The following is a 144,179-nucleotide window of genomic DNA, read 5'->3' on the forward strand; positions in this document are numbered from 1 at the left end:
TGGCTTTCAATAAACAGGCATATATTTGAAGTGCTAGAAAGGAGAATCAGGACCCCCCAGAAAAGTTAACACCTACTAGGAGGGCTGGTTCCTGAGCCCAACTATCCCTAAGCCTCCTAATATACCTGGAACAAGTATATTCACTGGAACTTGAAACTTTCACATCAGTTTTAGTTGCTGGCTGCCTCCAGAGACTTGGAAACGCCAAGCTTTACATGACCCTTATGCTGCTTGGAGGGGGAGAATAATTAATAAACCAGTGCCCACGTCCCTAAGTGTTGTCAGTCAATCCAATCAGATGCTGCCTCTCTGTGGTTCCGGACAATTAGGAGTAATGTGTTGTAAGTCCTGTGGCTTGAGGGTTTGTAGCTGTTCCAAAGGGCAAAGACCTGTGGAGAGCAGCTTCTGTTCCTTGTGTTCTTCGTTAAAGCAAAAATGAGAAGGAATCCTGGATTTTCTAGGATGAATCTGCTGAAAATGCTCACCTTATAATCAGGTAAGGCGTCAAACTATGTAATTTGGCTCAGAAAGTGTTGTTAGGGCAGGAATACTTGGTAGACTGCCTGGTATATATAATGAGACACAACACACGCTTTTTAGAAAGAACAAAAAAAGGAACTCGATTTACTAAAGTCCTGGCTTTGTGCAAAGCACACAGAGCTTCTTTAACTAGAAAAGATAACGTCTAAAATAAGATTATAAATATTTTCTATCTACAGTCATTTTGCCAATATAACAATTTTTCAGTGACGGATAAGTTAGGAATAAATTTATCTGTAAAAAACAGAAAACTTGATTTAACAGTGGGTTTTTTTTCTCTCTCTCTCATAACAAGTTCAGAGCTAGGTAATCCCACACTAGTACAGCAGCTGCCCAGAGCTGTCACCAAGGAGGGACCTAGGGTCCTTCTACCTATCCTCTCAGCCATCTTTAATATTGGCTTTTGTCCTCACACAAGTCCTCTCATGGACAAGCGACAGTTGCTCCATCTCCAAGCTTTATGTCCCCAGGAAGATGGGGGTAGGGAATACTGGCAAAGAGAAATTCTTCTAGGAAGGCTCTCCCTGGTGATTTTCACCTACACCTCAGTGACCATCTCCAGCTATGAGAGGGCAGAGTGATCATGTTTGTAGCAGTTACAGCCTCTATGGTAGAGCTGAGGCGCTGGTGGTCGAATGGTAGAACGCTCCCCTTCCATTCAGGAGACCTAGGCTTGATTTCTGGCCAATGTACCTCCTGTACAGTCACCAGTCCTCCCTCAGTGGAAGCTTATGTTTTGGTACAATGTTGAACAGGATTCAGCAGAGCTTCCAGGCTAAGACAGGCTAGGAAGGAAGGCCTGGTAGTCTACTTCTAAAAATTAGCCAGTGAAAGCCCTGTGGATCACATTGGCCCAATCACCAACCAGTCATGGAACTGGCACAGGACTGGGCAGCAATTTGTTCCGTTGTTCATAGGGTCCCCATGGGTTGGGGGCCGACTCCACAACAGCTAACAACAACGGCAGAGCTAAGCAAAAGAGACAGCATGAAATGGGAGCTGGTCAAGCGCTTCAGAATTAAGAATAAGTCCCAGTCCCCTTACTTCATCTGCATATTTCCTGAGATCCTATGAATAACATCTCTTAAGCTAATTTACTTCTGCCGATGTTGATTTTTACCTGCATGATTCTTGGAGTGATCTTAATTTCAAAATTTTCCACTCCATAATATATGAACAATTTTACCCTCCTTTTTTATTTTCAGTTTTGATGTCAGTTTACACAGTGTGCTTTATCAACCAAAAGCCCAAATTCACTGCGGTCAAGTCAATTGTGACTCATAGGAACCCTATAGGACAGAGTAAAACTGCCCCCAGAGATTTTCTAAGGCCGTAATCTTTACAGAAGCAGACTGCCACATCTTTCTCACATGGGTTCAAACTGCCAACCTCTTGGTTAGCAGTCGAGCACTTTAACCACTGCACCACCGAAGTTCCTTGTATTATTTCTCAGGGAAGCATAAAAAGGACTGAAAATATTTTTAGATGCTAATTCAGGTAACTCGGTGAATAACAAATTTTTGTCACATATTATTTCTTAAATTTTCCTGGAATTTTGCCTAGTGGTTACAAGCGTTTCTTTGGTTAGCAACAACAGCTCCAAAGATAATTTTACATATTTCCCCCACATTTGCCCTGCTTGGTATATTACATAAACTGAAGCTGGTGCAAATGTAAAGCCAGAGAATAGGTTTTGAGTGGAGCCTTTTTTAACGAGCAGTGCTTTGTCTCCATCTGGTGGACAATCTTGTGTTTGCAACACCAGCTGTGCTTCTCAAACCTGGCTGCACACTAACACCACCTGGTGCTTGTAAAAAATCCCAGGATAACGGGCCCGTTCCCAGACCAATGAAATCAGAAGCTCTGTTTAAGACTCAGATGCCAGTATCTTTTAGAAGATCTTAAGGCAATTTACAATCAGGGTTAAGAACCACTGAGACAGAAGCAGCTCTAAGTGGTATCACATCTTCTCACTCAGTAATACATAATTCGCCAGGATCTGCTTCGTCTCAGCTTGCTATCATTTTTTAAAAAAGTTTCTAAACACTGATAATGGCTCAGTCTTCATCCTAATTCATGCATTATTGGTATAAAATTTAGTTATTAAAAAAGGAGACCGTGTTCTGTGTCTGGCAATGTTGGACTAGATGGTTCTGATAAACCCTCTCGCTGAGAACTAGAAAAGCTGTACAAAATATATACCATTAAAAGAAAGAAAAGGCAAGCCGGAGAGTGAAAATCATCTTTGCTACACATATAACTGAAAAAAGAACTCATATCCAGAATATACAAAACACACATAAATTGATGGGAAAAGAACTAGCAACGGACGGACGGACGGGGAGGGGGGGAGGGGGCGTGGATAAACAAGGGACTTCACAAAAGCCGATATTCAAAAAGCCAATAAACATGAAAACGCTCTCAACCACATTAGTAACCAAAAAAAAATTAAAAGCACGATCAACCCACCACACCCACCCATCAGAATGGCTAAAGTTAAGAAGACTGACAATAACAATAGTGAGCAGCTCCATCTCACGTACCCACCTGGTGAGAGTGTAAAATGATACAACCACTTTGGAAAATTGTTTGGCAGTATCTCCTAAAATTGAACATAAACCCGTTGCAGTCAATTCCGACTCATAGTGACCCTGCAGGACAGAGTAGAACTGCTCCATAGGGTTTCCAAGGAGCAGCTGGTGGATTCAAACTGCCAATCTTCTGGTTAGCAGCCAAGCTCTTAACCACTGCACCACCAGGGCTCCAAAGTTGAACATAACAGCATACATAGTCTACAACCTAGCAAGTTCACTGCTAGGTACACCCGAGAAATGCATGTAGGCATTTATCCAACCAAAAACTAGAAACCTAAATGTCCATCAATAGTAGAAGGGATAAATAATTTGTGACATACCCATACAACAGAATACTATATAGCAATAAAAGTGAGAGAAAAAAAAAACTATACATACACACAATAAACCAAAACCCAAACCCACTGCCGTCAAGTCGATTCCGACTCATAGCGACGACAGAGTAGAACTTGCCCCATGGAGTTTTCAAGGAGCACCTGGTGGATTTGAACTGCTAACCTATTGGTTAGCAGCCATAGCACTTAACCACTACGCCACCAGGGTTTCTATACACACAATAACTTGGATAAATCCATAAATGGAGTATTGCATAAATGAAGTCAAACACAAAGGGTGTACATTGTTTCATTCAAATTACATAAAGTTCAAAGCAGGCAGAACCTATCTACACTGTAAAAGTCAAGACAGTAGTTATCTTTAGGTAATAGGGGCAGTAAGTTACTGAGAGGGACAAGAGAAGGTAACGACATATTTCTTGCCCTGAGTTGTCATTACATAGATGTGTTCACTTAGTGATAATTCATTGAGCTGCATATCTTTTTGTGCACTTCAATTTTTTAAAAAAGAAAAAAAAAAAAACCAGTATATTCAAAAATACTTTTGTAACATTCAAGTCTTCCTTGTGTTTTTCACGTTAAGTTTTAATTGATGAGATATAACCAGCAGATAGTCTCCAACTTTAATATATATAGGAATCACCTGGAGATCTTGTTTAAAAGCAGATTTTATCCAGTAGCCTGGCTGGGCTGCAGCTAAGGAGCCCCAGCGGCGTGGTGGTTAAGCACACTACTGCTAACTGCAAAGGCTGGCAGTTTGAACCCACCATCAGCTCCATGGGCAGTCTGTGGCAAGATGTGGCAATCTGCTTCCCCAACCCTATAGGACAGAATAGAACTGTCAACAGGGTTTCCAAGCAACAGCTGGTGGATTCGAACTGCTGACCTTTGATTAGCAGCCATAGCTCTTAACCACTGTGTAATCAGGGCTCCCCGTAAAGATTACAGCCTTGGAAATCCCATGGGCAGTTCCACCCTGTCCTATAGGGTCCCTGTAAATTGGAATGGACTCGACGGCAATGGGTTTTTATGAATTAGGGTGGAGCCCAAGATTCTGCATTTTTAGAAACTCCCGGGTGATGCCCATGCTGCTGGTCCACTGACCACACTTTGAGTAGCAAGGACCAAGGGCAGTGTTTCCCAGATGATGCTCTACAAATATTGATATTATGCAGATTGTTAAGAGATGTTATTAATACTACTAAAATTTAGCCAAAACTTGTTTTGTGATATTTTGTCTTTAAAAATGAGCATGCCATACCTGAAAATAATAATAGTAAATGTTCAGAAAAACTTATTTATGTGTCAAGCATTGTAACACTTCATTTGTTCCAGAAGAAAATATCAGGAAGTGACATTAAAGGTCACCTGACAATGAACACAAGATGTTTGGCACCTTGATGGATAAGAGGCACAAAGCAACTGGCATATCTATGTTGGACTGCCTACTGCAGGGACTGGCACACTTTTTCTGTAATGGGCCAGATGGTAAACATTTTAGACTTTGCAGACCATATGGTCTGTATCACCACAACTCCAATCTGCCCTTATAGCGTGAAAGCAATATAAAGAGTATGTAAATGATGAGCAGGGCTATAGTCTGTGAATTTTTATTAACAAAATAGGTTGCAGGCCATAGTTTCCAACCTCTGGCCCACTGAATCATCAGTTAATGTTACATATGTACCTTGCCTTAAAATGTCGACATAATATATTATCTTAGAAAATAATTTCTAATTTTTCTATTAAGTATCTTTAAAAATCAGTTTTCGCTTCTTTTTAACTAAGGTTGTATCCTCAGAGTGACTTTTGGGTGTTGTTAATGGTCATTCTTGATCAATGGTCAAATGAATTTAAAAACAGTCATTTATGGAAAAGGATCTCACAATTAAATGCCATTGTTTAAAATAATGACATATATATCAGTAAGAAAAATGCCGATCTACTGCCCAATCTGGTCACTTTTTAGAATTTGGCCAAAGTGGGTACATCAGCAGACTTTATATTTTACAAAATATGTGGAGAGGAATTAAAATGCCCATTCTGATTAAATTGCAGTCATTGCAATTACAGCTGAAGTGATGGTTTTAACAAGAGATCAAGTAACAACAAAAGTGCTTCTATCTTGCTTCAAAGTAGTGATGGGAGAAAGACCAAGAATAGGGAAGCCGGGTAGTCAGGAGCTGAAGCACAATTTGATGTGGCAAATTAGCGGAATCAGAGCATTACACTCACCTGTTTCTCCTGGCTAAGATTAAAGGAGACTTGCTCAGTGAGAACATTCAGTATATTGGACTGTGAATTTACAAAACCTGGCACAACTGGACCAAGTGATGAACAAACCTCTTTGAATCCATAGGAACCAAACATAAATAGGCTTGCTTAACATGCCCACCAGTAGCAATAGTCTTCTGAATTTCATTGAGCTTTTTTCCCTTGATTTTAACACACTGTGGGCTCTCCGTATCCGCAGTTTCCGCATCCACAGATTCAACTAACCATGAATCGAAAATATTCAAAAAACAGAAATAAAACAGATTTTCTTTCTCGTCATTGTTGCTGAAACAATACAGTATAACAATTATTTATGTAGCATTTACATTCTATTAGGTATTATAAGTAATCTAGAGATGATTTAAAGCGTACTGGAGGATGTTCCTAGGTTATATGCAGATACTCCACCATTTTATAGGAGGGACTTGAGCATCCTCAGATTTGGGGAAGCACAGGGGTCCTGGAACCAATCCCCCAAGGATACCAAAGAATGACTGTACTTCATTTCTCTCGAGTGTTATCGAAGACCAACAAAATTATAATCAAAAGAGACTTAGTATATCTTCTTCCCTCTTTTAGATATACTGTATTTGGCTTTTTTCCCTTGTGCTTTTAAATAGTATTTAACATAATAAATTCTTGAGACATACTCATAAATGACTTCTAATCACAAAAGGGTGTACCCTTCTGTAAGAAAAACAATAAAATTTTAAGCTTGTAAAAGATAGGTTAGAAATTGATTATTCTACTGTATCTACATTAAAGCTTACTGTTTACAAAAGACTTCACAGCAGACTTCCTTTGATTAATGGTCTCCTCTAGGGCATTCAGAATTAACATGCATTTGTCCTGCAAACCATTTTGAGTAGCATCTACATAATTTCAAACTGTCCCCCAAAATCTGCTCTTACCAATTACCTCATCAAGTGGAATTATGAACTTTCTTAAGTGTACTTTCACAAAATGCTTCAATTATTAGTCTGTATTTCTAACTCACCATATTTCAGTTGTCAAAGATGCCTCAAAAACATGATCTCTTGATATATTAAAGAATGAGTGCACCCTCTCTATAAACACACACACACAATGCGCTAGAAGCTAGAAGCTTTCACTTGGTATTGTCAGTCTTTCTAATTTTACCTACTCTGTATAGTCTGAATCGACTCGATGGCACTGGATTTGGTTTGGTTTGGTTTTTAGTCTGCATGGAGTGGGAGAAAGATGTGGCAGACTGCTTCTGTAAAGATTTATGGCCTTGGAAACCCTGTGGGGCAGTTCTCCTATGTACTATAGAGTTGCTATGAGTCTGAATCAATGACAATGAGTGAGTGAGTGTGTATAGAATGGTATCACACTGTGTGTGTGTGTTTTTTAAATCATTTTTTCTAGTTTTTTATTGAAGTAAAATTTGTATACAACAAAATTCATCTACTTCAAATGGACAATTTGACTTTTAGTAATTGTATAGGGTCACTATGAGTCAGAATCAACTTGATGGCAATGGGTTTGGTTTTTCGGTTTGGTATGCCCCCCACATGTCTGTCACTTTGTCGTACTGTGGGGGCTTGCGTGTTGCTGTGATGCTGGAAGCTATGCCCCCAGTATTCAGATACCAGCAGAGCCTCCCATGGAGGACAGGTTTCAGCTGAGCTTTCAGACTAAGACAGACTAGGAAGAAGGACCCGGCAGCCTACTTCTGAAAAGCATTAGCTAGTGAAAACCTTATGCATAGCAGTGGAACATTGTCTGATATAGTGCTGGAAGATAAGCCTCCCAGGTTGGAAGGCACTCAAACGATGACTGGGGAAGAGTTGCCTCCTCAAAGTAGAGTCGACCTTAATGACGTGGATGGAGTACAGCTTTCGGGACCTTCATTTGCTGATGTGGCACGACTCAAAATGACAAGAAACAGCTGCAAACATCCATTAATAATCGGAACCTGGAATGTACGAAGTATGAATCTAGGAAAATTAGCAATTGTCACAAATGAAATGAACGCATAAACATAGATATCCTAGGCATTAGTGAGCTGAAATGGACTGGTATTGGCCATTTTGAATCGGACAACCATATAGTCTACTATGCTGGGAATGACAACTGAAAGAGGAATGGTGTTCCATTCATCGTCAAAAAGAACATTTCAAGATCTACCCTGAAGTACAATGCTGTCAGTGATAGGATAATATCCATACACCTACAAGGAACACCAGTTAATAAGACTATTATTCTAATTTATGCACCAACCACTAAAGCCAAAGATAAAGAAAGAGAAGATTTTTATCAGCTGCTACAGTCTGAAATTGATCAAACATGCAAACAAGATGCATTGATAATTACTGGTGACTGGAAAGCAAAAGTTGGAAACAAAGAAGAAGGATCAGTAGTTGGAAAATATGGCCTTGGTGACAGAAACAATGCTGGAGATAGAATGATAGAATTTTGCAAGACCAACGACTTCTTCATTGCAAATACCTTCTTTCACCAATATAAACGGCAACTATACACATGGAACACACAGAAATCAAATTGACTACATCTGTGGAAACAGATGATGGAAAGGCTCAATATCATCGGTCAGAACAAGGCCATGGGCCGATTGTGGAAAAGACCATCAATTGCTCATATGCAAGTTCAAGCTGAAACTGAACGAAATCAGAGCAAGTCCACAAGAGCCAAAATATAACCTTGAGTATATCCCACCTGAATTTAGAGACCATCTGAAGAACAGATTTGATGCATTGAACACTAGTGACCGAAGACCAGATGAGTTGTGGAATGACATCAAGGACATCATCCATGAAGGAAGTAAGAGGTCACTGAAAAGACAGGAAAGAAAGACCAAGATGGATGTCAGAGGAGACTCTGAAACTTGCTCTTCAGCGTTGAGCAACTAAAGCAAAAGGAAAAATTGATGAAGTAAAAGAACTGAACAGAAGATTTCAAAGGGCCTCTCGAGAAGACAAAGTAAAGTATTATAATGACATGTGCAAAGAGCTGGAGATGGAAAATCAAAGGGGAAGAACACACTCGGCATTTCTCAAGCTGAAAGAACTGAAGAAAAAATTCAAGCCTCGAGTTGCAATAGTGAAGGATTTCATGGGGAAAATATTAAACGATGCAGGGAGCATCAAAAGAAGATGGAAGAAATACACAGGGTCATTATACCAAAAAGAATTACTCGATATTCAACCATTTCAAGAAGTGGCATATGATGAGGAACCAATGGTACTGAAGGAAGAAGTCCAAGCTGCTCTGAAGGCATTGGCGAAAAACAAGGCTCTAGGAACTGATGGACTATCAATTGAGATGTTTCAGCAAACAGATGCAGCGCTGGAGGTACTCACTCATCTATGCCAAGAAATACAGAAGACAGCTTCCTGGCCAACTGACTGGAAGAGATCCGTATTTATGCCTACTCCCAAGAAAGCTGATCCAACCGAATGTGGAAGTTATAGAACAATATCATTAATATGGGAGTGTGCAGCAATGTGTATATGGTTTTTGTGTGAGAGACTGACTTGATTTGTAAACTTCCACTTAAAGCACAATAAAAATTAAAAAAAAACATGGGAGGAATACACAGAGTCATTATACCAAAAAGAATTAGTCGATGTTCAACCATTTCAAGAGGTGGCATATTTTTAGGAACCAATGGTATTGAAGGAAGAAGTCCAAGTTGCTCTGAAGGCACTGGCTAAAAACAAGGCTCCAGGAATTGATGGAATATCAATTGAGATGTTTCAACAAACAGATGCAGCACTGGAGGTGCTCACTCGTCTATGCCAAGGAATATGGAAGACAACTTCCTGGCCAACTGACTGCAAGAGATCCATATTTATGCCTATTCCCAAAAAGGTAATCCAGATGAACGTAGAAATTATAGAACAATATCATTAATATCATATGCAAGTAAAATTTTGCTGAAGATCATTCAAAAATGACTGCAGCAGTGTATCGACAGGGAACTGCCAGAAATTCAGGCCGGTTTCAGAAGAGGACGTGGAACCAGGGATATCATTGCTGATGTCAAAGGGATCCTGGCTGAAAGCAGAGAATACCAGAAGGATGTTTACCTGTGTTTTATTGACTATGCAAAGGCATTCCAATGTGTGGATCATAACAAATTATGGATAACATTACAAAGAATGGGAATTCCAGAAGACTTAATTGTGCTCATGAGGAAACTTTGCGTAGATCAAGAGGCAGTTGTTTGGACAGAACAAGGGGATACTGATTGGGTTAAAGTCAGGAAAGGTGTGTGTCAGGGTTGTATTCTTTCACCATACCTATTCAATCTGTATGCTGAGCAAATAACACGAGAAGCTGGACTGTATGAAGAACAGGGCATCAGGATTGGCGGAAGACTCATTAACAACCTGCGTTATCCAGATGACACAACCTTGCTTGCTGAAAGTGAAGAGGACTTGAAGCACGTACTAATGAAGATCAAAGACCACAGCCTTCAGTAGGGATTGCACCTCAACATAAAGAAAACAAAAATCCTCACAACTGGACCAATGAGCAACGTGATGATAAACGGAGAAAAGGTTGAAGTTGTCAAGGATTTCATTTGACTTGGATCCACAATCAACAGCCATGGAGGCAGCAGTCAAAAAATCAAAAGATGTATTGCATTGGGCAAATCTGCTGCAAAGGACCGCTTTAAAATGTTGAAGAGCAAAGATGTCACCCTGAAGACTAAGGTGGGCCTGACCAAAGCCATGGTATTTTCAAACCCATCATATGCATGTGAAAGCTGGACAACGAATAAGGAAGACTGAAGAAGAATTGATGCCTTTGAATTGTGGTGTTGGCAAAGAATATTGAATATACCATGGACTGCCAAAAGAATGAACCAATCTGTTTTAGAAGTACAACCAGAATGCTCCTTAGAAGCAAGGATGGCAAGAGTGCAACTTACATACTTTGGACATGTTGTCAGGAGCGATCAGTCCCTGGAGAAGGACATCATGCTTGGCAGAGTACAGGGTCAGCAGAAAGAGGAAGACCTTCGACGAGGTGGATGGACACAGTGGCTCCAACAATGAGCTCAAGCTTAACGATTTTAAGGATAGGTTAGGAGCAGGCAGTGTTTTGTTCTGTTGTGCATAGGGTTGCTATGAGTCGGAACTAACTGGACGTCACCTAACAATAACAACATATCAAGATACAGAACATTTTCTATACCCTAAAGTTTCCTCTTGTCCTTTGATCCCCTTTCCTGACCCCACTCTTTAGGCAATCACTGATTTTCTTTCCCTCACTATAGCTTTTCTCCCAAACTGGCTTTCATTTGCATTTCCCTGATGACTTTAGCATCTTTTCATATGCATATTGGCTATTTCTTATCTCTTTATTCCAGAAACATCTATTCTTTTCCCAGATTTTTATTGGGTTGTTTGTCTTCTCATTATAATTTTAGGAGTTTTTTATATATTCTCATAAATAAGTCCTTTGTGTCATAGATTGAATTGTGCCCCTCAAAAATATCTGTTAACTTGGCTAGGCCATTTTTCCCAGTATTGTGTGATTGTCCACCATATTGTCATCTGATGTGATTTTCCTATATGTTGTAAATCCTACCTCTATGATGTTAACGAGGCGGGATTAGCAGCAGGTATGTTAATGAGGCAGGACTCAATATACAAGATCAGGTTGTGTTTTAAGTCAATCTCTTTTGAGATGTAAAAGAGAGAAGCAAGCAGATAGACATCGGGACCTCATACTGTCAAGAAAGTAGTGCCAGGAGCAGTGTGTCCTATGGACCCGGGGTCCCTTCGCTGACAAGCTCCTACGTCATTGGAAGATTGATGACAAGGACCTTAGCCTCTTAGACTTACATGACTTTTGCATTGCAAGATATCTTTCCATATCCAATTAAGAATAAAAATCTCCTACTTTTCTTTGTAGATGTTTTATGTGTTGTTATGCTGTTAGGTGCTACCGAGTCGGTTCCAATTCATATGTACAACAGAACCGAACACTGCCCAGTCCTGTGCCATCCTCACAATCTTTGTCACGGTTGAGCCAATAGTTGCAGCCACTGTGTCAATCCATCTCATTGAGGGTCTTCCTCTTTTTCACCGGCCTTCTACTTTACCAAGCATGATGTTCTTCTCCAGGGACTGATCCCTCCCGAAAATATGTCCAAAGTATGTGAGACAAAGTCTTGTCATCCTTGCTTCTAAGACGCATTCTGGCTGTACTTCTTCCAAGATAGATTTGTTTGCTATTTTGGCTGTCCACGTCAATATTCTTCACCAACACCATAATTCCAAGGCATCAGTTCTTCTTTGGTCTCCCTTATTCATTGTCCAGCTTTTGCACACATATTAGGCAAATGAAAACACCATGGCTTGAGTCAGGGGCACCTTAGTCTTTAAAGTGACTTCCTTGCTTTTTATCACTTTAAAGAGGTGTTTTGTCAAAAATTTGCTCAATGCGATGAATCACCTGATTTCTTGACTGCTGGTTCTATGGTTGTTGATTGTGTATCCAAGTAAAATGAAATCCTTGACAACTTCAATCTTTTCTCCGTTTATCATGATTGCTCTTTGGTTCATTTGTGAGGCTTCTTGTTTTATGTTGAGGTGTAATCCATACTGAAGGCTGTGGTCTTTGATTTTCATCAGTAAGCGCTTCAAGTCCTCTTCACTTTCAGCAAGCAAGGTTGTGTCATCTGGATAACGCAGGCTGTTAATGAGTCTTCCTCCAATCCTGATGCCCTGTTCTTCTTCATGTAGTCCAGCTTCTCAGACTATGTGCTCAGCATACAAATTGAATAAGTATGGTGAAAAGATATAATCTTGACACACACCTTTCTTGACTTTAAACTATGCAGTGTTCCCGTTTTAGTCAAATGACTACCTCTTGGTCTATGTACAGGCTCCTCATGAGCACAATTAAGTGTTCTGGAATTCCCATTCTTCGCAATGTTACCCGTAATTTGTTATGATCCTCACAGTCAAATGCCTTTGCATAGTCAATAAAACACACGTAAACACCTTTCTGGTATTCTCTGCTTTCAGCCAGGATCCATCTGACATCAGCAATGATATCCACTGTTTCATGTCTTCTTCTGAAACTGGCTTCAATTTCTGGCAGTTCCCTGTCCATGTACTGCTGCAATCGACCTTGAATCATCTTCAGCAAAATTTTACTTGCCTGTGATATTAATGATATTGTTCAATAATTTCTGCCTTTGGTTGGATCACCTCTGAAATAGGCATAAAAATGCATTTCTTCCAGTCAGTTGGCCAGGTAGCTGTCATCCAAATTTCTTGGTATAGATAAGTGAGCACTTCCAGCTCTGCAGCCCTTTGTTGAAACATCCCAGTTGGTATTCCGTCAATTCCTGGAGCCTTAATTTTCAACAATGTCTTCAGTGCAGCTTCGACCTCTTCCTTCAGTACCATCAGTTCCTGATTATATGCAACCTCCTGAAATGGTTGACATTGACCATTTCTTTTTGATATAGTGATTCTGTGTATTCCTTCCATCTTCTTTTTAAGCTTCCTGCATCATTTTATATTTTCCCCGTAGAATCCTTCATTATTGTAACTAAAGGCTTGAATTTTTTTCTTCTGTTCTTTCAACTTAAGAAGTGTTGAGCATGTCTTTCCCTTTTGGTTTCCTAACTCCAGGTCTTTGAATGAGTCATTACAATACTTTGTCTTCTCGAGCTGCCCTTTGTAATCTTCTGTTAAGATCTTTTACTTCATCATTTCTTCCTTTTGCTTTAGCTACTCAACATTCCAGAGCAAGTTTCAGAGTCTCTTCTGACATCCATTTTGTTTTTTTCTTCCTTTTCTGCCTTTTTAATGACCTCTTGCCTTCTTCATGTATGATGTCCTTGATGTCATTCCACAACGCATCTAGTCCTTTGTCATTAGTGTTCAATGTGTCAATCTATTCTTGAGATGGTCTCTAAATTCAGTGGGATAAGCTCAAGATAGGACTTTGGCTCTCATGGACTTGTTCTAATTTTCTTTAGCTTCAACTTGAACTTGCATATGAGCAATTGATGGTATTGTCTTGCAGTCAGCTCCTGACCTTGTTCTGACTGATGATATTGAGCTTTTCCTTTGTCTCTTTCCACAGATGTGGTCAATTTGATTCCTGTGTATTCCATCTGGCCAGATCCACATGTATAGTTGCCATTTATGTTGTTGACAAAAGGTATCTGCAAGGAAGAAGTCGTTGGTCTTGCAAAATTCTATCATTTGATCTCTGGCATCATTTCTATCATGAAGGCCATATTTTCCAACTACCAGTCCTTCTCAATTTCCAGCTTTCACATTCCAATCACCAGTAATCATCAATGCATTTTAATTGCACATTTGATCAATTTCAGACTGCAGAAATTGGTAAAAAACTTCAATTTCTTCATCTTAGACCTTAGTGGTTGGTGCATAAATTTGAATCCTAGTCGTATTAACTGGTCTTCCTGGTAGGCACATCAATATTATCCTATTACTGACAGTGTTGTATTTCAGGATAATTTGTGATATGTTCTTTTTAAGGATGAATGCAAGGCCATTCCTCTTCAACATGTCATTCTGCGTATAGTAGACCGTTATGATTGTCTGATTCAAATGGTCAATACCAGTCCATTTCAGCTCACTAATGCCTAGGATATTGTTTATGCATTGCATTTCATTTTTGACAATTTCCAGTTTTCCACGTTCTGATTATTAATGGCTGTTTGCAGTTGTTTCTTCTCATTTTGAGTCATGTCACAAATGAAGCAACAAAGGTCCTGAAGGTCTCAAAGCTTGACTCGCTCCATGTCATTAAGGTCAGCTCTACTTTGAGGCGGCAGCTCTTCCCCAGTTGTCTTTTGAGTGTCTTCCAACCTGAGAAGCTCATCTTCCAGCAGTATATCAGGCAGTGTTCTGCTGCTATTCATAAAGTTTTCAGTGGCTAATTATTTTCAGAAGTAGACTGCCAGTTACTTCTTCCTAGTCTTTGTCTAGAAGCTCAGCTGAAACCTGTTCACAATGGGTGACTTTGCTGGCATTTGAATACTGGTGGCATAGCTTCCAATATCAGAGCAACATGCAAGCCCCCACAGTATGACAGACGCACTAGGGAAATACACCATGGGCTGCCAAAAAACAAACAAATCTATCTTGGAAGAAGTACAGCCAGAAACTCCTTAGAAGCAAGGATAGCAAGACTTCGTCTCACGCACGTTGGACATGTTATCAGGAGGGATCAGTCCCTGGAGAAGGATCTCATGCTTGGTAAAGTAGAAGGTCAGCAAAAAAGAGGAAGACCCCCAATGAGATAGACTGACACAGTGCCTGCAACAATGGGTTCAAGCGTAACAAAGATTGTGAAGAGGTGCAGGACAGGGCAGTGTTTCCTTCTGTTGTACATAGGGTCACCATGAGCCAGAACCGACTTGATGGCACCTATCAACAACAAATTTTTTTTCGGTCTTTCTCTCCACAATGTTTAAAGTTTTCAGTTTACAGGTTTATCACCTTTTTTTAAAGTGTCACTATATATTTCATTATTTTGATGCTATTAAAAATTGTATTCTTTTGTTGCCAGTACATAGAAATAAGATTGATTTGTTAATGTTGACTTCTGTCCTTCAATCTCAATAAATTGTTTAGCAGCATTTTGGTACTCACTGGAACTTTTCTAGGTATGTCCTCATGTCATCTGTGAATAAACAGTACTACTTTATCCTTTCCAATCTTTTTGTTTGTTTGTTTTTCCTCTTGCTTTACTGCACTGTTCTCGTACCTTAAACACAAGTTTGAATAGAAGTGGCAAGAGCACACAAATCCTTGTCTTGGTGTTGATCTTAGGGGTAAAGTGTTCAATATTTTATCACTAAAGATGGTGTTATCTGTAAGTCTTTCATAAGTGCTCTTCATTAGGTTGAGGAAGTTCCCTTCTATTTCTCACTTGATAAGAAATTTTATCACAAACTTTGTAAAATGCTTTTGCTGCATCTATCAAAATATGTTTTTTTCCTTAGCTGTGTTACTATGGCAAATAAAACTAACTGATTTTCAAATACTAAATCAATCTTGCATTCCTCAGAAAACACCACGTGGTCATCATGATTACCCTTCTTATACTCTGCTGGATTAAAGTAGGTAATAATTTGGTAAGGACTTTTTTTGGGGGGGGAGGGTTAGAGCTTTCTTTTCTTGAAATTATCTTTGTCTGATTTTGGCACATGGGTAATACTGGCCTTATTAAATGAGTTAGGAAGTGTTCCCGTCTCTGTTCTCTAAAATATGTACGATGGCGATTATTTTTTCCTTTAATATTTGATAGAATTCACCAGTGAAGCCATCTGGGCCTGGAATTTTCTTTGTAGGAAGGGTTTAAAATACAAATTCAATTTCTTTAACCCTTTAAAAGATTTTTTTTTTTTTAATATTTTGGTGATACCATGTTTTTTCACAAATGGAATGGATGCTGAATCACTGTTGGTAATTTTTTATTATTTGAAGAAATAGGATGCCAAGTCCAAGTGGGCCATATCAGTCCCATGGTCCATGAATTACATCACAAACACAGTACATATGGCCCAGGAAGTGCATCACAAACTGTTTTCCGGGAGGTGAGCATTTTATAAAAGGTGTCATCAGGGAGGTGAGCACCTTATAAAAAATGTCATCAGGAAGGTGCCTAATGCAAGCAGGCCATATTGGCCCCATGTTCCAGGAAGCACATCACACACTTGGTAGATATCAATACCAAGACCCTGGAAGTGCATCACAAAGCGTTTTTTCACCCCCAAAATAACTCATTTACTTGGATATTTCCAAGTGTTTGTAATCGTACCTTCCCAATAACACAAAGGAAATAGTAAACATACTTGTAAGCCTTATTTTGCTGTACCAAAGTCAAAAGACACAAAAGTTTCACACAATCACCCCTCTAGGAAGCATCCCCTCATAAAAATGACTGTGAACACTCAAATATGGCACGGACCAACTTCCTTGTTTTTTAGGCAGTTGCACCAGCTTCCATCATGATGCCAAAACATATTAAAGTGGCTCAAATGCCTGCCAATAAATCCCCGGGGTAGACAATGTAGCTGAAACATATATGTGCCATCACCTTTTCATGTCTGTTTTGGTAAATTGTTTCAAAGAATTTATCTATTTCATCTACGGTGTCAGACTAGTATATAGTTGTCTCTAACATTCCATTATCCTTTTTTTTCTGTAAGATCTCTAGGGATGATGCCTCTTATCATTTCTGATATTGGTAATTTGTATTTCCCCTCTGGTCTTCTTGAACAGTTTAGCTAGTGTTATTAATTTTATTGATACTTTTCAGTAAATTTTTAATTTCACTGATTTTCATTGTTTTCTATTTCACTGATTCCCAGTCTAACCATTATTCCTTTTATTCTCATTTTGAATGTAATTTGCATTAATTTAGTTAGCATAAATTCCCTTCCTTTTACCTATTTTGATTACCATAAAATAGCATACATAACTGATTTTAAACCATTTGCCTTCTCTAAATAATATAAGCATTTAAACATGTCGTTGTTAGCTGCTGACCCAAGGCAATCCCATGCACAACGGAATCAGACTGTTATGACCTGTAGGGTTTTCACTGGCTAATTTTTCAGTAGATCACCAGGTCTTTCTTCTTAGTCTTAGTCTGGAAGTTCCATTGAAACCTGTTCAGCATCATAGCACACAAGCCATCACTGATACGTGGTGACTGCACTTGAGGTGCACTGGCTAGAATCAAATCTGGGTCTCCTGCATGGAAGCTGTTGTTTTCCTTTGAAGAGTATTGGTTTTTCTTCTAGTAGGCATTTTGATTACTGGCTGATTACTTTCGTATTATATAAATATAGGCTTCATTTTATGCCTTGTTGATGTGGATCTGAGAAACGCCCCAAGTGTTTCTTTTGGGCTTTCAATTTATCAGAATTCAACCTCCAAACTCTTATCTCCCTTATGGATCTTGTTGAGGTTTGATTTTAGTCTTTTTTTTAGTTGTAGTTGTTGTAAGTTGTGGGCTTTCTGGTGTCTCAGCTGGATCCTTGAATTATTAAGTAGGTCTCTTCACACTAGCTGGAACAGAACTTGAAAATCTCCCAGCAATGCTCAACATTTAGCATATCTGTTTCATTCTCAACTCCCTACCAGCTGCTTTCTGGAAAGTCTTGCATGGTCTCACTTTATGCATGGGTCCAGTCCTAAGCAAAATTTGCAGAAAGCCATGGCACACTTTTGAGTAACTCTCGTGCACAGTTCCCCACTCTCTGGTATCTTGTTTCTATAAAATCCAGCCATTTCAGTGGCCCAAAACTTTAATCTTTGTCTCCATACCACAGCCAGACCTCCATTCTCTGCTTTGGCTCCAGCTCACTGCTATAGTTGGGAAATTGTCAACAGGAAGAGAACAAGAACAAATTTGAGCCTCACCACTGAATTTCCCTTCTCTCAGAGATCAGTTTAATGCTGCCTGTCATCCAATACCTTAAAATGATTGCCTCATATTTTGGCCAGTTTAACAGATGTATATGAACAGAAAGCTAATCACCAGTTATTCCACCATGGTCAGATATGAAAATCCCTAAAATCATTCTATTTTAATATGATGTTGTAAAAATGGTGTGGTGGCGGCATAAGACCTCCTCTAACTTCACAAGGGAAAAGGAGAATCAAGATCAACAGCCTAAGCCTGATTCCTATGAGGCAGAGGTCAGATATACCTCCTCTCTGCCATCTTTACCAGTTCTGACAATTGTCCCTCCCATGGTCCTCTGTACTTCTCTGCTAAGTTCCATAACTCATTGCAATGGCCACAGAGAACTCCAGACAATTTTCACGATTATGGAGCTTATAAGGGAAGTAATAGGTTACAATTCAGGTTGAGAAATACTAAAGATACAGCTCTTTCATCAGGACAGCCTCATCTCAGCTGTGCCTGCAGGCACACCTCTCTCTGGTCCCTCAGCCTCTGCTCTGCTCGGGCAAGTGTAACACAGGTCTTTTAGCTCTGCCAGTAAGTGTCCAGAGGCAACCCACCTCACCAGTAAGCTTCCTCCCCAAAGGCACTCACTCAACTTTCTTGCTCCATGAGCCAGGAAGCCCACCATGCTATCTCCTGCTGGTCTCTCCTACTACTTGTTTCTTTGCCACCACTTCTCGCCATCTTCAGCGTTACAGCTCTCTCTCTTGATCTCCTGGTTCCAAGAGCTTCTTACTGCAGGAACCCCGCGTCCAAAGGATGTGCTTTGCTCTTGGTTCTTCTCCCTTGGTAGTGGTAGGATCTTCTTCCTGTTCTGAAATTGGCTATTTTAAGCCTAGCAGGGTGGCAGAAATGACCAATCCTGTTGGTGGGTCACAATTACCTGATCTGCACAGTCCCACCCAGTCATTTGGATGAGAGCTACAAGGCCATGGTGACAAAGATCACACCAAAACGATCCATCGCACTGCAGATGTCTTACTAAAATTGTATTTAAATATTCTACAATGTTCCATTTATTACACATATCTTAATTTTAATCCACTAATGCCTTAATTAAGGAGCCCAGGTGGCGAAGTTGCTAACGAAAAGGTTGGCGGTTCGGACCCACCAGCTGTTTCTCGAGAGAAAGATGTTGTATGTCTGGTTCCATAAAGATTTACAGCCTTGGAAACCCTATAGGGCAGGTGTACTCTGTCCTCTAGGGTTGCTGTGAGTCAGAATTGACTAGACGGCAGTGGGTTTGCTTTTCTGGAATGTCTTAATTAAGGAGCCCTGGTGGCACTGTGGGTAAAAGCTTGGCTGCTAACCAAAAGATTGTTGGTTTGAATTCAACAGCTGTTTCAGGGGAGAATGACATGGCAGTGTGCTTCCGTAAAGATTACAGCTTTATCCTCAACAAAATTCTAGCCAATAGAATTCAACAACATATAAAAAAAATAATTCACCGTGACCAACTGGGATTCATACCAGATATGCAGGGATGGTTCAACATTAGAAAAACAATTAATGTAAACCACCATATAAATAAAACAAAAGACAAAAACCACATGATCTTATCAATTGATGCAGAAAAAGCATTTGACAAAGTCCAACACCCATATGACAAAAACTCTCAGCAAAATAGGAATAGAAGGAAAATTCCTCAACATAATAAAGGGCATTTATACAAAGCCAACAGCCAACATATCCTAAATGGAGACAGTCTGAAAGCATTCCCCTAGAGATCGGGAACCAGACAAGGATGGATGCCTTTTATCACCACTCTTATTCAACATTGTGCTGGAGGTCCTAGCCAGAGCAATTAGGCTAGATAAAGAATTAAAGGGTATCCAGATTGGTAAGGAAGAAGAAAAAGTATCTCTATTTGCAGATGACATGATCTTATACACAGAAAATGCTAAAGAATCCTCAAGAAAACTACTGAAACTAATAAAAGAGTTCAGCGGAGTATCAGGATACAAGATAAACATACAAAAATCAGTTGGATTCCTCTACATCAACAAAGAGAACATCCAAGAGGAAATCACCAAATCAATACCATTTACAGTAGCCCCCAAGAAGATCAAATACTTATGAGTAAATCTTACCAGAAACTTAAAAGACCTACTATACAAAGAAAACTACAAGACATTACTGCAAAAAACCAAAAGAGACCTGCCTGAGTGGAAAAACATACCTTGCTCATGGATAGGAAGACTTAACAGTGTAAAAACGTCTTTTCTACCAAAAGCAATCTATAGATACAATGCAATTCTAATCCAAATTCAAATGACATTTTTTTAAGGAGATGGAGAAACAGATGACCAACTTCATATGGAAGGGAAAGAGGTCCCACGTAAGTAAAGTATTACTGAAAAAGAAGAACAAAGTGGGAGGCCTCACTCTACTTGATTTTAGAACCTATTATACTGCCACAGTAGTCAAAACAGCCTGGTATTGGTACAACAACAGGCACATAGACCAATGGAACAGAATTGAGAATCCAGACACAAATCCAACCACATATGAGCGGCTGGTATTTGATAAAGGCCCAAAGTCAGTTAAACGGGGAAAAGACAGTCTCTTTAACAAACGGTGCTGGCATAACTGGATATCCATTGGCAAAAAAAAAAATTAGACAAGACTCATACCTCACTCCATGCACAAAAACTAACTCAAAATGGATCAAAGACCTAAATATAAAATCTAAAATGACAAAGATCATGGAAGAAAAAGTAGGGACAACAGCAGGAGCCCAAATACATGGCATAAACAGTATATGAAACATTACTAACAATGCACAAACACCAGAAGAGAAACTAGATAACTGGGAGCTCCTAAAAATCAAACACCTATGCTCATCCAAAGACTTCACCAAAAGAGTAAAAAGATTACCTACAGACTGGGAAAAAGTTTTTAGCTATAACATTTTCGATCAGCATCTGATCTCTAAAATCTACATGATGCTACAAAAACTCAACTACGAAAAGACAAATAACCCAATTAAAAAATGGGCAAAGGATATGAACAGACACTTCACTAAAGAAGACATTCTGGTAGCTAACAGATACATGAGGAAATGCTCATGATCATTAGCCATTAGAGAAATACAAATCAAAACTACAGTGAGATTCCCTCTCACTCCAACAAGGCTGACATTAGTTCAAAAAACACAAAATAATAAATGTTGGAGAAGTCGTGGAGATACTGGAACGTTTATACACTACTGGTGGGAACGTACGATGGTACAACCACTTTGGAAATCGATTTGGCGCTTCCTTAAAAAGCTAGAAATAGAACTACCACACTATCCAGCAATCCCACTCCTTGGAATATATCTTAGAGAAATAAGAGCCTTTACACAAACATATATGCACACCCATGTTCACTGCATTACTGTTTATAATGGCAAAAAGATGGAAGTAACCAAGATGCCCATCAATGGAAGAATGGATAAATTATGGTATATTCACATAACGGAATACTACGCATCGATAAAGAACAATGATAAATCCATGAAATATTTCATAATATGGAGGAATCTGAAAGGCATTATGCTGAGTGAAATTAGTTGCAAAAGGTCAAATGTATGAGATCACTATTATAAGAACTCAAGAAATAGTTTAAACAGAGAGGAAAATATTCTTTGATGGCTACAAGAGTGGGGGCGGAAGGAAGAAGAGGTCTATTCACTAATTAGATAGTAGACAAAAACTACTTTAGGTGAAGGGAAAGACAACACACAATACAGGAGAGGTCAGCACAATTGGACTAAACCAAAGCAAAGAAGGTTCCTGAATAAACTGAACGCTTTGAAGGCCAGCATAGCAGGGGTGGGGGTTTGGGGACCATGGTTTCACGGGCACATCCAGGTCAGCTGACATAACAAAATCTATTAAGAAAACATTCTGTAACCCACTTTGGAGAGTGGCGTCTGGGGTCTTAAACACTAGCACGTGGCCATCTAAGATGCACCAAGTGGTCTCAACCCACCCAAAGCAAAGGCGAATGAAGAACACCAAAGACACAAGGTAATTATGAGCCCAAGAAATAGAAAGGGCCACATAAATCAGAAACCACATCACCCTGAGACCAGAAGAACTAGATGGTGCCTGGCTACAACTGATGACTGCCCTGACAGGGAACACAACAGAGAACCCCTGAGGGAGCAGGAAGCAGTGGGATGCAGACCTCAAATTCTCATAAAAAGACCAGACTTAACGGTCTGACTGAGACTAGACAGACCCCAGAGGTCATAGTCCCCAGGCCTTCTATTAGCCCAAAACAGGAACCATTCCCAAAGCCAACTCTTCAGAGAGGGATTGGACTGGACTATAGGATAGAAAATGATAGTGGTGAGGAGTGAGCTTCTTGGCTCAAGTAGACACGTGAGACGATGTGGGCAGCTCATGTCTGGAGGGGAGATGAGAAGGCCCAAGGGGACAGAAGCTGCCTGAATGGACATGGAAACAGAGGGTGGAGAGGAGGAGTGTGCTCTCATTAGGGGGAGAGCAACTAGGAGTATACAGCAAGGTGTATACAAATTTTTGTATGAGAGACTGACTTGATTTGTAAACTTTCACTTAAAGCACAATAAAAATTAAAAAAAAAAAAAAAAGATTACAGCCTTGAAAACCTTTGAGGGCAGTTCTACTCCACCCTGTAGGATAGCTATGAGCTAAAATCTGTTTAATGCCTTAATTAACTGCACAAGTGTATGGTTCATTTAATTCACTCAATAGAAAACATGGGCAGGTAATCAAACTATTCCTGCTCCAAAACACTCTGCTAAAATTTCAGAATGCTTCATAAATTATACATTACATTAAATATAAACTTTTAATATAACAGGTTTATTCTTTCTTCTGACATAAAAAAAGTGATAGCTTGGGATTTATACTATAAACAAGGTGATATATTTTCTACTACTGTTTTAATCATTAATTTATATTTTTACTGAAGTGTATCATCTTAAAATGTCATATTGTTCTTTTAAGTCTGATTACCAAAAAGCAAGCAAATAAACCAACAAACAACAAAAAACACAAGAAACCTCTGACCCCTGTCCATTTCTTACACTGCTCACAGCAATCACTATTTTAACTTTTTCTCTTAGCATTTACTCCATATCATTTAATAATAACATAAATATACTGGGTACTATTCCAATTTAGATATTATCTACTGACTTCCCACTATGGAATATGAGGTCTTATACGAAATAGCACCACTGCCTGCGTCTATCCCCATGATCCTCCTCAATAACTGTCTTCTCTAAATAATCAATTTTTTTGTTACATCAATATTCAATGTTTGCATTACGAAGATGGAAATATTATACCCTGCTAAACCAAATAATTATATTAGGATTACATTTACTTCCTTACAACATTTTGTTTTCCTTGGAATTAATACTACTTTAAAAATTTTCATTTGTTTAGTATCTTAGTTTCTTATTGCTCATATAAAAGAAATTCCCCAAGCGGATGGCTTTAACAAACAAATTTATTTTCTCGCAGTTTAAGAGGCGAGATAAAGAACAGTGACGAATCTCTGAAACACTTCATAACATGGAGGAATCTGGAAGGCATTATGCTGAGCGAAATGAGCCAGAGGCAAAAGGACAAATATTGTATAAGACCACTATTATAAGATCTTGAGAAACAGAAAAAACAGAGAACAACACATACTTTTGTGGTTACAAAGGGGGGAGGGAGGGAGGGAGGGAGGGAGGGAGAGGGTTTTTTATTGATCAATTAGTAGATAAGAACTGCTTTGGGTGAAGGGAAAGACAACACTCAACACAAAGAAGGTCAGCCTAATTGGACTGAACTAAAAGCAAAGAGGTTTCCGGGATAAAATGAATGCTTCAAAGGTCAGCGGAGCAGGGGCTGGGGTCTGGGGAACATGGTTTGAGGGGACTTCTAAGTCAATGGGCAAAATAATTCTATTATGAAAACATTCTGCATCCCACTTTGAAATGTGGCGTCTGGGGTCCTAAATGCCAACAAGCGGCCATCTAAGATACATCAATTGGTCTCAACCCACCTGGAGCAAAGGCAAAGGAAGAACACCAAGGTCACACGACAACTAAGAACCCAAGAGACAGAAAGGGCCACATGAACCAGAGACCTACATTATCCTGAGAGCAGAAGAACTAGTTGGTGCCCGGCCACAATCGATGTCTGCCCTGACAGGGAGCGCAACAGACAACTCCTGAGGGAGCAGGCGACCAATGGGATACAGACCCCAAATTCTCATAAAAAGACCATACTTAATGGTATGACTGCGACTAGAGGAATCCCAGAGGCAATGCTCCCCAGACCTTCTGATGGCACAGGACAGGAACCATCCCCGAAGACAACTCATCAGACATGAAAAGGACTGGTCAGCGGGGCGGAGAGAGATGCTGATGAAGAGTGAGCTAATTAAATCAGGTGGACACTGGAGAGTGTGTTGGCAACTCTTGACTGGAGGGGGGATGGGAAGATAGAGAGAGAGGAAAGACGGCAAAATTGGCACGAAACGAGAGACTGAAAGGGCTGACTCAATAGGGGGAGAGCAAGTGGGAGAAGGAAGTAAGATGTATGTAAACATACATGTGACAGACTGATTGGAATGGTAAATGTTCACTTAAAGCTTAATAAAAATTAATTAAAAAAAAAAAAAAAAGAGGCGAGAAATCCGAATTCACGATGCCAGCTGGGGGGAAAGTTCCTTGTCTCTTTTCAGCTTTTGTTCCTTGGTTCCTTAGTGATCTTCATGTGGCCTGTATTTTCCCCTTTGTTTGTGCTTCCTTTTCTGTACCTACTTTCCTTTTTTTATATTGTAAAGGTGATTGGCTTAAAATACGCCCTAATTGATATGGCCTCATTTACATAACAAGGAAAGTCCTATTTTCAAATGGGATTACATGCACAGGTTTAAGAATTAGGATTTACAACACATATTTCGGGGGGACACAATTCAATTTGTAACATTGTTTTCTAATTTATCCCCCACAGTCAATGTCTAAATCTTCCAATTTTTTATACATTAAACATTTAATCAATTTGATCTTGGAGGCATTTCTTCCAGAGACCTCTGTGGCCCTGATTCAAGTAGACTAGCTAAATGTGCTCCACAACTGTCATCTTGGAATCTCCTTTTATAATTATCCAGGGATTCCCTTCATATCTGTCCTGTTTTATATTGCACTTCTTCGACCCAATGCTATGATTCTGGTTATAATTCAAACAGATATGTGAAATCAGTTGTATATCCTCATAGAGGAAAAACAATCACTGAACACTGTTAAGCATAAGTAAACCAAACATCCGACCTGTAAAATCATGCACAGAGAAATAAATAACAATAACCGCATCTTTTTTAGGAGCCTCAATGATCCCATGCCTTGGATAACAGGAAAATACACATAATTTGCAAGGAAGTTTCTCTCCAAAGCCTCATAAAAATATACAAGGAAAATGATTACTGACTTACATTCTTTATTCAAGTAAAATTTACACCATGTATAAAACAGCAATCAATATAGACTGATTTAGTAAAAAAAAAAAAAAAAAGTACAGCATAATATATACAATTATATTTTTAAAAAGTCAGGATGTAAGTTACTATGATTACAAAAATAAAATCTGTATTAAAACATTCTCCATAATGGATTTATTTAGCCGTTTTTGTTCGAAGTCGTCGTTTGAGAATCTGGTGATCACTTTCCTTTACTTTCTGGTCCATCACTATCTAAAATTTACAATTGCACAATTATTAGAAAATGTATAAGTGAAAATACAAATGAAGACTTTTTTATAATAAATATGTTCATGTGCTTAATAACTGAAATAATACACTGTAATATTTTTTATCCTCTTAGACCGCAGGTATAAAGTCATCCTTAAAAAGGGTGCCTAGAGAAATAACAAGGAGCCCTGGTGGTGTAGTGGTCAAGTGTTTCCCTGCTAACTGAAAGATGGGCGGCTCGAGCCCACCAGGCTCCGTGTGGGAGAAAGATGTGGCAGTCTGTTCTCAGGAAGATTTACCGCCTTAGAAACCTTATGAGGCAGTTGTACTCTTCCATAAAGGGTCACTATGCTCTGGAATCAATTCAACAGCAATGGGTTTGTTTTTTATAGCCAAAATACTTATTGAAATATTTGAAGACAAGTGCTTCAAATAATTTCTTTTAAATGACCTTTCTTAGCAATGGGTTAATAAACTTAAGAGGTAGAGAGTGCATTACACTGTAATTAAGAAAGGAAGTAATATTCAGCCAAGGGAAGAAACTATGTAGTAATCAGAGAGATGGTAAAAAAATGACCAACTGAACAAGTTATACAAGAACATTTCCTAATTGACCCTAATTCTTTACACCTGCCTTCAAGCGTCTAATAGCTACTACTGTGAAAGGTCTCTCCTGATTTTTCTTGCCACTTCTTGAAGGTTTTTCCTTTCATTATTTTTCTATCTTCACTTTTATACATTAAGCAAACGTAATTCCATTCTATTATGGAATTAAAACTCCTCGGATGAGTTTTCAAATGCAAATGGTCTAATACTTTTATACATTAATGCAGTGTTTCTATTTAATTACTATAAATTTAATACACCTAAGACCAAAAGTATAGCATTTTAAGAAATCTGATCTAAAGAGCAGAGATTCAAACTATTATGAAATTAAAATTATAATAAACACCTCAGAATTCAAAAGAACATGAAGAGTTTTATATTTATCAAAAATGAAACACTAGCTTACCACTTGGCCAGATATATCAATAGGAGATGAAATTTCACTTGTGTATAATTTCCGTTTGGCTCGTTTTGGTTGAAATGCGTTTTCTTTGCTTGTGTCCACGTTTACGGGCTTTGAAGTACTTATTGTTTCAATTAGCTTCTTTGCTATGAAAAAAGTTTAATTAATTCCTGAAATAAAAAATCATTTCCTAGCTGCAAAGATTTGAAATCCTTAAAAAAAAAGAAAGAACATGTACATAATAAGAAAAACACTGCAATATATAAATGGTCAGAGGACATGCATAGAAAATTCACAAAGAAAAAATAAAGTGCCTAATAAACACATGAAATAATGATCAAGCAAACAAAATCATGTAAATAAAATATCTTTTGATTGATGTTTAACATAGAGAAAAAGATAAGTTTAAGTTATAGGATAAAAAAAAAAATAAAAAACAGGATAGCCAGTAAAATTCAGGAGTTTTAATGACTTGGAAGAGGTTTATGCCATGTTAAACAAAAGGATACATATTAGTAGACTAGGCAGCATTAAAAATAATAAGGTAGTAGATTTAGTTAAGGACTGATATGTAAAGATGTACACAATGAACATTAAGGGAAAGCAGTTTGTATATCGTCAGCCCTTGACTTATATTGGAGCCCTGGTGTCACAGTGTTTAAGCGTTCGGCTGCTAACCAAAAGGTCAGCAGTTTGAATCCATCAGCCGCTCCCTGAAAACCCTGTGGGGCAGTTCTACTCTGTCCTATAGGGTCACTATGCGACGATATCAACTCGACGGCAACAGGCTTTACTTATATTTAACATACACACACATAAAGAAATAGAAACCAAACTGTTAGCAGTTGATTGCTCCTGGGAAGTGGAATAATACAAATTTTTAAATTTCCTACTTTGCACTTTTTTTTTTTTAATGGACACATATTGCTTTAAATAGAGAACATAGTTCCATTTGGGAAAATTCATGGAGAGAAAAATCTAAATATATATGATATCAACAATATTTTTTAAAAATAGAGAAAGAAAAAATTTAAGGAAATACACTAAATTGATGTGCCAGCCAGGGAGCCCTGGTGGAGCACTGGTTAAGCGCTCAACTGCTAACTGAAAGGTCGGTGGTTGAAACCCCACAGTTGCTCCATGTGAGAAAGATGTGGTAATTTGCTTCTGTAAAGATTTACAGGCCTGGAAACTCTATGGGACAGCTCTCCTCTGTCCCAGAGGGTCGCTGTGAGTCAGAATTGACTTGACAGCAGTGGATTTGTTTGTCTTTTTTTTTTTTTGGTATGTACCACCAGCCATTATACTAAGCAAACGATGTGAATAAGAGAGACAATTTGCCCTTGCAGAACTTACATTTTAGCGGGAAAGAGAAATAATAAAAAAACAAATAATTACAGTTTGAATGAATGCTAAGAAGAAAAGTATCAGGATGGAATAACAAAGATTAAGTCGGGCTGGAATGAGGGTGAGGGAAGGCATCTCTGATGAAGTAGCGTCCGCAATGAGAGCTGAAGTGTGACAAGGGAGCAGGCATGTTCAAAGTCAGGGTGTGTTGTAGGTAAAAGAAAGCACAAGTGCAATGATCTCAAAGCAAGAAGGAATTCTTCATATTCTAGGAGCTGTCAAGAATCCAGCAGGATTGAAGCTGGCTAGCTATCAACGATAGAACAACACGAGATAAGGCTAGAGACCCACTGCAGTATCGAGTGGATTCTGACTCATAGAGACCCTACAGGACAGAGCAGAACTGCCCCATAGCGTTTCCAAGGAGCGCCTGGTGGATTTGTACTGCCAACCTCTTGGTTAGCAGCCGTGGTACTTAACCACTATGCCACCAGGGTTTCCAGTTAGAGAGTCAGAAATCAGGCTATAATTTGATTTGCATTTGAAAATGTCACTCTGGCTGCCATGTACTGAATGGATAGAAGATGGGCAAGAACGGAGAGCTGGGAGACCAGTAACACTGAGTAATGTATTAACAGTGCTTATCAGAGCAGCAGAATTTTAAGAACTAATCTCTGTTGTCTTTTTTCCTTACACTTCCAAATGATCTACAACAGACATGTATTGTAGTTATAATCCAAAACTTCTTAAAAAGGGATATCTTATATTCTTAGAAATATGTTTTTAAAAAAATCCATGTCAGTTGTACACACTGGGAAGCTGTTAAGAAACTGAGAGCCAATCAAGTAAGGTAATAATTATCAGTATCACCTTCTCCTTGAAAACATATTTCTTTTTAATGTAACGGTGATAGCCACTATAACTTAAATACGTAAGACTATAAAATAAAAGTCCCTCCTCTTCAAACTTGGACACTTAACAGTAGCTGTTTGCCCTTCCAGGTATTTTCAATGCTTGTATAAACTATATATATATATATATATATTTTATATATAAACTATGTATATTTTCTACATACATATACACACACACACAAGATACAGACTATAATATATATAATGTATACTTTATATATGTATATAAAATCAAACCAAACCTGGTGCCGTTGAGTCAATTCCCACTCAGAGCTACCCTACAGGACAGAGGAGAACTGTCTCATAGGGTTTCCAAGGGGCAGCTGGTGGATTCAAACTGCTGACCTTTTCGGATAGCAGCTGAGGTCTTAATCACTACCCCGCTAGGTAGTATGTGTGTGAGTGTATGAAGTATATTTTTAAAGAAATAGACAAATGAGTCTAGAAGGTCTGAAGTTTCCAAACTGCACTGAGGCATGACACAATAAAATCACAGGACTACCTTAGAATTTTTTTAATTTTCAAGGAAAACAATAATACTCAATAGCTCAAGGTAGTTTATAGTTTTAAAATGAAATCATATTACAACTCCTTTTGATGACGAGATTTTTGCAACCTGAGTTTTCATGAATTGAATTTTCAGTGATTATTTGGCCATAAGTACTTAACGGATGGTACCATTTTTTTTTTTTTTTAAATTAGATGTTTGCTTTGGCCCAAGGACACAATGAAAAGGAACGCTGAGACATTAAGGAAACTGTGAACCAAGAAAAGTTCAGGAACCTTCATGGTAAATTTTCACTCAATTCAATTTTCCCCTATTTCTAGTCCCTCTCCCTCCCCATTCTCCTTACCTCTAGTCTCCAATTCAGCCTGCTGCTGCCACTCAAGTAATCTCCACCCCCTAGTATGCATGTACACACACAAGTGTATGTGTATATAAATATTATACACACACACACGTATTAATGTCTACATTGTAAAGTTAAAAAGTACAAAGCACACTATTTCTGCAACTAAATTCAATAGATGTTTATAGAAATACATGTTTTTGACATATTAAAAAACATGAGAAGGATATATATCATCATCCTAACAATGAATACCTCTAGTGGGTATAATTATTTGGGGCAAAACGGTGCCTACGACATCTCTTCTCGTATCTGTTACAATCATGTCATTCCTTCAATGCCCAAGTTAAATCTCACCTCCTCCATAAAATCTTCCCAAAGCCCACTGATTAACATAATAGTTCTTTGCCCTCCACTGCTACCTTAGCACTTTGCTTATACCTCTATTACTACATTAAGCAGCCTTCCCTGGATCAATTATTTAAATATGTCTTTCTACTCCACTACATAGTGAATACCTAGGCATATCATCCTTTCATCTGTTTCTTTCTACAGTATCTAGTATACATAGTATAATATTCATTGTATCAAATCGTTGTTGGGTTTATACACCAATCAAATATTAGAAAACACCCTGCACATAACAAAGAAGGTCATTTAATTAACTCTATGCAAACCTTTTGATTGAAGAATTGCTGGAGATTGTTGTAAGAATTCTCCAAATTTCTGCAATGTTCCTTCTTTTTTCTTAGTGGCCAAGTTTACACTAATTGTGGATGCCTGACTCCGTAAAGAGTAAGTTTTCTTAGATGATGGACGCATAGAAACCTAATAAACACACATTTTTTTTTTTGTCATTATTGATGAGGAATTGTTAGAAGGAAATAACTATAGCTGTGCTTAGAAAATTTAGCAAAAACAGTCAAAATTTTTAAGTTTCTACATTTTGTCTACGATATTAATGTAATTAAAAAGTAGAATTTAAAAAGCCAGAGTCAGGTCATAAATTCTCAGGGATGGAACTTAAAATTATGTATATGAGGAGAAGGATCAAAGGGCCAGAGAATGGCAGAAATGAGTTTGACAGGTGAGTGTTAAGTCAGAACTTAACACAAGAAAAAGTGCCAGCTACTGGGCAAATGTCGAAAGTTATATTCCAAACTGAATTTTATATAAATATATATATATATATATATATTTTTTTATATATATAGGAAATGGATGATAACTGAGTTATAACTGAACAAAATTGGATTTCTGGATAATAGTTAATCAGAATTTGACATCTATGTTTTTATCTTTTACTTTATAAATATATTATGAATACAGTCAATTTGGGACAAAGAAAAAGACAAACCTTTTGTTCATTTTTGGCAGAAGAATTTCCATGTTCTGAAATGGGGAGCTTCGAATTAGTTCTGGGTATAATATTCTTCTTATTTTCATACTTCACCAAGTCCTTAAAAAAATGAATTTCAGCTCTGGGTAATTTCTCAACTATATTTCATTTTTCTAGACATTAAAAAATTCTGTGAAGGCTATATTATTACTGATATGGGATATAAAAATTGAAAGAGGCATCTGACCCGAAGGAAAATGGCTGACCTAATGCTAAGGCTCAGGGTAACCTTTTACCCAAATTCCTGTCAATAAAGAACCACACCTTTCACTAAGGAAATTTTCTTTGTGGTTAGGCTAAGATTGTAAATCTCTAACCAAACCTTAACAAAACTCTTCATGTTAGATCTCCCCAGGAGATCTTATGCTCTGAGGGAAGTAATGTTTACCAACCTGTTTCCGACAGTATGCGTCCGCCATAGTCATGCCATTATTTTGTGACACTCATGAGAACCCCTCTGCAACCAGATACCTTGCAATTATGTCCTTTAGCCAATCAATGTATTCTAGCTGTATTAATGTAACCAGTAATATTAAAAATCACTCTTTGCTTTGTCTTGCCTTTGAGACCTCAATCAGAATGCTGTTTGTAGTTCCTCCTGTGGCACTATAATTATGTATAATTTGCATCCCCTCCCTGATTTGTGAGCCTCAGACCCTCAGGTTTTCATGTTTCCCCATTTGAATAATCTACTGGCTTCAATAAATCTATTTAATTTTACTTCAACAGAGCTGGAGAGTCTTCTCTTTAACATTTGACAATAGTCAGCAGGATTTGGAATCACCTCTCTCCAGCAGGATGCTGAGGGGTTGAAAAACGCCATCAGGCACTGACAAAGGGTCTCTTTTGCCCTCTCACTTTCTTGGACCCACTGGGAACTGTGAGAAGGTGAGTGCTCCTGAATCGAACCCTGAAGCATTTTGGCTCAGTTCTTTAGGATTTATCGAAGCCTTCTCTACTTTTATTATCTCATTCACAGCTGAGCAAGTTTGTTGGAAGTTTGTGTTTCGTTCCTGGCTGAACAAGTTTGTGGGACATTTATGTTTCCAACTGTGGTTTGAATGTTACAGGTTGCCACCTACTGGCTTTATCCTGCTAAGAGTGTTCATGCTCATCTTTCTTGTTCTGTTTGCCTATTTCTAACTGGTTTCAAAGGCTGTCTACTGAGGTGCCTTCAGGTCTTGTAAGCTGCAAAAACAAAAGGCACAGTTTGCAAACCACATCCCAACCCTGCGGCAAAACCCAATAGATTTTTTTCTCCCCTCTCAGACCCTGAAGTTCTCAGTGAGCTTTTAGGTCAGAATTTTGTTCCTGTTCGTGGTTTGAACATTTTAAAGAAATTTTGAGCATGACAAGCCCACCATCTAGCAGATAAAAGGTATAACTCCCCATACAAACCTTTCCCTTTCGTTTCTGTTTGTCTCTACAAAGGGTCTTTGTGTCTTCGCCGTCATCTACTGGTTAATAACGCTCAATTCATCTTCTGTTTGCACTCTAGCAAACGCTTTGGTTTCTTTTCCTGTCTGCTATCCTTCAGATGTTTTGGTCTGCGAGATCAGCTTTAAAATTTGTTAACCTAGGTTTCCTGTACGTTAGTGGGGGTTGCTACAAGGAGCCTCAGAGCCTTTTGACTGAGACTCTGAAAAACCAAATGCAACATTTCGCTGTTGCAGTCTTTTTTTGTGCAGTTGAGTGGAATCACCAAATCTTGCAATAAAATAGGTAACGCCAATTTGCAGGGGGCCGTGGCAGCTCCTGACCTGTTTTGTGCTGAAAATTCAAATTCACAAAAAAAGAACAGGCTTGGTGGTCTGAAGAGGCTAGGAGAACCCCCAAGGCTATGGCCCCCCGACACCCTAACTCAGAACTGAAGCCACTTCTGAACCCCTCTTTTCAAAGATCAGATAGGCCTATAAAACAAACAGTAGCACATGTGAGGAACGTGCTTCTTAGTTCAATCAAACATACGAGACCAAAGGGGCAACTCCTCCCCAAAAGCAAGATGAGAGGGCAGACAGTACAGGAAAGCTGGACAAATGGACATGTGGAACCCAGGTGGAAAGGGGGAGAGAGCTGTCACATTTCAGGGATTGCAATTAATTTCACAAAACAATTTGTGTATAAATTGCTCATTGAGAAACTGGAGCTGTAAACTTTCACCAAAAGCACAATAAAAAAAAAAAAAAGGATTATTATATCTAAAGCTCTTTAAAACCATGGTTAATCACGATGTTTAGAGATATTTTCATCTAAAATTCTTTTGTTTTTGAATTGACTTTATTTGGCTTTACATTACTTTTATAATTAATTCTCATCAAGTCTTTCACTTTCGAAAGACATAAGTTAATCATAACCATTTCAGTTTGTCATCAGCAGACAAGTTTCACTTTGCTTAACTATTTCTAACAAAAATGAACTCTATCAGATTTATGTTATCATTGTTGTTGTTAGGTGTCATCAAGTTGGTTCCAAAATATTTCAAATATGAGTATCACTGGACTAAATTAAGGTTTCTAGGACTCTAATGCAGAAGCTGATGAGGTTTTCAGACTGCTTTTACTGATCCAGAGCTGCATGGAGCCAAAATTAACTACACTGGACTGAGTAAACTAAAAAATTTCTTTAAGATTTATATAAGAATACTGCTAATGTTCAATGTTCTATTGACTAAATATAAGAAACTGTTTTTTTTTTTTTTTTTTCTTCTCTTTCCCTTGTTAGTCCAGATCTGTATTTCAATGGTGTAATCATTTAACTTCCATTTTTGTACCTCAAATAGGATTACGGAATGTCATAGCACATGTCAAAATTCTGACAAAACGTATTCAGTGTTTTAAATGATTCCATGCATAGACTCCAAGAAATGAATACTGAAATGACTACAGGAAAAGCAGTTCTTCAAAAACGGAAGTCTTCCCTTATGTCACTTATACCAACAATCTTTAATACTCTAAAAGATATTTTTCATAGGTTAAAGAAACCTTTGATAAGTAGAAACTAGAACTCAAGTCTACTTAACATCTCCCCAGAATATATATTAGAAGAGACATCAGTTAGAAGATTCATTGGAACCTCAATCAAAGGAACCCTACTTAATCTTTCTCACTAACCCTTGTACTACTAAATTACAGGGGGTTAAGGCATGGATCCATCTGTCTCAGCTAAAGAAGACTCCATCATCGGAGTGGACTGTTGGACCTGCTGAGGGATTCAAATAAAATTTAAGGGATCCAAGGACAAGAACCAGATGACATCTGAGTCAACGGCTTGCTTTCTCAAGACACCTGGACCAGGCATGTATTTCTCCTCTAAGACCTTAAAGGATTTATGAGTAAAGACAAGATTATTGGCCTTTGTTTGACTGACTTCATCATATTTGCTATTCCCTTTTTCTTACGTGTTTTTAAAATTTTAGGTCTCTTAACAGGCCCATGGTAAACATCATTCTATACTTCCTAGAAATTAACTGAATATATATGAGAGTGTTAATCTACTTTGGATGCTTGTAGTATTATTCTTTGACTTCCTCATAACAATGATGTCAATTATAGCTGTTTTGCTTGCAAGAGAACCTGGACCCTTTAGCCACCCATTTTGGCCTATAACTTAGTTCCTCCTCCAACCCTTAATGACAGCCTAACTTTTAAGTGAGCCATACATGTTAAATTATGTCACCCTAAAAAAAAAAAAAAATTTTTTTTTTTCACCTGAATTACCACACCACCCCAGAGTTCCATGTTTTAATAGAACACACTGTTCCTCCTAGATTTTATAATCTCTGGTTAGGCGACTATATGAAGATGGTAAATGGAACCATTTATTTGTGGAATTAATGCCCGCCTACAGAAATACTGGGAACAGAATTAAACAGGTAGATTAACCTTATGTAATAATTTTATTTTTGAAGTTTGATCATCCCATGTGAACCTTACTGTTCCCACACCAAATAATTTGGAACAAGGTATAATTTGTGCACCATATGGATATATTTTCCTTTCTGGAGGCTCCAAACTATAGCTTCATAACAGAGCCTTACCCAGAGGACAGCCCGCAGGCATGGGCTCTTCCCTGTTTAAACGGTTAGTTATGAGGGGCCAGTGCACTTTGGGACCCTTAAGTATTCCTCTAAGCATCCACACCCATGCAGATAGTATTCAGTGGATAAATGATCTTAAAATGCTTTCCATTTCTAGGGGGAATTTGAATTTGAATCCCATAGCTGACCACCCTGGATGGGGATAGTACTTTTTGTACAGCACTATACTATGGTTAGAGACTATACAATTAGAGCAGTCCATTCACAATTTATCAGTCCAAAACCCAAAAAAAACAAATCCACTGCTGTCAAATTGATCCCAACTCACTGCGACCCTACAATAGAGTAGAACTGCCCCATAGGATTTCCAAGGCTGTAGATCTTTATGGAAGCAGAATGCCACATCTTTCTCCCACGGAATGGCTAGTAAGTTTGAACCGCCGACATTTCAAGTTCATGGTTGAGCACTTTAACCACTGCACCACCAGGGCTCCTACTATAGGCAGTAGTCTTCATGAACTAATGAACCCACTAGGGGCAATGGGACTCTGACTTAGATCACTGTGGCTGATTCACAGAAAGGATGCAAAAGCAGCTCATTTGTAAAGTCTCGGTGCTGGGGAGCTGGGTGACAGAGAAAGGCTGCATGGGTAGTCAATGAAGGATAGTCCTTCTAGCTTGTGACCTAGTCCAAAGAGCTAGAGAGACAGAGAAGAGGAACCAGCAGTCTAAATTACAGGAAGTTGTGCAGACTCCTGACACCATGGCTAGTACCCAATAATCTGGCTTTGGGTGGAAGAGGATAAAGTCTGACCTAACCCTGGGTGGTTAGGGGGACAGGATAAGAAGTGGCTGGCAACGAGGGATGGAGATGTGGGAAGGTGAAGCTTACCCATTTCTTCCTTCAGTAGTAGAGTTAGCAACAATGCACCTTCCAATGGAGAGAAAGTGACTAGGATTGAACAAGGATAGTATATTCAAACAGCTCTCTAGTATAATACACCATTATCTGGCCTATCACATCATTACTGGAACAAAGGATGAGCTGGATATTTAATATCCATAACCTTTGTGTTTTTTTGTGTTTAAGGACTATTAAACCAGTGATATTCTTCTTTTTTTTTAATTTATTATGTTTTAAGTAAAAGTTTACAATTCAAGTCAGTCTCTCACACAAAAACTTATACACACTTTGCTATGTAAACCTAGCTGCTCTCTCGCTAATGTGACAGCACACTCCTCCTCTCCACCCTGTAGGCCCTATATCCATTCAGCCAGCTTCTGTCCCCCTCTGCTTTCTCATCTCCCCTCCACACAGGACCTGCCCACACAGTCTCATGTGTCTACTTGAGCCAAGAAGTTCGCTCCTCACCAGTATCATTTTATATCTTATAATGCAGTCCAATCCCTGTCTGAAGAGTTGCCTTCAGGAATGGTTCCGATCTTGGGCTAACAGGATCCAGGGGCCATGACCTCTGAGGTCCTTCCAGTCTCAGTCAGACCATTAAGTCTGATCTTTCTATGAGAATTTGAGGTCTGCATCCCACTGTTCTCCTGCTCCATCAGGGATTTTCTGTTGTGTTCCCTGACAGGGCAGTCATTGGAGGTAGCTGGGTACTATCTAGTTCTTCTGGTCACAGGCTGATGGAGTCTCTGGTTTATGTTTTCTGTTTCTTTGGCTCATATTTACCTCGTGTCTTTGGTGTTTTTCATTCTCCTTTGCTCCAGGTGGGCTGAGACCAACTGATGCATCTTAGATGGCCACTTGCTAGTGTTTAAGACCCCAGATGCCACTCAGCAAAGTGGGATTCAGAACATTTTCTTAATACATTTTGTTACGCCAGTTGACCTAGATGTCCCCTGAAACCATGGTCCGCAGACCCCTGTCCCGGCTACTGTGGCCTTCGAAGCATTTGTAAACCACTGATATTCTTAAAGGGTATAAAATATAACATAAATTGTGATTTTGGTCTCTAATAGCAGTATTTACATACTATGACTCAGATTAATAATAACAAAATTTGCTTGTTATACTTTCTCATCAGTGAAGTATTTACCTCCTCCATGTCATTACTCTTCCTCTTTCTGGGCTTGGAAATCTTAACTGTCACTGGTGAGGTACAACCAGGGTGTTTCACTGCCACTTTGTTTGGCCGCAAAGGTGTAAACTGAATCTCTAACTCAGGTTTTGGAAATCGAGTCATTTGAACATTTTCTGTTGACACTTCACAAGAGTCAAGGACTACAGTTCCATCCTAGAACAGAAAGGGAAAAAGTCTTAACTGGAAAAATATGAATTTATGAATCCCAAAGGATTAACTCCCTTAAATATCTATTGAAGACCATGAATTGGGAAAGATAAAGTATGAAAGATAAAGGTGCTGGGTCAAATTTGCCACAACAAGAACAAAAGAATGAGATCTTATATACCCTCTCCAGGTTTACACATAATATGTTAATATTGGAAAACTTAGAGGTTAGTATTTCTCAAACTTGAGTAATCATAAGAATTACCTGGAGAAATTTGTTTAAAGGATTCCTGGACTCTATTACAAACATACTAAATCAGAAATCTACATGGGAGAAGTCTAAAATTTTTAGCAAGCACTCCAGTTATGAGAGATCGAGGTTGGATGCAAATGCTTTGCTACTCTTCCCACTAAGGAATGGAATCTAATTCCCCTCTCCCTGAACCTAGGATAGCCTTAATGACTTTCATGACCAACAGGATATGTGGAAGTAACATCATGGTTCTTCTGAGGCTAAATCTTAAGAAGCTTCATAACTCTTAGAAAGCCTCTTCTTGGGACACGACCTCTCAAAATACCCCTTTCTCAAGGTCTAGCCACCATGCTGAGAGAAGTCCAAGCCACAAAGAGTGGCAACATATAGGTCCAGCTGAGCTCCTAAAATCAACTGCCAGGTATATGAACGAATAATTTTGGACTTCCAGCCCAGTTAAGCATATTGACAAGAGAAATACATAAAACAGCATAACAAAACTATTCCCCAAAGCTGTGGTATATACTATAATTGCTGGACTCCTTAACAGGAAACTGGAACCAGGAGGTTTAGGGCAGCACATATAAATTTCTAAAGGAAAGAATATTCCATTATATATGACTGCCTGTGCAACCAAGAATTAAACCTTATTTATGGATCAACTTCAAGCCTTTCCACGCTATTTTATGATCCGTATTAGTATCTATGGTCAGTCCTAATTATGTAAGGATTCATGAAGAACTATCAAAGAAAAGCCAAGAGAAAAGAATTGCTCCTATCATTTCCCTCAATTAAAATGTCCTTTTCTTCCCCTTCTCTATTTGACAAACTTCTATTCAATTCGCCTTCAAGACAGAGCTTAATATTATCTTCTTTAATCCACTTCTACAACCACTCAGGCAAAATTCATTGTATTCACCTCTGTGTTCCTTGTAGCACTCTCTACATACTTCTGCTATTCCATCTAGCCTATAGTTAAGGCTAAACAATAATTCACATTCCCATCTTACTAGGTTCTTTACTTTTCTTTTTATATTTTTTATTGTTATTGTTGAGAATATACACAGCAAAACATACATTAATTCAACAGTTCCTACATGTACAATTCAGTGGCACTGATTACATTTAAGTTTTGTAACCATTCTCATCCCTCTTTTCAGAGTTGTTCCTTCCCTATTAACATATACTCACTGTCCCCTAAAGTTTCTATTTAATCTTTCAAGTTGCTGTTGTCAATTTGATCCCATATAAATAGTTCTTTAAAAAAGCACGATGCTCAAGGCACACATTCTTTACTAATTAAGCTAACTACTGTGTTGTTGGAAACCCTGGTGGCGTAGTGGTTAAGTGCTAAAGCTGCTAATCAAAGTCTACACAGTTTGAATCCGCCAGGCGCTCCTTGGAAACTCTATGGGGCAGTTCTACTCTGTCGTATAGGGTCGCTATGAGTCGGAATCGACAGCACTGGATTTGGGTTTGGTTACTATGTTGTTTACTGTATTGGTAAAGTGGAGGGTCAGCAAAAAAGAGGAAGACCCTCAATAAGATGGACTGACACAGTGGCTGCAATGATGGGTTCAGGCATAGCAACAGTTGTGAGGATGGCATAGAACTGGGCGGTGCTTTGTTCTGTTGTTTGTCCATAGGGTCGCTATGAGTAGAGACCAACTTGAAGGTACCTAACAACAACAACAACAACTATATTGTTTGGTTTAAAGAAGTCTTCAGGGGATATTTCTGATTTAAAGATTATCTCAGGGCAACAGTTTCAGGAGTAGATTCCTTACTCTTTGAGGATAGCAATAGTGTATTATTTATGTTTGTATCCTCTGTGCTTGGGACAACATGAATGCTCCCCAAAAAATGTGTTTAAAAATAAATTTTAAAAAGTAATTTCATCTTCAAAAACTCTAAGTGACATAGAATATTCTACTTCATATCCAAACTGAGAATCTCTAATATTATCCAAAGTGATTCACAGCACCCTAAGCCCACTGCAAATTAAGGAGACTCATTTTGAGTTATTGAGGTTTGGTGATAAAGCTACTGAATCGGTACAACTTCAAAGACCCTGCAATTTGCTTCCATAAAGATTACAGGCAAGAAAAATCTATGAGGCCCTTTAAACAATAAACTACACAAGACCAAATGGTCAATATTTATACAAAAGCAAAGATGAGAAGGCATGGAGGGGCAGGGAAACTGGATGGATGGAAACAGGGTAGGCAGGGTAGAAATGGTGAGAGTGCTAACATATTACGGGGAGTGTAACCAATGTTCCAGAACAATCTGTGCATGAACTGTGGAATGGGAACCTAACTTGCTGGGCAAACTTTCGCCTGAAAAACAGTATTTTAAAAAACACGCTATGGGGCAGTTCTACTGTCACATGGGGTCGTTGTCAGAATTGACTTGACAGCGCCCAACAACAATAATAATAATTTCAAAAAACACTATTTAATTGAATGCTTAATAAAGGAACTGCTTGTAAGAGCAAATAACCACTCCTATTTTATCTTTTGTGAGACTTCCTATTTCTCACCATCAAGTTTGTTGACATTAACAGATCTGCTGTATTTGAGAAGATTAACAATCTTTTGCAGACTAATCTCCCAAAAGAATTTTCTTCTCCTCAAAAGCCTCTAATTTTCCTTCACACAGTCAAAAGCACATTTAGCTAATTGTGCAGCAAGATGCCTACAAAAACTGATTACCACCAAAGTGGAATGTGTTACCAAATACCCACCTCAACTTCACTTGTGGAAATTTCAAAACTTGTTGGTTGAGTGTCAGTTTCAACTCCACCAGGATCCATCAAGCTAGTATGTCTGGGCATGATAGCCACACTTGATTTTTCCTAACATACAGAAATATTAAAGCAGCAGTCCACTGTAACTTGAAAATATATCAAAATACTTTATACAGAGACTATAAAAATCAAGATTTCATGGACTAAACAGCAAAAATAAAGACCTCTTTAATGACCACCTAATTCTCCTCCTTCTCTCTTTCATCTTTAGAGACTCAGACAAATTCCTAAGCAGGAATGTGAAAGGTTACTCTCAATTTCCAGTGTTTTATATGCATTCTTTCATTTTACTTTTATTGCAACTTTCAAGGTTAGTATTATCAAAAGTCATTCATTATTCCTGCTTCCCAGATAAGGGAATACATACCTAAAAAAACACATACCTAGAGAAGTTAAATGACAGGGCCAACATCTGTGCTGAGATGGAATTTAAAGACCAACAAATAAAACAATTTTGGAAAACCAGAGGTTTCTTGGGAATGCAATTATACCATTAGAGTAGAAAGGCCATATAGGTCACAGAAACCTTTTCTTGCCACCTACTCTTTCCTTCATCCCACTTTCTCAGTAATAGGGCGTGTTCTATTCCTACACCCTATATCTAAGTATTTTTTAAAGAAATTTCAGATTATAGGTTTAAACCTGAAAAATTCCAAGGCATCAAAAACCAAAGTCAACTACACTTCTTATGTCACCTAACCAGTGTTGCCAAATATTCATGCTGAATCACATTTCTACTTTTTAAAGGTACATAAGAAAACTAAATCATAAATTATTAATTATCTAATTACCTTACCTGGAAGAAATGAACAAAATAGTGGAGAAAATACTATTTCTCAGTTTGTTATTCACAACTTAATCATAATGATTAGCTGTAAAAACTCGTAATAATTCACAGCAAATATTCAAATAATTTTTAAAAGTGATTGATCTCTGGTCTATTAAAAACTTTTTTTTTAATCCTTCGAGAGTTAATCATTTAGATAATCTTGAAAAATTTCTATTTAATCATTTAGATAATCTTGAAAAATTTCTATGTCCAATAAAAAAAGCATAGAAAGAACAAGATCCTACTGACCATTTTAGAAGCCTCTGATGTGATCTTCTTTAATTGTTCAATTTCATTATCTTTCTGTACATTACTAGAGATCAGTGCTCTCAGCTGTATTTCTAAAGCTGCAACCAGTTGATCTCGTTCTTCTCGCCACTTTTGAAGGTCATTATCTTTCTTTGCCAGCTGTTCTGTAAGTTTTTCCTAAACAGGAAATAGAGAGAGAATATTAAAGTAAACCTTGAAACATTATGAATCTAAGAATGTTTGGATAGTTTTATTATAAATAATACCATGAATACAATTGCAAACAAGGCATATAACAAACTGCACGGTCAAGTCTGCAGAAAACATTTACTTATAAAACAAAATACACAATATATTTCTATACATTAAATGACCACATTCTATATTTATTGCTTTTTCACTCCATTCCAAAACCAACTTATTGGTCACTACTTTCAATAAACATAGTTTAGCTATTTCTACCAATACAGTCTTCTGGAAACTATTTAGCTGACTTTAAAAAAAAAAAAAAAAAACACTACAAATCTGCTTATGAGATAAAATATACACATCATGTCAGACTAATTCAAAATGCAGAAAGTTTTAAAACGTAGTAGGGAAAACCTTGTAGCAGACAAAGGAAAAGATTTACAAGGTCTGTATCCAGATATTCAAAAGCAATTAAGCATTTTCCGCACTTGCTAAATGGTCTTTAAAAAGTTAAAGAACATAAGTAAACTTCAAGATAAGCTAGGATTCAATTCTAGTTATATACCCAAAAGAACTGAAAGCAAGAACAAAAACAGAAACTCATACACCAATGTTCGGTGCAGCACTATTCACCATAGCCAAAACGTAGCAACAAACGTCCACCAACAGACGAGTGGATAAATAAAATGTGGCCTATATACACAATGGAATATTATTCAGCCGTAAGAAGAAATGAAGTCCTAATACATGCTACAACATGAACGAATCTTGAAAACATTATGCTGAGTAAAATATGTCAGTCACAAAAGGACAAATATTCTTTGATTCTACTTATATGAAACAGGCAAATGTACAGAGGACAAAGCTTCATGGTGGTTACCAGGTGTAGGTGAAAAGGAGAAAAAAGGAGTCATTTCTTAGGGGGCGCTGAGTTTCTGTGTAATAACTTGGAAAAGGATAATGATAAGAATGGTGGCACAACATGAGGAACGTAATCAATGTCACTAGATTGTATACGTCAAAACTGTTGCTCTGGCAAATGTTTCGTTACATATATTTTTACTACAATTAAAAAAAAACTGGATTGGAATTAGGAAAAAAAAAGATAAACTGGGACAGAAAAATCATCTTACAAACAGACAACTTGCCTTAAAAAACAAATATAAAACCACAGGCAACCACGTAGAGTAGTTAACAATCCCAGAGAAAAACTTAACAAACCAACAAAAGCAGGTGAAATACGTTAAAAATACAGTATAACTGTTACCAACCACTACATTCTGTTGCTTTAAACAGCGTTCTCTCTCTTCAGCGTATTTTTTCATCACTTTGTTTCGAAGGTTTTCAGCTTCTTTTGCATTAGTGATAAGCACCATTTTTTCTTCTAACCATTTTTTTCTATCAGCTTTATATTTCTGTTCAGATTCCTATACAAATAAATGGAGCAAGTTACTACCACATGTCTAAAACAAATCTATTTTTCCAACATTTTCATATAAGCCTTTACATTTCACCTTTTTTAAAACTTAAAAGTTAGGTTTTTTTCTTTAAATAATGATCAGAATTTATTTCTGTTTACAAAAAAGAAACATCAGATGGTTTGTTCTCCTAAACAGTATCTTCTTTATAGACTTAATCTGGCTGAAGTCCAGTTAAGAACTTTCCTTCATCGGTGAGCTTAAAAAATAAACTCTTTAAATTTCTGAAAGAGTTACAGTGACCACATTTTCTATATGTCAGCGGAAAAAAAGACTTGCTTTGTGACGGTCATTTCTAATGGCACAGTTCCAAAAATAAAATATTTCTGGGTATACATGTTGCCAAATAAGAAATAATTTGTTCAATAGGACATTTACTCATTTAAGAAATATCGCATTGGAAACAGCTGGAGCAAGAATATAGTTGATCATGATTTTCAGACTAGGTTCCACTGAGCATTCAGGTTCAGAGGCATCTAATTTATATATTAAATATCCAAGTAAAACTTTATCTGGAAAAAAAATACTTTAAAAATATGTATCCCATGTGTCCCATAAAAACTTACATTTTGATAATATAATTTTATAATATAAACATTATATAAACACTTTTAAAACCACTGCACTAGATGAACTATGGCAGTTCATTCTAGGATTACACAGCTTATGATTATAATCAAAGATGTGTGATTACATTATCTTAGAGTAACAGCAAAGAGAACACCAATATTTCTTCATATGAACATTCTCAATAAATTTTTTTTTTCCATAATTAATGGAGCATTTACTTTCTTCTAGCCCCTTCTGGATTTTCACAATGGAAAGGGTAAATTCTACAATATATAATGAACAGTTACAAAGGAAAGTAATAAATTTTTTTTTTGTTATTTGTTTTCAGTACCTGTTTATATACAATCCGAATTTAAGAAAACACTTTAGACGCAGCCAAATTTTCAAAACCATTATTTTGATGTTTTCTTTGATCCCAAAACTACAGTTATGTATGTAACCTTTAACAAAATGTATATAATTTTAAATAGTATTGAAGGAATCCCATGAAAAATTATTTCCCCATGCATTGCATTCTATACATAGTGCGTTGGAGGTGAACACTGGAAAAAATATAAACACAAAATATCTTTTCTACAGTAGGGCTTCATATGCATTTCAGCATTCAGATATACAGCTCCATTATTTTCCAATTTAATAATTTAACTTCAATAAGATTTTTTATGCTAATCAAAATAATTCTCCCGATAGTCTATCTTCTCAATAGCTGTATGTGACGAGTAAGAATTTTAAGATAGGAGAACAGGTACAAAGACATAAGAAATGGTGATTTTAGAATTGAATATATAAAATCGAGGACCCATCTGCTGTATCTTCTTCAGCACACAGTAGTTTGTATAAAGAATTTCTTTCCCTGTGTCATTTCAATTTGTGCTGAAAAATTGTATCTGTATTTTAACATTTAACATTTCCCAGGTATTACTTTACCCACTTCTAATTAATTATAAAACACTTACGGAATTCTCCTCTTACTATAAATATGATGAACAGCTATATAATCATACCTGTAACTCATCTTGAAGCTTACTGAGCTTTTTACTAAGTGCATTTGTGTTATCCTCAAATTCTTTATTTGAACTTTGATTAGTTTTGGTCTCCAGGTCTTTGAATTTTTCCTTCCATTTTTCCAATTCTGATTAGAAAACATAAAATTATTTTTAAAAGCTCATACAAAAGCCAGATCATGTAAAAATATATGTGACATGGCCTACTAACAAGAGTCAGCAGAGCCTGGGAAAAGAGGGACATAAACCAAGACGAATCAGACTATTCCAAAAGCTACCCCTGTAAAAGTTCTTACCAAATTCTTAGTGACGAAGAACTGTAAGAACCTCTCAGGACTCTGCTGAATAATGTTCAGAGTACGCAGTATAAATTCAAGTCGACATTAATTACATAAGAAAATTTACGTAGTTCTCAAAAAAAAAAAAAACATATATCGTATCCACAAAAGTGGCTAGAAAAGTAAGAGGTAGCATGTACTTAGCATCATTATCATTTTATCCACAAAATATTGAGTTAGGGTTTGCAAAGTGCTCTTAAATTTATCATCTCAAGTGACCTTCAAAACAATAATGTGCAGGAGTCATATGATTTTTTTCATCATCGACCACATTTTATAGATCAGGAAAATTAAGCTGAGACAGCACAAGTGTCCTTCAAAAGCCATATATTAAATGGCAAAAGGCAATAACCTAATTTTAAATTTCTTGCCCTTTCTACAAAAATCACACATAGCTTTATCATTAGTAAAACAAACAAACAAACAAAAACTCCAAACCCATTGCCGTCAAGTCAATTCCGATTCCTAGCGACTCTGTAGGACAGAGTAGAACTGCCCCATAGAGTTTCCAAGGAACACCTGGTGGATCTGAACCACGGACTTTTGGGTTAGCAGCTGTACTGCTTGACCACTAAGCCACCAGGGTTTCCTGTTATTAGTTAAGTAGGTGTTAAATCTTGCCACATCCTCTAGAATGCTATCTAGAATGCTATCTCTAGCATCCTCTGATGCTATTCTGAAGGCAACGGATGTGTACTGAGGTACACATCTAGGATGATGCTAAGAACTGGACAGAAATGAAACTCAGCTGCAACTTTACTCCTGGGCAACGCTGCAAATTTTTATCCAGTTATTATTAAAGGTATCCTGAATCCTTCTTTACTACATACAACTTCACTTACATAAAACAATTTTCATCACAGTGGAAAATGACAAGTGAAGGAGGATTCCAAAAACATACCAAATATTTTTTCATTATGAATTATTATGAATACTATATTCCTTTTAAAAAAAGAAAAAAAAAACTAGGAAAAATAAAAGAAAGAAACAGTATGTTTTGAGATATTTAAGCACTCTTGTTTTACCTGTAGCCAACCTTTCAGTTTCCTCTAATTTAGCCTCAAGTACTTGATCCTGTTCTACCTGGGTTTGTTCTTGCTCTTCCAGTGTCATTAGCATATCTTCGATTATTTTCTCTTTAACATTCAGATCTAAAAATTTGGGGAGAACATTTTGGAAATTAATAGCATGATATCTAATTTTTCTTGATTTCTTCTGAAATTAAAATATATTTTTGTTAACTACAATAGAATGAGTTTCACACAGATAGAACTTTGTCTTGTTCACTGCTGTATCCTCAATGCCTAGAAGAGTACTGGCATATATGAAGCATTTGGATGTTTGGATGACTACAAGGGACAGGTGGATGGATGAAGGGAGGAAGAAGAGGAGATGGGGGAGAAATAATTTTTCACATAGATTTTTAAATTTTCAAAAATAACTAAAATGTTAATAAAAATGTTGGGACTTAGAAAAATGTTATTTGGCAAAATGTCTACAATATTTGATTCAGTAACATTTTCCAACTATTCTAATAAACACTTATTTTTAGTATTAATATTCTTAAAGCAAAACCAAAACTACCTCTTAAAAAAAAAAAAAGGTCAATCCCAATCTGATTTATTATTTTTTTTAATCTGAAGTAATTAATTTTTCTAGAAAATTTCTCAAAGCAAGTATTTTATTTCTAGTGTTTTCAAAACCAGCTCCTTAGGAATGACAGTGTTACTAGCCTTATCAAAATTGTTTCTGGCCTTTAAAAAAGTAATGACTTGCAAGCAAGTCTATTTTAACCCTGTGTACAAGGAACAGATGAGAAGAAATACTACTTGGATGCCTCCAGTGATGCCATATAGTAAGCAGTAGGGCTCATTTCAGACACCTCTTATCAAAACTATACTGGTGTCACAGGTAATGAACCTATAAATGCAAATCTCAATCTCAGGCCATTTTTAATGACAAAAATCCCAAAAGATGGCTTCCCCAAAATACACATAAAGCAAGGTCAAAACAAACAAAATAAGAAAAAATTATGAGTAATTTTCAGAATTTCTGTCCACTGCAGCAAAAGACAGAATTTCTCCTAAAATAAAACAACATAAAGAGTTCTACATATGATCTATCACAGCACAATAAACAACTGTCACGTGAAAAGCATTCATGTGCTTAACACTCAGGTAAGAGGACCACTGAGAGTTCCAATGGCTTTGGAAAGCTTCAAGAAGCAAAGGTTTAAGCATGACATTTGAAAACAGGAAGGAAGTGGAAAGAAAGGATATCACACAAGCTGGAGACAAAAATGAAATATAAAAGTCACGAAACACTTGATTAGAAATACTTGCTTAGTGATGGTTCCAATGTATTTCAGAATACCACTGTTATGTATAAAACTAGTACAAAGGCTTGAAATCATGCTTCACTTATCATATTAACAATGTTTAAAGTCTGATAACACCTGCTGTTGGCAAGATGGGGGAAAAGAGGCGCTCTATACTTTTTTTTTTATATACTCTACTGCTGGAAATATAAACTGATATCACTACTTTAGGAAGTAATTTAGCAATATTTAGGAACTTCCTCTACAAATATATTTGCATGTGTGCATAAAGTTTTTGTACAAAAATATTCATGGCAGTGTCTGTAGCAACAAATATCCGAAATAAAGAAAAAAAAATTCATGAAATACTATGCAGTCTTTACCAAAAAAAAAAGAATCAATTAGATCTGTACATGATTATACGAAAAATTTTTCTAAATTTTCGAACTATATAAAAACTCAAAACAGATGGGGGAAAAAATAACAATACACCTACACAATGATTTGATCTGTTTCAAAAAGACATACATGCTATATGTATTCTGGTCAGGCATGAACATTTTCTGAAATGTTACTTAACAGTGGATTATTTCTAGAAATAAAAAGTAAGGTGATCACAGTGATAGGAGAATGAAACATCATTTCATGCTTTCTATACTATTTAAAATTAGCATGTGTATATACTTTTTAAAAATAAATTTAAATAAAAGAACTAATAAGATGATCTAAAAGAGATTTTATTGCTATGCTTATGATTAACGTTAATAATTCTTCAAATGGGTAAACAGGCAGTTCCCAGATTACAAATGAGCTCCATTCCTAAGACTGTCTTTAAGTTGAATTTGTATGTAACTCATAACTCGGAGCAGTTAGGTACGGTTCTTATCTAACATCAGTTAGTCAAATGTTTGTCTTAGTATACAGTATACAGTGTACCTTTCCATGCATAAAACACATTAAAGAAACACTTCCAAATGCACTAAGACAGCTTTAACATAGTAATACAGTAATAACAATGTTTGATGCAGGTCACAAAGTAGCATTGTTATTACAAAACTGTTGTATATACCCCAAAAATGTTTATGTCTGAACCAGAATATATATAGCACGTACATCTTTTGTTCTTAGCTACGGGTAGTACTTAAGTCAGATGTTCATAACCCAGGCTGCCTATACCGTTTTAGTTACTGATTTCTCCTGGGGTCTTTTTCTTGAGAACAAACATTTCAAAGGCAATATGGTCTTTTATTTGCCTTTTTTAATGACAGGAACAGAGACAATATGCAGGGAAGGATTAGGGGTTAGGAAACAAATTAGTTGGATAAAACAGAAAAATTGTACAAACTTAGACTAGAAAAAGGCAGGCTGGAATGCCACACTGGAGGGTAAAATTTATTATGTGGGCAAGGTGAAGTGACTGAAAACATTTAATACAAAAATGACCCAATGAAATGAGAAAAATTTAATCTAGTTGTGTGACTATATGCCAGAGTGAGTCTAGAAATCAGTTAAGGAGCAGTATTCCAGGTTTGACATAAGACCTGTAATGGAACAAAACAAATATGAGGAGCCCTGGGAGAAGAAAGTAACAGAATTTAAGTACCGGATCTAAGGGTGAGAATAAAAGATGAAAGATTATATGAAGTCTAAACCAGGGGTGGGCAAATGTTTTCTGTAAAGGGCTAACACCAAACATTTTAAGGTCTGCCGAAACCATTCAACTCTGCTATTGCAGCACAAAAGCAGCCACAGACAATACAAAAAAAAAAAAAAATCAATGTGTGTGGCTGTATTCCAATAAAACTTTATTCACATAAATAGGCAGTAATCTGGGTTTGGTTCATGGGTTGTCATTTGCTAAATTCTGGCCTAAACAATGGAAACAGTGGAGATCAAGTAACAGAAACAGAGGGCTCAGAAGATTAAGACAGTGTTGGCAGAAAAAGGCATTCAGGTTAAGAAGTTAATAAGCCTCTAAAACCAAACATATCACAAGAAAATAAAACTACAAACCAATGTTCTCTATAAATTTAGACATAAAAATTCTCAACAGAATACTAGCAAACTGAATTCAGCAACATATAAAAAGCATTATACACCATGACCAACTGGGATTCATGCCAGCAATGCAAGGTTGGCTAAACATAGGAAAACTAATCAATATCATATATCATATTAATAAAGGACAAAAGCCACATGATCATCTCAACAGATGAAGATAAAGCATTTGACAAAATTCAATACTTTTTCATGATAAAAACACTAAACAAACTAGAAATAGAAGGGAACTCTCTCAACCTGATAAAAGGCATCTACAAAAATCCATGCCGAACATTATACTACAGTAAAAGAATGAAAATTTTCACGTCTATTCACCATTGTTTGATGGTTCTAGCCACAGCAATTACGTAAGAAAAGGAAATAAAAGGCATCAAGATTGGAAAGGAAGAAATAAAACTATATTTACAGACGATATGATCTCGTATATAGAAAATTCTAAAAAATACACATACACACAGAAAGCATTAAAGCTCATAAACACATTTCTCAAGTTTACAGGACAAAATAGCAATAACAATTGTGTTTCTATACACTAGCAATGAAAAATCCAAAAATGGTATTAAGAAAACAATTCCATTTTCAATAGCATCACAAAAAATATTTAGAAATAAACTGAACAAAAGTTCTACATAACTTGTGCACTGAAAACTAAAAAAAATCTTTGAAAGAAATGAGACAATACCTCAATAAATGGAAAGGCATCTCATGTTCATGGATAATATTGTTAAGATAGCAACACTCCCAAATAGATCTACAGATTTAACACAATTCCTATTAAATAAAATCCCAGCTAGCTTTTTGGCAGAAACTGACAAACTGATCCTAACATGTATGTAGAAGTGCAAAGTACCCAGAATAACCAAAACAATCTTAAAAAGGATGAAAATCACACTTCCCAATTTTAAAACTTTCTTAAAAGCTACAGTAATCAAGACAGTGTGGTACTAGAATAAGGACAGACATAAAGATCAATGGAATAGAATTGAGAGTGGAAAAATAAACACATTTAAGGTCAACTGATTTTTAACAAGGGGGCAGAGACAATTCAACAGGGAATGAATAATTTTTCAACAAACAGTACTGTGACAATCAAATACTCACATGAAAAGAATAAAGTTGGACACTTATCTCACATAATACACAAAAATTAACTCAAAATGGATCAAAGACTTAAATATAAGAACTAAAACTATACAATTCTTAGAAGACATAGATGACTTTGCATTAGGCAACGGCTTCTTAGATATGACACCTAAAGGACAAGCAATTAAGAAATAAATTGGAGTTCACTAAAATTAAAAACTTCGGTGCATCAAAGGATACTATCAAGGAAGTGAAATGAAAACCCCCAGAACAAGAGAAAATATTTGCAGATCATTTATCTGATAAGGGTCTGGTATCCAGAACATATAAAGAACTCTTACAACTCCACAACAAAAATAACCCATTTAAAAAATGGGCAAAGGACCTTGTTATGGATTGAATTATGTCCCCCCAAAAATATGTGTTGTAAATCCTAACCTCTGTGCCTATGGTTATAATCCTATTTAGGAATGAGTTTTCTTTGTTATGTTAATGAGGCAGGATTAGTGTAGGGTGTATTTTGAGATATAAAAGAGATTAAACAAGCAAGCAAAAGAAGAAGAGATGCAGGAGGAGAGATCCCAAGCCATGTGAAGATCGCCCAGGAGGAGAAGCTCAGAAGAGACAAGGACCTTTCCTTCAGAGACGAGAGAGAAAGCCTATCCTAGAGCTGGCACCTTGAATTCAGACTTCTAGCCTCCTAACTGTGAGAAAATTAATTTTTGTTTGTTAAAGCCACCTACTTGCGGTATTTCTGTTACAGCAGTGCTAAATAACTAAGACAGACTTGAATGAACATTTCTCTAAAGAAGACATACTAATGACCAACAAGTACATGAAAAGATGTTTAACATCATTAAAGAAATGCAAATCAAAACCATAATGAGATACAACTTCACACCCACGAGGATGGTGTACCAGATTGAATAGTATCAAACAAAAATTGACGGCCACCCAGAACCTGTGAATGTGACCTCATCTGGAAATAGGACTTTCACAGATATAACCAAGTTATAAATGAGGTCACAGTAGATTACGCTGGGCCTTAAATCTAACATGATGGGTGACCTTATAAAAAGAAGAAAATTTGGAAAGAAACACATGGAAAAGACACAGACACAGAGAGAAGATGGAGGCAAAGACTGGAATTAAGCATCTCTAAGCCCAAGGAGGAAACCCTGGTGGCATAGTGGTTAGGTGCTATGGCTGCTAACCAAAGGGTCGGCAGTTCGAATCCGCCAGGCGTTCCTTGGAAACTCCATGGGGCAGTTCTACTCTGTCCTATAGGGTCGCTATGAGTCGGAATCGACTCGACAGCACTGGGTTTCATTTTTTTTTTTTTTAAGCCCAAGGAGGAAACCCTGGTAGCATAGAGGTTAAGTGCTACGGCTGCTAACCAAGAGGTCATCAGTTCAAATCTGCCAGGCGCTCCTTGGAAACTCTATGGGGCAGTTCTACTCTGTCCTATAGGGTTGCTATGAGTCGGAATCGACTCAACGGCAGTGGGTAAGCCCAAGGAATGCCAAAGATTTCCAGCAGCCACCAGAAACTAGAAGCAATTATGCTTTGATTTTAAACCTCTAGCATCCAGGACTGTGAGAGAATACACTTCTGTTGTTTAAAACCACCCAGTTCGTAGTACTTTGCTACAGCGGTTTTTGGAAACTAATAAAAATAGCTATAATATAAATAAAAACAAGTGCTGATGACAATGTAGAGAAATTGGAACCCTCACACATCACTGGTAGGAATGAAAAATGGGGCAGCCACTGTGGAAAATAATTTGGTACTTCCAAAAAAGTTAAACATAGAGTTACCATAAACCAAAAAGCAAACTCACTGTCACTGAGTCAATTCTGACTCATGGCAACCCTGTGTGCGTCAAAGTAGAACTGCACTCCACAGGGTTTTCAATGGCTGTAATCTTACAGAAGTAGACCAGACCTTTCTTCCTTGATGCCATTGGTTAGATTCAAACTGTCAACTTTTTGGTTAGTAGCTGAGCGCAAACCCTTTGTGCCACCCAGGGACCCGGAGTTACCATATGACCCAGCAATTCTACTGCTAGCGATATATCCCCCCCAAAAATGAAAACATATGTTCATATAAAAACTTGTACATGACAGAGAAGCCCTGAGGGAGCAGGAGATCAGTGGGATGCAGACCCCAAATTCTCATAAAAAGACCATACTTAGTGGTCTGACTGAGACTAGAGGAATCCCGGCGGTCATGCTCCCCAGACCTTCTGTTGGCACAGGACAGGAACCATTCCCGAAGACAACTCATCAGACATGAAAGGGACTGGACAGTGGGTGGGAGAGAGACGCTGATGAAGAGTGAGCTAATTATATCAGGTGGACACTTGAGAGTGTGTTGGCATCTTCTGTCTGGAGGAGGGATGGGAGGATAGAAAGAGTTGGAAGCTGGCAAAATTGTCATGAAAGGAGAGACTGGAAGGGCTGACTCATTAGGGGGAGAGCAAGTGGGAGTACGGAGTAAGTTGTATATAAACTTATATGTGACAGTCTGACTTGATTTATAAAGTTCACTTGAAGCTTAATAAAAGTTAATAAAAAAAAAACTTGTACATGAATGTCTACCAAAGCCAAAAAGAAGAAACAACCCAAACGTCTATCAAGTGGGCAAAGATAAAATATGGGATATCCATACAATAGAATATTATTCAGCCATAAAAAGGAATGAAGTATTGATATATGCTACAGGTGAAAACACTGTGCTAAGGGAAAGGAGTCAGACACAAAATTCACATATTATATAAGCCCACTTACATAAAATGTCCACAACAGGCACAGCAATAGAGCCAGAGAGTAGATTTTAGTGGTTGCCAGGGGCTAGGGGGAATGGGGTACAGGATTTCTGTAAAGGGTAATGAAAATGTTCTGAATTTAAATAGTGGTGATTGTTGTACAACCCTGTGAATATACTAAGCACCACTAAACTGTACACTTTTAAAAGAGGAATTTTACAGTATGTAAATTATATTTCAATTTAAAAAAAGAATTTAATAAGATAGCTAAATGAAGGTATTCAGTATTTAATGGAAATTCAGAAGCCAGGGAAAACCTTAAGACCTGAAGATGTAGTTTGTTTGTTTGCTGGAAAATGTCTCACATGTTGAAATTATGGGAGTGAATGAACTCTCTAGGCAGAAAACAAAGAGAAAAAAGACGATTGATGTCTTAATCATTAAAGCTGCCAAAGTAGCTGAGGCTCATTCTGAGAGAAAGGAGGTAACTAGTACATGATAGATAACAAAAGCTAAAGCAAGAGAATTTCAAAATGGGGAAGCTACACATTACTTTTACATTTAGGAAAAATACACTCACACAATAAACAGAACTTAAATAAAGAAAATGAAGACAAGAAAGATAGTGGACAATAGTGTCAAAATAATATAAAAATTAGGGAATACAAAAAGCTAATAGATTTGAAGATATGCAGGTTATAGATGACCTGGGAGCAAGTTTCAAGAGCACAGAGAAGATGGAAGTCAGATTAAAGTACTATATTTTTATGCAAGTAACGCATGTCTTCTGTTTGTTTGCCAGCCTCGCCCCACTCTGAGGTACTCTGTTAAGCATGCTACGCCAATTTTGTTACAGCAAAATGTTAAAAAAAAAAATCAGCATAGCAGTGCTTATGAAAATATCTGGCAGGGGTAGGGCATGGTTGGCAAGCAAACTTAGAAGGCATGTGTTATTTGTGTAAAAATACGATAGTTGCAGTGGTCCTATGCCAAACTTCCAATATTTGGTCAAAAAAGATTGAAATAAGTATGATAAAAGTTACAGCACACCCTCATTCAAGGGAAAGTTTTTTCAGCATAGCTGAGTCTTGTCTACATTTGCCAACACTGATAAAGATCCAAAGCCAAACAGCCAAACTTGCTCCCGTTAAGTCAATTCCGACTGACTCATAGCTACCCTATAGGACAGAGCAGAACTGCCCCATGGGGTTTCCAAGGAGCGCCTGGTAGATTCGAACTGCTGACATTTTGGTTTGCAGCTGTCGCTGTTAACCACTATGCCATCAGGGTTTCCATAAGGAGTCAAACAAAAGGGATTATTTAAAAGGGTTATGGAAATAGGAGATAATGAGGGACAAGGGCCTAACCAGGAAAGGCAGGAGGAAACAGGACTGAATTAAGAAATATGTTCTCACATCCATTTACTAAAGAGTAAATATTCATCCAAGTCAACTCTACAAACGTCCATGTCATAAAAGTAAGTAATAATCTGGTTCTCTTAACCCCTTCTCTTTGTTGGTCAAATAGAAACAGCACGGATTAGTGACGAGAGTCTGGGACTTAAGTGTGAAGCAGATCTGGGTTCAAATCCCAGCTCTATTACTCACACAACTGAGAAATCATGGGGTGAACGATGCGAAGGTGGGGAATCTACATGGTTTTAAGAATAGAAATATGTATATATCATACAAAAAGATAATTTTTGTAATACTTAAAATAAGGAATCAATACAATTGGAGTAAGAAACACATATTTCAACTCCTAGGATTCGAATCTAAAATATTAGTTTTTAAAAAATATATTATTTTAAATTTAAAGATCTTTTACCTGAGGTATATTCTTTACATGACATCTATTGCATTCATCATGACTAACGTGACTTTCACTGACTTTATTTTTCACAAAATACTGGTCATTACTAAGGAATCAATGTTGCTTTGACTGAGTATTTTTTATTGTTTTGTTTTTCCAAGAGTAAACTGTAAGCTGACAAACTATTCATTAGAATGACGCTTTTCACTTTTGATAAAGTTAGATCTTATGTTGCGCCCATTTTATTTTAAAAATTTCAAAAGAAAATGTTAAATCAATTGTTTTTGTTTTTGTTTTGTTTTTTTCAGTTATTTTAATATTGGAAGTTCTATTGTTTTTTTTTGTTTGTTTTTTTGCAGTTTTTTTAGCATTGGAAGTTTAAGTTTGTTCCTGACCTTTGCAAACTTTCTCATACTGTTGTAAAGCTTCTTCCATTTTCTGATTGCTTAACTGCTCCTACAAAGGAAAGAATATGCATTAAATGCAAATATAACATAAAATACACAGCAATATTTAACAGTGGGACTTGAAAACAGGGCTTAATAAGTTTGAAATCCATCTTCTACATAGGTAACTATCAGTCTCAAGCTTCCAAGTTTCTTTTGCCTTGAAGGGCAGGATGAGAAAAATAAGAAATAAAACCTTTGCACTTTTAATCTACCTCTAAGTCACCTCCCAGTTATTTTACTTACTTAACACTTTACCTACCATGTTCTCTCCCACACCATAAAAAACAGAAACAAGGAAAAAAGGTCTACCATGTATTCGGAGTACCTGGGTGGCGTAAACAGTTAAGCACTTGGCTGCTAACCTAAAGGCCCACCCAGAGGCATCTTGGAAGACCAGTCTGGGGATTTACTGTATTTTACTCAAATAACGCAGGCATTATATGTTTTTTTTTGCCAACCACACAACCCCCTTGTGCATTCTTTTCCTAGGCGAGCTTTGCACATTACATGTATGGGTGCGTTTTATTTACAAAAATACAGTACTTCCAAAAAGTCAGCCATAAAAAACCCTATGGAGCACAATTTACACCGATACCCATGGGGTCAGAAGTATATATAGGCATGGCAGGTATGGGGCTGCCCTGGGCACCACTTGAAGGGAGGGGAGTAGAATACCACTGAACAGTTTCTATTAACCATCTCAGTTTCCATCTCCAGCTGTGAGAGATCATTCAGCAAGTTAAAACTAATGCTTTTGTATTTGAGACCCTCCATGGGTCCAGGCTGACTGTGTGATCTTGCTCTGCTGAGCACAGAAGGAGAAGAAACTGCAAAAATGACTTTGAGCACATCGTAGACCAATTTTCATCAGCGAAAGCAAGGAAGGTGCAGTGCCATAATGTGTTAAGTAAAGACTGAGTTTGCGTTTTATTTTTGAGCTGATATCATGGTAAAGTTATCTAAGAGATAGGTGTCAGGTGTCAGATATTTGGACAGGGGTGCAATTTCAGTCCTTGCCATTGGTGCAATTTCTGAAGATACGCCTCTACATGGGGTCGCCACAAGTCAGAATCAATTCAACAGCAAGTGGTTTGGTTTTTTTGTTTACTATGTATTTAACACAGGAGGAACAAAGAAAATCATTTTAAAAAAAAAGTTGCCTATCAATAAACTCAAAATGTAGAAAAACACGGTCCCTATATCCCCTCTAAATAGAAAGTAGTTGAGAGACCTGGAAAAAAAAAAAAAGTAACAGAACCCACAAGAGGCAAGATTAAATTATGGGGACTGGATATCCTCCAATTCTAGTTTCAACCTGTCAGATAATCTACCCTCCATTCCCAATCTCATCTAACTTCAGCGCTATCTCCTTACTTCATAAGTCTTAGAATGAATCATTGTAGAACCTGGAGCTCTCTGAATCCTATAATGAAAGGGTAGATTGTTTCGTTACAATTATAGTCAAAAATAAGGTGAAAACAATTGTTTTTATACCTGAATATTTTTGAGTTTGCTTCATTTAAAAGCAAAAATGGAAAGAATACAGGTAGTCCCCGGTTTAAGATGGGGTTCGTTTCCAAGTCCATCATAAGTCAGTTCTGACCTAAGTCGAATACCTCATTTTTTTCCTTTAGTTTTCATTATTACTGCATTTTATAACCAGTATCTTTATAAATTCAATCTTTGTGGAGATTAGAAATATTACATATAAACTTACAGATAAATTTTAATATACATAAAATATACATGTCCATAAAAAAATGGACAATGTTAGCATTTTGTCAGTTGTGGTAGTAATTCCACCTGTGGAAGGTTCTGGATCATCTGGATTATCCCTGGGAATGTGGATGGCATTTCTAGTCAGAAAATTAGTGACAGTCATCTGTATGGTCCTTTTACGCGCTACAACCTTGTGTGTAGTACATATTACTAACAAAAAGATGTACATAAGTCGGGCACTACCTATACAAAGAATTCATATTTTTTATGGTCATCTTACTCATTTAATCAAAGGCAACCAAAATATTACCATTTATAATAAAGAGACTTTGCTTTTTAAATCATTTTTATAAGAACTGGAATTCATTTTTTTTTTTTACTTTTTCTTTTGAAATAATTTTACGTTTACAGAAAAGTTGCAAAGATAGCACAGAGGTTTCCTGTATAATCTCCCTTAGGCTTCTCCTAATGTTACCATTTTATATAACCAGGGTACATTTATTTAAAAAAATGAAGAAATTAACACTGGTACAATACTATTAACTACACTACAGACTTTATTTGAATTTTACCAGTTTTTCCACTGATGTCTTTTTTCTGTTCCAGGATACTATCCAAGATACTACACTACGTGTAGTCATCAAGTCTCCTTCCAAAACCAAAGGACGAGTCAATTCCAACTCATAAAGACCCTATAGGACAGAGGAGAACTGCCACATAGGGTTTCCAAGGCTATAAATCTTTATGGAATCAGACTACCCCATCTTTCTCCCATGGAGTGGCTGGTGAATTCAAACTGCCAACATTTCGGTTTGCAACCAAGCACTTTAACCGCTGTGCCGTCAGGGCTCCTTCACGTCTCCTTGGTCTCCTCCAATCTGTGACAGTTCCTCAGTCTTGCCTTGTCTTTAATGACCTTGACATTTTTGAAGAGTACTGATCAAATATTTTATAGTACATCTTCAATTTGAGTTTGCCTGATGTTTTCTCATGATTAGACTTAAAGTATGGATTTGGGGGAAGAACAGCACAGAGAAGGTTTGCCCTATCAATATGACTTACTACTCATGACATTATTTTTGAACACTTGGTTATGGTGGTGTCTACCAGGTTTCTCCAATGCAAAGTTACTATTTTTTCCTTTCCATGCTCTGTTTGTTAGACACAAGTCACTATGGCCTTATTTAATTTTAAACAATTTATTTTTAGATTCCAGAAAAGTTCAAAACAGAATTTGTTTTAAAGAACTAGCTTAACACCTTTAGTTTCAAAGCCAAACCAAACCCCTTGTGGTTGATTCTGACTCACAGCAACCCTATAGGACAGAGTAGAACTGCCCGACAGGGTTTGCAAGGCTATAATCTTTACAGAAGCAGACTGCCACATCTTCTCCCTGAAGCAGCTGAATGGGTTCAAACCACTGACCTTTCGGTTAGCAGCCAAGTGCTTAATCACTGCACCACCAGGGCTCCTCATACATTTAATTAGACACTAAAATATATCAACAGAATTTACTTACACCACCATTAAAAACCATACCATTACCCTGAGTTGTTGAATAGTTCGCTGTTTCATTTCTATTTCCTGAGAACATTGGTTTTTCTTTTTCTCCAGTTCATTAATTTTAATCCTCAGTAATTTTTCCTCATCACGCATTACACAGACCTACAAGTGTTAATAAAACAAAGGAGATATTTTTTTAAAAAACAATACTAATTGCTTTTTGCTGTTTAAAATACATGGACACTTCTTTAAAGATTCACGTGCTTTTAATGTCCATTAGAAAAATCAGACATTCTATACACCAAGGAAACCCTGGTGGTATAATGGTTAGGTGCTACAGCTGCTAACCAAAAGGTTGACAGTTCAAATTCACCAGGCGGTCCTTGGAAACTCTATGGGACAGTTCTACTCTGTCTTGTAGTGTTGCTCTGAGTAGGAATCAACCGGATGGCAATGGATTTGTTTTTTCTTTTTGTTTTTAATACACCACATGACACAGCTTCATATTATAAGAAAATGTCTTAATATTCTAGTGGAGAATGCATATGAAAAGATCATTTTCTTCTCACATTATTTTAAGAATCTCAGATTCTATAAATGCTCTCGAAAAAGAACCCGTATAACACCTGCATACAATAGCAAAATCTTTATCATGGGAAATCAGTAGTGATACTCTAGGGAAAAAACTGGCTCAAATTTCCAAGGTTTATTGAATAATATGACCCAGTGATACAAGAAATACTTTAAAAGCTAATATATGTTTTCATCATTTTAAGAAAATGTTGAAGTTGACAAAAGATCTTTTAGATCTTAATACAGAGGAAAACAGTCTTCACCCTATTAAATTTATGGTACAACTTTTCAAATAACCAACCTCTTTCTGTACTTGCTCAATCTGCTTTTTGGCATCAGCCAGTTTCTCTTTCAGCTCAGAATAATCATCATCTTTCCTCTGAAGATCTGCTTTCAGATTCTGGGTAAGAGCTGAGCTTGCAGAGAGCTCCTCTTTCAATCTAAAATATACAAATCATATTTCTATAATGATGCACCATTAACCAACTAGGCTCATACATGCAATCTGATAACAATCTTTACAAAATTACATCTTTTCTCCAATTTGGAATGTCCAAACCATGGATGAGTCTTTCAGAGAGAATTTCATGTGATTTTATGAGCAAACCTTTGCAGAAGACTTTTGGCTTCAAAGATTTACATGAAACAAAGTACAAGCTCTTCACTCACTGTGCACACTATACTTTATCAAATTAAGTTATGCTCATCTCACTGTTCTAAAGCAACATAGTAAGAACATAACCAGTATCACTAAACTATATGTGCAGAAGTGGTGTATCTTTGGATGTATATACTTTCACCAAAACAAACCAAAAAAAAAAAAAGACAGTAAAATGTATGCTTTACATATTCTAGTAATATTTAGCTTACTTTTCTGTTTCTTGCCTGTTGGTTTCATTTTCTTCTTCCTTTAGCTGAAGCGAGTGCTTCACATCTTGCAAATTATTTGTTAATTGTGTGATTTCTTCTTTCAACTTGACTTCTCTTTCACTTAAATCTTTGGTGTTCTTGACAGAATCCTGAAGATTTGCTTGCAATTCTTCCAGGTTTCTTTCCAGCTTAAGGATGACAGACTCCTTTTCCAATATTTCTTGTTCTAACTTGGCTGACAAATTGTATTTGTCTTTCTGTGTCTCTAAGATTGTTTCCAGTTCCTGTATTTTTGCCTTACAACAAGTAACGTCTTGTGTAAGCTCTGAAAATGCTCTTTTTCCTTCAACTACATGCTGTACTTCAACATTAAGACTAACGGTTTTTTCTTGCAGTTCTTCTTTCAGCTGTTGTATAAGACTTTCTTTTTCTTTTAGTAGGTCATCTTGATTTTTATTCTCCCTCTCTTCTGCATTTAGTCTATCATTTTCATCTTTATAGCTTTTCACTTCTACCTGTAATTTTTCAACTTTTTGTTCCAGCTCTTGGATCTGATGACTTTTTTGGGAGGAGGCCTTCACAATCTCCTTACATTCTTCCCAAATGGCTTCAATACTAGAGTAGAAAGAACTTTCCCGACTGAGTCCTTGAATACAAGATTCTTTAATCTGCTGACTTACCAAATAATCGTCATCTAGAAGGTGTAACTGTGTAGTCAGCAAACTATCCTCCTGGGAACCATTTGACAGATCCCTGAGACTGAGTAAATCTATGTTTGAGATCTGAGAACCTGAATCAAGCATACGTAATTCATCTATTTTTGTCTGCATCAATTTTATTTTTGAAACATTATTTGTTATGGTTTTTCTCGCAGTTACTAGCTCATTTGACAGTTTCATAATCTTTTCCTCCTGTCCTTGATTTATACCTTTCTGCACATGTAATTCAGAAATTGCATTTTCATATTTTGATTGAATTTGTTGGACCTCTATACTTAAATCAAAAATCTTTTTTTCAGAAGAAGAAAGTTCCTCCTGCAAACTAATAATCTGCTTATTTAATTCTGCTTTTTCTTCTTTTTCATTTATAAGTTCATTCTCAATAGTGAGTAAATGCGTTTTCAACTCCTCATTATTTTTTTGTAAAACTCTAATGTCTTCCTCTTCTTTGGAAATGTTTTGTTGCATATCTTCCCTTTTCTTGTGATCTTCAGAGATAGACGGGCTAATATTTATAGGTCCTTTAAAAGTAAGAAAATTGTTAATTTAGCAAATCTCAATAATACTAAAAAATTACCGTATGAGTCAATATTCAAACATAGTGAAAAACAGAAATATGTTGTTGAAGGAAAAAGAAAAAAAACAGGTTGCAAAGTATATGTGGTATATGCTCATTATGTAAAAATTATAGTTCCATAAATTAATATTTAACATGCAAAGAGAGTTAGCAAAGGAAGTACACTATCTCTGAATAGTACCCAGTTATTTCTTTCTTCTTTTAGTATAATTTAAAATTTCTATGAAAAATCTTTATTATCATTATAAAATGTGGCAAAGAGGAGGAGCTCACATAATGAAACACCATAGGCAAACATCCCATATCCTAAAAAAGTTTTTAAAGTCCAATTATATGATGGATTCTATTAAATTAGTGATTTGTAAATTGATTACCTAAATTTCCATAGCTAAAATTAAGAAAAACTGTTAGAAGCAGGACAACATGGCAAAGTAAGTGGATGCTCCCCAGCAACTAACTCACTGAAAAATGAATAAAAAACAAGCACAAACTGAAATCTCGGAACTCTGGACAACAGATTAGGTACTGGAGAGTCAGGGTGAGTCCAGAAGTTGGGTAGAGGAGGAAAGCAGTTGGCTCAGAAGCCAGGAGATCGTACCTGCTAACATAGGACACACTCAGTCATCACAGCCATTTTGGGATGGGGCTGGCTAACAAACACAGAACACAGAAAAGAAGCTAATTTGAGGAATCTCTAGCTTGATGTTTTTTAAGGCAGCATCAATTGGTCATGGAAGTCTGCCAGATATGCAATTGGGAGGGAGCAAAGGGACGGTGGTGTTGTGTGAGCATGCTGGCTGTTGAGTATCACCAAGATCCCATTCAGTCGGGCTCTAGGGCTGAGAGGTACTGCAAGAGGAATACTTTAGACTGACATGGACAAAGGAAACAGCCCACAGTGGGCCACTGTGGGAGTGTCTGTGCAGAGGCACTGGTGAGAGAAAGGCATAGAAAGCCCCACACTGTTGCCAGAGTAAAGTCAAGCCCCACTGTTTACAGCAGAGTCTCCGAACAACTAACTTTCCACTCTCGCACATGTGCATTGAATTCCAGAAACCAAGCATACAGAACTCCTGAAACGTTACTGGAAATAAACTAAGAATAAGAGTGCCATCTAGTGGTTCTCAGGAGAAGACATCAAGCCCACTGCTGCTGGGTCATTTTGACTCATAGCAAACCTGCAGGGCTGAGGGAAACTGCATCCTTTGGGGTTCCCAGAGCTGTTGGTGGCTGGTGGGTACAGACCCCAGCCTTTCAGTTGGCAGCTGGGCAGCTGCCAGCTGCGCCACTGGGGTGTCCAGTCAGAAAATTTACCGACAATTAACAGAATAAAAAATTTGAAGCAAAATTTTTAAAAAATAATAAAATGGCCCAAGTGCAACAAAAGTTAGTAAAACACACAAAATTACAACAGAAAATGGAGCAAGCAAAAGCAAAATATGAGGAAGAGGAAATCTCCCTTATGGAAGCCAGAATAATGCAAAGATTTGATAATTTTCAAACTACGGTACTAAATATGTTCCAAGACAGGAAAAGGACACAGAAAACAAACCAGGGGAGTTCCGGAAACAAATGGAGGAGCAAAATGAGAAACTTAAAGAAACTGAAAACAATAAATAATAAAGAGAACTACTGGCACTGAAGAATAAAACACGCAAATTAAAGCAAGAGAAACACTTAACAATAGAGTCAAACAGACAAAAGACAGAATAAGTGAACTAGATGACAAAATAACTGAACTTATCAAGTCTTAAGAGAAAAGAACAAAGAAAAGCAAACAAACTTGGAAGGAAATGTGGGATTCAATTAAGAAATCTAACATTAGAATTATTGGAATCCCAGAGCATCATAACGATAAAGCCCCAGAAAAAAATCCAATAGAGAATCAGAGAGAATTTCCCAGACTTGAACAGAGAACCAGTCCTGCAAATACAGGAAGCTACACAAACCCCAATCAGAAGAGATACAAAAAAGATCAACTCTGTGACATATCCTAGTAAAATTTCTTGAAAACCAAAGAAAAGGAGAGAATCCTGAAAGCAGCAGCAATGACAACAAAAAAGAACACAATATAATATACCAAGGGTCTTCCAAAAGAATGGATGTGGGTTTCTTCCCAGAAACTCTCAAGGCCAGAAGACAATGGAGCAATATATATACTGAACCAAAACAAATGCCAACTAAGAATTCTTTACCTAACAAAAACAAGGGGAAAATTAAGACATTCCCAAAGAAACAGAAGCTCTGGGAATTTGCCACTACCAGACCAGCTTTGCAAGTATTACTGAAGGAAGTACTCCAAATGGAAAGGCAAAAGCATTAAGAAATAAGTACAAAGCAAGTTTATCAAATATAAGTAGTACATTGATATTAATGGAGACACACCAACAGAAAGGGGGAGGGAGAAGCATATCAGGAATAGATTTATTTATGTTAAGGTTGTATGTTAACTGCTGTTCATTTGGCAAACGGTGCTGTAATTGTAAGTTGTGTAATGCAACATATGTGGTAACCACTAAGAAATCACCAAGAAGAAACATTCAGAAGACAAGAAGGAAGATACCAAAAAGGCTCGCTTCAAGAAAGCACCCAAATTCAAACAAAAACAGAAAAGTCAGAATGAAAAAACAAAGAAGACAGGAATCTCTCAAAAGACAAATAGCAAAATATATGACATAGACATTTCATTTTCAGTAACAACCTTAAACGTAAATGGTCAAAAGGTCCCAAACAAAAGGCAGAAAATGCAGAATGGATAAAAGAAAAATGATCCACCCTTTTGCTGTTTAAAAGAAACACATCTTAGACAAAAGGACACAAACATGCTGAAAATAAAAGGATGGAGAAAAAAAAGTTCCATGCAAACAATAAACAAAAAAGAGCAAGGGTGGCCATACGATATTACATAAAACAGAATTTAAATCAAAACCTACTACAAGAGATAAAAAAGACATTACATAATAACAAAAGGGTCAATCCAGCAAGAAGACGTAACAATTATAAATATATATGCACCTAACAGCAATGCACCAAAATACATGAAACAAATACTGACCAGTATAAAAGGAGAAACAGCCAGCTCCACAATAATAGAAATACCTGATGATTTGCTTCTGTAAAGATAACAACCAAGAAAACCCTATGGGGCAGTTCTACTCTGTCACACAGATCCCTGGGTCGGAATCAACTGAACAACAACAACATACTTTTTTATTATATATGGGAACTTTAAGCACAAGAAATTTGATTCTTACCCATTTTACGGAGATACCAAATAAAAATATAAGTGAAATCAATAGGTCTTTCTCCTATGGACCAGCTGGGTAGGTTCGAACCACCAATCTTTCAGTTAGCAACTGAGTGTTCAAGAAGTATAAGGGAGTATTAAGCCACAAAAGTAGAAAACAATTATAAGGGAGGCCTGGCTCAAAATCTTCTTCTTTAAGAAACCTATTACTTTCAGCTGGTGTTGTCTCATGAATTTAAAAAGGGTCTGTTTTAGAGTTTTCTTTTTAACTTAGCCCTACCTTCATCCTCTGCATTTTAGCACTTGGAAATTATATAGCAATATAATGTCTTTCTTTCACCTACTAGATTCCAAACTTCCTGACGGCAAACTCCCTCTGTCTTATCTTTATATGCCCTGAAAAAAATATATCTAAATAAAATATTTTTTTTAATTTAGCTACAACACATATATCCTTTCCCACCTCTAAGACACATCATTGTACCAGAAAACACTTATTTAATTTCAGCAATCAGAAACCAATTTTAGTTCTAGATATATACAAATTCTTAATGAGATATACACCAGCTGTATTAACTTGGTAACTTTAATGTTACTTCACGTTTAAAAATGTAAGGTCCTCTCTTCTATAACATCTTTTTACAACAGCGATTCCCAAGTTCTATCGGACAGAAAAAATCATTCAAGGGCCTTATTGAAATATAGACTCCCGGGACCCATCCACAAAATTACTGACTTGGTAAGTCTGAGGTGGGTTGTACAAACATTTTGAGAATTACGGCATTAAGCAATTATTTTTGAAAATTTTCTGGGAGAAGTGGACAGTTACCTTCATAACCACTTCTGGGATCTAAACCTACTTGTCTGCTTCATTACGAAGCCTTTATCAGGTGGCCCTGCTACATATAATCATTCTGTAAAAGTCAAACGTCAAACCTCATGTAAGTATGAGATTCAAATCTTTGAAAAACCTGTGCACTCTAGTTGGGAGATGACAGTAACCCATGGAATACACATGGAATGAATCTGTTCCATGAAGAAGCCACCATTTTTGAGATCATAAAAAGCTCTTTAAACTTTGGAGAAATCTATCATCCCATATGGTAACCCTAGTGGTGCAGTGGTTAAAAGCTATGGGTGCTAACCAAAAGGTCAGCAGTTCAAATCCACCAGATGCTCCTTGGAAACTCTACGGCGCAGTTCTACTCTGTTCTATAGGGTCGCTATGAGTCGGAATCGACTCAACGGCAGTGGGTTTGGTTTTGGTTTTATCATCTTATATACAAACATGTAAGTTTCTACCTTCCTATATACTAATCTCTGTTGAAGTTGTAAGCAAAATAAAGGAAGAGCATAAACATTTATGAAAGGTCCTTCAGGTACAATTATATAATGTGGGAAAAAAACACGAAGTGATTATTTGTTCTTAAGATTTTTAATCCCATGACCCCTTTTGATAAATTTAAAACCCTCCCACTCTCACAAGATGATGAGTTGTGCCCAGTGGGTGTATGCCTCCCCAAAAAGAAATCACTATATAACCTGAGAATCTCATCTCTCCACTTCATTCAGTTAATTTATTCAATTTTGCCTTCTAGTAGTAAATATGCAAAAATAAGTTTTTGTACAATTTTATTTTCCAAATACAATCCACATCTTTTGCTTCACCCAATTGTCTAAATGCTCTTGGGTAGCTGTAATTATGTAATTCTTATTATGGGGTCCTAAGGCTGTCTTTATTTTAATACAGTCTAATTTTAAATGCTCATTGGACAAGGCTTTCTTATCTATAATTTATATTGTCTCTCCAGTTTCAAAGAGGTGAGGGGAAATACGGTGTCACTTCTACTGTATAGGGCCCTGAAGGCGCAAAGATTAAGACCTCTAGCTGCTCCTTGGAAACCCTATGGGACAGTTCTACTCTGTCCTATATAGGATCACTAAGAATCAGAATTGACTCAACGGCAACGGGTTTCTGCTGCATAGCCTCACATTCTCAACAGCTGCTGAATTTATTTTTTAAACCTTTTCAAATAATAGCAGTTACATTTTCCTAACTTATTTCCTCAAGACCATCAGTTTAATGTAAGAATTCCAGCTATTCTGGAATCTTTAACTTAAAAAGATTTGCCCCTCTTACTTTGACAACAAATTTGACCACCTACTCATGGATTTTTAAAAAAATAATCTTCAACTTATATACTATTTTTCATTAGATACATAAATTGTCTCCTAGCATCTTACCAAAGTCGTAGCTGGTCACCCCAAAGTGGTATAGCCCAATGTATTCACTGGTTCGGACTTCTACTTTTCTTTCAACTAAAGTTTCTATTTATGATCCTATTTCATACAGAAGACTTCATCAGTAGAAATGACTAATTGACAAAAAGCTAAATATGATGATAATAGTGTTGAATTATTTTTCATAACTTAAAAATGTTCAAAAATATCCTCTTGCTCTTTAAAAAGACAAGTTGAAAAAAAATCTGTGTCAGTTAAAAGTGACAACAGAGCCTGCAAACAGACTGAGTACCTTGAGATTTGAGTTATACATACTATATAGATACAGTAATCCCAGAAGTGAATAGAAAAGGCTGAAATTTTATTCTTTCTGTATTCACTTCTGGGATTATTGTATCTATATAGTATGTATAACTTCTGTGATCAAGGTTGTTCTCTTAATTTTAGCAACTAGTATTATCATAACATATAATGCAAATTAGGTGATTTGCTTTTGTACCTGCTTTTCTTTTTCAGATATTCATACCGTTCTTTCATTAAGTTTTAAATAAAAAATCTGTAGAACATATTCAGGACAGCCTTGCCAGGGAGAAATAAAACTACTAGCCCAGCAATAATATTGGGAAAAGGATTTTCTCCATATCTAGAGTAAAGTTAACTTATAAAAGGTAAACATAAACAGAAGAGAATGCAGTTAACACTTTAACTGGATATTTACACTACTTTCAACCTCTCCTTCTTCTGCATACACATATTATGTTATAAAGAATTATAGTTTTGATTGAGAAATCAGAGGTAAGCAGATTGCTTTATATCTCCAATGCTATCTGAAGGCTTATTTCTAGGACAATTTACATGGTGACAGCTTCCCCAAAGTATAAATACAGTGACCTCAAACAAATTCACTTTCATGAGGAAAAAAGCCTTGCATTCCTTGTAAATAACAGGAAATGTGGATTCTATGCAAATACCAACCCCTTGACCCTATCCTAACAGTTACAGAAGTCAAATTGTTCCACAGATTTTTAAGAAGTGATTTAGCAAGGAGGAAGAGTAGTTTTCATTTGATACCTTATGTAATCCCTATAGCATGGGGTCACCATGAGTCAGGGCCAACTTGACAGCAGGTGACAATAACATAGTCTCGAACAACATGGATAATCAAGAATTAGCCATTCAAAGTGACTGTGAATTATAGTAGAAAAAAGTACTTTGTTATGTTACCTAAACTGCCTTTAACTCACCCACACCCAAATTATTTATAGCTAAAAACTATAGTACTTTCACAATCTTTTTCTTCATAAATGGGGTACTTTTAGGATTAGGCCTAAAAAAAGGCATACTGTGTAGATTATTTGCTCCTGCACACTTCTACTTACCTAGGTGATCTACTGATCCTACAATCACAATTACTCCATGGCACAGCACAGACCAAGTTGGAAGAAAGGAACCACTTGCTGCTGTGGAATCAATTCCAACTCACAGTGATCCAACAGGACAGAGTAGAACTGCCCCATAGGGTTCCCAAGGCTGTAATCTTTACAGCAGACTGCTACATCTTTCTCCAGTAGAGCTGCTGGTGTGTTCGAGCAACCGATCTTTTGGTTGGCAGCCAAGTGCTTTAACCACTGTGCCACCAGAGCTCCTTCAATGAAAGGAACGGTGCTATGAAAATCAAAGCAAGGTATCCTCCCATTAGATAATGTACCCTTCTTCAATAGATAACAGAAGGCTAACCATTCTAACTATTCACAGTGGAGTCCCTGAGTGGTCAAACAGTTAACGTGGTTGGCTACTAACCAAAAGGTTGGCAGTTCAAGTCTACTCAGAGGTGGCTCAAAAGAAAGGCTTAGTGCTCTACCTCCAAAAAGTCACAGCCATGAAAAAACCCTATGGAGCACAGTTCTACTCTGACACACGAGGTCACCATAAGTTGGAATCAACTTGATGACAACTGGTTGGTTAACTATGCATATTAGTCTCATCCATTTAGCTCATACAAGCACTACCGTAAATCACGTACCTAAGCCTATGCTATTCCTTAAACATGTAATTTTGAAAATATTTGTTTTACTGAAGGCATACAAGGTGCTTACTATTTTGGTTTCTTACTCCATTTTATTCAACCCTGACAGTCTCAGGGTGCAGGTAGTATGACTTTATTTCACTAATGATGAAAGAAAGACTGAACACATCCAATTTCTCAAGGTGAACCTGCTAGTAGGAAGTAGCAAAGTCTGATTTCTAAAGCTAATGCACTTTCATTTAGAAAACCCTGCCTAAGAAATATTCAGTAGCTCAGAGATAACTTAAAGAATACTGACAAAGTAACATACCATCTTTTCCCTTTTAAATCAGGAAAAAAAAGTTGGTATGTTCCTGTACATAAACAGAGTGATATAGTAGTACAGAGTAAGGATACACTCTACATTTTCTTAACAATTCTGTGGTAAATACAACAATTGGGCATATTTGTTTTTAGCAATATTAGCTCAAAGACTTACTATCAAATATCCTTTTCTCCAAATAAGAATGCAAAGGAAGAAAAAAAATGTGAAGAGATTTTAGCAAAAATGGATATTACAATTATTTACAATGAAGTGTAACATTTTAACTATTATAAGCGTAGAAGTGAAAGCTATAATGATAGGCAAGCAAAAGAAACACGTGATAATCCACAGTATCTAAAAACACTTACTAAAATAAAGCCAAAAAAAAAAACCAAACCCATTGCCACAGAGTTAATTCCAACTAAAGGCAGCTTTAAACACAGTAGTCCCCCCTCTTATTCACAGTTTCATTTTCCACAGTTTCACTTACCCTCCATCAACTGCGGTCGGAAAATGTTAAATAAGCAGCATGATGAAATCTCACGCGTTCCCATTCTGTCCCGCCCGGGGACCACATTCACATAACTTTTATTACAGCATATTGTTACAATCATTCTATTTTATTATTTATTATTGTTGTTAAACTCTTACTATACCTAATTTATAAATTAAACTACATCACAAGTATGCACGTATAGGTCAAAACACAGTATACATAGGGTTGGGTACTATCCAGTTTCAGGCACCCACTGACTATCCCCTGCAGATAAGGGGGCCTAATGTACACCTATTCTCTGACGGTTTATAACTTATTAGCATAAAAGCTAGTATTAGTGACATTTAAATTTCCCCATGTTTTTTTCTTAGACAAGTAAATTTTCTTCTATATGAATTTTTCTGTTTACTAGTTTAGGAGCTAACTTTCTTAAAGGCCTCCTGCTGGCAGCTGAAGCAGTACCTTTCTTTGCTGGTGGTTCATCTTGTTGAAGAAGTTCATTTTCATTTGATCTTTTTCTTCCTGAAGAGGTTTTAGTTTTGCTGTCCTTAGGTATTTCAACTATTTCAGTGTAAGTCAATTTATTGTTTATTATTAAAGATGCATCAGTCTTGTCCTAAAGTAAAAGAAATGAATTCACTTATAGAGAGCAACAATCCATGTAAAAAGTACACAAATTATCTTTCAATAGTGTATCATAAAAATTTTCCATATCTGTGGAAACATCTGCGAAGTTATTTCTTAAGCCCTGCCCTAAAATAACTGATGGCTTTGGCAAATGAAAAAAAAAAACTTAATTTGTACACTCACCATAGATGAAAAAAAAAAAAAAAACCTGTTGTAAAATCCAGTTAAGCCTCTAGTTTCACACTGATACCTAAAAATAAATTCATCCTCATACTTCCTACAGTGATTGATAGTGAATTAGAGGTTAACTTGGAAACAACTAGAGCACTCTAAGACCACTTACTCCATCACATTCAAAATATGTTTTGAAAAGTATGAAAACACTAAGACCATTATTTGATAAAATTGTTTCTTGTAGATATTTTTACTTAAAACCTTGAGCTCCCACACTAGGAACTCACCAATTAATCTGTTTTGTAACCAACATCTCTTAAACATAAGAAGCATCTCTAATAACTCCCAGAAAAACAGTCTGACCTTGGCTTCTAGTCTACATACATATACATATATATATTCAAAGATATACACTCAACATACAGCTTTAGCACTGAAGTCCTAAATCGGGTATTTTTTTCTTTTTAAGGTAAAGACTATGTTCCCTAAAAGGCTGGCAGAAAGAAGGTACAATGCAGTCCTATTTAGAAAAAGGAAAAGTGAAACTATGGTTAACTATGCAAGTCTAAAATGGAATTAAGAGAAAGTATATTTTAAGGGAAAAAACTCATTAAATCCCTGAATACTGGTAACAATCCATTTTGGGAAAAAAAATACATAAAAAACAAAAAGCGCCATTTTACATCATAAAACCAGCAAATGTTTTATCTATTGGAAATACAGATGACTTTTTAAGTCATCAAATAACGAGTTATTAAAAAAAAAAAAAAAGTGCTGACCCTGCTTGTGTACAACCAAATACCTCACGGAATTTGGTTCCTTGATTGAAAGGTTTAGGGGTATAGTTTCATGGGACACCCCAGTTAATTGGCCTAATGTGTTCAGTGCTTCTGTTTGACCTTCACTGTGCAGTGCCTGGGGTGTTAAAACTAGCTTGCAAGCAGCCATCCAAGGCACAACAATTGGTCTCTAGTCACCTAAAGGAACAGGGGAAGAAGAGTCAGGCATAGGAGGAGGAAATGTAACGTGTGGCTAACTGCCTCCATGAACAGCTGCCTCCTTTGCCATCAGACCAGAGGAACTGGATGGTACCCCGCTACCGTTACTGAATATTTTGATCAAAGATTCTTCAATAGAATCTTTGATCAAAAGGGGGAAATGCACAACAGAATTTCAAAATCTCACAGACTCCAGAATTTCTGTAGTCATGAAGGCTAGATGAACCCCGAAACTACTCTCTTGAGATAATCTTTAAACCTTAAACCAAAATTATTCCCTGGAATCCTCTTAAAACTAAATAGTTTAGCTTCACTAGTAAAGAATGTCTGCCTTAAACATCGTGCTGTTTTAAGATATACCTATATGGGATCAACAGCAACTCAAAAGATTAGATAGGAGCCTTAGAGGGCAGTGAATTTATGTTAATTGGAGAGGAACAACTCAGAAAAGGAGAACAAGAATGATCGTATAACTCAAAGAATATAATCAATGTCACTGAACTGTATATGTAGTAATTGTTGAATTGATGTATGTCCTTTTGTGTATATTCTCAACAGTAATAAAAAAATTACCCTTTCATGCATAAAAAAACCAAAGTTTTATAAGACATTTCTAAACAGAAGATGTCATAAAGAACAACCTCCGTGTTTTCTCATAATTAGTCCCTTGATGTCACTGATAAACAACATCCTGAGAACTGATGGATCACAACTCTGACAAAGCTTGAGAATTTACAAACATTCCACATAACATGTTCAGATTGCCTCCCCCCTCCACCCTTAGCACCTAACAGAATGACCTGGCCGATTTTTTTCTACCTTCAAACTATACAATCCTCACCAAAAATCTATCCTCCAGAAGTCACTGTAATAGAAAGGAATGTTTTTTGCTCTTAGGATATGCTTGGGTAGGAAATAAGATAAAGAACCACCATTCAACATAAACTGCTAAGAGAGCATAAAACTTTTGCATCATTGGAAAGAGTCTACTTTTAAAACAAGCTTTGGAACAATGACCCTAGTTCAACAGTTATTCACCACAGTCAGGTTATGTTCCAAATTAGTATGGATTTGTTTATCTCTGTATTTATGTGAATATTTAGCACAATGTTTTAGTTGATAAAACAGGGTCTAGAACTTATCTATAAAGTTTGTTTACAGGCAAGAATTAATTAAATTAGCAATTCTTTTTTTTTTAACTTTTTACTTTTTCCCGTGGCTGTTGAATCTAACTCATGGCGACTCCAAGTGTTAGAGTGGAACCGAATTCCATAAGTTTTTCTTGGTTGTAATTTTTAATGAAGCAGATCTTCAGGCCTTTCATCTCTGGCTCCACGAGGTGGGTTCAAACCACCAATACTTAGGTTAGTGGTCCAGCACAAACCATCTGTGCCACTCATAGGCCTCATTACTATTGCTTACTTAAAAACTGCTAACACACTGTGGTTTGCTAACATATTAGAGAAAGAGATATAACACTATGTTAAATTTCCAACCATTTTCTTTGAAGTTGTAGTGGCCAGAAGTAATCTGTCTCTGGCTTTCCTTTTTCTTGTTTTTATTTTCCTTCCCAAAACCAAAGACCAGGTTAAAAAAACCCAGATCAAGTAATCAGAGTAAAAGTGTGCAGTGAATGAACAAATAAAAGTACCGAGAGCCTGCAGGTTCAGCAATTAAGTTACTGGAAAAAGTCAGGCCCTAAGTAAGTCCCAAAGGTCTTAACCTCCCCTATTTCACAATTCAATTTCTTCTCTTTATCCCTTCTACCACCGCCCATTACCCCAAATCAAAGTCTTCATCAATGATCACCTGAACTCTTCCCATAGTCTCCTGACTGGTCTCTCTGCCTCCAGCCTAATTTCATTTCAAGACGTAAGACTTTTCTAGAAGAATTCAAGAAATTTTACAGTGGCCACCATCAAAAAGAGGTATGAGCGGAAAAGGACTTGTGCTTTTCAATTAATCACATTCATTTATTACTATCAAAATTATTTTTAAAATAAATGTGCCTAGTCATTCATGCCCTCTTCATTTACTTAAGTTCCTTATCAAGATAAAGTAAATAAAGCTTAAAATAGTACCTTATTAGAGTTCTCGAGCTCTTGAGCCAATGAATTTAAATTAATTTCTGATTCTGAAAAAATAGAGAACAAATTAATAATGAAAATAAGCATCTTAAAAAATATATAGTGGAATAACTATGGAATATAAGTTGTTATAGTAGACACTAATGTTACTTTCAGGAAAGAAGATTTTGGCCAGTACTCAATGCACACAGCACTCAGCTGCTAATTCTACCAGCAGAGAGTAATGTTTCAGAAAAACCCACTTTCAAATAGCCGCTCAGAGGGCTAAATAGTAAAGAACAACCAGAGTAATGTGAAGGAAGAGAGGAGCCAGTGTCCTTCTGGTCTACTTCATAGTCAGAGGCAACATTTACCTACTATTTTTCACTCATCTTGTTTCACACAGAAAAGGGCAAAGAATAGAGCATTTCACGTAACTCTCTTAAAAGCCAGATGTGACAATCTTACATATATACATACATATATATATACACGAGTGTACACATACACACATACTCATTCCATATATCCTATGTGATTTCTTAATTTCCTGATAAAGATTAACAGCAAATGAAGAAAAAACATTTAATATTAAGTTAATGAAAAGTCATATAAATGGCAAAATATTAAATATGCTACCCGGATTAAAGAATTTTCTGGTCACTGGAGTAAATAAGCCACATGAATATCTTAAACTTACCAAATGTACTGTTTATGTGTTTATAATAAAGGAAATGTAATTTACTTACCATTTTCTCTCTTTTTTAACTTTTCTTGGGTTTTGGTTAATTCTTCTTTGGCCTTAGCTAATTCAGCTTTAAGTTGATTAAACTTTAGTTCTAAACAAGCAATAGCTTCCTGGGGGTCAGCAAGAGATGCAATATATAAGTGAGCGATTTCAGCCTGTTTCTTAATATCAGTGACATCATCTTGAAGAGAATCAATAATGTCTTCAATTCCTACACAATTACGTGTTCCCTAAAAATTGCAAAAACCACATGCCTGATGTTAACAGTGGCTTTCACTCTTACAGTGTGGTACCACATTAGACAGTTTTAAAATCAGACAGCAAAAAATTCACAACTTGAGATTTAAAAAAAAAAGAATTACATAGAAATATCTCCAATTATGAAAATGTTGTGTTCCATTATCCCTTTTTGGCTGTATGAAGCATGAGGCATATTTTCCCATAAAAACAATGTCATTAACTGTGATAAATCATTATAGAATAATTATGATTACTTAGTTCATGAATAGGCTCAATTACATACTGAGTTTAGAAAGACGTTGGTGAAAAAGCACAGGAAACAAACCTCCATTTTCACAACTCAGTTCAAGTCCCAAACCATGTCAGGGACACATAATGGTGTTTTGACAGCAAGAGCCTAGATGTCACCTTCCCAGGCCCCTGAAGTGAGTGATTAAAAAACAAAACAAAACAAAAAAAACCACCAAAAAAGTCGGACCCATTTCAGGTTCAGTGGCAGCGTGGACAAGGTGTACAGAAAAGCATGCTTCTGCAACAGGAGGGGATGGTCAGTTCCCCAGGAAGGGCAATCCTTTTTGTGTACCCTTCTTTGTGTTAATCAGAACAGTTACACTAGATGACCCCTTAAGATCCTTGCATGTTAAAATTTTTCAAGTTTAAAAAAATCTGGGAGGGGTATCCACTAAATGGATAAAAAGGAATGGAAACTTACAATTAATATCTCAAGCAATGCCAATATCAGGCACAAACATAAGCAGTGTAAATTTTTCCAAGTCCAATCACTATATTAATCTATATGTGCTTACATAGCTAAAAGAACAGGCTTAATAATAACAAAACTACATAGTAAGATTTGTGTTTGTTTTTTTTTTTAACTCTAAAGTATATTGTTTTTCACTATTTATATAGCATGCTAAATGCTACAACCAAAAACCTCACTGGGTTTTTTTTTAACATTCAGTTAGCATACTTCAGTTTCAACTTTCAGGGCACGACCTCCACTCGTTGGTTCTTCTTGAACGTCACATTTACCAACCAAATCCTTGAAGATAGCCAGACGACACTCAGCATTCTCTTCCAATATTTCTCGTTCCTGAAGGAGAGTTTCCCTTCATAACACAAATTAATCCCATTAAGTAACAGCAAAAACACGACTTCATGTTTTTGTTTTAAACATCTAATATTACATACTGGCACATTATAAACTAAAGGCAAATAATCATCCAAATACAATTCAGAACTACTACAGAGATTTCTAAGAGCTATTTTCAACCTTGTACGGACATCAATTCCTTAATTCAGATACTATTTAATATAAAACAAGTAAATAAAATTCTCAATTTTTATCAGGACACAAAGGAAACAACTTACTTAAAGTCAGCTTCCCGCTCAGTCAAATACTGAGTAAACTCCTGTGTAACTTCTTCTCGAATTTTAAATTCCAATGTTAACTTTTCTTTTTTTTCATTTATCAGCTTTTTTTTCAAGTCTTCAATTAAATCCAAGAGTTTCTAAAACATGTATATATTAAAGTTTTTATAAAAGAATAAATATATCCCAAAAGAAATACTATGCAGATATGCAGAAATAAAATTCTTACTCTTTTCACTCAGTTGTTTTTAATTATGCATCCTTTTAAAAATTATTATAACTAAAAATTAGGCATTTGAAAAGATTCTTAATCTGGAAAGTCAAATAAAACTTTCCACATTTTATAAACAACAGACCTATATTAACTCGAATGTCTTTCACGTATCTAGTTATACCAAGAAAAAAGGAAAATAAATTTGAGCAGTGAGCATTATCTACCTGAGAAATCTTTGGAAAGTTTCATATTTAATTTCATTTAATCCATAAAATTTTCTGTGAGCTTGGTAACGTTCACATATCTTAAGTGGGGAAAGTAAGACCAGGTCTCTGGTAAATGTTAAAGTTGGGGTTCAAAACTGGTCTGTCAAACTCTAAGACTCAAGGGTATATTAAAAAAAAAAAAAAAAAAATCCAGTTGCCCTCAAGTCAGTTCCAACTCATAGCAACCCTACAGGACAAAGTAGAAATGCTCCATAGGATTTCCAAGACTATAAATCTTTAGAGAAGCAGACTGCCACTTCTCTCTCCCCCACGGAGCAGATAGTGGGTTCTAACTGCCAACCTCTCGGTTAGCAGCCAAGCATTTAACCACTGTGCAGCCTGAAACACTTTCCAAAGTGCCAGAGAGAGACACCACAAAAATTTATTTTATTGGGCTTTTAACTATCCAAGTGTGGGCAACAACTCTATAGCCTTTGATACACATACATAAGCAAATAATATGGACAATGACAAAATAAAGCAACTAATACTTAGCACAGCAATTATATATTCATAATAAAATTAATTACATCATTAAGGAAACAGCCAGATAGCCTGAGACCAGAAGAATTACATATTGCTGGCTACCACTACCAGCCGTTCTGACCAGGGATACAACAGAAGGTCCTGGACAGAAAGGGAGAAAAATATAGAACAAAACTCAAATTCCTAAAAAAGGTCAGACTTATGGACCAATAGAAACTAGAGAAATCCCCAAGGCTATCGCCCTAAGATATCCTTTTAAATCGGAACCAAAGCCACTCCCGGTGGTCACCTTTCATCCAAATTATAGAGTGGATTATAAAATAAACACTACCACCCGTGAATAATGTGCTCCCTTAAATAATCAACTATATGAGACAAAATGGACAACATTTACCCTAAAACCAAGATGAGACACTAAGGAGGAGCAGGAAAGCCTGATTAATTCAAACTGAACAAAAAATGTAACCAATGTTATGGAACAAGCTGTGTAGAAATTGTTAAATGGGAACCTAATTTGCTATGTAAACTTCCACCTAAAACATAACAAAATTTTAAAACAGCCAGATATTCTTAAGGTTTCTGATTAAAATGTCTAACAATAAATTAATCAATATCCTCTTTAAAAGCTATGAATCTTATAATTTCTCAACTTAATATTTGAAAATATTTCTATAGCTACCCTGGCTCAGAAATTCTGCTTCTAAGAACCTATACTGAAGATATAATTACATACCATGACCCAATGTTTTAGCTGTAAGAATAATTATCAATGTTGTTTTGTAGTGGTGGCTGTATTTAAACAGAGGAAAGTGAAACCCACCTCAATGGCCAGTCATCAAGGATTGGTTCAATTATGGTAGTCAACAGTAAATTACTACATATATAATCAATAATGATGGCTTGCAATAAATCCCTACTTGTCATAATTTATTTTTAAATAAAGAAAATCAGGTTACAATGTATAGCCAAAATGCATTAATAGTAGATTAGAGAGATCTTTAAATTTTTCTTTTTCTTATTTATTTCCAGTTTCTACCATGGCTATATACTACTTACTGCTAATTTTCTAGTTTCAAACAACCACCAACTTTCCCACTGTTTATAGACAAAAATAGAAATTATGGAAGGAGAGATATGAGAGACTTAGAGATCTCAAGAGGAATACCTTGGAAAGTTAATTTTAATAATTCCTAACGATTAGTTTTTTTTTTTATTGTTGTTAGTATTTCATCATTTTGGCTGAGAGAAAAATTCTGGTTAGCTATTCTAATGTAAGCTAGTGTGGTAATCTAGTTAAGTATAAATATGCTATTATCAATATATTTCCTAATTATTTTTAATAGCCCCAATCCTTCAATTAAAATGCTAATTATGTAAAGCCTAATCATTTCTACTTTTAAAAGTCAAATATTAGATAAAACTTTGATGAAATTTTTAAAGTATCTAGTCAATGTTACAGTAAGAATGAATTTATACCATGTAATTCATCATAAACTATAAAAAAAAACCCAAACCCAGTTGCCGTCGAGTCGATTCTGACTCATAGCAACCCTACAGTATTAATTTTTCCTTAGTAAACTCATAAATTTTACTAACATCTCAAATTTAATCAGTATTATATAAAAACTTCAATTTTGTATGAGTCCAAACTAAAACAGGACTAATAATGGCTCCTTTTTTCAGAGAAAAGTACTAAATTACAGAGGCCCAAGTAAATAAGGTCCAATCACATAGTGACCACATAAATTGGGACTTGCATAGCATCAGAAGCTTTCGTTTTTGTTTCCAAACAACAGAGGTGCAATAATGGCTTTCAGGGGCACTTAAATAAATTATTTAAATGGCAGTATTTAAACAACACATTATCCATTTCAATTTGGACTTCTACAGTCCAAAAGATCACTATGATGTGAGATGTGTCAACATCATTAAAGCATACCCACAAACACAGGTTTACCCATGTTCCCAGGACACTGGTAAGAAGACTGCACATATACATATGTAGTTATGGTCAATTAATGAGGGGAACTGGTAACATGGACATGATCTAAATTTCAGGATTAATTCAACTAAAATAGATGTGTGAACTGTATTTGGACAGAGGTTCAAAAAACCACTCTTAAATATCATTTATTATAAAATTCAGATTACCAAGCAATACCTGTTTTTGAAGAGTCAGGATAACTGGTATTGGGTAGACATTTTGAGCACTTGTCCTTAAAATTGCACATTATAGACTGGTGGAATATGCTAAAATCACTGGGTGAAAGGATACTGGGGAACAGGATATTGACACGGTCCCAAAGTATCATCCCACAGATTAAGTGGTTTTATATTAAAGAACTGTTAACTTTAACTTCAGAATAATAATACACCAAGTTTACAAGTATGAGTTGTTAATACATACTCTCTTCTCTTGACTAATGACAGCCTTGTCTTCCTCTAATGTTTGATCTAGATCTTCTTCAGTAAATTCAGTTCCCACATTTTGGTTTTCCTCAGCTTTTTCTAGATCCTCGGCCAAATCTTCACCTTCCACCAGATCTTCTAGACTACTTTCCCATGAAATGGTTGTTCTTTTTACATTTAATATTTTATTGTCTGAATCATTAACATCTAATGACGTTTCTTGAGAAGATCTGACAGGTGCAAAAGATTTTCCTAGAGATGTATTTAAAGTGTCCGGAACGAAAACCTGTTAAGATATCCAATGTGACTTTTAAAGCAGAAAAGGCAAGGACTGTCTGCTAAAAGATAATTAAATCGAATAACAATTTGAATTTTAAAAAACTACACAAACAAGCATACAAAAAAAAAGGAACTAGCATCCTTAAATCAGCATTCCAATAAGAAAATGCTAACTGCATATGTAAAATACAGGTAAACCTACCTTCCTGGGTTTAAGCTTAGTACTATAATTAGCAGGGTATACCCAGAAGCACTAAATGAACTAGATGGATGGTAAAGAAGACAGTTCATTCTAAGAACACCCAAATTTTGTAACTGATGTTCATTACTAACCTTTATTACTAAGGTCATTTTAATCCTCACAGAGGTAACTTTCAATCTTTTCCTGTCTCCTTCCACTTGGTCAAATATTCACTTTTTTAACTTTTAATTATTTCCTGGGTTTACAGTAATAAGTGTAAAATATATTATTTATTCTACGAAAAGACAGTTAATAGTCTAATAGTCCGAAGAGGTTTAATACTTTCTGCATGAGTTTAAATATACTTACTTTTTGTGCAGTGGCTGAGAACTTCAACACATGAAGTGTTTCATCATAGGCAAAATGATCCTGGCTGATGTTGACGATCATACATACTTTCCCTTTACCATTAAAAAAACTTTGAAAATAGTGGGTAAGTTTACTTTCCCGAAAAGGCACGTGCTGTTGAAACCTATGGGAAAATTTTTCAAGAAAAAGTGATTTATAACAAATCTCCTGAAGTCACGACATTGATAAATTTTACAAAGAAGTAATTGATCTAGCTACCACGGCATTAAATTCTAGGTTAGTGGTTAGTTCCACCTGTAATAGTTTTTTTCTGTCTATTTATGTTGTGTTCTTTAAATAGTACTACCACTGCTAATAGGGGTCCCTAGGTGTCCCATTACGGTTAAGCACTAGACTACTAACCAAAAGGTTGGCAGTTCAGACCCACCCAAGGCACCTCCAAAGTAAGGCCTGGCAATCTCCTTCCAAAAGGTCACAGCCTTGAAAACCCCATGGACTGTAGTTCTTTCTACTCTGCATGCATGGTCGCCATGAGTCAGAATCAACTCAACAGCAACAAACAACTACTAATAACTATTTGTATTAGTAAGCCAAGTGTAAAGAAAACTATACATTTAACTGGGTTGCATTCCCTAGAGAGCAATTATGTGATACCTCTGTTGCTGTCAAGTCAATTCCAACTTAAAGCGACCCTTTAGGACAAAGTAGAACTGCCCCATAGGGTTTCCAAAGAGTCGCTGGTGGATTTGAACTGCCGACCTTTTGGTTAGTAGCTAAGCTGTTTAACCACGCGCCACCAGGGTTCCAATTATGCAATAGGTGCCAGGAAGCAACTTAACTAAGAATGGTGAAGGCTGACTTCTCATTTACCCAGCCTAAAACGCTAATTTATGCAGAAATTTATTATAACTAGAAGAATACACACAACGCATTAGTAAGAAGAATAAAGAGGTTTTAAATACTAAATTAGCATGATGAGAAGCTTATTATCCAAAGTACCTGCTGGTATTTGATATTTGTTATGGAAAATATTGAGGAGACCTAGTGGCACAAACAGTTAAGTATTCTGCTGTGAACTGAAAAATTACTGGTTCTAATCTACCTGGCAGCTCAGCAGGCTCTGCAGGAGAAAAATGTGGTGATCTGCTTCCATACAGATTACAGCTTAGAAAACCCTATGGGGAAGTTCTTACTCTGTCACATAGGGTAGCTATGAGTCAAAATTGACTCAGTGGCACCTAACAACATGGAAAATATTGTGTTTATTTGATTACGTCACTGGTGTTGACTGACGTTTTTTATCCTTTTTTTTTTTTCTTGGTTCAAGTTTAACAGAAACTACAAACGATCAATGGACTCATGTTCTACTTTAGTCCTTTGGGCTAGTATTTTCCTTGTGCCTTTGGTTTTCTTCATTCTCCTTTGATCCGAATGGGATGGGACCAATTAATGAATCTTAGATGGGTGCTCGCTAGCTTTTAAGACCCAAGATGCCCCTCATCAAAGTGGGATATAGAACATTTTCTTTATAAACTATGTTATGCCAAATGACTTCAATGTCCCCTGAAACTATGGTGCCCAGGTCCCAATTACTTTGTCCCTCAAAGTGTTTGGATGTATCCAGGAAAGTTCTTTGCTTTCGCTCTCGTCCAGTTGTGCTGACTTCCCCTGTATTGTGTGTTGTCCTTCCCTTTATCAGTGTTGATCCTTGTCTACTATCTAGTTAATGATTTCCCCTCTTTCTTCCCTTCCCACCCTCATAACCATCAAAGGATGCTTTTTTCTGTGTTTAAACCTTTTCTTCAGTTTTTATAATAGTGGTCTCCTATAATATTTGTCTTTTTGTGAGTGATTTATTTCACTCAGCATAATGCCCTCTAGAATCATCCATGTAGTGAGATGTTTCAGGGATTCTTCACTGTTCTTTATCTTTGCGTAACATTCCATTGTGTGTAGATACCATAATTTGTTCATCTATTTGTCTGTTATAGGAATTTGGCTTGTTTCCATCTTTTTGCTATTGTGAATAATGCTGTAATGAACACGGGTGTGCATATGTCTATCTGTGTATTTGTTCTTACCGCTCTCTGGGATTTTCTTAAGAGTGGGATTGCCAGATTGTATTTCTATTTCTAGCATTTTAAGGAAGCGCCATATTGTTTTCCAAAGTGCTTGTACTATTACACATTCCCACCAGCACTGCACAAGAATTCCCATCTCTTCACAACCTCTCTAACATTTGTTTTTTATATTTGTTTTTTGGATTAGTGCCAGTCTTGTTGGGTTGAGACGGTATGTCACTGTAGCTTTGATTTGCATTTCTCTAATGGCTAATGATCATGAACATTTCTACACAAAGATCCAATGTTATCTTCCTATTTTTGATTTTTACATTCTAAAGAGGAGACAAATATCTAAATCAGCCTCTATTTATATCCTAAATCATTAAGTCCCAAACATTTAGCCATAGCTCCAGCACTGTATTTTCCAACTAGCTGCCAGATATTTCAACCCAGTGTTCCACTGTCACCCACATACCTGCCTGCCTAAAACCAATTATCTTTCACCTAGCCCAAATCTCTTCAACCTGCTCCTTCTCTTGACATTCCAACTTCTATTGGAATATTTAGCTGCCTGAGTGTCTTCTTGGTGAAGAGTCTATTTATTCTTCAACCATTTTTTAATTGGATTATTTTTTTGTTGAGGCGTTGCAGTATCTTGTAGATTTTAGAGGTTAGACCCTTATTGGATATGTCATAGCCAGACATTTTTTTCCCAATCTGTAGGTTCTCTTTTTAGGCTTTTGGTAAAGTCTTTTGATGAGCATAAGTGTTTGATTCTTAAGAGCTCCCAGTTATCTAGTTTCTCTTCTGGTGTTTGTGCATTGTTAGTAATGGCTTGTATACTATTTATGCTGGATCGTATGTATTTCTATTTCTACCATTTTAAGGAAGCGTCATTTTGAGTTAGTTCTTATATATGGTGTGACTTATGGGTCCTATTTGACTTTTTTAACAGATGGATATCCAGTTACTTCAAGCACCATTTATTAAAGACTACCTTTTCCCACATTTAACAAACTTTGGGCCTTTGTCAAATATCAACTGCTCATAGGTGAATGAATTTGTGTCTGGGTTTTCAATTCTGTTCCGCTGATCTACGTGTCTGTTGTACCAGCACCAGGCTGTTTTGACTACCGTGGCAGTATAATAGGTTCTAAAATCAGGTAATGTGCGGCCTCCCACCTTGTTCTGACATTTTTTTTTATTTCTACCTTTTTATAATCTAAGATCACTAAGTATAATCCATACCAGTACTACATAAAAAAGTAAAAAAAAAACTTTCTAAAAATACTAAAATCAAAAGTTTAAATATCATCATGCTTAATATGCTAATGGCACTTACTTTCAGCAACACTTACTTTGACTTTTCACTGTTCTTCAAAACATTAATACACTTTCCAAGGGTCAATAAAGAAGTGTTGATATTTCCAGTCTCTCTTAATCTTTCACCTTCATTCTGGGTCTTCATGCTTCGTTCTGAACCAGCAAGATCACATAAAGACAATCTGAATTAACAAAAATAATAATTATTATCTTAAAACTCCTTCAAAACTGTTCAAAATAATTACAATTTTTAAAATGCTCAACTTACTCGCTGACTCGCATTACACGAGGCATTTCAGAATCTTCAATCTGTAATATTCTAATAGTAAATATGCTGTGACTAAAAGGAAATACACAATGATTAAATGTCATCTTTCCATTTTTGTTTGCATTCTAAATAGGAGAGACAAGCATCTAAATCAACCTCCATTTATATCTTAAATTATTAAGTCCCAAACATTTAGCCATAGCTCCAGCACTGTATTTTCCAACTAGCTGCCAGAAAGATCAACCCAGTACTCCACTGTCACTCACATGCCTGTCTGCCTAAAACCAGTTATTTGTCATCTAGCCCGAGTCTCTCAAACCCGCACCTTCTCTTGACATTCTAATTTCTACTGATTGAATCATTACAATAAATTTCCAACCTACTTCTAAAAATCATATAATTAAAATGGTATAATGTGTAGCTAATCTTCTTTGAATGTATACCTAGAGCAAAGCATGGATTTGACCCATGTATAGGCATATCTGGATCTTAGGATATGGAAGCTTTTTCCCCTTAAAGAGAAAAGCTATTTAAAATATCTCACTGCTTAAATTTATATCTTTTTGTTTTCCAACCCCCAAACCCTTCCAATTAAAATATCCTTCTTTAACTCCTTAAGATTTATGGCCTAACTCAGTATGCATGTATTGTCTGTGTTCATGGGGGTAAGTAGGAAAGGCCAGAGAAAAGCACACCATTATAAGCAGCTTTGAAAACACTGACCTTAGACATCCACATAAAGAGAAAGTAAAAATACCCAAGAGATTTCTCTCAAATCAATAAAACTAATGTTAGGATAAGAAATAGTATTGATATTATTATGTGTTTAGTACTCTTCAGTTTAAAGAATGTTTTTATATCTATGAATTCGTTTAACATATCAGAGAACCTATTGCCTACCTTAAGCTAAAATTACTTATATTTTAAATTAGCACAGAATGCTGAGTGATTCAGGCTTATACCTTACCTTCTACTAGAAGCATTATTCAGTTTTGTGAAGGCAACACTCTGGTTCTTTATTCCTACTTTTAAAAGTTTATATGCTTCTTTGGAATCAGATACCTGAATCCACTGAAGATCTTTAAAAAAAAAAAAAAAAAAAGGACACATCAATTCATAAAAACACAGGATGCGTTCTGCAATGTAACCTCTTCGAAGATCTCTTCCTAACAACGTATAATGAAATCTTTCTTTTAATAAGACACCCTAGATGGAGTTAACACAGCTCTTCCATATGATACTAAAGAGAAGGTACAGAAGAAGAGAATATTATAATGATGTTCCAGTACTTATGTTATATAATCACACAAAGTAAATGTTCTTCAACAGTCTGCCAAAGGGAAAATTAAAAACAAGTTTTTAATTCCTTAGAATTAGAAACTCAGAAAGATGACAAAATACAGTAAAGACTAAATTTGCAAAATTACCTAGATGTGAGACACTGCAGGTTACAATTCATTAATGAGTCATGCAATCAAATTTACTGAGTCACAACGAGCATTTTTTTTAAAAAGGACACAGAAAACAGCAAACATGACAGTGCCTTCCTTGTAGTAAGGGTAAGTAAGAATAGTTACTGAAACTTTTGAGTTATAAATATACCTATACACATACACATGTGCAGATACTCGTCATGATGTTATTAATGTGCATTTCTTAAAGTGGGCAGTGGTTTCATTTGTTTCAAAATCATCACTGTGGAAGCACAGCAACATTTCAGAGCTCCAAAGCCTGGACACTGTTACTAAGCAGTAGAATGTGACTCTCAATACACACAGGTTTTTCCATCTCCAGAAATCCAATCACTGGTACTCAAGCAAAGATAATACTAAAATAAACCAAAACCAAACCAAACCCAGTGCCACTGAGTTGATTCCAACTCATAGCGACCCTACAGGGCAGAGGAGAGCTATCCCACAGACCTTCCCAGGAGCACCTGGTGGATTCCAAATGCTGACCTTTTTTGGCCTAGACCCCTTTATATTCAACTGTTAATTAATGAAGACACCAAAACATACTTACACAGTGCAAACTCCTCTTGTTCTATTGACTTTCATAATTAGTATAAAAATTTCTAGTTTGTTTTCCTTCAAGTTATGACAAAGCCTAAAAAGGAGATTTGGAGTAAAAACAAAACTATTCATTGGTATACCTTTTATAAAAGAATAGCCCTTTACATCTTGGGAAAGGCGCAGCATCCTTCTCTTTTGGAACTTGGGTGATACAGGAACAAACAGATCATAGACGCATTCATTATAAATTTCAAAGAAAGAAACCCACACAGAAAATTTTATATTATTATCCATATTCAAGCTAGCTTGTTCACAATTTATCACGGATTCTTCACACTCGGGGGTATTCAAAGAGTCTATTAAACTTCCTAGGGAAAAGAAAAAAGATAATTACAAAATTAAGCAATTGCCTAAAAGTGAGACAAAAGGACAAATAAATCAAGACTGCTGGGCCTGAAAAACTAAGTATCCTTAATCCTTTGACCAGCCACGTAAAACACATTTTGGAACAAAGTAAAATGTAAATAATAATATTTGGATTAAATAAAGTTTGGCTGCTTCTTCTTTTTGAAAATATGCTAAGGAACCGAATTGAGTTTCAAGGTAAAGGACAAAGGAAAACAAATGTCTACTCTTAAAATATGAAAGTCATAACCAGTAAAAGGGGTAGCTGCAATAATCAATCCAAATAAAACTTCATGCTGACAAACATTTCATATAGGCATGTATCACTGCTCAGGTATCATTATGTAATTAAAGGAAACAGCCGATTTGGGAATGACTCATATTAAAAGCCTCTCAAATGTATTTCATATAAACAATATTTTAAAGAAAAGTGGGAAAAGGAACTTTACCACAAAGAGTATCATAACTGCCATTATGCACGGCAACCTAAACAAGAAAGTTAAAAAAAAAAAAAACATATTGAGTTATGGTTAAATAACCAAGATATTACTTATTTATTCAAATAAATCACCAACCACACCACAACCTTTCATCCACTTGACTTAATGACTTATGTTTATTTTTTTAAATAACACATCTTCATAATAGTAAATTTCAGAAACTACAAAAGAATGTTTCTAAAATATCATCATGCATAATCCCTGCCATCCAGAAACAATTACTGTTAATATTTCAATAAGTCTCCTTTTATTCCTTTCCTTCACACTTAAGGTGCTATAAGCTTTTTCTCCCTATAATTAAAAATTCTTTGTAAATATTTCATGGGTGCATAACTGAATAGATATAAAAAACAATTATTCCCGTATTATAGAACATTTCAATTATTTACAGTTTTGCCAGTAGAAACAATATTATAAAAAGCATCTCTGTATATTGTTTTTCCTCCTGTATTCTACTATTCTTTAGGATGTATTTCTAAAACTGGAATTGGTGAGTGAAAAGATACTAAAAAATTTTTAAGTTTTTACTCTTAATATACTATTGTCAAATTGCTTTCTAGAAGCACATTTTGTAATCAATGCATGTAAGTGCACATTTCATTTTATAAACTTTTAAATAATTACATATAACTTCATTAGGGAATTTTTCTCAATACTAACATTTTTAATTTCCTTTATGAATTATCATGAAATTATCTACTAACCTCCATAATTTTTGTTAAAGGACTCAACTATTTTATTTTCAGAGATAATAATCATGGACTCTCAACTTTGATCTCCATGACAAAACTTTTCCTTATTACCCTGAGACACTGGTTTCTAAATGTCTTTTTTTCTTTAATTCCCATTACTAACTTTTAAATTTTTATTTATAAATATTTATAAAAACTGTTAATAGTTTTTAACAGTCTTGAATAGGGTTAGCATCTGAAAACATAACACAAAATCCAGAAAACACAGGGCAAACGGACAAATAAAGCCCTAAAAAAAGTTTTCACAAGTCTATATGGCACCACCATATACAAAATAACACCTCCTCACAGCACATTATATAGGTATTTTTCTATTAACGTATTGTTAGTTCTTCCCCTACTACAATAAAACCTCCATTAGGGCAGTACTGTGTTCTCAACACTTAAAACACTGCCTGGACCCTCTAAGTGCCCTAATACAAATTGGTTAGATGGTAAAAAACACAATAATCAAAGAAAGTTGGAGACAAACAATAAGCAGGAAAATTCGCAACCTATAATAATGAATAAAAATTTTTAAATAAGCTCTTATGAATCTTAAGAGTTACATTATAGTAGAAAAATGGGCAAGCAACACATTTGGCAATTTACAGAAAAATTCTAAGATGCACTAATCACCTCATTTATAAATCCAGAAATATATATTAAACCTAAGTAAGACCATTTTCCCTTGTCATAACCAGAAACTTTTAAATGTCCATTGCTGGCCAGGGTTTCGGAAAACTAGCACCATCATATGGATAGTGGGGGAGTAATCTGAGAATAAAATATAAAATATACATATCCTTTGACATAGCAGTTCTATTTCTAAGAATTTATCCTTCATAAATACTTAGATGCAAATATGTATGCAAAAGGATGTTTTCTCACTGGCGCATTGTTTAAATAGTGAAAGATGAAAACAATCCAAATGTCCGTCAACAGTGAATTGGTTTAAAAATGTGATTAAAAAAATTATAAAGAAAACAAGGTAAACACACAAATAGATAACAGACACAAGAATTAAGGTAGTAAGAGCTTTCAGATGTGTTAAAGAGCAAGTTATAGAAGGATATACATCGTAAGATCTCATTTTTGTAAAAAAAAAATATTTCACATACAAATAAATGAAAATAATTGCAACCATGCATACGGTTGTGTATGTTTATGTATATAGAGACATATACAGAAAACTGTTTATGTGAATGTTATAGCAACAGAAAATACTCAAAAAAGAGCATTTTCCAATCTCTTAACAGTGGTTTTTTTCCCTTGGGGAATGGAATTATAAGGAACTTCAGCTTTTTCCCCCACATTCCCTTGTTTAAATTTTGTGTGTACATATTACTTTTACAATAATAAAAGATTTTTAAAAACCATTTACAAATTATACATCAAAGTACAATGTTATTTCTACAACAACCAAAAAAGATTTCAAAATCATTTACATTTATACTGTTTAAGCATTCTTGCTGTTCATAAAATATAAAATAGATATGAGATGTCTTCAAACAACATTTTAATATTTTTCTCAAAAATTAAAGACAACAAAAACAACCATAAACATAGTCTAATATTGGATTAAAAAAAAATAAAGAGTTGATTAAACTCATGATTTACATCTATTTTACGTAGTAAAATATTTACATACCTCTTTAATTTGGCGAAGCAATGCGCTTTTGTTAGCAACTTCTTCTTTCTCTTGATCTGGTGATAACCGTAAGTATTCTCTGGATCTATGTGGTTTAAGGTTCATCTTTGTGTACAGTCTTTCCCGAAGACTATCAAATAATACATTCAAAGCTCGAGGGAGAATACCAATATTTTCTTCTGTGCCTGTGAAAAGAATTTTTGCTTCATATTCTTTCAGAGTAGTGGAAAGGAAGAAACTTCCCTGGAATATTAAGGATCCCTTATGTCACCAATAGGGTGTGCTGATGGCACAGTGCTTACGCGCTCTGCTGCTAACCAAAAGGTGGGGTAGTTAGAACCCACCAGCGGCTTCTCAGGAGAAATAAAGATGTGGCAGTCTGCTTCTGTAAAGATTTCAGCCTTCAAAACCCTATAGGAAAGTTCTACTCTGTCAGAGTCAACTTGACGGCAACAGGTATACTACCAACAGGCAAGAGTAAACAGCTAGGAAATTGAGGGATTACTCAAAGCTTTCCATCACTTTAGTCTTCACTGTACTATTAACATTTTATCAACTACTAAACCCAACGACTCCAACTCATAGTGACCCTATAGGACAGAGTAGAACCCACAGGGTTTCCAGGGAGCAGCTGGTGCATTCAAACTGATGACCTTCTGGTTAGCAGCCAAGCTCTTAACCACTGCACCACCAGGGCGCTTATCAACTACTATTCTGACGTAAAGTCTAAAATTTAACATTCTGATCAGGCCAAAAATATTAAGATTTGTAATCACTTATAGTTACAAAGTATAAAAATAAAATGAACTATAAAATATCTCCCTGGTTTTTTTTTTTTTTATTCATTATCACACAGATTTTAAATTTTTTGAATTTTCATCATCATCTTATTCTCTATCATATGGGTAATGTCATGTCATAAGTCAACTAAATCAACCTGAATTAAAAGCCATTTGCAAAACACATTCAGTATGCTATTCCTATTAATAATGGAGCAAGCATGTTTGGCGATGGAAACAAAACTACACACAAGTATGAAAAGAGGGGTGAATATTACTGCTTTTTTTTTCCTTTGACCAAGAGTAAAACAATGTATTTACCTTGAACTGTGTATGTTTTTCCTGAGTTAGTTACCCCATAAGTAAATATCAGCCGACTTTGTCCTTTCAAGAGATCTTTTACTAATTGTATAATGCAACCCTGAAAGAATTCCTTCTGTGTAGTTTCTGGGCCAAAAACCTGAATAAAAATGATTTTTTAGAAAATTCAAGTTAATATTTACAGTGAGTTCTATCTTCTCTCTCATGTTTTAAAAATTAAAAAGACTGGTTTTATAAGATTCATTCTTGTAACCAGTTCCATACAGTCACTCTCAAAAACACACTTAGCAGTTTAACTACTAAGTATCAGAAAGTTTTAAAGACTGGAATCTGACACAGCCAATCAAGTTTTGATACAAGTTTTCAAAAGAATCTATCATTTAGAGAAAAGGAGAGGGTATATAAGTACTATACACTGATTTATTTACTTCCAAGTACATTACAGACTTGAAATTTGACCCCTAAACTTGAGGAAAAAACATCACTGCCTAAAATCTAAGATTCATAAAAACAAAATATATAATTCATTATATACACTTACAAAGCAATTTAACCTAAGACAAGTCACTTTCTTTTAAAAAAAAAAAAAAAAAATTCAGTTTCACGTGGGTACTTACCTTGGAAAAGCTGAATTTCTGTGCCATCTGCCCAGAGCTCTTCTCACTTGACTGACCAATGATGCTTTGGGGATCTTTAAGCAGAACCGTCTGTGAATCCAAAATACACACACAGCCCTAGAACATACACCCACAATAAATAAATGGGAACAATGGTATTCTACTCATTTAACGAAAGTAAAACATTAAAACCCAATTAAATTCAACGAACCTCAGATTCACGTTCCTTTTCTGACTGTGTTAATGATCTTATTCGAAGACAAACCTGGAGATAATCTTTGGATTCCAAACTATTTATCTTAAGGAAAAAAAATACATATTAAAAAGACACCAAATGTAAATTTTCAGCGATCAGCTTTCTTTAATGTGGCTGATTGTTACATAACAATCTGAAATTAAAAAGAATCTTTAAGCAAACAGTGATGATTCTGTTTTTAAACATTTTATGTTCAAAGAAAAATTCAATAAATATGTTTTAAAAAACAAAATATACCACAACAGTCAGTCAGTTTCCTCTGCCTTCTATATTTTACTTGAAGTTTATAATAAGCCTTTAATAAAAATCCTCAACTTTAAACCTAGTAAAATTGACATTGTCTAAATTATTTGAAAAAATAGACCTCTTGAAAATCACGGGTAACCAGAATAGTCTATAAACCCAAATTCATGATTCCATCAAGCTTTTAGAATTTTTTTTTTTTTAGTATATAACTCCTTACTGCTTCCCTTGGGTTAAGAAATAAAACTAGTAGTTCATTTTCAAGTATAATTCTAACTTTTTAAATACAAAAAACAAATAAAATGAAATAATTCTCTGAAGAACAGAATTTACTTACACAGACAAAAAAAATCAGAAAATCTAAACAAGTCTATATCTATTAAAGAAATTCAATTATTAATCAAAAAACTTCCCACAAAAAAAAAAACTCCAGCCCTGGTAGTTAACTGGTAAATTCTCTCAAACATTTAAGAAAGTAATCACACAAATCTTCCATAAATTCTTTAAAGATCTTCCAAAAAATCTTTAAGAAAGTAAAGGAAAAGGTAACACTTCCCAACTTATTTTATGAGTTCGGCATAAACTTGACATCACAAGTTAAAAAAGAACATCTCAGAAAAAATTACTGAACAATACCCCTCATTAAGATAACGGCAAACATTCCTTTAGAAAGTATCAGCAAACCAAATTCAACAATATATAAAATAGGTAATACATCCTAGACAAGAATGATTTATTCCAGGAATTCAAGGTCAGTTTAGCATTCAAAAACCAATCAGGAAGCCCCAGATACGTAAAGCATTATCGAAGAAGAAAAAGAACAAAGTAGGAAGCCTTGTATTAACTGATCTCAGAAACTACTATATAGCCACAATAGTCAAGACAGCTGGTACTGGTACAATAGACACATAGATCAATGGAACAAAATTGAGAACCCAGATGTAAATCTGTCCCTTAGCTGATCTTTCACAAAGGTACAAAGTCAATTAAATGAGGAAAAGAAGTCTCTTTAACAAATGGTGCGGACAAAACTGGATGTCTATCTATTAAAAGAAAAAAAATTAAACAGGACCCATACCCCACATCATACACAAAAACTAATTCAAAATGGATCAAAGACAAAAATATAAAACCTAAAATGATAAAGATCATGAAAGGAAAAATAGGATGCAAACCATAACTAACAATACACAAATACCAGAAGATAAACTAGGAAAGTGGGATCTCCTAAAAATTAAACACTTACGCCCATCAAAAGACTTCGCCAAGGGAGCCAAGATGGCGGAATAGACAGACGCTTCCATCGAGCCCGCTTTACAACAAAAACGGAAAAAAACAAGTGAAATGAGTATATCTGTGACAAGCTGGGAGCCCTGAGCATCAAAGGCAAGCTTAGACAACAAACTGAGGGGCAAGGGGAGGAAGAGCCTGTTCAGAAGTGGAGAGGAGTTACCCGACCGGAATCTCGGGGAGCCCTCAGGCACCATTCCCAGAGCAGCAGCAGCGGTGGGCTGCTACTAGCATTCGGCCACAGTTTCCTCAGGAAGAAGCAGCCAGCCACACAGCCTACTCGCACCTCCAGAACCTGAGGAGAACGGGGCTCTCGGCAAAAGCTAAGTACTTGCATATAGTGCCCCCCACCCCCAAGCCAGCTTCAGCGGCTGAATCCCTGGACCTAAGATAGACCCTGGTGAGCACCTAGAGCCATCCTCCCGGCCTTGGGGAATGAAAAAAATTTGCAACTGGGGGGAAAAGATAATTTGCTAGCTCCATTAACCAGGGGAGCTCAGGACAGGAGCGGCTCCTGTCGGCTCCTGTCCAGGCATAAACCGTCCATGGACCTTGAGCACCCTTCCCTTCTGCATGGACCTGTGTGGGCCTATTTCGGGAGAATAGGCCCTTGTTGGCAAACTCCAACCACTTCAGCTGTGCGGTGGAGAGGCAGGTGTTTGACGTTTGACATTGCTTTGCCTATTAAACAAGGTCCTCACCTACCCACATCAGGGACCTAAGGACTGCTTGCTCCACTCAGGTCACCCAGCCACCCGTGACAGGAGTCCAAAGATAGCTGGTACCTCCCAGTCCTTACAACCAAAAACTTTGGGTGCCCATGGTCCCTCTGCAGAACCCACCCACCAGCACACTCTAGGGAACAGAGACGCATTTTCCTCAGAGACACTTGGGGGTCAGTTCTCAGCCCCCTGCCTTGTTCAGAGCATGACCCCCTGCTACAGTCAGATACCGGTATAAACACCAATCACCCCTGCCCCTCTAAGACTGTAGGACAGAGCCTGTACCACACACTTGATATCAGCTACCTGGAAACCTGAGCTGAATTCATACAAGAAAACTGAATGGACTCCTAGACTGATACACCTGATAACAGCTCTAGCCAGCTGGGGACAGGACACCAGAACTCCAAAGGTGAAAATAATCAAACTAGCTCACTCAAGCAACCCATAGGGGTATACCAAAACAAAACAAAGCAAGCAGCTACGACACAGTAAGCAAGCATAAACTAATACAATAAACTTATAGATGGCTCGGAGACAAGTCAATATCAAGTCACATAATGAAACAGACCATGATCACCTCAACAGGCTCTCAAAACAAAGAATCCAGGGATCTTCTAGATGAAAGTGCATTCCTGGAATTAAGTTTAATATACAGAACCCTTCAAGACATCAGGAAGGAAATGAGGCAATACACAGAACAAGCCAAGGAACACACAGATAAAGCAACTGAAGAAATTAGAAAGATTATTCAGGAACATAATGAAAAGTTTAATAAACTGGAAAAATCCACAGACAGACAGCAATCAGAAATTGAGAAGATTAACAATAAAATTACACAATTAGATAACTCAATAGAAAGTCAGAGGAGCAGAATTGAGCAAGTAGAAGCTAGAATTTCTGAACTCGAAGATCAATCACTGGGCACTAATATATTTGAAGAAAAATCAGATAAAAGAATTTAAAAAAATGAAGAAACCTTAAGAATCATGTGGGACTCTATCAAGAGAAATAACCTACGAGTGATTGGAGTACCAGAACAGGGAGGGATAACAGAAAATACAGAGAAACTTGTTGAAGATTTATTGGCAGAAAACTTGCCTGATATTGTGAAAGATGAGAAGATATCTATCCAAGACGCTCATCAAACTCCACATAAGGTAGATCTTAAAAGAAAGTCACCAAGACATATTATAATCAAGCTTGCCAAAACCACAGATAAAAAGAGAATTGTAAGAGCAGCAAGGGATAAATGAAAGTCACCTACAAATGAGAGCCAATAAGAATAAGCTTGGACTACTTGGCAGAAACCATGCAGGCAAAAAGGCAATGGGATGACATATTTAAAAAATTGAAGGAAAAAAATTGCCTGCCAAGAATCATATATCCAGCAAAACTGTCTCTTAAATATGAAGGTGAAATTAAGACATTTCCAGATAAACACAAGTTGAGGGAATTCATAAAAACCAAACCAAAACCACAAGAAATACTAAAGGGAGTTCTTTGGTTAGAAAATCAATAATATCAGGTATCGACCCAAGACTAGAACACTGGGCAGAGCAAACAGAAGTCAACCCAGACAGGGAAATCCAGAAAAACAAAGGAAGATTATAATAATAAAAAAAAGACTTCACCAAAAGACTAAAAAGAGAACCTAAAGACTAGGAAAAAATTTTGGCTATGACATATCCAACAAGTTTAATCTCGAAAATCTATAGGAAAACTCAACACCTCTACAACAAAAAGACAAATAACCCAATTAAAAGATGGGCAAAGGATATGAACAAACACTCCACCAAAGACATTCAGGTAGCTAACAGACACATGAGGAAACACTCAGGATCATCAGCCATTAGAGAAATGTAAATCAAAACTACAATGAGATGCCATCTCACCTCAACATAACTGGCACTAATCAAAAAAATCAGAAAATAACAAATATTGGAGAGGCTGCGGGGAGATTGGAACTCTTATGAGCTGCTGGTGGGAAGGTAAAATCCTACAACCACTATGGAAAATGATGTGGCATTTCCTTAAAAAGCTAGAAATAGAAATGCCACATGATCCAGCAATCCCATTCCTAGGAATACATCTAGAGAAATAAGCTGTCACACAAATAGACATGTGCGCGTCCATGTTCGTTACAGCTTTATTCACAATAGCAAAAAGATGGAAACAACCTAAACATCCATCAGCAGGTGAATGGATAAACAAATTATGATACATACACACAATGGAATACTACACAACGCTAGAGAACAATGATGAATCCACAAAACATCTCACAACATGAATCAATCTGGAGGGCGTTACACTGAGTAAAATAAGTCAATCACAAAAGGACAAATACTGTATGAGACCACTATTATAAAAACTCAAGAAAAGGTTCACATACAGAAAGAAACAATCTTTGATGGTTAATGAGGCCAGGGAGAAGTGGTCAAGGGAAATAGCTAACCAGATAGTAGATAAGTGGTTTAACTTTGGTGAAGTGAGAGACAGTACGCGTAGGGGAAGTCGGCACAATGTGACCAAGGCAAAGTCATAGAAATTTCATAAACACATCCAAATACCCTGAGGGATTGAGTTACTGGACTGAGGGCTGGGGACCACAGTTTTGGGGGACAATCTAGCTCAATTACCATAACATAGTTCATAAAAAAAATGCTCTACATCTGACTTTGGTGAGTAGCACCTGGGATCTTAAAACCTTGCAAGCAGCCATCTATACACATTTACTGTTACCATCCCATCCAGAGCAAACGAGAACAAAGAAAACCAGGGACACGTGGGAAATGTTAGTCTAAAGGACTAATGAACCACAAATACCACAGTCTCCACCAGCCTGAGCCTAGAACAACTAGATGGTACCTGGCTATCCCCATCTACCACTCTGACAGGGTTCACAATAGAGGGTCCTGGATAGAGCAAGAGAAACATGTAGAATAAAATTCAAGTTAACAAAAAAAGACCAGACTTACTGGTCTCATAGAAACTGGAGGAACCCAAAACTATGGCCTCCAGGAACCCTTTTAACTCAGAAGTGAAGTCACTCCTAAAGTTTACCCTTCAGCCAACGATTACACAAGTCTATAAAACAAACAACAACACACATGAGGAACGTGCTTCTTAGCTCAGTCATGTAAATGAGACCAAAGAGACAACACCTGCCCAAAAGCAAAGATGAAAAGGCAGGAAGGGACAGGAAAACAGGATGAATGGAAATGAAGAACCCTGGGTGGAGAAGGGGAGTGCTGACACATTGCAGGGATTACAAAGCAATTTGTGTATAAATTGTTGAATGAGAAACTAACTTGCTCTGTTAACTTTCACCTACAGCACAAACACAAAAAAAATCAGATTTGAGGCGGACAGCCCATGCCAACACACGCAAACCTAGTCCTGCCCCTTTGCCCTCCTTGAGGTGCAAACTATCTGTGCAAACCCAAGCACATTCCACTTCATCCCTCAACCAATTCCGAATGTGCAGGCTTCAGAACCTTCCCGCCCACAGACCCCTCCCAGCTGAGCAAGACTGTATGCCCTACCTGCCCAAGCACCCTCAGCCGTGTGGGACTCTGCATCCTGCTCTGCTGACCACCCCCAGCAGAGAGGGACTCCACACACTTCCCAGCCAACACTCTCCCCCAGTCTAGCAGGACTCCGTGCCCTACCCAGGCGGCCCCTCTTCCCTGGCTGAGACTCTGTGCCCTGCCCTGCCAACCTGTGCCCTATCCTGCACGTCAGAGTTTGCACGAACTGATTGTGGCAATGCAAAGGAAACACATTATCTCTCAAGAGATGTGAAAGGACCTTGACCAACTGACACCTGGAGCCACAAATCAGGGAAAGAACCTGTTCGCGCACCACCAAGCATTCCTCTGAGAAGACATATAAGCCTAACGGCATAAGACCACAATAAGTATGTGATCCGCCATACTCACCAGTGAGAAGAAAGCATACCCAACCATCCGACAGCCCCAAAACCATACCCAGACCAATCAACTGGCACCATCATACTCATACATAGGCCAATACTACAAAACAACATCAAAAAGAAAGGGGGAAAAGCTAAACCCCAGACACATCAAGACAATACAAAAAAGGAAACAAACGGAATCTATAAAAAAACACATAAACAAAAATTATAGCACCTTAATGCCTCAAAAACAGCAGTTGATTACAAATCATATGAAGGAACAGGGTATGATGGCTCAGGCAAATAAGCAAAATAAAGGGATGGACACCCTTCTGAGGAAAAACTAATAACAGATCTACCTGACAAGGAATTCAAAAGACTAATATTTAGGTTTCTCAAGGAGATCAAGAAAAACACAGAAATAAAACCTAGCAGAATTTAGGAAAACAGTGCAAGAACAAAATAACAAACTCAACAGAGAAACAGAAACCATATAAAAACAACCAGAAAATCAGAAGCTTAACAATAAAGCATCAGAAATAAAGAACTCAATAGAAGAACATACAAGTAGAATTGAATCCATGGAAGACATGATCAATAAAATTGAGGACAAACCCACTGATACAAAATTGTTTGAGGAACAAGTAGAAAAAAGATAGAAGAAAAATGAAGCAAGTCTTAAGGGTTATGTGTGATACCATTAAGAAAAATAATATTTGCATATTAGAAATCCCAGAAGGGGAAGAGAGAAAAAAAAAAGTACAGAGAGAATTTTTGAGGACATAATCGCAGAAAACTCCCAACTATCATGAAAGACAAGATTTCTACCCAAGAAGTTCAATGAATGCCATACAGGATATGCCCCAAAAGAAATCCATCAAGACATATCATAATCAAACTTTCCAGAACCGAAGACAAAGAATTTTGAGAGCAGTTCAAGAAAAGCAAAATATCACCTACATAGGGGCCTCAATAAGACTAAGCACAGATTTCTCCTGAGAAACCATGAAGGCAAGAAGGTAATGGGTTGACATATACAAAGCCCTGAAAGAAAAGAACTGCCAACCAGGAATCATATATTAAACAAACCTGTCTTCAAAAATAAGGGCAAAATTAGGATATTCCCAAAGGAGCAGAAATTAAGGGAATTTGTAACCACTAGACCTACTCTACAAGAAATATTAAAAGGAGTCCTTCAGGTAGAAAACCAAAGACATCAGACAACAACTTAAGATAAAGACATATGACAACATTACCCAGAAACCAAGCCAAGTAAAGACTTAAAAAAAGTAAAATAAAGCTACAGAATTAAAGGAAACCAGAAATATAAAGACGTAAACAACAACTTCAAAACAAAAGGGGAAATGGATAGTGTAGTTACAGAACTTCTATACAAAAAGGACATCGAGGGGATCTCAAGATATAACAGACTGTTTTAAATTTAGGATGATAAATGTAAATTTCAGGATAACCACAAAGAAAAGTAATAAAGCTACTCACCAAAACAAAGAAGAAAGGCAAAAAGACTCAGTAAACACAAAAACAACAATAACTAATGAAAAGAAAAGCCATATACAAAAAGAACTCATCACAGAAAGTAGAGATGAACAAAGTAATCGTTAACACCACAAAAGAAACTGTAACAAAATGGGAGCAGTAAATCCACACCTATCAGTAATTCCACTGAATGAAAATGGATTAAATGAACCTGTCAAGAGGCAGAGTGGCAGAATGGATTAAAAAATAAAAATACAAAAACGTGACCATCAATATATTGTCTACGAGACACACATCTGAGACATAAAGACAAACAGGTTAAAAATTAAAGGATAGAAAAAAACATACCAAGCAAACAGTAAAACCAAAAGGCAGCAAGAGTGGCATTATTAGTCTCCGATAAGATAGACTCTAAGTCAAAAGACATTATATAATGATAAAGGTCAACTCACCAAGAAGATATAACAATTATAAGTATTTATACACTCAGTGCCAGAACACCAAATTTTAGAAAGCAAACTCTAACAGAATTAGAGAAAAAGACAGAGCTACGATAATAGTAGATTTTCATATACCATTTCCAATGATGATCAGAACAACTAGAAATAAAATCAGCAAAGATATAGAATACCGAAATAACACTATCAACCAACTGGACCTCACAGACATACAGGTAGCCCCCGACTTGTGGCAGGGTTCTGTTCTGATGACTCTGTTGTAAGTCGGTTCTGACATAAATTTTTTTTTTTTTAGTTTTCATTATTAATAACTTATTATCAGTATGCTTATAAATCCCATCTTTGTCTTTGGGGTTAGGCATGAGGATGATACCAGCAAATGACGTGCTACTGTACTGTGTGTAGTACGTATTACTAACGACAAGATGTCCAAAAAGGGGGGCGGGGGGCATGGTCGTAAGTATGATTCATTGTAACTCGAACATGTCATAAGTCTGGGACTACCTATATACAGAACACACAACCTGACAGAACAAAAATACACATTCTTCTCCAAGGCACAAGGAACATTTCCCAGAAAAAGACTACATGTTAGGCCATAAAGCAAGCCTCAACAAATTTTAAAAGACTGAAATTATACAAAGTACCTTCTCTGACCATAACAACATGCAACTAGAAATCAGTAACAGAAAGTACAAGGAAACTAATACATGGAAACTAAATAACGCATTACTAAAAAACTACTGGGTCACAGAAGAAATCAAAAGTGAGTTAAAAAATACTTAGAATTAAATGATAATGAAAACACAACATACCAAAACATTTGGGATGCAGCAAAAGCAGTGCTGAGAGAAACGTATAAACAATGAATGAACACATTAAAAAAGAAGGTCCAAAATTAATAATTTAACCCAACAACTCAAACAAATAGAAAACGAAGGGCAAAAGAAAACCAAGCTACCAGAAGAAAGGCAATAATAAAGATTAGAGCAGAAATAAATAAAATAGAAAACAGAAAAACAATAGAAAGAATCAACAGGACTAGAAATTGGTTCTTTCAAAGGACCAGTAAAATAGACAAACCACTGGCTGAACTTGCAAAGGAAAAAAATGAGAAGATGCAAATAACCAAAATAAGAAATGAAATTACAGGCATTACAATAGATCCAACAGAGATTTAAAAAAAAACCCGTTGCTGTCCTGTAGATTCTGACCCATAGCGACCCTAGAGGGCACAAGAGAACTGCCCCATAGGGTTTCCAGGTGTGCCTGGTGGATTCAAACTGCTGTACTTTTGGTTAGCAGCCATAGCTCTTAACCGCTACACCAACAGGGTTTCCAACTGAGATAAAGAGGATCGTAATAGAATACTATGGAAAACTGTACTCCAACAAATCTGAAAACCTAGGAGAAAAGGACAAATTTCTAGAAAATCACTACCTACCTAAACTAACACAGAGGTAGAAAATCTAAATGTACCCATAACAAAAGAAGGGATTGAAGGTATCATCAAAAAACTCCCATCAAAAAAAGCCCCTAACCCAGATGGCTTCACTGGGAAATTGTACCAAACATTCTTGACACCAATTTTATTCAAACTCTTCCAAAACATAGAAGAACAAGGACTACTCCGCAACATATTCTATGAAGACAGCATCACACTGGTAACAAAGTCAACTAAAGACACCACCAAAAAAAAAAAATCATCAATCAGGCTGTATGATCTCACTTACATGACATAAGCCAATACATAGAAACCAAAAATTATCAGTGGTTACCACAGGTGGAAGGGAGGGGGATCAAGGGAATTTTAGCTTGGAATAAACTAAATGTATGTTCCTGGTGGTGGGATACTTTGGAAAAAGATAGCAAGAATGGTTACACAACAACTTGTATATATAACTGTTAAATAAAAAACTAATTTGCTCTGTAAAGCTTCACCTAAAGCACAATTAAAAAAAAAAAAAAGTCATTGCACAATTTGAAGAATATAATCGATGTCACTGAGTTGTACATGTAGAAACTGTTGAATTGCTGTATGTTTTGTTATATATATTTTCACAATAAAAAAAATTACAAAAACAAATCAAGGTAATCGACCACTTCAAAAGAAAAAATGAAAAGAAACTTTATTATCTCTATAGATGCAAAAAAGCATTTGACAAAATTCAATATCCAAAGAAAGGGCCAAAATCAAAGAATCATCTCTACAACTTGAACAAATAGAAAGACAGCAACAAAAGAAACCCTCAGGCAACAGAAGAAAACAAATAATAAAAAATTAGAGCAGAACTAAATGAAATAGAAAACAGAACAATTAACAAGACCAAAAGCCGGTTTTTTGGAAAAAAATCAACAAAATTGATAAACCACTGGCCAAACTGACAAAAGAAAAATGGGAGAGGAAGCAAATAACCGGAATAAGAAATGAGATGGGCTATATTACAACACACCCAACTGAAATTAAAAGAATTATAACAGATTACTATGAAAAACTGTACTCTAACAAATTGGAAAACATAGAAGAAATGGATGAATTCCTAGAAACACATTACCTACCTAAACTAACACAAACAGAGGTAGAACTATTAAATAGACCCATAACAAAGAAGAGATTGAAAAGGTAATCAAAAAACTCCCAACAAAAACAAGCCCTGGCCCAGACAACTTCACTGCAGAGTTCTACCAAACTTTCAGAGAAGAGTTAACACCACTACTACTAAAGGTATTTCAGAGCATAGAAAAGGACGCAATACTACCAAACTCATTCTATGAAGCCAGCATATCCCTGACACCAAAATCAGGTAAAGATACCACTAAAAAAGAAAATTACAGACTTATATCCCATGAGCTTAGATGCAAAAATCCTCAACAAAATTCTAGCCAATAGAATTCAACAACATATCAAAAAAATAATTCACCATGACCAAGTGGGATTCATACCAGGTATGCAGGGACGGCTCAACATTAGAAAAACAATTAATGTAATCCATCATATAAATAAAAGTCATGAATCACATGATTTTATCAATTGACGCAGAAAAGACATTTGACAAAGTTCAACACCCATTCGTGATAAAAACTCTCAGCAAAATAGGAATAGAAGGAAAATTCCTCAACATAATAAAGGGCATTTATACAAAGCCAACAGCCAACATCATCCTAAACGGAGAGAGTCTGAAAGCATTCCCCTTGAGATCGGGAACCAGAAAAGGATGCCCTTTATCACCGTTTTTATTCAACATTGTGCCGGAGATGCTAGCCAGAGGAATTAGGCTAGATAAAAAAATAAAGGGCATCCAGATTGGTAAGGAAGAAATAAAAGTATCTCTATTTGCAGATGACATGATCTCATACACAGAAAACTCTAAAGAATCCTCAAGAAAGCTACTGAAACTAATAGAAGAGTTCAGCAGAGTATTAGGATACAAGATAAACATACAAAAATCAGTTGGATTCCTCTACGCCAACAAAAAGAACACTGAAGAGGAAATCACCAAATCGATACCACTTACAGTAGCCCCCAAGAAGATCAAATACTTAGGAGTAAATCTTACCAGAGATATAAAAGACTTATACAAAGAAAACTACAATACACTTCTGCAAGAAACCAAAGGAGACCTACAGAAGTGGAAAACATACCTTGCTGATGGATAGGAAGACTTTAACATTATAAAAATGTCTGTTCTATCAAAAGTGATCTGTATCAAAGGAGAATGAAGAACACCAAGGACACAAGGTGATTACGAGTCCAAGAGACAGAAAAGGCCACATGAACCAGAGACTACATCAGCCTGAGACCAGAAGAACTAGATGGTGCCCGGCTACAACCGATGACTGCCCTGACAGGGAACACAACAGAGAACCCCTGAGGGAGCAGGAGAGCAGTGGGATGCAGACCCCAAGTTCTCATAAGACCAGACTTAACGGTCTGACTGAGACTGGAAGGACCCCGATGGTCATGACCCCCAGACCTTCTGTTGCCCCAGGACAGGAGCCATTCCCGAAGCCAACTCTTCAGACATGGATTGGACCGGACAGTGGGTTGGAGAGGGATGCTGGTGAGGAGTGAACTTCTTGGATCAGGTGGACACTTGAGACTATGTTGGCATCTCCTGCCTGGAGGGGAGGTGAGAGGGTGAAGGGGGTTAGAAGCTGATGAAAAGGAGAGTGGAGGGAGAGGGCAGGCTGTCTCATTAGGGGGAGAGTAATCGGGAGTGTGTAGCAAGGTGTATATGGGTTTTTGTGTGAGAGACTGACTTGATTTGTAAACTTTCACTTAAAGCACAATAAAAATTATTTTTTAAAAAAGTGATCTATAGATTTAATGCAATTCTGATCCAAATTCCAATGACATTCTTTAATGAGATGAAGAAACAAATCACCAACTTCATATGGAAAGGAAAGAGGCCCTGGATAAGTAAAGCATTACTGAAAAAGAAGAACAAAGTAGGAGGCCTCACTCTTACCTGATTTTAGAACCTATTCTACCGCCACAGTAGTCAAAACAGCCTGGTACTGGTAGAACAACAGATACATAGACCAATGGAACAGAATAAAGAATCCAAACATAAATCCATCCACGTATGAGCAGTTGATATTTGACAAAGGCCCAAGTCAGTTAAATGGGGAAAAGACAGTGTCTTTAACAAACGATGCTGGCATAACTGGATATCCATCTGCAAAAAAATGAAACAAGACCCATACCTCACACCATGCACAAAAACGAACTCAAAACGGATCAAAGACCTAAATACAAAATCTAAAATGGTAAAGATCATGGAAGAAAAAATAGGGACAATGCTAGGAGCCCTAATACATGGCATACACAGTATACAAAACATTACTAACAATGCAGAAGAAAAACTAGATAACTGGGAGCTCCTAAAAACCAAACACCTATGCTCATCCAAAGACTCCACCAAAAGAGTAAAAAGACTACCTACAGACTGGGAAAGTTTTTAGCTATGACATTTCCAGTCAGCACCTGTTCTCTAAAATCTACATCATACTTCAAAGATTCAACTGCAAAAAGATAACCCAGTTTTTAAAAAGACAACCTACAGATTGGGAGAAAATTTGGGGGAACCATATATCCAATTAGGGTTTAATATCCCAGATATATATAAAACTGCAAATTATCATTAAAAAGGTACATAACCCAATCCAAAAAATGGGCAAAGAACTTGCACAGACATATCACCAAAGATCATATTCAAATGACCAACAAGCACATGAAAAGATGCTCAAGGTCATTAGCCATTGTTGGTTGGTAGATGCTGTCCAGTTGATTTTTGACTCATAGCTACTTCTGAGATGCAAATCAAAACTACAATGAGATACCACTTCACTCCCAGTAGGATGGCTAAGATTAAAAAAAAGAAAATAACAAATGTTGCAAGGACGTAGAGAAATTAAAACCCTTATGCACTGCTGGTAGGAACATAAAATAGCACAACTGCCCTGAAAAATGTGTGCAGTTTGGTGGTTAAACTCAAAAAGTTAATCATAGTACGACCATATGACCCAGGAATTCCACTCCTAAGTACAGACCCAAGAGACCTGAAAGCAGCTATGCAAACAGACACATGTGTACCAGTGTTCATTACAGCACTATTTACAACAACTACAAGGTGGAAACAACTTACATGTCCGTCAATAGATGAACAGATATACAAAGTACATACATATAATGGAATACTACTCAACCCTAAAGAGAAATGAAGTCCTGATACATGCTACAACATGGATAAACCTTGAAAACATGTTCTGTGAAATAAATCAATCTGAAAAGGACAAACGTTATATGATCTCACTTATATGAAATAATACGAATAGGCAAATATATAGATATTAGTAGTTACCAGGAGCCGAGAAGGAGGGGGATGGGGGAAATCACTATTTAGGAAGCAGTGAGTTTATGTTGATGAGAAATTTGGCAATGATTATGGGTGATGGTTGCACAACATGATTAATGTTTTTTAACTGATATTCTAAACTGAAAACTACTGAATTGGCAAGTGTAATATATATTTTTATAACAATTTAAAAAAAGGGAAGAGAAAAAAAAAAAGAAACATTCTTGGCTCATGAGTGGTACAAAAACAGTGGTCAGGCTGGACCTGGCCTGTTTGCTGACCCCTGCGTGAAGTGAAAGGTCCTTAGGTGGGGCTAACAGTTTTCGATCAGTTACTAATCAGAAGGTTGGTAGTTTGAAACCACCCAGCAGTGCCAGGAAGGGTCCTGATGATCTACTTCCATAAAGATCACAGCCAAGAAACCCCTATGGTGCTCAGTTCTACTCTGTAACACATGGGATCACCACGAGCCAGAAATGACTCAACAGCAGCGAAGTTTTTGCTTCTTAACGCTGAGAAGTCAGACACAAAAAGACTACATAATTCTATTACATGAAATTAAAGAAAAGGCAAAGCTATAATGGCAGAAAGCCGGTTAATAACTACCTAGGACCACAGGTGGAGCCCAAAATTGACAATCAAGGAACACTTATCACAGAATTCTTTTCATTCTCTCATTACTTACTTATGTTTAAATGAGCTGAGGTGTATAAAAGAACCTAGCACATCATGAGTACTAATAGGTATTATTTTTTTAATCTACATCCCCAATCTCCCCACTTCCTTTTTAAATGGTTTAGTCCATATCGCTAAGGCATCGAACTTAAAATTTAAAACATAACAAGCAGAATATAAATGAACTGATGAGTTTACGCATAAGAAGAGATCTACAAAGACACACAGCAAACAGAATACTGGTTATAGGAAGGGTAGTGGAAGGACTTTTATTTCTTAGTCTAAATACTGCTGAATAATTTTAATTTTTAAAAATTTGTAATTTTTTATATTAAGGCCCACAATTCTTAGCAGCACAGCAGGGTATCTTTTTTAGGGAATCACAGCAATATTTGACATCTGTTGGACACCACACAAACTCTTAGCTTGAGGTAGTTCAGTTTCATCACTAGATCACTCTATTTCTGTTGATGATGACATCTTTGTGAAGCTGGGTTTTTAGTAGCTGCGCTATGATAAAAAAGGAAACCCTGGTGGCATAGTGGTTAAGTGCTACAGCTGCTGACCAAAAGCTGGCTGTTCAAATCCGCCAGGCACTCCTTGGAAATTCTATGGGGCAGTTCTACTCTGTCCTGTAGGGTCGCCATGAGTTGGAATCGACTTGACGGCACTGGGTTTGGTTTTGGTTTATGATTAAAAAAACAACTACTACACGGAAAAAAAGGAGCCCCGGTGGCACAACGGTTAAGCACTCGGCTGCTAACCGAAAGATTTGCAGTTCAAACCCACCAGCTGTTCCTCAGGAGAAAAGTTTAATGATCTGCTCCCCCATAAAGATTATAGCCTAGGAAACCCTGTGGGGCAGTTATACTCTGTCCTACAGGTCGCTGTGAGTTGCAATCAACTGGACAGGACATGATAACCACAAAAAAATCATTGAGGAACAGGAAACAAGAGTAGCAAAGTGTTTAACCTGATCCCAAAGTTTGAGAAGCTGTGCAGTCCCCAAAAGCACAACTTTCCCATTAGTAAATATAGTTAAGAACTAATTTTTTTTTTCAGTTGTGACTAGTTAAGGCACAGATGCTTATAAAGTTGTCTGGACCTACTACTTGAAAAAGGAACCTGGCAAATTTCTTTTGGTCTAAGGGTACCACAAAAAAATTAGTGACACAAACACACACAAAAAAAATCTCAAACCCATTGCCATCCAGTCGATTCCAACTCACAGCGATCCTACAGAACAGAGTAGATCTGCCCCATAGGGTTTCCAAGAAGTGCCTGGTGGATTCGAACTGCCAACCTTTTGGTTAACAGCCATAGGTCTTAACTATTACGCCACCAGGTCTCAAACCCAAAAAGTTTAGGACTCTCTTCTCTAGGCAACCCCCTAAAAAACCAAAAACAAGCCTTTTCATTCAATCTTGATAAGCAATATAATACTTTTCTTGTACTTACCTCAGCGCCTGAAGCAACTAAAGAAAATTCATGAGAGAGATCAAGCTTAATGCCATCAAAATTTATTTCTGAAGGCCTTTCAATCGGATCAGCACTAAAAACATAAGATGGTCTAGGCACCTCATCTTGATTCAAATTAGATGCCATCCTGCAAGAATAATAGCACCTTCTTCAGACAACCTTAGTAAGTCAGCATGTAAACCAACCCACACCCTTCCTCCCCCACCATATCTAGAATTACAGTGAAGAAAAACATTTAACTGCTTCATCTATAACACACTGACCCACGGAAGGAACAAAAACTCAAATTATTTACAGATTCTGAATCAAAATAATAATAAGCCTAGCCTGCCACTATTATTTATATGATTTTTTTTTAACCCATAGCTATACCCAAAGAGATATCATGAGTAAAGATAATCCATAAAATGACACAGTAAAAACTTTCAATCTCTACCTGAACTCCTCTGAGAAATCAAATAGCAAGGAGATCATAGAGAAAATTATAATCTTATGTTATTTTAGTTATTTAGTGTCTTTTGAAGAATGTTACAGATTTTGTAATGTTTTAGCACTTAGGAATTGAACTCAGTTATCTGGGAAATTAATTTTAACTAAACTTCCAAATAAGTAATAAGTAAAAAATTAGAGAAATAATATATGGAACATGTTCAAAACAATACCTGACACATAGTAAATCTCAAACTGAATATGGAATAACACATCAGTGAACTATTACAACTGAATTAAATATCAAGTCACTGAACTTAAAGTTAAACTTAAGGGTAATCTTAAATTAAAAAATATTAGCACTGAAATATTTACTGAGAATCTACTCAGTACACAATACGATAAGGAAAGAGAAAGCTCCATCCATGCTATAATTTATCTCTGACAATACCAGAAAGTATCCAGAGCAGTGACTCCCAAACTAGGGCCCTTTGTTAAAGAAGAAAGTAATGGGCATCCAGTTATTTTTTTCCCCTAAATTGCAAAAGGCCTAAGGGAAATTGTACATTTACATTCAATAAAGCCCAGTAGACTCCAGGATCAACCAATCAAACAATTAAACAAGTTTAATATCTTTATTGCTTCCATTTTTATCATATATTTAGTGATGTAATAATGGGAAAATTACCTAAATATAGTTTCATAAAATATTTCAAACATGCAATTTATAGGTGAAAATAAGAAAAAAGGTATCTTACAGAGTAAAAAATAATCACTCATCTAGAACACTGGAAGACAGTTTTCAAAAATATTGGCATACTGGCTTGACATTTCATAACGCAGATTACACGGAAATGCCCAGAAAACTGAAAGATAAGTTTCATTCTTTGCCTTCAGTTAATTTTTGGTTTTGGGGAAAAAAAAAAAAGTTTTCTGATAAACCTTTTCAAAAATTGCTGCATTAAAAAGAATATTTGTACCTCCCAAAAACTAAGGTTAAAGAAATCTGTACTTATTCACACATTCATTTTTCAACTAACAAGCTACCTCCAAACATTTCTAAAATTGTTGAAATGTACAGTCATTTCTTACACTTGTAGTTGACTTCTAGTTACGCATGGCCTCTCCAACAAGACTGGAAATTTCTTGAGGGCAAGGGCATTATACTACTCTGTGTCTCTTACAAGAAATTCTAACATAGATCTAAGTAGGCATACAGGCTTCCTGTCCAGTGACTTAAATGATACATAAAATCCTCTCAACCCAAAGAAAAATTGGTCCTACTCTTTTAGTGTTTTATCTATAGCAACAGCAGAGTTTAAGATCTCATTTTTCATTTTGAAAGGTTGTTTCCATCACTGGGAAACTGCATTTTTCATTTATCTTCTCTCCAGCGGGACTGAATAACTTTAGACTTTGGTGAAAATAGCAGTACAGGTAGTCCCCAAGTTACCAGTATTCTTACCAGCACTCCATTTACCACTAACTGCACTTAATTTTCTTTTTTTTACATTTTATTGTCAGTAATTGTGTTGTGCTTTTTAATGTATACCCAAAACATCCAATTAATTTGCTGATGTCTCACTCTCATGCCAACCCCCAAAGACAAATAAAAATAGGATTTATAAGGATACTGATAATAAAAAGCAAAAAATAATGAAAACTAAAATAATAACAATGAGGTATTCGATTTACCTCAGAACAGACTTAAACTGGAGTCCTCTGAAAGGAACCCTTCCTAAGTCGGGGACTACCTATATCTGCAGCTGAATTAGTAGGTTTCTGAATGTGACCCATTTAAATTCAGCCTGAAAACGTTTTCACAACTTTATGATGAGTTCTTCATACACAGGAAAAGGAAATGAGTAAGTGTACTGATGTATGCCTGGCACTGCAAAGCCCTAGAAGTGCAAGACCGAGATAACGGCAGAAATAGAAGTGGCGGTCCCCACTGGGCTTCCCCCAGAAAAGACGCTATATCATCTACCAAAGCAAACCGCTCACCTCAGAGATTCGGAAAACTAGGTTCGGCAGGAGGCCTCCGTCTCAACAACAGCAAAAGCAGCAATAACAAGAACACAAATATTTATTGCACTCAATGCCTACTATGTATCTAACACTGTTTCTAACAACTTTATACATATTATCATTCAATCTTCACGAGCCTTAAGAGGTACGTAGAGTACTGTAATTGTTGTTAGTTGCCGTGGAGTCGATTCCGACTCAGGGCGACCCTCTGCGTGCACAGAACTGCGCCATAGGGTTTTCAAGGCTATGACCTTTCGGAAGCCGATCAGAGTACTATTAGAGTTCCCCCTTTCAACAGACGAGGAAACTAAGGTCCAGAGATTAAATAGCTTGCCCTACTTAGCTAACCTGAGGCAGAGACGAGATTGAACTCCTGAATCAAGTAGTAGGGTTCAGTCTGTGCTAACTATTAGGCTAAACATATGGGGTGTGGCGCAAACCCAGACGCCCTCATAGCTCTGCAACCCAGTCCCTGCCTGCAACCTCAGGGGCGCCAGGAGTTTTGTCGAAAGATGCCGAGATTGCCAGAGCCGTTTCCCACCTAAAGACCCGGTAAGTGCGAAGTCACCCACCTCTTTCCCCACACCCTCACCTGGGTCCGTCTTCACCTGCACACTAGCCGAGCCAGCCAGAGCAGTTAGCAGCACCTAGATATTTTGGTTTTCAAATTCAAACAATGGCGGCCAGAACACCGCATTGAATGCTGGGAGTGGGCGGAGCTATCCGAGCACCGCCCAGGAGCGCCTCCGGCTCATGCAGTCAGCGCTCCACCGACTCCAGAAGAAGCTTTCAAACCTGAGGGCGGGTCTTGAAACGCAGGGCGGCCAATGGGCGGAGGCGCGGTTGTGAGCGCCCGGAGCGCGGAAGGTTGGGGGTTTTCCCAGCTCCGCGAGTGGCGCTGTGCCAGTGCTTACTCGTGGCTCCGACAGGAGCTACGCTGTGTTAGCGGGGATGCAGATTTTGGATCCATCCTTGGGAATATAAAGACTTGGCCAAGGCCGCGAGGCGAGGCTGCGGCCGCCACACTCAGCCCCACCAGTCCCCGAGGGACCGGCCGAGGAATGGCGGGCTGCCTTTACCGTTAGCCACCGCCCGGTCCCGTCCCTGCGGGGCCTAAACAGGGTCCTTATCCGGAGGGTCACTATCCTCGCTGCAGACCCTACCTGCTTTCAACAGCGGCCCCCACGGACGAAATAAAATTTTCCCAGAATAAATTTTGTATGAGCATTTTCAGTTCCAACTTTATGAAAATGTAAAGCAGTTACCGCTGCAAGGCTCTGTGCTGTGATACAGGCAAGGTCTTTGCACTGCCCAAAATGTAAGTGCCAGACCATCTTTCTCTGATTATTTGAAGTGATCCTCTTCTGAGTTTGGTACGGTTACATTCATATGGCAAGTATTTACTCCTTAGATTGTCTCACTATTGTAAGTTCTTTTTAAAGAAAAATAACTGCTAACGTTAATTGAGCGCTTACCTTGTGCCAGGCATGTTGCTAAACGTATAAAATGGATTATCTTACTGATCCCAAGAACAACCCTTTGAGGTAGGTACTATTATTGTCCCCCAGTTTATAGGTCGCAAGTAAACTGAGTTCACAAGGTTAAATAATTTGCTCAAAAGGTATACGGCTGCTAATGCTGGAGCTGGGATTTAAACTCAACTGAACGATTCAGCCCACGGTTTTATATGTGGTCTTATTTTCAAGTATTTTACTTGATTAGTAAATTTAAAACATCCAGTTTGATGAGTTTTTTTTTATATATATATATAGATAGATAGATTTCCCATCACCTACCCCTTCCCTCACTAACTTCCCACTGTCTCCTCATCCCATTCGCCTGCTTTCCACACAAAATAATTATATTTGAGGTGAGCCAGTTTGGAATAGAGAAGAGGGCAAAGAATAAAAAGGAAGAAAGAAATTAGATGAAAAAGGGAAGAAAGAGAATGAAGGAAAGAAAGGAGGGAAGGGTACAGATAAAAGAAAAGCTGTTTTCAGGTCCAGGCTGCAACTCAATCAAGTCTATGTTGGCCTCCATGTCAAAGTCTCCATTTCTATCTAAGCTCTATCTGCAAATCTGTACTTTTTCTCATACTGAACAATGTCTTACTGCTTTTGCTAGTTGCTACTGATTCCCAGCCCATGCACCCACCAGTGGATGCATTTTTACTTTTTGTTTGGCAAATATGTTTGTGGCATATGCTAGGGAAACCCTGGAGGAGAGTAAGCAAAATAGGCATTAACCCTCAAGGAGTGTACATTCTAATGGAGGAGACAATCAAGTTAGAATGCAAATCAAGTGAGAAATTACAACTGTCCTGAGTGGTTTGAAGGAAGTGTTCTCAAAGCTGTAAGACAGTATCACAGAGGAACCTGAACAAGTAATATTTGATCTGGGTGTCCAAGAATCTTTGGCAGTTAAGTAAGTAAAAAAGTGGAGTAAGCATTCCAGGCAAAGAGAACATCATACCAGGCACAGGGGAAGGGAGGAACTGAAAATCCAATAGATTCTTAGTCATCTGTTACCCCTGCTTCCAACAGCATTCCACACAGTTGGATGTTTCATCCATACCATTAAATGTTTCATCTTTGAAATAATCAGTTGCCTTCTGAGCCATCTTCTTGTTTACTGCTAACCTCACTGGCCACTCATCTTAGTCTTCTTTCCTATTTCGTCTACGTAAGCTCTAAATAGAGCCTGGGTGGCAAAGTGGTTTAGAGCTCAGGCTGCTAACCAGGTCAGCAGTTCGAATCCACCAGCCATCCCTTGGAAACCCTAATGGGACAGTTCTACCCTGTCCTATAGGGTTAAATCAGAGTTGACTCAGCACACAACCACCACAAGCTGTAAATAATAGGATTCCTTAGAGCTTGGTCTTGAGCACCCGCTTGTCCCCTCTTCTACAGTCTTTCTCTTCGCACCTTTATCAGCTCCCATGGATTTAAATATCATCTATATACAGACACCTCCCAAATTTCTTATATACTCCAGACCTCCCCTCTGAGCGTCAACCAGATACAGAAATCCACCTACCTACTTAACATCACTTGGATGTCTAACATATCTCTAACATGCTCAAAATGGGACTCTTCATTTTTTACTCCAAAGCCCAAAGCCTTTCCTCCTTAGTCTTCTCTGTCTGAGTAATGACACTACCATGTATCTACCCAGTCGTGCAAAACAAAGAAATCACCTCTAAGTCCTTCTTTTTTTCCTCACCACCAATATGTAGTTCATTAACAAATATATCTATTGTAACTCCATGTTTTAGGTGATATACTCCTTTTTTCCCTTTTCATTGCACAGAACACCATGGCCTCTCAACTGGTCTCCTTATTTAAGATCCTGTTCTGCTCCAGACCATTCTTTATAGAGTAACCAAACTAAGCTCAAAATGTAAATTATGATGGCACTCCTTTCTTAAAGGCTTTCAATGACTTCTTAAAATAAAATCTTACTTTTATCACATGAAAATAAGATGCAAAAGAGTATACAAAGTGTACAAACTTTTGCATGAGAAAGAAGGAGAAATGAGAGCATCTACTCATGTAACTGTATACACACACCCACATTTATTTGGCTTATTTTTGGAAAAGATAAGTACAAAAACTGTAAATCAGAAAATTGATTTTAAATGGTTACCCATAGGGGTTGTTTGGGAACATCCTACAAGAGTTAGTGATGGAAATGTGGCTTCCATAAGTAAACTCTTTTTAAAATACAGTTTGCCTTTTCAAAAAAGTAAATCAAAAAGGATAGAAATAAAAGGAAAGCCTAAATTTACTACAAACTACTGAACTTACCTGTATCTCAAATTGCTACCATAAGCATACAGAAAAAAAGTATTCCTTCACTTAACACGAACACAGTACTCTGAGTATATGTCCTTATGGGATATAGTTTAGTTAAGGACAGCAGAAGTACCAACAAATCATTAACTTTGCATGCTGTGAAGAGGAGTATTGGTGTACTGATTTTGACATTATTATGCATGTATTATAGGAAAAAGCAAATGAGGAAGTGTATTGATGTTTTGAACCAGGATTCTCAACGTGAAAGAGGGTGATATAACAAAGATAGAATGATGGAAGATGAGGAAGAACGCTGTGGTGTTGGATTTGAATTGCCATAGTAGAATGAAGTTATGATTTTTTTTATCCTAGTTAAGTCCATTGAGAGAATTTTGAGGCCTAGAATCCCTGACACTCAGGTAACCATTATCACACTAGTGCCCAGATCTTGGTTTCTAAATATCATTTTCTGCTAAAAGGAACCAGTGCTCCTTGCAGGGAAGGCTGATTGCAGCTCTGGAGCAGGAAAATTACAAAGTAAGCCTTGTCTTGTCAGAAAGCAAAGAAATACTTAAAAATTAATGGGGTCATTTCAAAGGGATACTAGACCTGCCTTAATGGGACTTCCACTGGTCAAATGGGACAATTTCAGCATTAAAAAGGAGTAATGATAGCAGTGGATTAAAATTTTAATTTTTTTGAGTCCTCCTCTTACCCGTTACTACCCGTTGCCGACGAGTTGGTTCCAACTCATTGAGACCCAACAGGACAAGAGTAGAACTGCCCCATAGAGTTTCCAAGGAGCGCCTGGTGGATTCAAACTGCCGACCTTTTGGTTAGCAGCTGTAGCACTTAACCACTACGCCACCAGGGTTCTTAGCGATACTAAAATGAGAGAGAGAAAGAACGGGGATGAATGAAAAGCTCTTCTTTACACAAGAATGCCAGTTAAGGAATCCAAAAGAAATAGTAAATAGAAGATTCCGATTTTGCGCTCCCAATGTATGCTGAGCAAATAGTCCAAGAAGCTGGACTATATGAAGAAGGACAGGGTGTCAGGATTGGAGGAAGACTCATTAACAACCTGCATTGTGCATTCAGCAAGCAAGCACAACCTTGCTTGCTGAAAGTGAAGAAGACTTGAAGCACTTACTAATGAAGATCAAAGACCACAGCCTTCAGTATGGATTACACCTCAACATAAAACAAAATCCTCACAACTGGACAGATAAGCCACATCATGATAAATGGAGAAAAGATTGAAGTTGTCAAGAATTTCAATTTACTTGGATCCACAATCAACAGCCATGGAAGCAGCAGTCAAGCAATCAAAAGACACATTGCATTGGGCAAATTTGCTGCAAAGAATCTCTTTAAAGTGTTGAAAAGTAAAGATGTCACCTTGAAGACTAAGGTGTGCCCGACCCAAGCCATGGTATTTTCAGTCACATCATATGCATGTGAAAGCTGGGCAATGAATAAGGAAGACCAAAGAATTGACGCCTTTGAATTGTGGTGTTGGCAAAGGATATTGAATATACCATGGACTGCCAAAAGAACAAACAAATCTGTTAGAATGCTCCTTAGAAGCAAGGATGGCAAGACTGCATCTTACATACTTTGGACATGTTGTCAGGAGGGATCAGTCCCTGGAGAAGGACATCATGCTTGGTAAAGGACAGGGTCAGCAGAAAACAGGAAGACCCTCAACAAGATGGATTGACATGGTGGCTGCAACAATGGGTTCAAGCATAACAACGATCGTAAGGATGGCCCAGGACTGGAAAGTGTTTCTTTCTGTGGTACATAGGGTCGTTATGAGTCGGAACCGACTCTACGGCACCTAACGACAACAACGTAAAGATTAACTTAGGCAAGGCTTATCAATGGATACCAAAATCGGTGGATGAAAGGAAGATGCTGAAACCATTGGGTGAAAGGTTGCTGGAGAACAAGACATTAACACTATCTCAAAGAACCACCCTACAAATTAAGTATTAATTATAAAAGGAAAAAGTAATTTTACAATGAAGAAATTAGATATACCTCAGTCAAGTGAGCATGTTGAGCTCACCAATAATGGTACAATGTATATCACCTGATAGGATTTGGCCAGAAATGTTTAACCTGACTCTAGTCATGAGGAAACAATCAGGAAAAACAGGATATAGAACATTCTAGAAGACAGCAAGCCTAGGCCCTTCTTCAAAACTGTCAATGTCATAAGGGGAAAAAGAAAAACACACAAAAGTCAACAGCCAGGCTGAAGTTACCCTAATAAGGAGACTAAAGAAACTTTAAAGACTAAATAAAATCCGTGAATCTTGATTAGTTTGTAGATTAAAAAAACAAAAAAGCAACTATGAAAGAGTTCTTGGACAATTGGGGAAATTTAGACGATATTGAATTAGCATTAAATTTGTTGAGTATGGTTATAGATTTGTCACTATATAGAAAACCAGCTTTGTTCTTGGAAGATACACACTAAAATACTTAGCAAGGTATTACGGTATCTTAAACTGACCTTAAGAAGGTTTGGCAACAGAATAAAACAAAAACAAAATAGAAAGAAAGCAAACATGGCAAAATATTAATGATTGATGAATCTGGGTGAAAGGTATAAATTGTACCTTGTACCATTCTCAGCTTTTTAAGATCACAGAGATTTTCCAAAATAAAAAGAGGGGCAAAACAAAAGAATAAGATTCTTATTCTTTACAGTAGCATAAGGAGCCCTGCGGGTACAATGGCTAAGTGCTCAGCTACTAACTGAATGTTTGGCGGTTTGAACCCCAGCAGTGGCTCTGAGGGAGAAAAGACCTCTTCTGCCATAAAGATTACAGGCTAAGACATAAAGATTATACCCTAGGAAACCTTATGGGGCAGTTCTGCTCTGTCCTATAGGGTCACTGTGAGTTAGAATTGACTCAACGGAAACACCACCACCAGAGAGCCCTGCATGATCACATACCAACCAGCTTCACTGCCCTATTAACTTTGTGCAATAGGCTCTGGGTACTTCAAACACACTAGGTTCTTCCCAGCACATACCAGTCTTTGCATGGGTTCTTCCCTCTATCTGAATTTGCTCCTCCTCATTCCTCATATGGAAACCCTGAGAGTGTAGTGGTTAAGATCTATGGCTGCTAACCAAACGGTTGGCAGTTTAAATCCGCCCGGTGCTCCTTGGAAACCCTATGGGGCAGTTCTACTCTGTCCTATAGGGTAGCTATGAGTCAGAATCGACTCTACAGCACCAGGTTTGGTTTTTTGGGGTTTTTTTTCCTCATATCTCTCACTTCTCTTCCTCCTTTAGATCTCACCTGAAGTATTACCTTCTTAGAGAAGACTTTCCTGACCACCTTACCTCAAATGGGTTCTCTTATTTGCAGACTCACTTTCATTTTCATACTTACTACAACTTAAAATTATTATGTTTGCCTGCTTGTTGTTGTTTTTCCCTCACCCCATAAGATATAAATTCTGTGAGTACAAGAACTATGCTCCTTATGGTGTACCCTGAGTGACCCTATAAATACACGTGTACCATAAATACGTGTCAGCAAAGAAATCTTTGTAAAACAATGCATGAAGGCTCCTGTGGCTGGAGCACAGATGGTGGGGAATGACAGGGAAGGAGGCCAGCAGGATGGGCCAAGGCCAGACCCTGACAGACGTAGTCAGCCAAGTTAATGACCTGCGTCCTTATCCTAAGAACATGAGAAACTCTTGGGCTGTTCTAAGCAGGAACACAGTATGATCCAGTGGTCCAGTTTGCATTTATGTTTTGAAAAGGTTCTGGAGAATAGAGGCAACAAAGGAGGATGCTGTTGAAGCAGCTTAGAGCTACTGTAGCCATCCCAACAATCTAGAATTCCACCTGTGCCCTTGAAGTAAATGTTAGAGTAAAATGAAAAAAATTATGTTACATCAAGTTGATTGTCTGCTCTGGTTACAATCTCTAATAATAGTAATAGCTAACTTTCTATGTGCCAGACCATTCTAAGCACTTCATACTCATTTAATCCTAACAGTAATCCTATGAGATAGTTTGTTGTTAATATCTAAGAGAGGAGGAAACTAAGGAGGCACATATTAAATCATAACTGACTTGAATTTGTATAATTAATTAACGATAAAATTGGAATTTGAATCCTGGTAGTCTGGCTCCAGAATCTGCAGTTAACTACTGCACATTCCTGCCTCTCAGAGCTTGGGCCCAAAGCCCCCTGAATTCTATGAAGAGAAGACTGAGTGCCTAACTTCTGCTGCAAAGAAACTTATTTTCTTTCTTACTAAGTTTCTGTTAAGAAACAAACGTACCCTTTTCCGAGATAAAATGAAAGCTTCAAAGGATAGCGAAGCAGGGGCTGGGGTCTGGGGAACTTGGTTTGAGAGGACTTCTAAATCAATGGGCAAAACAATTCTATTATGAAAACACTCTGCATCCCACTTTGAATTGTGGCATCTGGGGTCCTAAATGCCAACAAGCAGCCATCTAAAATAAATTAACTGGTCTCAACCCACCGGGAGCAAAGGCAAAGGAAGAACACCAAGGTCACACGACAACTAAGAACCCAAGAGACAGAAAGGGCCACTTGAACCAGAGACCTACAATATCCTGAGACCAGAAGAACTAGTTGGTGCCCGGCCACAATCGATGTCTGCCCTGTCAGGGAACACAACAGACAACTCCTGAGGGAGCAGGAGACCAATGGGATGCAGACCCCAAATTCTCATTAAAAGACCACACCTAATGGTATGATTGCGACTAGAGGAATCCCAGAGACAATGCTCCCCAGAACTTCTGATGGCACAGGACAGGAACCATCCCCGAAGACAAATCATCAGGCATGAAAAGGACTGGTCAGTGGGGGGGAGAGAGATACTGATGAAGAGTGAGCTAATTAAATCAGGTGGACACAGGAGAGTGTGTTGGCAACTCTTGACTGGAGGGGGGATGGGAAGATAGAGAGAGAGGGAAGAAGGTAAAATTGGCACGAAACGAGAGACTGTAAGGGCTGGCTCAATAGGGGGAGAGCAAGTGGGAGAAGGGAGTAAGATGTATGTAAACCTACATGTGACAGACTGATTGGAATGGTAAATGTTCACTTGAAGCTTAATAAAAATTTAAAAAAAAAAAAAAGAAACAAACTTACCTTTAGGAGGCTTACAGTTTAAATTTACAGTTTTCTCCGCCTCCAGTTTCAAGAGAGACTTAATCCCTAATGCCTTAAGGCATCCATTGTATGTAACGTAATAACCTTCTCCTGTATATCTAGAATGGCACTAGTCCTGCACCATTCTGAGAAAACTGAGAAATTAGTCACAAATAACATTTTATGTCATGTGGTTCATAGGGGCCATTTGCTGTATAACCCGTTTCAAAATGACACGGCAAATGCTGTGAGGGAAGTATACAATGAGTAATGGGAGCAGAGTTAAGTGTAGCTTAAGAGCAGCAGCTCTGGAGTCATAGAGACTTTGGTTTGAATATAAGCTCAGCCTCTTACAGGAAGTGACCTCAGGAAGGATATTTTACTTCTCTGTGTCTCATAAAGTTGTTGCGAGGATTAAAATATCATACGTGAGTTATTTAGAATAGTACTGGCACATAACTGTTTCACAGTGGTAGTTATTTCCATTGCCTGTTGTTTAAGTCACTGGGATGCAAGTTCATCAGTGTCTTTCTTGGACCACTATAGCCCTGGCACCTAGAACAGTGCCTTGCACATAACAGCACTCAATAAATATTTTTCGGTTGTCATCTCCCAGGGAAGACTTCTTAAAGTAGTGTAAGAGCTAAAATAAGTGGAACTTCGCCGGTAACTCACAGAAGAAGGCCATTCAAAGCAATGGAAACCTGTAAGAGGCAATTGAAACACACGCACACAAGTTTCCAAAAACTCTAAGTACATAATTTAGTACAACTGTAGAGTACAGCTAAAGTGGATGATCTCTGGGTGAAAAAGTAGGCAGTGGCTAGGTCATAAAGGGCCCTGTATGCCATGCCAAAAAAAAAAAGCTGGAATTATATTCTGCAATGCATAAGATCTTGTACCCAGCAGAAGCATGAAGAGAGGAGTTGAGGAAGAGAAGCAACAAAAAGGGAATATCTCAGTCTTACAAAGTGAGAGTCGAGATGAAAGAAGAGGAAGTAGAAGTTAAAATATGTTATTTAGAGATACAAATGTAAACGGTAGAGGAACAAAAATAACCATAACTTTCTTCAGCCAAATCTTTATCTGTCATTTAAAAAAAAAAGAAAAGCCCATTGCCATCGAGTCAATTCCGACTCATAGTGACCCTGTAGGGCAGAGTAGAACTGCCCCATAGGTTTTCCAAGAAGCGGCTGGTGGATTTGAACTGCCAACCTTTTGTTTAGCAGCCAAACACTTAACCTCTGGCACCAGATAAGGCTCCCTTATTTGTCATAAAAAAAGAAAAATACCAAACCCGTTGTCATTGTGTTGATTCCAACTCATAGTGACCCTATAGGACAGAGCAGAATTGCCCCATAGAGTTTCCGAGGAGCACCTGGTGAACTCAAACTGCTTACCTTTTGGTTAGCAGCTGTAACACTTAACCACTATGCCACCAGGGTTTCCTCATCTGTCACACTAGGAAGTAAATAGATAATATCTATAGCTGAAACATTTAGAAATAACATTAAACCAAAACCAAACCCAGTGCCGTCGAGTCGATTCCAACTTATAGCGACCCTATAGAACAGAGGAGAACTGCCCCACAGAGTTTCCAAGGAGCACCTGGCAGATTCGAACTGCTGACCCTTTCATTAGCAGCCGTAGCATATTATTTACAGGTAAGTATGGCTTTTTTTTTTTTTTTTTTTATGGCTACAGGGTCGCTATGAGTCGGAATCGACTTGACGGCAGTGGATTTTGGTTTTTATGGCAACTGCCAAAAGAACTAAAATCAAATTATTGAGAGTGGTTGCCTCTGGGAAGCAGGTCTGGAGGTGTGGAAGGGTGGGGCTTTTTATTATAAACTCTTTAAATTTGTAGTAAACATTTATTTAAATTTTATGTGTCAGAAAAAAGAAGCATTCCTTCATTAAACACTTATTGTGTGTCAGGCTGTAAGATCCATCACCTCCTTAGTGAAGGAGGCGCCCCACTCCTGATCCTGCAGGAAACTGTATCATTGGCCATCTTTCTAGAACACACCAGACTGGTACTTGCCTCAGAGCTTCTGCACTTTCTGTTCTTCCTCTCTGAAATGTTCTTTCCAAATGCCTTTGCATGACTAATTCCTCATTGTTCAGTGCTCATCTTAAATACACCCTCCTCAAAGAGGCCTTCTTTGCCCATCCTACCTGCAGTTGTTCCCTTCACCCCCGCCCCCCCACCACACCCTCTTCCCAGTCACTGTCTGGACCTCATGTACATATTCTTCAACAACAATCACAGACCTTTGATGAATCTCTTTGTTCCATTTCTGATGAGGATTCTACCTTTCTCAGAAGCGAGAATTCCAAATGGCCTTCTTATTTTAGAAAATATTATATTTATTATATGCTTTTTAGATTGCAGTTATTGGGGGAAATAATGCCATCAGGAACAGTTTGGTTATTTAAGGGAAGCCTTTGAATTACTATAATCAATTGTAAAATAATAAGACCAATTTCAATAAATCCTTTACAAAATACAATCTTTACTGTGTGCAAACAGGGCCTTAGTTAATCCTGTGGGGCAGTTCTACTCCGTCCTACAGGGTCACTATGAGTCATTAGAAGAAAAAGGATTTGGGGTTTTGGTAAGAGTCACGCTTTCATGTTCTTATTCTTTATAACTGGGCAAGAAGTAACTGCCCAGTTATAACTGTGGCTAAATAATACATAAGAATTTAAAAACTGATTAAAGAAAAACATGCAAATCTTGACTTGTGAATAAAGTATGATAGATTAATGTATCATCACCCAGTACAGGTAATAATCTGGTGTAAATTTTAAATGGTTAAAACTTAATATATAAGAACTGATGAAAATCATATCAATGTCATCATCTTTTAAAAGTATGACAGCAGAAAAAATAAAGGCAACTATGGAAAAAAAAAACAGGGCCTTAGTGATATGTGAGGAAGGAAAGATGGGTGGCAAGTAAGGAAAGAAGGAAAATGAGAATGGAAAAAAATGAAAACATTTTAGATACTTATTGTTTTCAGTCATTTGAGGAATTATTCATGTATTAAGCCACAGAGTTATAGAATATAAAGGAGCCTACAAATGGTCTGATTCAACTTTCTCATTTTATAGGGGGAAAAACCAAGGGTCTGAAAAATTCAGTGGCATGCCCAAGCACTCATTAATGAATGGCAGAGCCCAAATATGACACACAGAACATATGCATTAAAAAAAAAAAATAGATACACAAATGAAAATATCAAGTTTTAAACAGTATAATACCTCATTTTTATTAAAGGAATACTGAAGTCAATTTAATTTTTCTTTTATTATATGGACATACACATATGCAAATAACAAGTTGCAAACATTTAAAAATACTGACATCAATTTTATCATATTAGGGATTTTCTCATTGTTGAGTACCTGAATTTCACTGCTTCTGTCACATCCCACTGCTTCTTTGCACTGAGTCATCAGATATGTCTCTTGTCCTTTGAGTAGTTCAGCAATTAATTATAAAATCTCAGCTTTTCCTTATGTGTCTCAAAGCGTTATTCACCGCTAACATGAGCTATTTGTCTTGGAGTGAATGAAACCAGTCAGGAACCACAGATTGTAAACTATTCGGGCGGTAAATAACAAAATGCACGTTCTTCGAACACTTTATCCTATCATATATATAGTTTCCCCCACTACTTACATAAATACCTTCAGAATTGCAATTTAACACTTCCTTGGAAAGTATTCAATATCAGAATTATTGAATCCCCAGCACTGCGTGTTGATCTATGAGAAATACTGCTACTATTACTACTACTAATAATAGCAGTATTTTTAACACAATGTCTGACTTCAAGGACCATAGTCTTGAAATATTTGAATCGGCATTGCCTAGGAAAATTTTGAAATACTATGCACCCCCTTGCACATTTTAAAATTGACATCTAACATTTGCGGCGTGTATAATTTCTAGGTATCAAAAGTTTGAACATTTTTAAATAAGACAGCTATATTGCCCTTTTAAATATAAACAAAGGAATCTAATGGTATTGGAATTTTTATACCATCACACTTAAAAAAAGCATTCACAAGCTCTTCTTTAAACCAAAAAAACACCAAACCCATAGCAAATTAGCATTGTTCCGTTTACTTCCTTAAGGCCTTTTCCTTACATTTTCTTGATAATTTTACCCTAACGTAAATTTTTTACCCTAATGAATGTAAAAGTACTTACGCTCATTTGTCTCCGAAACAAAAATATTTATATAGATTTTGTTTTTTAAATTTTCTCTATGCCAAGTTTTAAAAAATTTTAGTTAGCATTATTATTATTATACAAGTAGTCACAACAGTATAAATATATTGAAGATTTTTTATAAATAATTATTAAGCATTGAAGTAGAAAATTTCAGAAATATGCCTCTTATTGGAATGGATGGGAATTTTTCAATTAGTTTGTGTATTCATGGATGAATATTAATTACGGCTAGAATGAGAAAGAGTTCCATGTCGATTCTGTTGCTATTGTTTATTTTTATAGATGTAGATGTAAAGTTACCTTATACACAAAAATAACTAGATGGGGATAGAGTGGGAAAAAAATGTGGAACAGAACTCAAATTTTTAAAAAGTCCAGACTTACTAGACTGGCTGAGACTAGAGGACTCTGCGAGACTATTGCGCTGAGATACCCTTTAAACTTTGAGCTAAAACTATGCCCGGACATCACCTTTTAGCTAGATGACAGATTGTCTCAGAAAATAAAGAATACCACCCATGAGTACTGCACTCCTTTAAAAAAATCATCTGTATGAGACCAAACAGTCAACAATTACTCTAAAGCAACAATGAGAAGGTAATGGGGCAAGGAAACTAGATTACTGGAAAAGGAACACCTAGAATGGAAATAATGAGAATGCTGACACTTTGTAAAAAATGTAACCAATGTCACTGAACAGTGTCACTGTGTAGATAATATTAAATGGAAACCTAATTAGCTTTGTAAACTTTCACCAAAAGCACAGTAAAGTATTATTGAAAAAAATAACTAGATGGGGATAGAAAGAATTTAATTATTAGAATATAACCCAATTTTTCCAACTCCTTTCAAATTGGATGCCAAAACTCAGAGGAATTTATTATCAAAAACTATTTTTAAACACAAAATATAGGATATTATCCATGAATATGGTGGTCTATTAAAAACCATCTGTATGAGACCAAAAGCTCAACAATTATTGTAAAACGAAGATGAGAAGATGAGGGGGCAGGGAAACTAAAGTACTGCAAATGGAACAACCAGAATGCAATTAAAGGGAATGTTGACACACTGTGCAAAATGTAGCTAAGGTCACTGAAAAATTGCTGCTGACCTTTCGGCTAGCAGCCGTAGCTCTTAACCATTGCATCACCAGGGCTCTGAACACTTTGTGTAGAAATTGTCAAATGGGAACTTCATTGGCTTTGTAAACTTTCACTGAAAACACAATAAAATACTATTTAAAAAAAAATTATTTTTTACCATACAATCCAGCAATCCCACTCCTTGGAATATATCCTAGAGAAATAAGAGCCTTTACACGAACAGATATATGCATATCCATGTTCATTGTAGCACTGTTTACAATAGCAAAAAGATGGAAGCAACCAAGGTGCCCATCAACAGATGAATGGATAAATAAATTATGGTATATTCACACAATGAAATACTATACATTGATAAAGAACAGTGGTGAATCTGTGAAACATTTCATAACATGGAGGAATCTGGAAGGCATTATGCTGAGTGAAATTGGTCAGTTGCAAAAGGACAAATATTGTATAAGACCACTATTATAAGAACTCAAGAAACAGTTTAAACAGAGAAGAAAATATTCTTTGATGGTTATGAGGTGGGGAGGGAGGTGGGAAAGGGGTATTCACTAATTAGATAGTAGATAAGAACTACTTTAGGTGACGGGAAAGACAACACACAATACAGGCGAGGTCAGCACAACTGGAGTAAACCAAAAGCAAAGAAGTTTCCTGAATAAACTGAATACTTTGAAGGCCAGCGTAGCAGGGGCTGGGGTTTGGGGACCATGGCTTCTGGAGACATCCAAGTCAATTGGCATAATAAAATCTATTAAGAAATCATTCTGCATCCCACTTTGGATAGTGGCATCTGGGGTCTTAAACGCTAGCAAGTGGCCATCTAAGATGCATCAATTGGTCTCAACCCACCTGGATCAAAGGAGAATGAAGAACACCAAGGACACAAGGTAATTACCAGCCCAAGAGCAGAAAGGGCCACATAAACCAGAGACTACATCATCCTGAGACCAAAAGAACTAGATGGTGCCTGGCTACAACCGATGACTGCCCTGACAGGGAACACAACAGAGAACCCCTGAGGGAGCAGGAGAGCAGTGGGATGCGGACCCCAAATCCTCATAAAAAGACTAAACTTAATGGTCTGACTGAGACTAGAAAGACCCTGGTGATCATGGTCCCCAGACCTTCTGTTGGCCCAGGACAGGAACCATTCCCAAAGCCAACTCTTCAGACATGCATTGGACTGGACAATGGGTTGGAGAGGAATGCTGGAGAGAAGGCAGCTTCTTGGATCAGGTGGACACTTGAAACTATGTTGGCATCTCCTGCCTGGAGGGGAGGTGAGAGGGTAGAGGGGGTTAGAAGCTGGCAAAATGGACAAGAAAAGAGAGTGGAGGGAGGGAGCAGGGTGTCTCACTAGGGGGAGAGCAATTGGGAGTATCTAGCAAGGTGTGTATAAGTTTTTGTGTGACTTACAAGTCAAGTATGACTGACTTGATTTGTAAACTTTCACTTAAAGCACAATAAAAATTTTTAAAAATATTTTTAAAGATGTATCAGCTGACAAATTCATTTAGAGCCTCTCTTTAATGTTGTTGAAACCTAAGAATTAGAAAGCACCTACTTATAAACAGTTTTATTACACAGACATTAGAGTCTCAGTCTGTGAAACTGTTACTGGAAAAAGATTCTTGCCTCTCACTGGTCAAGAATGAGCAGGTAAGGCACGTAGAGTTTTCCACACTAGCAAAGTTTTATTCAAGAGGCTTGCAAGCAGAGACAAGGAGGGCCTAGAGCAACACTTACTCTCATCTCACAGAACAAAAGGTGGGAGTGGGTTTTTGAAAGTTCTTGGGCAGGAATAGATCGATGTTTATTTATAGACACAGGCAGGGATTTGTTAACTAAGGGGCATGTTGCAGCAGCTTTCCAAGATGGCTTCTGTCCCAGAGGCCTCTGAGATTCGTAGTAGGACTTATTATGGGGTGTCACGCTTGCGCAGTCTCCTGCTCCCCAGGTTCGATTCACTGGCTGGGGCTGCAGCCCCTCACTGCCCCTGGTGGAAGGTCACACACCAGTCACAGGTGGATGTTCTGCGCAGGTCCCTGGGGCTGGTTTTCTCTAGCTGCTTCTGGAAAAAAAAAAAAGGGCAACTTTAAAGAAGTTTGCGGGCTATTTTTAGATACCCCGCCCCACTGTTCTGGGAAATGGCTTTGTTTCTGTGCCCTGGCCCATTTCTTGTTACTTTGTTTGCAGATTTGAGGGCCCCTCTGTTTCTTGTCCTAGGTTCCACACCCAACTTCCCTGATAGTATAGCCTATCTCTCTTTTACTTGCTTCTCTTCTGATCACACCAATCTCTCCTAATTCTCAAATAGGCACCCTCTGATCTTGGGGCCTTTGCTCCCTGTCTTAAAACAATGCCAGAAAAGCTTTTTGTCAAGGATTATTAAGGGACTGTTTATTATACCTTTTACTCTTTCACACGGAGCATACTTAAACCAATATGCTCATTAAACCAACCCACTGCCATTGAGTCGATTCCGACTCCCATTAAAAGTTATCAATATTAATTTCAATATCTATGCTAACAATATTTTCATAATTATTTTATATGTTCTAAACATATTTATTTCAAAATTTTAAAGGTTTTGCTTATTGAATACATGGAAAAATGTTATTACATAACCTACTCGACAAAAGTAATCCTCATTATCAAACTAACCAGCCAAGTAAGACTTATTTTCTGTCAGAAAAAGTGTAATTGTATTTTTCAGGTCAAGTAAATATGTTAATGTTTGTTTTGAGAAATAGTATTAAAAGTATTGAGAAGAAAGTTATGGAATCCATGTTGTAGAAAATCCTTCAAAAAGCAGTCAAGATTAAAGTTGATATAGCTCTAATGTAAGTTATTTTACATTAGCTAATTAAAACAAGGTAATAGTTTTTTTTGTTATATCATTTACAATAATGCAGTGTAGTATCCATCTAAAACTACAAGTTATTTATGAAGCAAAACGTTTGAGAGTAGGTATGATATCTTTACGTAAGTGTGCAAGCGTATAATGTTTTGAACGCTGATATTAGGTTTTCAAGTATAATAAAAAATGTGCTTTAAAATCAGAAATAAGGTCATTAATTTTACTAGACATAACTAAACTTTTGTACGTATTTTATAAACTATAAAGGCATATACTGTTTTTATTAATCAGGTTAATTAAAGCTAGGTGCTGTAGCAAACAGCTGTACAATGGTTTATTTCTCACTCATTTCGTAGCTCCAGTGTGAGCAGGACGCCTCTCATGGGCAGCTGTTTTCCAAACAGTGACTTGGTTCCTTTCATCTGGTGATTTGCATATTTGAACATTAACCTCGGTAGTCATAGTGAAGGAAAGAGAGCACTTGAATAATGATGTGGGGGAGTTTAGAACAAGGCCTGGAAGTGGCATACATTACTTCTGCTCATATTCCTTTGGTTGGAACCCAGGCGTGTGGTCCCAGTCTAACTGCAAGTGAGAATGGAAAATATGGCTTTCCTGCACATCCAAGAAGTGAAAACCTGGCTGGTGAGCATATAGCCAGTCTCTGCCATTTTGCCAAAACTCATTGGTCCAGCAGCTAGCAAATTTATGTGTTGTTAATAGGAAACAGTAAAAATTAAATATTTCCTGAGATAAAATGAAAATCGACTGTAATCAGATGCGTATTCCATAATCTGATTTGATAAAACACTTTTTAACTACCTTGTGGATGATATATAACTAATCTGTGAGAAATCTTGTAAAACTTTTATCTGTAGGTGTTAACCAGTGTCTCCTAAAAAAACTTTGGTATTCACAGAAAACATTCCAGTTACATTAAAAAATAATCAGCATTGCTACCACTACTATTTAGGCTATTTGGAGGTACTTTTCTTTCCAGCTAATGACAAGTCGTAGGATGAGTATTTTTTAAATAGCTGAAAGAGGTGGTTTTTTAAAGCAGATTTTTGGTTGGATTTTTTTGTTGTTGTTTTTAGATTTTTTTGCTTTGTTCTCATGGGGCTCTCAAGGAGGTTGCATTTTTTGATGGTAGTCCAAAAAGTGAACAGGCATAGCACTACAACTACTCATTCTAGTTCAGAATATCCCAACACTGGCCAAAATACCCTGGTTCTAAAGCAACCCTTAATGGAGATTATATGTAAGTAGAGGAAAGACATGCATTAAGCAGGTTTTTTTGTGTTGTGATTAATTATTCCAAGAGGCTCCCTCAAAATCAATATTTTGAATTGTCCCTTTGTTGGACAACCAGGGAATTTTTACTCCTTGGGACAATGTGCCTTGAGAAGATTCCAGGTAAGTGGGGGGATGCCTTTCACTTATAAAGTGGGAGAAAGGAATACAGTCGTGCAGCCATTCAGGCAATATCCTGTGGATATACATCCATGGTCCCATAAGGTTATAGTAGAGTTCAGACATTCCAATTGGAGAATGGGACCTAGCAGGTGTAACCAGATATAGCAAAGGCACCAGCTTCCCACACGCAATACCTACATATATCCCATGTCACTTGTATACAGAGTGATAGCGCTGCCAGGCATGTAGTGGTACAGTACATATATAACCTATAACACATATATCTTGATAGTCATAATAAACACCTATGTTACTGGCTTATGTATGTACTGTACTTTCTACTGATATTTTAATGTGAACTTTCCCTACTTAACAAATAAAATTTTACGGTATAACAGTGTATGCTTCAACGCTAATCTCATGTATCATGCGTCTCCTTAGTATTGTAGCATTATCTCTGTGTTTAATTTTCTTTTCAAAGTATTACTGTGAAGTGCATCATGGCTCCCAAATGGAGCAAAACCAGTGCTAGTGATAGCAGCAGCAAGAGGCAAAGGAGAAATATCCATGAGGAAGTGAAACAAAAGGCATCCCATATAGCTTTGCTAAGTCTGTAATACGGTGTTCACACATTGCCCAAATTACATAATGTCCTATTTCACAGAACGTATTTTTTATCATGGACGATAAGCAACACATGACTGTATAGTGAATGGAGAGGTAGGAATGCAGATTTGCTCAAGGCAAGGAAAGAGTATGTTGAGGTAAGAAAAAAAAGGAGGGCCTTATTGTTTTTAAGCAGATGGGTGAATTCTGGGCTCTGTCACTTAGAAGTTTGTGACACTGGGCAAGGGCAGCTTAACTGGCTTCTCTGAGTCTGATATTTCTTAAATACCTGCTTTCCTATGTGCCAATGAATGGCACCCAATAAATGATAATTATTATTGCATTTAACAATAGAGATCAATGTAGAAAAGTGATAAGGGGGTAATCTACCCTGACCAAACACATATGATTGGTTTTTCTCCTAAGGGAGAGAATCCTCATAGGATTTTATATACTTTTCATATGTATTCACTGTATTTTTAACTCTCAGATAACAGTAAGCTTTACTCATTTTTGAAAACCCTCAGCAAGAACAGCTGCTCGTACACCCATGGGAAAGGAGAGAGAAACTTGAGCCCAAACCACCAGTCTTCAGGCTTTTGCAGTAGTTCATATTAGACATTTGATGAAGGTCTAAGTAAATGTGGGAATGGTGCGAATGAAGAAGGAAAGCTGGCTCTCCAATAGGAACTCATAGTACTTAGAATAGGACCCAAACTACAGAAGCTTAATAATTATTAGAAATTCTAATGAATTCCTTCTAAGTTCTAAGTTGAAGGAATCACTACACCTAAAATGTGTTTTAATTCTGAACTTGACTAATAATTCTAAGCCACAGTTGGAACATAGAATTTGCAGAACAGTTAAAAAAGAAAGAACCAACCAAAAAAAAAAAAAAATCTTTCAAATGCGTGGATATTTAGAGGAAATTCTTGGGAGTGTTTGGGACATATCTGAAATGAACTGTCTTATTTTTCATGATTGCTTATTATATGGCAAGGTGACCAGGGAGGTAAGTACCAAACAGATAATTTGGTAAAAAAAGGAAAATTTACAGTCAATGACTACATATTTAACATCTCTATCCTTTTCTTGCCAAGGCATCTCAATGTTATCTAGCATGGGGCTCAACTACTGACTTTGTAAGTCAAACAGCCAAGGGTATCAGACTCCTTTGCTAAAAATATTCCAACTCAAATCATCTTAGTAGTTAAAAAAAAAAGAAAATTCTGCCCAGTAAAGTGACCAAATTTCAAGAGACTGAATTTAAGAGTAAAGAACAGTTAATGCTGCATAATCTTAGGCAAGTGACTAATTATGACTCAGTCTTTTCACGATCAAAATAATGTTTTTAATACAGGTCCACAATCTCTACTCCACAATTCTATAATAGGAAAAACAAAAAACTCTGAAACCTGGAAGCTTTGTAAATTTGACACCAGGACTGATCTGAGGCCTCTGTTATGTCTCAGCAGTATATCCACCAGTCATATACACTCCTGCTCTATTTGCTGAGATTTTGTGACTTGAGGATTAATCGTACTATGAAAATGTCCAAAAGAGCTAAAGATATACCTATGGGTAACAGTGAGAAGAAGAAAAGAAAGCATCTGTCTTTATCAATAGCTCAGAAAGTGGAGTTACAGAAGCTTGATGGCAGTGTGTCTGTGAAGCATCTTACTGAAGAATATGGCATGGGAACCACTACCATATATAACTTAAACAGACAAGTTGCTGAAATTTTACAGTGACAGTTATAACCAAGAACTCATGAAAAATAGAAAAATATTGCATAGGGCCAAAAATGAAGATCTTGACCACGTGTGATTGAGTGGATTCGACCACAAAGAAGTAAAGATATGCCACTGACTGGTTTGCTGGTCATGAAACAAGCTAGAATATACAATGAAGAACTGAATATTGAAGGTGAGTGTGAATATTCAGAAGGCTAGCTGCAGAAATTGAAAAAGCGTCACGGTATCAAGTATCTTAAAATCTCTGGTGAAAAAGCTTCTCCTGATCCTGAAACTACTGAAAATTATATTGATGAATTTGCTAAAATAATATCTGCTGAAAACCTTAGCCCTGAACAAATTTGCAACTCTGGCAACAGCTCTGTTCTGGTGCTATGTTCCTAGAAAAACTTTAACAATGGCTGACTAGAGAGCCAACAGATATCAAGGATACCAAGAAAAGGCTAACTGTTCTTGGGTATGCTAGTGCTGCAGGCACGCATAAGATAAAGTTGGCAGTGATGGGAAAAAACCTGTACCCAAGATATTTAAAAGGTGTGCACAATTTACCTGCACATTATTATGCAAACAAGAAGTCATCCCTAACGAGAGAACTCTTTTCTGACTAGTTGAATAAACACTTCGTGCCAGCAGCCTGAGCTCATGGCAAGCACGCTAGACTGGAAGAAAATTGCAAAATTTTATTATTCCTGGACAACTGTTCTGCATGTCCCTCACCTGAATTTCTTGTGTAAAGTAATGTTTTAGCATTTACTTTCCCTAATGTGACAACCATAATACAGCCTTGTGACCAAGGAATTCCATGATCCACGAAGAGCAAGTATAAACACTTTTTTTTGACCGGCATGCTGTCTTCAGTTAACAGAGTCCTGGAGATCTAAGACTTCCTCAAAGAATTCAATCTTAAGGACGCCCTCTATGCAGTTGCTAATGCTTGAAATGATGTTGATAAGTCAACATCAACAAATGCTTGGCAGAGACTTTGGGCTACAATGATGTTTGAAAATAACCTGGCTGATGAAGATTTTGAAGGATTTAGAGATTCTGATGAGATATCAAAATCATTATTTATGCCAAAAGTTTACCAGCCAAAAGTGTAAGTAAGTTAGAAGAAGCTGACATTGAAGAACTAGAGAACATTGACAATGGTGCACCTGTTGTGTGTACTTTGAGTGATGGGGAAACTGCTGAGACGGTGTTAAATACAGATCAGTGTGATGATAGTAGTAGTAATGATGATGACATTATGAGCACAAGTGAAAAGATCTCCATAGACCATATGGTGAAAATGTGTGACCAGTTAGTCGCTGGTCTTGAACAATGCACATTTTTCAGCGAGCAAGAAATCATGACAATTTACTCAATTAAAAAGAAACTGCTTAGACCAAAACCAGCGTTAAGGAGATCAGTGACACCTGGAAGTCTTTAAAAAGGCTGTTTGTGGTAATGCCTTCTCAACACTTGAGAGTCTTGTTTCTGGCCCAACATCACATGTCAGGCTCCAGTCTAGTCTCAGTGACAGTGGCAACACTGGTGTAACCTCTTCTCTAAGATTCTTAAGCAAGCAGAAGTGATGAACGTTTATTGCATGTATATGTGTATGGATTTACCTCAAGTTTTCATCAGTACGAATTTAACATTTTACTAAAAATTTTCCTTAGAAATCATCAGCAACAAAAGAAGCTTAGAGTGTGTATAGCTTGTATTTATCCTGCTGTTTCATTTACCAATAAATTTATTTTCCAATAAAGTTACTGATTTATTTTGATAAATAAATTGTAATATTATTTATAGGCTTTAGTCTACTTAGTGTGAATGTGCATACGTTTTCTGCAGAAATATTAATATGTTTCATTACTGGGTGTGACTCCAGATCCATTTGGATGTTACAAAATATATAGCATGTGTGCATATTACCTTTATAAATTTCAAAAAAATCTTAAACTTCCAAAATACAGCTGGCCCCCAGTGTTTTGAGTAAGAGATTATGGACCCGTAGTACCTACCTTAGAGAGTTGTTCTGAAGATCCAGTAAGATGATCAATGTGAAGTGCCTGGTGCAAAGTAAATGCTCATTGAGTATATTTATTATGTCAAACCCCTACTCTTAAAATGTGGAGACAAGGTCTCTCTGACATTGAAACTAATAAAGTCAACCTAGCATAAATATTAAGTATTCTTCAAAAATTGTCATCGTAAGAGATACTTTGGCAATGTGCTGCTTATAACATATACTATATGTACCAAAACCAAACCTATTGCTGTGAAGTCCATTCTGACTCATAGTGACCCTGTAGGACAGGGTAGAATTGCCCCTTAGGGTTTCCAAGGATGTAATCTTTACGGAAGCAGTAGTGCCTGGTGGGTTTGAACCACTGACTTTTTGGTTAGCAACTGAGCACTTTAACCATAGTGACACAAAGTATCTCCTAAATCTTCATCCAAGAGATGGACATGTATCCCAGATTAAAGGGTAGATGATGTTATACTACTTCAAGCTACATTGCATGTTAATAAAATGCACATACCTCTAGCTAACCCTTATTTTATTTATCAAAGAAATATAATTTGTTTATCTCTCTGCTAGCCATTTCCTCAACTCCCTTCACACAATCGTGACGTGAACAATAATTTTAATCTCCCTTTTGAGCAAGGATTCTTAACCCTCCATATTACCTTAACTTCTATCATAAGACCTGGAACGTAACTAAATAAATGAAGTTGGTACTCTATTTTATAAATAAAGCTTTTGTTAGCCTGATGAATGTGAATTGATTCCACAGAGCCTCGTCTCCTTCATTTTGTTTTTTCTGACTGGCCCTTTTTTTTTTTTTTTATTGGCTTCTGTTCTCCACCCAGCAGTGTTCTCGGATTGGGCTGAGCTAAAGCTGTATGGAAGTAGGGTTATGTGACATGAAGGGGAGAGTCACAGAGGGGAAAGAAATAGCAGGCAGCTCCATCTCTAGGGATAAATCCTGTGTCCTCAGTATTATTCATCCTACTCTCTTAGGGTCAGTCACTGAAAAGGGTACCAACTAAGAGATGTCTGGAGTCACTGTGCCGCCCTGAACATCTCAGCCAGCCACATGATTAAAAAAAGTCTGCCATATTGTTATTTAAGCCAGAGTGGACTACCAGCCACCAGGTGGTACTAAACTTCATATCACGAGCCAGACCCTAGGAACTGGTCTTATATAATTTAATCGTTGGCCCCATTTACGATGTTCTGACAGGCTTATTCTGTAATTTTTGCAAGATTCTAATGATAAATAATATTCTCCTTCCTCTCCCAAATAATATACTTTACCTTAGCCATTAACTTCTTTATCTCAGGACAATAAATATGTGTCTCTACGGTGTAAATTCCGATTGACTGGTAGTGGCTGCCTGAAGTACAAGTTTGAGAATTTGGAGATATGTCCTGGCTAGTCAGTAAAAAAGTGTGTGCTATCATTTATGGATGTCTGCCATTGGTGCAGAAGGTGGAAATGGCGTAACGTGTGACACTTATCTTTTATGGGGGTGGGGGCCTTACATTTTTCCTATTTACCTTTGGTTCAGACCTCCTGCTTTTGCAGAATTAGTTTAGTTTATAGGTGATCTCTTCTACATTATTTTGCTCCAGACATAGGTAGGACCCCTTTTCCTTGACACATACACATACAAGTCATTTGTGTTATTTATCAGTCGCAATTCAAAGGATGCAGTGATGAAGAGGGTATTCAGAAATAATACATTTAAAGACGTTCCTGTTTTAAAAAGACATTCCACTAAAATGAACCCTGTGGTATCAGACTGGAATCCAGTGTGTCAGGGTGAACTCATCTATATCACATATGTAACCAAAACCAAACCTGTAACCGTCAAGTTGATTCTGACTCACAGCGACCCTATCAGACACCATCCGGTGGATTGAAAGTGCCGACCTTTTGGTTAGCAACCAAGCTCTTAATCACTGCACCAACAATATATATACACAAGGCCCTGGTGTTACCACTCCTTAGAAACTCTCTGGGGTAGTTCTACTCTGCCCTATAGGGTCACTATGAGGCAGAATCGACTCGACAGTAACAGGTTAAGTTTGTTTTTTGGTTTTATATTTATGTATATAACCAAAACCACAAAACCAAACCCACTGCCGACAAGTTGATTCCGATTCATAGTGACCCTATATATATGTATATATGCATATATATACACACATATATATGTAAATATATAAAACCAAACCAAACCCATTACCACTGAATCAATTCTGACTCATAGGGACCCTATAGGACAGAGTAGAACTGCCCCATAGGGTTTCCAAGAAGCGGCTGGTGGATTCGAACTGCTGACCTTTTGGTTAGCGGCTGTAGCATTTAACCACTACACCACCAGGGTTTCCAAATAGCTGTAAGTAAATAATTGATTGAATAAATAGGAGAGAAGAGAGCTCTTCCTTACTATAAAATTCCGATTAATAAATGAAAAAGAATAGCAAAGAATATAAAATCACCATTAAGCAAATACCGCAGTGATCATTGTAGACAGGATCTGTTGATGGATGCTAAAATTAGTGGGCAAAAGTTTGGGGAGAAACATTTTGCATAGTCTCAAAAAGTATTCCCAAGTTATTAACTACTTGGAGAAAAATAATAACTTTACAGTGTAGAAACCCAACAGAAACCACATTAGTCAAGTGATAGGTCACCACCAGTAATAAAGCATATTAACATCATGAATCCTACTATCTAATGCACTGAGAAGGGTACAATATCATTTCTGTTGTATTCTTGCCAAAAATGCATAACCTCAATCCATCATGAGAAAATATCAGATAAACCTAAATTAAGATATATTCAACAAAATAACTGACCAACATATTTCAAAAGTATCAGGGTCATGAAAGATGAGGAAAGATTCAGGAACTGCTAAAGACTGCAGGAGACTAAGGAAAAATAGCAACAATGTGTGATCCTGAATAGGATTCTGGAACAGAAAAAAAATGGCATTAGTGGAAAGACTGATGAAATTCAAATAAGGTTAATAATATTACTCTAATGTTGATTTCCATGTTCTGATCATTTTACTATGATTATGTAAGATGTTAACATTAAGGGAAGTTGGATGAGACATATATGGAAATGACGTTATTTTTGTACCTTTCCCGTAAATCTAAAATTTGTTCAAAATTTTTAAAATTCTAAAAAATTTTAATAAAAACTCCTTCAGCCATGCCATATGAAAGGAACTCCTCTCAACCTCCACCCTTTCCCATACTCATCCCTCTCAATTTATTATACAGAATGATTTCTTTCTCTGCCCATTAACTGAAGGCTGCCTTTGTATGTTGAAAACTCATTAATGTGATAGATGTATTTACAACAATGACATAACAACAAAAAATACTGCTGAGGCTGCTTATGTACAACCAAACACCTCGTGGGATTTGGTTCCTTGGTTTGGAGGTTTAGGGTCATGGTTTCAGAGCACATCCCAGTTAATTGGCCTAATAGCATGGTTAGTGCTTCTGTTCCGCCTCCTACTTCGTTGTGTAGTGCCTGGGATCTTAAAAGCTTGCAAGCGGCCATCAGGTGCACGATAATTGGTCTCTGTTCACCTGGAACAACAGAGGGAGAAGGAGAATTCACAACAGGAGGAGTATATGGAATCTGTGACTAATTGTCTCCATGAACAACTGCCTCCTTTGCCACGGAACCAGAGGAATTGGATGGTGCCCGGCTACCATAACTGAACATTTGGATCAAAGATTCCATAGCAGAATCCTGACCAAAAGGGGGAGAATTTAGAATAGGATTTCAAATTCTCATGGACTGTAAACTTCCTAGAACCACAGAAAGTGGACAAACCCCTGAAACTATTGCTCTGAAATAACCTTTAAACCTTGAACCAAAAATATTCCCTGAAGTCTTCTTAAAACAGAACAACAATTTAGCTTAACTAGTGGAAGTTTTTTTTTTTTTAGTGAAAATAGGTCTGCTTTGAGCATTATGCTCTTTTAAGAACTATCTATATGGGATCAAATTGACAACAGCGAGTTTGTATTAACGTGCGAGGAACAACTCAGAAAAGGAGGGTGAGAATGATTGTACAACTCAAAATCGATGTCACTAAATTGTTCTTGAAGAACCTAATGAATTGGTGTATGTTTTGCTGTGTATGTTCTCAGCAACAACAAAATAAATAAAATTTTAAGGAAAAAATAACTTATTAATGTGTTTAAACAAGAGATGGTCTATTCCAGATCCTTTCCTTTAGCTGCTTGGAGGAACTGATAGAAGCTTAATCATTTTAATCTTTCTTTGCTCCATTCTCCAGACTCTGAGAACAGAAAGGTTCAGAATAAAATTTGATTTCCCCATTGATATGAATTATTTCACCACTGCTCTTGAAATTCAGAAGTATTTTTGTTTTTTGCTCTTGAAATTCAGAAGTAACTATGGTCAATTTGGGTTTTAAGTAACACTTGTACGATGTGGAAAGAAGAGCCCACAACCACCAATGAAGAACAGCCAGGAGCCAGCATATTCTTTGCACCCGGGATCCCTGTGCTGAGAAGCTCCCGGACCCAAAAGACAGAGAGTGAGTTGTAACTCTGAAGATGCTTAGAAGCGGCAGCAGCAAAGACCCAGCAGCAAGAAACAGTGTGGTAGGCTTCCTGGCCTGTGGAGCGAGAAAGCTGAGTGCCTTTGGGCAGAGACTGAGGGCCAGGGAGAGGTGTGCCTGAGAACATGGCTGAGAAGAGGCTATCCTGATGGAAGAACTGTATCCTTGAGTATTTCTGAGTCTGAATTGTAACCTGTTACTTCCCTAATAATAATCACAAGTATGGTCAGTAAGTTTTGTGTGGCCATTACAATGAATTACCAAACCCAGCAGAAAAGTAGAGAGTGCTGTGGAAGGGACAATTGGCACCAGAACTGGTAAAGATGGTGGAGAGAGGAGGCTTATCTGGTGGTCTCTGCCTCATGGAAGTCAGCCTCACACTGTTGATCTTGGTTCTCCTCCCTCGTGAAGTTGGAGGTCAGACACTGCCCTCTTGCCATTTTTACATTAGTGTATCATTTCAGGAGTCACATGATGTTGATAAGTGTCATTACTAGTGATGTTAACCATAATTACTTGGTTATGGTGGTATCTGCCTGGTTTCTGCACTGTAAAGTTACTCTTATTCTCTTTGTAGTTAATAAATTTCATGTGTGGAGATACTTTGGGACTATACATATACTGTATCCTGTTTCTCATCATACTTTGGCTCACTAATGTTAGTATCCATCGATAATCCCTATCTACAACAATTATTAGTATAATTTTGGCCTAATGGTGAGGCCAAGATTTGAGCTTTACAATAAAGTTTGGGAAGAGTCCCCAGAAGTAGGTGATAGACATCTTGCAATCTGACAGTATAATGTGGTGAGTAAGAGTAGGAGTTTTGTAGTCAGACAGAGCAAATTTCAAATATTGGCTCTACCATTGGTTATGTTACCACAAAACATTTTTGTTTCATCTTTCAGAAAATTTTCATGTATTAGCCATGTGATCTTAAGAAAATTAGTTAACTTCTCTGAGCATCAACTTAAACATTGGTAATGTGGGGATTTTGAAGTCTACCTTACAGAGTTTTTATGATGATTAAAAATATAATGAATGTAAAGCACTTGGCAGTATCTGGTATGTAATAGTCAGTAATGTTAGCTAGCTATTATTATAATGATGATGATTCTTATTACTGTAACAATCTTTAGAAAGGAAACTAAAAGTTACTTCCTTGACATAGTTACGTAAAAAATGACCTTTCTTTTTCCTTCTTTTTTTTTTTTTCCTCTTTCTTTTTTTAAATCGTTTATAAAATCTATTTGGGAAGAATATACTTCTTATGAACAAAAATTAAATAAGCGAGAAACTAGATTGAACACATGCCATACCCACAAATATCTTATGCCCAGTGTTTTGGATTTGATGACAAGGGAGAGAAACTAGCAGAGATAAAAGTTTATATAAAAATGTGTAGGATTATTGAGCACTGTGGCAGATATTGCTGGGTTTTCTACCCAATAACTTATTTCCCTGAAGGAACCCTGATAGTGTAATGGTTAAGTAATTGGCTATTAACTGAAAGGTCAGTGGTTCAAACCCACCAGGAGCTCTGTGAGAGAAAAGACCTGGTGACCTGTTCCCATAAAGATTGCAGCCTAGAAAACCCTATGGGACAGTTCTACTCTGTTACATGGCGTTGCTGTGAGTCAAAGTTGACTTGACAGCACACAGCAACAACACATAGTAGCAGAACAATCTCCCACACATAGTAGTAGAACTGTGTGGTGCAGGTAAATGAAAATGTACCAGCTAAAATAATTTGAACTAAGGGTGGCTACCCTGGCTAATAAGCAGAAACGTGCTAGGCATGACTTCTGGGAAAGCTATGAAATTTTGATAATAGGAGGTGGAGCCAAGATGGCAGACTTGTCAGTTGCACTGAGCCATCCCCCTGCAACAAAGACCCCGCAAAAAAACAAGTAAAACAGATACAGACATCAATCCTGGAACTCTGAACCTTAAATGAAAAGGTAAAGTATTAGATCGGAAGCCACTGAGAAGAAGAAACTGACAGAAGACGGTGAAGGAGTAGAGATGTGGAGTGGAGGTTCCCAGCCAAATGGCATGACCCAGCCAAATGGCACGAAATAAAGCCAACAACCCCACATGCACAAAGGGACCTCTACAGAATTCTCAATAGGAGATAGAAGTACAGTGTGGACACACTCTGGGCTAAGTAGGACCTCGTTTGCTGGCTGCTCCTCAGAGAAAGCCAAGACTTGCCCAGTAACCACAGGAGCATGCTCCTACATCCCCCATCCCTTTCGTGAATAGGGGCAAGAACCACTCCATTCTGGCAGCCCCAACTTCTGGGAACCACAGTACTAACCCACCCTATGGCCCTCCTCCATCTAGCCCCCTCTGCCCCTGCCTTTGCCCCCCTTCTGCCTCTCTCCTCAGCCCTGCCGACGGACCCCAGGCCCTGCCCAGCTGACTCAGCCACTGCATCACCATGCTCCATGGCCCTGAGGGGAACCAGCCCAGATACCCAGACCCATCCTTGCCAGCTCAGCTACTGCATCACCATGCTCTGCAGCCCTGAGGCAAACTGATCTGAAACCCCAGAACCCTCTCTGCCAGCTCAGGCTCCACCTCACCATGCTCCCCAGCTCCAAGGGGCACTAGCCCACCCTGTCACAGGCATCGTTTCAGCACCCAGACCTGGCCAAGTTCATGCTGCAGACAAATGAGATATCTCTTCCCCTTCCCTCCTGCTGGATCTACCCTGCTCCACCATAGCTGAACAACTGGCCCTGCACACCCAGACAAGATAGTGAGAACTATCATTCCCATAGGTGAGCAAGCAAAAAAGCATGCTCAGACTGCCCACCCAGACATAATGAAACAAAACAAAAAAGCAGGATGAAACAAAGAAACCTACAATCAACAAATAAAGAAAATAACACCTGAATGTCTTGGAGTCAGCAGACAATATCGAAACATATAAAAAGATGGGACAAGATGACTAGAGTAAGTGACCAAAATAAAGCACCAGATGACCTTCTAGCAAAAGAAAAGACGCTGGAACTATTGGGTAGGGAATTCAAGGGCCTATTTCAGGGTTCACCAAATAAAATGTAACCAAAATCAAGGAAAATACAAACAAAGCAATAGAAGAATTTGGGAAATAATACAAGAACAAAATGTCAAAATAAATAAACAAGTAGAAATAACACAAAATCCGCAGTTAGAAATCTGAAAGATAAAGAGCAAAATCTCAAAAAATAACAATACGATAGAAGGCTTGAGGAGCAAATTTGAAACAATGGAAGACAGAATCAGCAAAATTGAAGACAAATACATGCATGAGGAAAAATAAGAGAAAAGTATGAGGAAAAACCTAAGAACTATGTGGGATACTATCAAGAGCAAAAATTTGCACATCATCAGAGTTCCAGAACAGGGGGAGAAAATGGAAAACACAGAGAGAATCATTGAAGATTTGCTGACAGGAAAACTTCCGTAATATTATGAAAGAAGACAAGCTGACCATCCAAGAAGCTCAATTAACCCAATATTGGATAGACCCCAAAAGAAAGTCACCAAGACATATCATATTCCCACTTGCCAAAACCAAAGACAAAGAAAGAATCCTGAAAGCAGCTCGAGAAAAATAAAAAGTAACATACAAAGGGGAAGCAATAAGACTAAGCTCTGATTACCTGGCAGAAACCATCCAGGCAAGAAGGCAATGGGATGACATGTATAAAACCTTGAAAGAAAAAAATTACCAATTGTGATTATTAAGGCTGTGTGTCAGCTTGGCTGGGCCATGATTCTCAGTGGTTTGGCAGTTATGATGTAGTTCAGCAGTTGTGTAATGATGTGATCACCCCTTGATGAGATTTGGCATAATGTGATCACCTCCATGATGGGATCTACTGTGAGTAGCCAATCAGGTGAAAGAGAGTTTCCTTGGGGGTGTGGCCTACATCCAGTATAAATGGACTTTCTGGTAAGGCTCTTGGACTTTTCCTTGCACTGGATCCTGTAACTGGCTGCTGTTCATCTGACCTCTGGTTCTTGGGACTTGAGCTAGAAGACTACCTCCAGTATTGCCTGCCAATCTTGGGATTTGTTGATCTTTGCAAACTGTGGGCCAGAGCTTTGCTGTCTGACTTGTCAATCTGGGGTTCGCCAGCCCCTGCAGCTATGTGAATCAGGAGAAGCTTCCAGTCTGACTGACATTTCAGCTTCTACAACTACATCAGTCATTGCCTTAATATATATATTATGGAAATATATATTATATCATATATATACACACACACACACTTTACTGATTTTGCTTCTCTAGAGAACCCAGTCTAAGACACCAACAAAAAATAATACATCCTGCAAAACTCTCTCTCAAATATGATGGTGAAATTAAGACAATGCCAGATAAACAGGGATTAAACTTACAAGAATTATTAAAAGGGGCCCTTCAGATGGACAACCAACAACATCAGACAACAACCTGAATCCAGTACACAGGCCAGTAACAGCCAGATACCGATATAGGTAATGAACTCAAAGGATAAAACAAAAGAAAAAAGACTTAAAACAGTGAACTAGAGACGTCAATCTGCAAATGGTGACAACATCCGAACAATAAAAGGGGGAATACATGGTGTAGGTATAAAACTTTCAAATGGAGAGGAAGGTGATGTTGAGTAATAAAAGACTCATTTAAACTTAAGAAGATAAAGGAAAATTTCAAGATAATCACAAAGTTAACAAACCTACTCATCAACATAAAGAAGAAAAAGTCTTGGTAAACACAAAATCTACAATAACAAAAGAAATGAAAAGAAATTCCGTAAACAAAAGGAACTCAGCATAGGAGAGCAAGAAGCATGAAGAAAACCTCAACACCACAAAAAAAGCACTAAAAAATGACAGCAATAAACTCACACCTATCAATAATCACACTAAATGTAAATGGGTTAAATGCACCCATAAAGAGACAGAGAGTGTCAGAATGGATAAAAAAAATATGACCCATCAATATGCTGCCTACAAGAGACACCCCTTAGAAAAACTGACATAAATATATTAAAAATCATTTTTATTTTATGGGAAAAATATATCAAGCAAGCAACAACCAAAGAAGAGTGGAAGTGGCAATACTAATCCAGGTAAAGTATACTTTAAGGCAAAATCCACCATAAAAGACAAGGAAGGACATTATATAATGATTAAAGAGACATCCACCATGATGACATAAGCATAATAAATATATATACACCCAATGACAGCGCTCCAAAATACGTAAAATAAACTGTAACAGCACTGAAAAGAGAAATTGACAGTTCCACAATAATAGTGGGAGATTTCAACATACCACCCTTGCTAAAGGATAGAATATCTACAAAGAAACTCAGCAAAGATACAGAAGATCTAAAGGCCATAATCAACCATCTTGACCTCACAGACCTATATTGAACACTCCACCCAACAGCAGCAAAGTACACAGTCTCTTCCAATGCATATGGAATATTCTCCAGCATAGACCACATCTTAGGCCACAAAGCAACCCTCAACGAAATTCAAAACATTAAAACAATACAAAGCATCTTCTCTGATCGGAACACCATAAAAGTAGAAATTAGTAACAGGAGAAGCAAGGAAAGAAATCAAAAACATGGAAACTGCTTAAAAACCACTGAGTAAAAGAAGGAATCAACGATAAAAAATTTCTAGAATCAAATGAGAACAAAAACACATCATTCCAAAGCCTTTGAAACACAGCAAAGGCAGGGCTCAAAGGTCAATTTATAGCAATAGACACAAATGTCAAAAAAGAAGAAAGGGACAAAATCAAAACATTACCCCTACAACTTGTGGGCAAAAAAGTCCACAGCCACCAGAAGAAAGGAAATAATAAAGATCAGGGCAGAAATAAATGAAATAGAGAATAGAAAAACAATAGAAAGAATCAACAAAACCAAAAGTTGGTTCTCGGAAAGGATAAACAAAATTGACAAAGCATTGGCAAAATTGACAAAAACAGGAAAGGGTGCAAATAATCCAAATAAGAAATGAAATTGGGAACATTACAAGAGACCCAACTGGAATAAAAAGGATCATAACAGAGCGGTATGAAAAACTATGCTCCAACAAATTTGAAAACCTAGAGAAAATGGACAAAATTCTAGAAACACACTATCCACGTAAACTAATACAAACAGGTAGAACATCTGAACAGACCCATAACAAGAGAAGAGATTGAAAAAGTAATAGAAAAATTCCCAAAACAACAACAAAAGCCCTGGCCCAGATGGCTTCACTGGAGAGTTGTACAAAACATTCAGAGAAGAGCTTGCACCAATACTACTCAAACTATTTCAGAACATAGTAAAGTAAAGAATACTTCCCAATTCATTCTATAAAGCCAGCATAACCCTGATAACAAAACCAGGCAAAGACATCACAAGATGAAAATTACAGACCAATATCTCTCATGAATATAGAT

General features: G+C 37.0%; 1 protein-coding gene across 9 annotated transcripts; it reads right to left on the reverse strand.

The window, feature by feature from the left end:
• Positions 1–25,735: 25,735 nt before the first annotated feature.
• On the reverse strand, positions 25,736–110,926 carry KIF20B (kinesin family member 20B). 9 transcript variants are annotated; one of them, XM_064269590.1, is made up of 32 exons: positions 110,766–110,924; positions 107,696–107,843; positions 91,531–91,617; positions 91,320–91,436; positions 90,703–90,841; positions 89,603–89,787; positions 87,170–87,206; positions 86,456–86,683; positions 85,271–85,382; positions 84,304–84,375; positions 84,071–84,217; positions 80,650–80,812; positions 79,819–80,106; positions 76,446–76,585; positions 76,045–76,183; positions 74,836–75,064; positions 74,102–74,154; positions 70,684–70,837; positions 60,612–61,851; positions 60,043–60,181; positions 59,205–59,330; positions 55,893–55,953; positions 46,483–46,608; positions 45,120–45,247; positions 43,339–43,494; positions 41,879–42,055; positions 40,738–40,848; positions 37,547–37,744; positions 31,412–31,513; positions 30,732–30,882; positions 26,946–27,088; positions 25,736–25,936 (listed from the first exon to the last, which is right to left on the reverse strand). In XM_064269590.1, the coding sequence occupies exons 2-32, from the start codon at positions 107,840–107,842 to the stop codon at positions 25,859–25,861; spliced, it is 5,373 nt and encodes a 1,790-aa protein (XP_064125660.1). In that variant the 5' UTR covers position 107,843; positions 110,766–110,924; the 3' UTR covers positions 25,736–25,858. The 9 variants fall into 9 exon arrangements, 8 of the variants coding, with proteins under 8 accessions (XP_064125660.1, XP_064125661.1, XP_064125663.1 ...); XM_064269591.1 differs by having other exon boundaries at positions 110,746–110,924; XM_064269593.1 differs by having other exon boundaries at positions 74,836–74,944; positions 110,150–110,924.
• Between the last annotated feature and the right edge of the window lie 33,253 nt (positions 110,927–144,179).

The sequence above is a fragment of the Loxodonta africana genome, chromosome 16 (assembly GCF_030014295.1).
Source record: "Loxodonta africana isolate mLoxAfr1 chromosome 16, mLoxAfr1.hap2, whole genome shotgun sequence".
Classification (NCBI taxonomy): Eukaryota; Metazoa; Chordata; class Mammalia; order Proboscidea; family Elephantidae; genus Loxodonta; species Loxodonta africana.

Coding starts and splice junctions, on each gene's coding strand:
- KIF20B (XM_064269590.1), bottom strand. CDS start 107,842: ATGGCATCTAATTTGAATCAAGATGAGGTGCCTAGACCATCTTATGTT. Junction 90,842..91,319: donor AGAAATTCAGCTTTTCCAAG/GTAAGTACCCAC, acceptor ATTTTTATTCAG/GTTTTTGGCCCAGAAACTAC. Junction 89,788..90,702: donor AAAAACATACACAGTTCAAG/GTAAATACATTG, acceptor TTCTTTTCACAG/GCACAGAAGAAAATATTGGT.